This window comes from Rhipicephalus microplus, chromosome X (genome assembly GCF_043290135.1).
Source record: "Rhipicephalus microplus isolate Deutch F79 chromosome X, USDA_Rmic, whole genome shotgun sequence".
Classification (NCBI taxonomy): Eukaryota; Metazoa; Arthropoda; class Arachnida; order Ixodida; family Ixodidae; genus Rhipicephalus; species Rhipicephalus microplus.
The window spans coordinates 1,562,866-1,707,044 of record NC_134710.1 but is presented as its reverse complement, the minus strand read 5'-3'; the positions used below and the strand labels follow the sequence as shown (position 1 = coordinate 1,707,044).

General features: G+C 46.7%; 3 protein-coding genes across 3 annotated transcripts; 2 read left to right on the top strand and 1 right to left on the bottom strand.

Moving 5' to 3' along the window:
* Nucleotides 1-50,980: 50,980 nt before the first annotated feature.
* Nucleotides 50,981-109,378, bottom strand: LOC119175615 (uncharacterized). The gene is made up of 2 exons (XM_037426517.2): nt 109,123-109,378; nt 50,981-51,630 (listed from the first exon to the last, which is right to left on the bottom strand). The coding sequence occupies exons 1-2, from the start codon at nt 109,226-109,228 to the stop codon at nt 51,398-51,400; spliced, it is 339 nt and encodes a 112-aa protein (XP_037282414.2). The 5' UTR covers nt 109,229-109,378; the 3' UTR covers nt 50,981-51,397.
* Nucleotides 109,379-117,063: 7,685 nt separating this feature from the next.
* Nucleotides 117,064-118,707, top strand: LOC142777123 (uncharacterized). Its single transcript, XM_075881458.1, has 2 exons — nt 117,064-117,348; nt 117,667-118,707. The coding sequence occupies exons 1-2, from the start codon at nt 117,265-117,267 to the stop codon at nt 118,705-118,707; spliced, it is 1,125 nt and encodes a 374-aa protein (XP_075737573.1). The 5' UTR covers nt 117,064-117,264.
* A 4,505-nt stretch (nt 118,708-123,212) lies between these two features.
* Nucleotides 123,213-125,941, top strand: LOC142777122 (uncharacterized). Its single transcript, XM_075881457.1, has 2 exons — nt 123,213-124,367; nt 124,496-125,941. The coding sequence occupies exons 1-2, from the start codon at nt 123,213-123,215 to the stop codon at nt 125,939-125,941; spliced, it is 2,601 nt and encodes an 866-aa protein (XP_075737572.1).
* Nucleotides 125,942-144,179: the final 18,238 nt, after the last annotated feature.

The following is a 144,179-nucleotide window of genomic DNA, read 5'->3' as shown; positions in this document are numbered from 1 at the left end:
GGAAGAAGTTGTTGCAGCATGATCTTTGTGGAAAGCTTTCTAATACAGAGGTCTTTGAAACCATGTGCTCAGAAATTGACTTATGGGAGAAAAATAATGGACACATGATTGTTGCTTCATGCTTTTACCACAGTCTTTGTTTCTTTGTCAGCAAAGTTTCATGGGTATGGTATCGAAATGATTTTTGTTTCAATTTATGCTAATGTTGGCCGTGAGAAAACATGGCAAAATGGTACTCGCCCATGACCCGCAGGTCGCGGGATTGAGTCTCGGCTGCAGCGGCTGCATTTCCGATAAAGGCGGAAATGTTGTAGGTGGTCGAAATTTTTGGAGCCCTCCACTACGGCGTCTCTCATAGTTATATGGTGGTTTTGGGATGTTAAACCCCATATATCAATCAAATCAAACATATAAAATGCAGTGTTTTTGTATATTTTTACAATGGTTATTCTTTCTCGTAGAATAAAATTACATTGTTTGTTTTAGGGCATTTACCAAGAGTTAAAAATACTTCTGTCTCTAAAAAATTGAAGACGCCTTCACGCATTTTTACCCTGGGTTCTTTGGCTGAAAAGACAGTCATTAAAGCAAAAAAAAACGTAAAAGGTTAGCAATAAATTGAGAAGAAAGGCATACTGTCCATATCTTGAAATTCTATGAGACACATGACAGTTGTCTTATTATGGCAGAAGTTTGCCCCGCCGCGGTGGTCTAGGCTAAGGTACTCGGCTGCTGACCCGCAGGGCGCGGGTTCGAATCCCGGCTGCGGCGGCTGCATTTCCGATGGAGGCGGAAATGTTGTAGGCCCGTGTGCTCAGATTTGGGTGCACGTTAAAGAACCCCAGGTGGTCGAAATTTCCGGAGCCCTCCACTACGGCGTCTCTCATAATCATATGGTGGTTTTGGGACGTTAAACCCCACATATCAATCAATTATGGCAGAAGTTAAGATGATGATAGGGGGGGGGGGGCCTCGAATAAGGGTTAAATCATAAATAAAGTTTGTTTTTGGAGCCAATAAAGATTTTTTTTAAAATCAGGTTGTTGTGAATGTTTGAACAAAAATCGTTTGTCTAAATCATGGCAGTAACCTTGATACGGTTTGCTGCTCTGGTAAATAGATGTCCTTTTGTTGAATCGCTCATTTTTAGCATCATGTACATAGTGTTATAAAACTGTTGAGCAGCCAGACCCCTGCTAAATGCCTAGTCCTCTGCAGCTTAAGTCTTGCAGCCAGTATCATTACAATACAAGCATTTGCTAAAGTTGAGGATTTGTAATTAATGTGTTGAGATGTATACCTGATGAAAAAAATCATTGAACGAATTTTAGAGCTTGTTAATCGACAACAGAACTTTTCTTTACCGAGGCAGCAAACTGCATCAAGGTTGCTGCCACAACTAAGACAAATTGTCTTATTGAAACATTGGCTGGAACAACACATTTAATTCAGCGATGACACTCATTCAAGCCCCCATCTTCATGTTAGCTCCTGACATAATTAGATCTACAACTGTCATTTAGTGTTTATTGGAATTAAAAAAACTATGCATGCAAGCCTTGCTTCTTAATTTAATGCTTACCATTTTTGTGGATGCATTATTCATTGTCTTCAACAGGCTAATACCTCCACCATGATGTTATGAATAAGGCGACGTGTACCCATCAAGCACTCTGTCACGCGCAGTGACAGAGTGTTGGATGGGTGTAGGCTACGGAAACGACAACAAAGTCCTGGTCCTCTTATTTCTCACAGCTCCTGTTTCTCGCTCCAAAGGTGCCGTTACACTATGTTGCCTGCCGCACGTAGGCCTTTGCAGTGGTCTACAGTATGCTTTGTCTTGTGGAAAATTTCATAATAAAATGCAAAAATCTTTTGTTCACCCCACATAATTCTCCATGATGTTAGTAGTTACAGAAATTCTAACTGCCACACTATGACACTAATTAAACGGAATTTCTAATGCCAGTCTATGAATTCTTTTGCAGTTAGAATATAGTGCATTTAACGTTGAGTTCTTGTCTACTATAGCAATAGGTCTTCGTAGCATCCTGCTGCTTGTTCTGCATGTGATCTGTTCTTGACCAGAAATACCGTTTGCTTTTGTGAATCATGAAATAGTGGTGTGAACAGAGATGATGTATGTAGTAGACACCATAGTGGTTTGAACTATGAACATTGCTGCTACAATAGTTTTTTGTACTTCCAATTCAGACATACAGAAAAGAGCCAAATGGAGCTGTTCATGGGCCATGCATACAGTTTCATAAGCGGGCATTCAGCGCTTTTGACAATAATGTTTCTGAATACATCTGCCGAACTTGTGTTCGAAGAAGCGTGCAGTAGTGTATTTCATTGTTCATTTGGCATGCTGCAGCAGATATGACTCATACATCTGCAAGATAACGCAGCACAGTGCATACACACAAACTACCCCCACATACACTCTGTATTCGTGGCTTAACTGTAATTTTTTTACTCTGACCTTGCACAACAATTAATAACAAAATGACATGAAAGCTTGGCCATTTATGCAAGTAGCGTTCTCAGTGTATGCTGGCAATAAGTATGCAAAGTTCAACCAGTCCACTGGTGACATATTTTCTTGTAAACATTTATAGATAGAAGGCCGGGGTTGTTGGAAACTGATACGTGGTAACGAATGGACCGCGACTTCAGAAGTTTCTGTTTCCTTACCTTTGTACTCGAAAAGGCATAGTCGAATTGTTCACGCTGCAGCTAGAGTATGTCACTCAGCAGCGTTCAAGAATCTCTGTGTCAGAACATGTTGCATATAAAACTTAAGCAACATCCTCTTTACGGTCTTTAGGTTCGGTGACCATTTTTCATTTGTTTTGTCCATAGAATTTGCGTCGCAATTTTCACTTTATACTTTACCAATGACCTCACTCAAATCATCAGTGCTTTTTGGTGTATATTGGGATATACGTTCACGGACGGCACGCCTGCGCATAATCGGAGGAAGGTCTTCTACAAAGTACACTGGGGTATTGCAACGCCACTCCTATTGGCAAAATGGGTTTATTCGTATCAGCGTATCAACAAGCTCCTCGCCTCGGTCCACCCAGACCAGAGGGTGGCCAATGAGTGGGGACCCAGGCGTCTTTCCGAGGCAGGCCTTACCAGGAGAGAACGAGCCAACCTGCTGCGGCTGCGGACCGGATGCGTGTTGACCGCGGCCCACCGATACCTCAAAGGATACTGCGCCTCCCCAGCCTGCAGTCGCTGCGGTGACCCCGAGACCCTCGAACACCTCCTCTGTGCCTGTCCTGCCTCGGCCCAGGAATGCTCGAGGGTCACCGCAGCCTACCAGAGACATGGCCTTTCTGCCACCACCCTAGAGCACCTGCTGTTCCCGTCTTGTCCCCGTCTATCAGCGCTCAGGAGCCTGGTGGAGTTCCTGTACGAAACGGGAATCGTGGCCTACCGCTGAGGACGGGCCCCTTGCCACCCCTACCCTTGCTTCCGGACTGCTGTTCGTGCTGATGACGACCGTGCCACTGCTCACTTAATCTTTTTCTCTTCTTTTCACTTTTCTCCCTTTTCCCTTCCCCGAAGGCACTTCGCCGTGCTCCCGACCGGGTTGCAGAAATTAGGTGCCTTTTCTCATCTAACCACTACCCCCCCCCCCAGTGGGTCACAGAGCCCGCATTTTGTGGCGCGTCATTGGCCAAACTGCAAATCTTTCGAACAACCGGAAGCTTAGGTTGCATGGCGAAGGAAGAGCACATTTAGTCAAATATAATCTGCCTTCTACAGGAAAATGAGACGGTGTTTTGTGTATAATGAAGTTAGGAGGGAAAGGGGGTGTTAGACAGGACCACTTGGTGCGCTTCCTGCGTAGGGGAAGGTTAACCTATGGTTTCATTTTCATCCCGCGTTGTAAGTCAAAGGAATTACGATCAAGCCGTGTTCCCACCAAGGAAAGTAGAAATAGCGTGGTGACTCTCCACAAGATATCACAAAGGTTAAGGTTTTGACAGCAGGAGAGTCGACAACTGTGCTTGAAGCTGGCTGGTATTCATTCCTTCTTTTTTTCTATTTGTAAGGCCAGGGCCCTGTCTCCCGGATTGCTTCGCCGCAATACAAACACACACACACACACACACACACACATATATATATATATATATATATATATATATATATATATATATATATATATATATATATATATATATAGAGAGAGAGAGAGAGCGCTCGACAAATTCAATGGCATATACATATATTTGGTGATTAATTCACAAATAAATATACTAATTTATGTTCATGATATTGGTTATTTCATTCTCCATAGAAATAAATGTTCATTGGAAATATCGCTTTTGTCAGAATGTGTTAGGAGGGTGAGGGTCGTAGCAGCAACTAGCCAAACAGAGAAAAGCAGATTTTCAGTTCGATATGGTGATTGCTCCCTAGCTCAGACGATGACTGAATAGTGGTCATCAGTAAATAAGGTAAGAATAAAGGACAGTGACAGAGGGGATCATCTACACATGTTCACGTAAGGAAGTAACATCTCATGGTTCGCTTTTGATGCAACATCTGCGATAGAGCTTCTCACTGGACCTCGTATTCCCGCACTGTCATGGAGGCTAGCTGGCCAGGCAGCCTACGTGAGTGGCCTGCAGTGTGAAAAGCAGTGCAAAGCAGAGGACAGGGACAAGTGAGCGAGTATTTCTAGAGAATCAAACAGAGAGGGTTGTCGTCGAAAGGGAGAAGAAGAAAACCCCCACTCAACGCTCTGTTTGTGCGAATTGGGACACTTTTCACGCCCCTTGTCAACCTGTTTGGCGCGTCGGCACAAGTTCGGGTGGCACAACGAGGTGGGGTATCTCCCTTCCTCCTTCGGTCTTTTCTCCTCTCTGTTTATTTTTCCCTGTGTGTGTAGCGGTTGAGGTGTCTCTTCGAGCAGACAGTTATTGTTAGTGGCGTGGTAGAGAGCGGTCGGAATGAAAATGAAAACGTGATTTCTTCATGATGACCACTGTCTGGCTAATGAATATTTATTTATTTAGTCAGTACTGCCAACGGCTGTGCGAAGTCGTAGGCAGAACAATATCTCAACTGAACGGTAGCGAGTATTGAATAAAGCAGGAGTAAATGAAAGCAGAGGATTCTTTACACATGTACACCGAAGGATGTCTCATGGTTCGATTGAGACATGGCTTCCGCGGGAAAGTTGGTCAGTCAGCCATGCCTTCCGCCACTGAGTTTCATGCAGAACAGCTGGCCAGTGAGGCAGAACTGGTCGAAAGCCTGTTAACCAAAAGTAAATTTCAGCGGTTTGCAGCGCCAGTGTTCCTCGCGTGAAAAGCCTAGCGCCTCAGGGTACGGGGACAAGTGAGCATGGATTTTAGAGGGAGAGATACAGGTGTTGTTGAGGAAAAGAAAAGCCCTTGCTGAAACCGTCATTTCTCTCAACCGTGACAGCATACTGCACCATCCTAGACGCGCCAGTAAAATTTGGGGTGCTTAACCTACGAAACGTTCTCCTTCTGACGCTGACTTAATGGTGGCGCCTGGTGTCGTTTTCGGTGTCACTGGCAAGATGGCGGCAGTGGAACCGCACCTTAATTTCCCATCTTGCTTGAACCTCTGATTTCATGCACAATACTGCATTGCCGAACGTCACCCGGGGTCATGACACCTCTCCAAATCGCTCTCACAACGTCATACCTATTGTGTTTCTACAGTGCCCTATTTTTCATTATAGCTGCATTCGTCTTACCCTTAGTCATAACGTATCTTTAGTGCTCCCTTAGGTACTCAGCCCCGTTGTTTGTCTATACGCCCAAATATTTGTATTTATCCACGATTTCTAGCGTGACACCTGTATGTTATGCTCACTGCCGTTGTTAACGTTAAAAATCATGACTGCCGATTTTTAAATTACTGAACTTAAAATTTAACCTATCTCCCTCATTCCCGCAGACGTGTATAATGCCCTGCAGATATTCCTTGTTGTCGGCTATTTATACTATATCATCTGCATACATCAATGCTGGCAATGACAGCTCAGCGTTTTTTCCTTGCTTGGCAAAAGAGAGGCTGAAGCCGAGTCGACTCCCCTCTAATTTGACTTCTAGACCCTGTAGAGAAAGCATAAATAACAGCGGTGACAAGTGACATCCCTATCAAAGCCCGCGTTGTACTTTAATAGGTTCAGATGCCTGTTCTTGCCATTTCATAACTACCTTGCTACTTGTAAAGATATCCTTTAGAAGATTAGATATTCCATCTTCCACATATAGTGTGTCCAGTAATCCCCACACGTGTTCTGAAATCACAATATTGTAAGCTCCCTTGATATCTAGAAATGCCAGCCACGGGTGCCTGTGTTCTTTTTGGCCATTTCATTACACTGCATTAATGAAAACAAATTGTCCGCCAACTTCCTTCGTATACAGAACCGATTTTGTAGTTCTCCCAGCACCCCCTCATTCTCCACCCATGTCTGCAGTCTTTTCTTTACTATCTGCATCACCAGCCTGTAAACTACGGATGTCACTGGTATAGAAAGGTAGTTGCTTATGTCAGCTTTGTCCCCTTTTCCTTTATAGATCATGCTCATCCTGCAAAGTCTCCATTAATCAGGGACTTCACCATCCAATGTTTCACTCGCCGCCTCTCTCAATATTTGCTTGGAGTTTTGTCCTAGTTTCTTTATTAGCATAGTTGTAATGCCATCAGGCCCTGTTGATGTGCCATTATGAACCGTCTTTTGTACCCTTTCCCACTCTCGTTGTCCCAGTGTAGACACTGCGCTAATTCGTGCATCATCATCCGGTGTGGTGCATGCCGCACTCTCTTTGGTGTTAAAGTTTTCTCTCATCATTGTTCTGGTATATTCCATTGCCTCATCGCCTTGTAGTCTAACGCCTTGAACTGTAGTTATAAACCTCTGTTTTATGTTTCTCTTACTACTCAACGAATTGAGATGGTTCTGTAGCTTTGCAGCTGTCTTTTTATTCTTTTTGTTTACTTCCCTGCTAACCTTTTCACTCGATGCATTCGCCCCTTTGTGTGGCCCTTCTTTGAAAGGCAGCGCCACTTATTGCCCCTTAGCGGGTGTGGGGGGTGCGTAGAACAGTGAGGCGCTGGTATGACGCTGTGGGCTCAATCAAATATGGCAGCTGTGTCGTAGTATAGATGCCGTAAATGTCCTCGCCCTAAAACAAAAAAACACTGATCAAGGCACGCTAGATTCGGGTAGAGGCGGGAATCAAGGCTGGGCGGATCTTATGCGTTACAACGTCACAAGAAGCGCCTCATTACTCTTTACTAACATGTTTGTAAACAGTTCCATTGTACTTACGGTGTTGTAGAGAGTGGGAGCGATCGCGCACCTCCATGGCTGAATACGACCGGGGCTATCTAACCTCTCGCTCAAATGCTCTCAATGTGGCTATGCCAGAAATACTTCTCTTTTTGCTGAGACACTCTTAGCCAGCTTAACTCGTGCCGAAGCACCCACATATCTTTACCGCACTCAAGACCTGAGTCAGGAAACTTGAACGCACGTGGCACTACAACGCTGTGGGGCGCTGCTTTCGCACGATATTATAGGCGGGCGCATAGAAGGGACCAATAAACTGATCGCAATCAACGATGCTTGCATCAGCTTTACAATACGTATGTATGAATAAATTTCAGTGTTAGGAGACAACACGCTTCAAACTGCAGTAAGAACGCCACAAACAAGTTTTGCTGTCAAGGCTTCTTTAATGAACCGTCTCACTCTTTTTCTCGGGATGCAACGCCTGACATATGAATACAAATTTCACCATAATGCTTGCAGTAGCATCCACTTGACGTTCACCTCTTTCAGTTTTCTCCCACTTTTTCAATAACTCTTCTGTATATAGGGGAACTCCGCTGTATTTCTGATGATTTTTTTAGATAATGTCGTTTGCAACCAGTACTATACTCGAGTAACCGCTACAAGGTGGTTCATTTTGCCGAGAGACCTGTCAGAAGTAGGCGATAAACAATCGGTCAAAACAGAGAGCTGCAAGGTTCATTCGTTTCACCTGCACATCCTGAACCGGTTCATGGAGGCGCTGCACATTGGCATTCGTTTCACAAGTTCAACATGGTGGCAGCGGCACTGCAGAATTCGTTTAAAAAAAGCTCATCCGTCGTTCAAGGCTAGTTCACAAATTCCCTGCACCTTCTCGTGAGGTAGTGCCGAGTCAGTGCAGCACAAAATGACTGCAGCTGCAGCAGACAGCACAGCCGATGGCAATCGTATCCGTGTTAGCCTGTGTTTTAGCGGCGGGCAACAAGTACCACAGTGAATATTTCCAGTAGAACCGTGCCAGGCAACGGAACGGCGCCGTCTCATACTAATCAAAGCCTCCACAACCCTTGAGGCAGCCTACGAGTACTATAGCGCTTGCACGACGTCTGCACTGTCATATTCGTTTCGGCGTGTCGTCGCTGCTACACTTGCTGAAACGTCACCTGCACGAAAACAACAGGCATGCGGCACCACCGTTTACTAGTTGTGGAAGTGAAGGGTGAATCGAATGGACCTTCAGTGTATGCGATGACGTCATGAGATGCGCCTGCTGTGAACGTAGCACACGTGCTTGTCCTGTCGCGCGAAAGGCAAGATGGCGAAATCATGCGTTGCGGAATGAAGCTGCGCCACAGCACATCTCACCTTAGCCGAAACGACCAATGATTCTAGCTACTATCTAAGCGCTGAAGCAGCTGACCTGCTCCGCATTGATTGATTGATTGATTGATTGATTGATTGATTGATTGATTGATTGATATGTAGAATTTAACGTCCCAAAACCACCATATGATTATGAGAGACGTCGTAGTGGAGAGCTCCCGAAATTTAGACCACCTGGGGTTCTTTAACGTGCACTCAAATCTGAGTACACGGGCCTACAACATTTCCGCCTCCATCGAAAATGCAGCAGCCGAAGCCGGCATTTGGTCCCTCGACCTTCGGGTCAGCAGCCGAGTACCTTAGTCACAATGATTGATTGATTGATATGTGGGGTTTAACGTCCCAAAACCACTATATGATTATGAGAGACGCCGTAGTGGAGGGCTCCGGAAATTTAGACCACCTGGGGTTCTTTAACGTGCACCCAAATCTGAGCACACGGGCCTACAACATTTCCGCCTCCATCGGAAATGCAGCCGCCGCAGCCGGGATTCGAACCCGCGCCCTGCGGGTCAGCAGCCGAGTACCTTAGCCACTAGACCACCGCGGCGGAGCACCTTAGTCACAAGACCACCGTGGTGGGTTAGTGCTTCCCTCGAAGCCATTCGTCATGCTAAATGCTCATTTTTTCACTCTGACTTACCCAGCATGCTTAAGAACAACCCGAAAAAATTCTGCCAAGTTATAAACACTCATGACATGCGCTCTGTTACCTTATCAAACGAGTCAGGTGATGCCCTAGCAGACGCTGAATGCGCCCATGTCTTCAACACCGCCTTTGCATCAGTGCTTACTCATGAAACTGAAGTGTCATTCTATGTTCCCCGTGCCACTTTTGAATGTACCATGCCACCAATTACATTTTTACATCTAGTATTTTATCCTTATTAGACAATACAAAACTCTCGTCGTCGGCTGGCGTGGATGATATTACATCAAAAGTTCTCAAGAACACAAAACATATTTGTGCCGCATATATATGTATATTGTTTTCACAGTCACTTTCAACGGGCATGCTACCTCTTGACTGAAAACATGGAAAGGTCGTTCAGTTTACAAATCCGATAATAAACAGTCCCCATTATATTATCGCCCCATCTCATTAACCACTGTGTCATCTAAAATGCTTGAACATGTCATCTATGCCCCGCCGCGGTGGTCTAGTGGCTAAGGTACTCGGCTGCTGACCCGCAGGTCGCGGGATCAACTCCCGGCTGTGGCGGCTGCATTTCCGATGGAGGCGGAAACGTTGTAGGCCCATGTGCTCAGATTTGGGTGCACGTTAAAGAACCCCAGGTGTTCTAAATTTCCGAAGCCCTCCACTAAGGCGTCTCTCATAATCATATGGTGGTTTTGGGACGTTAAACCCCGCATATCAATCAATGTCTTCTATACACATATAATGGACTTTCTCGATTCTGACCACTTTTTTCATCCATCACAGCATGGCTTCAGGAAAGTATTTTCGTGCGAAGCGCAGCTATCCATGTTTGTTCACTACCTGCATGTAAATCTTGATTCTAACTTACAGACTGACGCCATCTCTTTAGATTATTCAAAATCCTTCGACAAAGTTCTTCATGATCGTCTACTACTAAAACTTGATGCGATCATCTAAATCCCAATATTTTAGCATGAATTGAAGAATTATTCTCAAGTAATCGCTCACAATTTGTCTTTGTTAATAACCATATATCTAGTGCTACCCCGCAACTTCAGGTGTTCCTCGACGGTCCGTACTTGTCCGCTGTTGTTCTTAATTTACAATACTGATCTACCATTGCATAGTAGTAGTAATAGACTTTTATTCAGCCACAAATTACAGGCCGAGCATTTCGACCGCCTGTGCGACCAGTCGACGCTGTTCTTCTTCCCCTTCGGCACTGATCCAGTTGAGCCAGGAGGTGATGGAAAGGTATGGGGGAGGGTAATAGCTGGATCACTGAACAGTTGGACAGTAAAACAGGCAGTGTGGCAGGTCGGCATATGGGGAGGGGCAATAACATGCCTCATCTAATATCCGTATGTTCGCATACGATTGTGTTATTTATCGTACCATTACTAACGTTTCCGATAACGCATCTCTTCAAACTTCCTTGCGAAGTGTGCAAGAATGGTATAACCTATGGCTAATGGAACTAAAGCCTGATAAATGCAATACTGTCTCTTTCAACCACCATAAAAACCCACTTATTTTTTCTTACCGAACTGCTTGCGCTAACCTCGAATTAGTTCCTTCCTCCAAATATCTTGGAGTAACCCTTTTCAGTGATTTAACCTGGGCGACTCACAATACAAACATCATTTCATCCGCCGATAAAACACACGTGTTTTTAATACACCATCTGCGCCATGTCCCTCAATATGTAAAGCTACTCGCCTGTCAGTCTCTCGCCAGGTCGAAATAAGAATATGCATTTTCCATTTGGAATCCTCGTCAACAATATCTCATCAATCAACTCGAGTCAATTCAAAATCGAGCTACAAGGTTTATTCACTCTAAGTACTCATATTATATCAGCATATCCGTACTGAAAACAGAACCCATTTTATCAGTACTCGCACCTCGTCGCCGCACTGCTAGCATTTTTCTTTTTCACAGGTTCTTTTACAGCTTCCTCGGTAAGCCACCGTACATTCTCCCCCATCTCCAGTCGCATCGGTCACCCGCAACAAGTTGCTCGCCCACGTGCCCGCATCGTCACTTTTTCGTCTTCATTCTTTTTCCGTGCACCAACCGACTGGAACGGCCTTTCCAATCACATCACAGCCATTACCTGTCCTTCAACCTTTTTGATCGCTTTAACAGATCACTTACAATGTATTAAAACATGGCTCGTTTTTCATGTATGTAACCGCCCCTTATGTAATACCCCTTCAATGGGGTCTTTAATGAATAAAAATGAAAAAAAAATAAGAAAATCTTATGCACAGGTTGGCCCACGCTTTTAAGCGCAATTCCAGGATAGGTCCCAAAGCTTAAAACTCCCTTTCCAAAAAAAAAAAAGACTACACGGACTCTGGTTGTGTAATTTCGCATACATGATCACGGTTCCGAGGAAAACACATATTTAAACTTTTAAATGCAAAGCATTTCTTAGTCAACTTCGGCGTAATTGGCGTATCTATCTATCTGTCTGTCTATCTATCTATCTATCTATCTATCTATCTATCTATCTATCTATCTATCTATCTATCTATCTATCTATCTATCTATCTATCGAAATGTGCGGAGCCCTCCACAACGGCCTCTCTCATAATCATATGGTAGTTTGGAGACATTAACCCCACAAATCAGTGATTATCTATCTATCTATCTATCTATCTATCTATCTATCTATTTATCTATCTATCTATCTATCTATCTATCTATCTATCTATCTATCTATTTATCTAGCCGCCAACGACCTTTAGCACTCCTGGCCGTTTCGACATTGGTATCGATACCAAAATTGGTATGGCATAACATGACTGTAGGACGAGCATCGGTGACTAGTCATAACATGAAAAGCATAACACGTTAGTAATGAATGTCATGATTTACGTTTCATGATCTTGATGCTCTTGTGGTGGTTTGGTCCACATCACACATTGCAAAACTTGTATGGTAAGGCAATATTGCATGGCTAACATACGGGTCAGACCCTGGCGTGTAAATCTTAACACGCATGTCATGTAAGTCACGACTACACGCCATGCTCATCGTGCACTCGCGGTCGTGTTTCTGGCTTCACATATGGTAAATTTGATATTGCAGGACATGAATGCATGACAGAGGTATACGACTGGTGCAAACATTGTAATCATGAGATGCTTGTCATGTAAGAGCGTAAGTACATCCCACGCTGATGATGCGCTCAAAGCCGTTTCGTTGGCTCCACATTTACCAAATGTGGTATCACGTGACGGCAATAGACGACGAAAGTAAATGACAAGAACAAACATGACAATCATGATGTGCCTGTCATGTAAAACATGACTACATGCTACGCTCATAGCGTGCTCGTGGCTGTTCCACTAGCTGCGCATATACAAAATTTGGTGTTACGAAGGCAAACGACACGTCGAGTCGACACGATAATCATCACATATGAGTCTTGCACGGCATAATTTACGTCCACCTAGTAACGTTGTGCTGATTTGATAGTGACACTTCAACCTGCCTCATTCGTGCTTCGCATATCACCGATCAACGCTGTACGTGGGATCTGCCAATTTTCCTATTGAAATCAGTTAGTATCGAAAAATTGCCGGAGTAACCTTTAAAACAAGAGTACTCGAGCAAAAGTATTTCCAGCTTTGGGGGCAGGTTATAGAACCCCAGAACCCCAGGTGGTCTAATTTCCGGACACGTCTTTCATAATAATATCGTGGTTTTGGGACGTTAAACCGCGCATATAAATCAATCGAGTACAAGTATCTATAGGACTCACAATCTATATTAGACCAAGCACATAGGAATAATATGCACTAAATAGTTCGAACACTTCCTTACCTTCAGTGCATGCTTCGAGCAGCTCTCAAGAAATGAAAGTACTCATATGCATAACATTAATCTGCTCAGAACTTGAATGTGCATCTGCAGTTTGGAGCCCATACCCCGAATTGATATTAACAGTACTAAGTACGTACAAAGGAAGGCTGTTCAGTTAGGTAGAAACGTTTCCCCCATCTTCTAATTTCTCTTATCTCAAATCGACCGCCCTATTTACAACAAAAGCTTCCCGAGTGGCTGCCCACCCTGTTCCCACTTAAATCAACAAGTTGTAAGTTTGCTCAACCTTCCTCTTCTCGTGTTTTACAAAATTCTTAAGCCTTTTGCCAGGGAAACCTTGAACTCCCTTCTGCATATATTGCTCGTTTACTTCGACTGTTACACTTGGCAATGTCTTGCCCTGATCTGTTTCAGTTGGCCAATAATCTATTTTCTGTCTGTAATTGACATGTGATGTCACCATTGCTGCCATTGCCCATAATGGGTTGCAGTATGTTGAAATAAATATTCTTCCGCTGAACTTGCGTGGAAAGCATTACCGTCGAGCAAATTTTTTTTTCGCGTCACAATAAGATGTGATAACAGCACCTTCGATGAAAACGTATAGTCAGTGAGTTTACGTTGGGAGGCTGATATGATTAGTTATCCTACATTTCGGCTTTTGCGTGACAAAACAACCAACGTTGATCATCGCACTTCATGCAAGAAGCAAACCGGCATTGTTGATACTATGCCTAAGGGCAGGCTTTCGAAAAGGCAAATGTGACCATAAAGCACGCCATACACCTTCAGAAATATAGTCTTAGACACAGGCTGACGCCTTCAGAGTTAAGCGTCTATAAAATGGGACTGGAGTGGTAGACTATTCTACAATAGGCCTTGGAAAATCACACTGCTTACGCTAAATGCTCCCAACGTCAACGATTGCAAAGGACGAAGCGGATTAGCAAGTGTGTTGCTCTGGCTTTAATTTGCCGTTGCCCAGCCACAATTACGGAAACGTCCCAATGAATAAAGTCAATCGCTCATACAACTCTTAAAAGACTGCGAAACAGACTTACCCATCGATTGTACGATGCCAAGTGGCGACTCACCCACAAGCGGTGTCAACTGCCGCGATGGGTAACGCCCGCTCCATCTCCATTGACCAATGGCGATCAGTAGCAGCTCCACGCCCTGCCCCCACATATCGATTCTTCGTTTTTCACTAGATCTGAGGTTGGCTTTGCACAAAGAGTTTTCAGAGGCCCCTCCAAATCAACCTAGAGCGGTCAATTTTTTTAAAGCATGCATAACTACTATCCGCTTCTCTGTATTTATTTATTTATTTATTTGTTTGTTTGTTTATTTATTTATTTATTTATTTATTTGTTTATTTATTTATTTGTTTATTTATTTATTTGTTTATTTATTTATTTATTTATTTATTTATTTATTTATTTATTTATTTATGATACCTTACAAGCTCAATGAGAGCATTGAGTAAGGGGGGTACAAACTTCAAAGAGTAATAGGGCGGTCATCAATAACATGTAATACACAGAAAATAACACAACATCGTGACAAAGCGTGTCTAGTCACTGACACTCAAACAAATGTAATACGCAAATGTTTACCAATATACAGAAAGCTTGAATAACAAGAAATTCAAGGTACTTGAACGAAACACAATAAAGAAATTTGGAAGGCGTAGGTATAGAATTCATGGAGGCGGAAATGTTGTAGGCCCGTGTGCTCAGATTTGGGTGCACGTTAAAGAACCCCAGGTGGTCTAAATTTCCGGAGCCCTCCACTACGGCGTCTCTCATAATCATATAGTGGTTTTGGGACGTTAAACCCCACATATCAATTAGGTATAGAATTCAAGTGAGCAGCAACGGCGGTGCAACTGAGCAACAAAAACTGGGAGAATAACAAGAACTGGGAGAACAATGGCAATAACAAATAAAATCAAAGAGAAATCGGAAGGCCGAGGTGTACAACATACACACGCATTTTCCAAACACACATACTGCTAGCCGTACGAAGGCGTTTACCAATATAAATTGCAATACAACGGTGGGTACAGCAAAAACTAAAGAGAACCAAAGAGAAGTGTGAAACTAGGTGAGTGGCACAGCTGCAGCTACAAACATCAGTGAAGTTAGAGCGATTAGTGCGATGAAAAATGATTACACACATGTTCGCGAAAAGAATCTGGATCGGTGATGGAGGCGATGCAGTCGGGAAGATCGTTCCATAATGATATGGCCTTAGGAAGCGCTGATAAGTTGAATGCCTTCGTTTTGCCGTAAACGCGAGTGAAACTAAGGTGATTGTGCAGGCGTCTGGACATGCGCAATGGTGCTGTTAGGGGTAGCGTAGAGCGTCTTGTGCTGTGAATATATTTATGCAGCAAACATAACAGTGCAACAGAGCGACGAACGTGCAATGGCAAAATAGAATGTTCTTGTTTTAATGTTACGCTGCAATGAGTGCTATAATTGCGAGATATAAACCGGGCTGCTCTGTTTTGTATGGACTCTAGCAATGTGGTTAGGTAATCTTGGAAAGGGGACCAGACTGAAGATGCAAATTCCAGCTGGGGGCGTACATAAGTGAAATAGGCCAGTTTACGGATGCTTGTTGGAGACTTTCGCAGATTACGATGGAGATAACCTAATATTTTTGAGGCTTTCGCGCAAATAACACTAATGTGTGCCGACCATGAAAGATTGGGTGTTATATTGACGCCTAAGTATTTGTAAGAAGAGCACTGCACTATTGTATCATTTTAATAGAGTAGGAATAATTGGAGTTTTTGTGTTTACGACTGAAGGTCATAGCACGGCACTTGGAAGAGTTAAGAGACATCTGCCACACGTCACACCAGTCACTAATTAGGTTAAGGTCTGTTTGAAGCGTAAGGTGGTCGCCATCATTGTTAATAGCTCGAAGATTATGCAATCGTCAGCAAATAGTCTTATATTGGAAGATATATTATTTGGCAAATCATTTATGTAGATGAGAAATAATAGAGGTCCGAGAACACTACCCTGTGGAACACCCGAGATGACATCAGAGGGAGTAGAGGCGTAGTTATTAACCGTAGTGAATTGTTTTCGAAAGGAAAGAAAATTGCGGATCCACGAAAGGGTTAAGGAATCGAGTCTAAGTGCAGATAATTTAGGTATTAGGCGGCAATGGGCAACGCGGTCAAAAGCCTTTGAAAGATCGATGAATGCGCAATCAGTTTGTTTATTTTCATTCATATTGAAATGGAGATCGGCTGTTATTCGACGCGACGTTATTCGGCCCTCGGACAGTCCATGGGCGTCTCCTGTTGTTCTTGTTGCGAAGAAAGACGGTTCTGTGCGGTTCTGTGTGGACTACAGACGGCTCAATAAGATCACTCGCAAGGATGTTTATCCACTGCCACTCATCGATGACGCGATTGACAGCCTTCATGCAGCCGATTTTTTTTCTTCTCTCGATCTGCGCTCGGGGTACTGGCAAGTACCCATGGCTGACGACGCTCGACCAAAGACCGCCTTCGTCACGCCAGACGGCTTGTACGAGTTCAACGTCATGCCGTTTGGTCTATGTAATGCACCTGCGACCTTTGAGCGCATGATGGACACCGTTCTGCGCAACTTGAAATGGTACACGTGCTTGTGTTACCTCGACGATATTATTGTCTTTGCTCCGGATTTCTCCACGCATCTCCAACGTCTGAAAGAAGTTTTCGCACGTGTGAGCAATGCCGGCTTACAACTAAATCTGAAAAAGTGCCACTTTGCAGCACGGCAACTCACCATACTGGGGTACGTCGTGTCCAAAGACGGCATTCTTCCTGATCCTGCCAAGCTTCAGGCCATGGCCGAATTCCCCAAACCTGCATCTGTCAAAGAACTGCGTAGTTTCGTGGGCCTGTGCTCATACTTCCGACGCTTCATACGAAATTTCGCCACGATCATATCACCGCTGACGAAGCTCCTTGGAAGCAACGGGCCCCTCAATTCGTGGTCATCCGAGTGCGATGACGCGTTCGCGAAGCTCCGCCATTTGTTGACGTCGCCTCCCATTCTACGCCACTACGACCCTACAGCCCCAATGGAGGTGCACACGGACGCCAGCGGAGTAGGCCTCGGCGCTGTCCTGGCGCAGCGAAAACCCGGATTCCCTGAATATGTCGTAGCATATGCAAGCCGTACGCTCACGAGAGCCGAGAAAAACTACACCGTCACGGAGAAAGAGTGCCTGGCGATCGTCTGGGCTCTTACAAAGTTTCGACCTTATTTTTATGGTCGCCCATTCGATGTCGTCACCGACCATCATGCACTATGCTGGCTTTCATCATTGAAGGATCCCTCAGGCCGTCTCGCCCGTTGGGCTCTTCGCTTACAAGACTACGATATCCGCGTGCTGTACCGCAACGGACGCCAGCATGCTGACGCCGACGCCCTCTCGCGCTCCCCTCTGCCTGAAGGTGATGTGCTCTGCTCAGTATCCTCGGCTGCTGTTTCTGCCATTGATGTTGACATCATCGCTACCGAACAGCGAAAGGATAATTGGATCGGCCCGCTCATCGACATGCTCTCTGATCCATCCGCAACGCCATCCACGCGTGCATTGCGTCGTCAAGCTCGCCATTTCGCCATTCGTGACGGCCTCCTACACCGACGCAATTACGACGCCGACGGCCGGCAGTGGTTACTCGTGATACCCCGCAGTCTGCGGTCAGAGATATGTGAATCCTTTCATTCTGATCCGCAATTCGCGCACTCTGGGGTATTCAAAACCTACCATCGCATTCAACAACGCTACTTTTGGCGCGGAATGTACCACTATGTGCAGCAGTTCGTTCGCTCTTGCCTCACTTGCCAACGCCGTAAACCGTCAGCCCACATGTCGCACGCCAGTCTACAACCGTTACCTTGCCCTGACCGTCCCTTTGGGCGCGTAGGTATCGATTTGTATGGACCACTTCCTCTGACGTCGGCTGGTAACCGCTGGGCCATCGTTGCCGTTGACCATTTAACGCGATACGCCGAAACCGCCGCTCTCCCTGCGGCTGCTGCGCGCGATGTTGCGTCCTTCCTGCTGCATCGATTTATACTGCGCCACGGACCACCCCAAGAGCTTCTCAGCGATCGAGGCCGTGTCTTCTTGTCGGAAGTCGTCGAAGCCATTTTGACGGAGTGCCATTCTGTCCACCGCAAAATTACTGCTTACCACCCACAGACGAATGGCCTCACCGAACGCTTTAACCGCACCCTCGGCGACATGCTTTCTATGTACGTCGCTGCCAACCACACTAATTGGGATAATATACTGCCCTTCGTCACCTACGCCTACAACACCGCCCCTCAGAGCACGGCTGGTTTTTCACCTTTCTACTTGCTGTACGGAAGGCATCCATCGCACACCATGGACACGATACTCCCGTACACGCCGGATCCATCTGAGTGTACACCTATTTCCGAGACAGCCAGGCTTGCTGAAGAGTGTCGCGAGCTTGCCAAGACTTTTACGACGCAAGAGCAAGAGCGGCAGAAGAGTATCCGTGATGGCTCCACCACTTCTGAGCCCACGTTCCTTCCTGGTGCGCTTGTATGGCTCTCTATCCCGACCTCTGCCGCTGGCCTCTCTTCCAAACTACGTCCCAAATACGAAGGCCCCTACCGTGTCATCGAGCGCACCTCACCTGTCAACTATCTGATCGAACCCGTTGAACAATCTTCGGACATGCGCCGCCGTGGGCGAGACATCGTCAACGTGGAGCGCCTGAAGGCTTATTATGACCCGCTCATAATAACATGCTGTTAGGTCGCCAGGCGGCTCCCTCTTCGACCCCGGGGTAATTGTAGCGAAGCCTCCGCACTATGAAATGGGTCGAACTCTTGAGTACCTTCTAGTGGGGCTACCCAACAAGGACGCCGCTCGCGCTGAGAGCCCGTGCTTGGCTGTGACTGTCGCCATTTTATATTCTCGCTCGTTGCCGGCTAATAAACGCCTTAACAATTCAAACAATTGGGTGTCACACGAGAAGCCTTTCCGAAAACCATGCTGGTGAGGAAAAAAGAAATTGTTTGATTCGAGGTGGCGGCGAACATGAGAAGCGATAATATACTCCAGCAGTTTGCAGCAGATTGACGTAAGCGAGATGGGTCTATAATTATCACGTGAGTGTTTACCTCCACTTTTATAAACGGGAACCACTTTACCCATGGGCCAATCATCTGGAAGTTGACCAGACATCAAGGACTGTTGAAAGATGAGAAGTAAGAATTTGCTCGATACGAGCTTTGTATTCTTTAGTATTTTTGTGTTAATGTTGTCGGGCCCCGATGAAGTAGATAGTTTAAGTTGGCCAATGAGGGAAGCAATACCTTCGACTGTAAGAGCTATTGGCTGCATAAACGCCCAGTCGTAATCTGCGATGAATGGTATGTTGGAAAGGTCTTCTCTTGTGTATACTGAAGAAAAGAACCTGTTAAATGCGAATGAACAGTCACTATCTGAGAGGAGTTTGTCGTCATCACCACGTAACGAGATATGCTGGCGGTCGGTTCCTGGGGTTAACGACTGCCAAAACTTCCGAGGGTTTGATTTCAAAAGAGACAGGAGATCATGGGAAAAATACTTGTCTTTCGCATTCTTAATTGCAGAGCAGTAGCTCACCGCACACTCGTCGTACTTTTTCCATGCAGCTTCAGTTTGCCCATTTTCGGCGTTTTTGTACAACCGCTTTTTTTTTGTTTCTGAGCCGACGGAGTGACTTAGTGAACCACGGGTTCAACCTGTCATTCGTTATGGTAACTATAGGAACAAACTTATCGACCAGCCCGCAAACCTTGTCCCGGAAGATACACCAGTTTTCGTTGACGGTGTGAGTATCGAACAAGGGCATCATCCCTTCAACAAGAAATACTTCAAGGTCTGAGTTAATTGCTGCGTAATCGGTCTTGTTATAATCTCGTATAATCTTTCTATCTTTACCTGTGTGGCTAAATGGCACATTTATAGGAAAATGGAGTAACTTGTGGTCACTTAGACCGTCCCGATAAGTGATTGGCCCGATAGTTTCAGGCGCATTGCTTAAAATTAGATGTAATAAATTAGATCCACGTGTAGGTGCGTCAACAGTTTGGAAGAATTTAAAATCCAGAGTTAAATTTATAAATTCTACAGAAGCGCAACTAGGTGAAGAGAGAGACGGCCAATCAACATCGAGAAAGTTAAAGTCGCCGAGGAGGTAAACGTTTTCACACTGATAGCTTTGCACAGCGGCCGCTATACTCTTTCTGAGTTCATCGCTAAAGGAAGGACCTGCGTCGGGTGGCCGGTAGCAAGCGCCTATCAGTATTTTTGATGAAGCGAAAAAGCAGGCAGCCCAAACTATTTCGAGGGGTGAGTGAGTATCATCAGAAACGACGACAGTGTATTCTTTATCGCGATCAAAACACCACCCCCCTTTCGTTCAGAACGGTCACACCGATAAATACTGAAAATATTCACGCCCGAAAAGAGTTCTGCATCGAGAATATGTGGGTGAAGCCATGTCTCAGTTAAGACAGTAATGTCCGTATTGCTATCGTCCAAGATCGAAGAGATATTTTCACGTTTCGGCTGCAGGCTACGGATGTTAGTCAACGTCACTGTTAGTGGTCGTACCAAGGTCGAGGAACGTGACCATTGTTACTTAGGAAGTTTATTTTTGCCTGCTTTCTTATTTAGCTACCTTTGAGAAAGAACAACCGATTTTGTAGAGCTGTCATAAACTTACGTCTTGACATTCATTTCTAACCTGTCTACTCGCAGTTTAAATGTCTGCTTGCTTTGTTTCGCAAACTCTATCAACTTTTTCCGCACTTCGCGGGTTGCAACAGAAAAGTCCTGACTAATAGAATAGTCTGTACCTTTACGTTTTCTTGATAATGCTTGTACGATTTGTTCGTCTTTAAACAGAACGAATTTAGCAATTATTGGTCGGCACTTATCTGGAGAAAACCGGCCAAGGCAGCGGACGTGTGTCACAGAACGGGCACTCAAAAACGGGCGCGCCGCCCAATTGTCGCTACGAAACGCTGGAGTGACGCCGCGAGGTCAAAAGAAAAAGAAAAAAGAAGAAAACAAGCTCCCCGGGCACGCTCCCTCTCCCCTCGGAAGTGTAGATTCGCCGACGAACCTCCTCACCCCACATCGGCGGCCGAGCAAGCACTCGAAATTTCTAGATGGAAAGAGGCGTGGTGTGCCGGGTTGAGTCATCCGTCGCGGACGGCCCTCGTATCGTCTCGACCTTTCCCCCACCCTTCGCTGCGCATCGCGCCGACGAAATGATGAGAACTTTCTGGAATCTCGCACGGAAGGTATTTAATCGAGCAGCCGAGACCAGAGATCAGAAGACGGAAGTTAGCGCCAGAGCGTGTAGGGTATACCGCCGTGTAGTCGGCGAAGGTTTTGTCCGTAGAGACAAAGCAGGAGAAGATGATTTCCACCTGAGGGGTGACGGCTCGAGCTACAGGCAAGAGTGTGTGTCTACCGCTATCGAGCGAAGACGCGTGGCAACAGCTGCGTGTGTGAAGCCGACTCGTTTCCGGCGAAGAAGTTTGAAGCTTGGAGAGCAGCCAAGTGAAGACGTGAGGTTTCCTGGAAGAGAAAATTCGGGGCAGCGGAACGACAGAGGTTTCCTGGAAGAGAAACTTCGGGGCAGCGGAACGACAGAGGTTTCCTGGAAGAGAAACTTCACGGCCAGCGGAATGACAACAACGCTGGACGTTCAGTGAGTGATTCTCGGAAGAGCATCATCCAGACTTTTGTTCCAAGAACTTTGGACTGAATAGGTTTTCTATCTCTTTAGTCTTTAAGTGTCTTGGTTGTTCAATGCATACGACTGCATTGTAGTGCGTATTGTTGTCTGTGTCCGTTGTTCGAGTGTGGCTGATTGTACTGTGTAGTACGTTGTTTGATTGGTGACAAATTGTACTCAACTATTGTGGAGTGTGAATACTTGTGCATTGTTTTTGATCTGCCATTATTGAGAATATAATTTTGTTTGTTTATCAACTCTCGGCTCTGACTTGTTCTTTGGGCCACAGCCGGCGTCCGCTGGCGCGCCAAAAAGGACCACTTCTAAATTGTCCACGCTTTCGTGGTGCGGTTCGGGGGGCCGGTACTTCGGCCCTTGGAATTAGCCCGGCGATCGCCTCCCTAATTAACGGGACCTGTGCGGCAACGCGTTCAAACTGCTGGCTTGTAAGGGTGATTTGAAGATTTTCTTCGCAAAACTCAATTAGTTTTTTCTCTGAAGCTTCCCAATCTTCATTAACGTCATCTTCGATACAGAAAAACAGAAGATTCGAGCAGTGCATCCTATTTTCTGCACTATCGCATCGGGATGTAATGTGCTGCAGTTGGTCATTTACACACTGTAAGCTATTCTCGGGCAGGCTGATTTCACCCGGACTGCGGGATGCAATAGACGCTTCCAAGGATGCAACTCTATCATTCAGTTGTTTAATTTGAGCGTCAGTTTCGGCCTGCTTTTCCTTAACTCCTTTGAGCTCAGTCAATATTGTCGCCTGTTCCGCTTTCAGCCCACGCACGCTTTCCAGGAATTCCGCTAGAATCTTATCATTGCGTCCCGGGTTTAGCTCAACGTCCCCCGAACAGAGTAGCAGCAGGTTAATGACACTGTCACAAATTCGCGACGGCACAGACAGGTATCGCTTCACTGTTTCACGAAAAATCAGGGGGGCACGACACCGCTAGCAGACAGTTATTGCTGGTTTTAACACCAGAGCTATTATTCAGGTAACTGACCTGTAACAAGAGCATCGGTGAACGCCCCATTCTTGATGCGATGCCGTGCCCAAGTGAAGAGCGGTCCGGTGGGCGTTTATATAGGCTCGTTGGTGCGCAGATGGCAGATGAAGACGTCGCTTGTTGCCAGATTATGTGCTCTTTTTCTTCCAAACCTGGCGGGCCGAAGAATGTCTGATGACGGCAAAGCTGGCGTTCCGTGGAAACAGCCGGCCATGATACGAAAGGACAGAAACTGAAGGCAAGATGTAGCGTCACCTGTAACAATAGCATCGGTGAACGCCCCATTCTTGATGCGATGCCGTGCCCAAGTGAAGAGCGGTCCGGTGGGCGTTTATATAGGCTCGTTGATGCGCAGATGGCAGGTGAAGACGTCGTTTGTTGCCAGATTATGTGCTCTTTTTCTTCCAAACCTGGCGGGCCGAAGCATGTCTGATGACGGCAAAGCTGGCGTTCCGTGGAAACAGCCGGCCAGGATACGAAAGGACAGAAACTGAAGGCAAGATGTAGCGTCACCTGTAACAAGAGCATCGTCACCTGTAACACGTTGTGACCTGTAAGTCACAACGTGTTGTTGGTCTCATGTGGCGTGAAATGGTGACACCATAGAAGCAGCGTGGACAACGCTCTATAAAAAAACGATGCATGTACTGACCGCCTTTGCGTGGTAACTACACATGTGATGTTCTTTACACATGTGATGGTCTTTACAAGCATACAGAGTATCTATTATTCTTAATGTAGGGGTCTGCATGATCACCACATTGTTTCCCGCTACTACCTGTTGGTAGTCAGTGAGACGCTTTTGACGGTTCCTCCACTTGGGTGTTCCTTTGACTCCGTCGTCTTTAAGGGCAGTGACGTATATATGACTCCACTGACAATTTAGTGACTACTTTGGAGTACTCAGCTCAGGAACAAAGAATGCGCTCATTTTTACAGCGGAACCTGTAAATGGCTAGGAGAGACGAAAAACTGCCCGGCAGGGGTGTCACGATTGGTGTCCATTGGCTGCCCTATCGTTTATGTCATTCTGAGCATCGTAGCTTGCACACATGCGCCATTGACTGCATTGCGAGTGGCGTCGTCCAACTCATCACAACACTCAAAGGCAAAAGGGTGTTAAAAGGGTGTGTAGTTTGTCATTTTGGGGACTAATGGGGCTACCACAACCATTAATATCTTTAAGGACTAACGGCACCGGGTCTAATAGTTAGTCCCCACAGACGAGCTCAAGGGACTAGCATTTAGTCCTCACATTTACACCTTCGTGAGTAACCGTTAGTTACCCAGTTCACCTCAAAGGACTAACATTTAGTCGTCACATTTGCACCTTATAGAGCACCTGTTAATCCCTACATGTACACGTTACCGGGCAACCGTTAGTTCTTACAGTTGCACTTTGTCGGATGAACGGTTGATCCACTCAAATACTCCAATCAGATGAACTTTTTGTCCCCAGTTCACACATCGTTTTTTGTTTATTTTCCGCCAAGCCTATTACTTTTTTCGCCTGTTTTTCTGCGCAATGAGCAACAAATCGCGCAGAAAAGAACACGCGAAAAAGTAGTTAGCCACCTATGCGTAACTGCTTTCCCAGTCACGGCAACAACGAAACACATACGTGAGACATTCAAATCTTTTATTTTTCTACAAACGCATGAAGTTTCCCCATTCTATTAAGTGAATTCATGGTGAAGTGTACAAGTCCAGTCTCGTTGTCAAATCTTGTTCACTCCTTGGGGAGCTCCTCCGATGGAAGCGATAGATGACAGGCATTGAAGACGCCAGCGCACGCAGCCTTCTGCCTGTTGCGTTCCCACGGCTGCACGCACAATAATATAGTAAAAATAGCTAGACACACGTGAAAGAAGATGAAGATGCACGAATATGACAAGTACGTGCACTTTAATATAAAAACAAGCATTCAAATATGACACACAAATAACTTTACCTTCACACCTCGCTCAGTCCTTCTGAAGCTGCTCTGACAAAAGAGATGGATGACCGGCATCGCATACGCCAGCGCACACAGTCTTCCACACGGTGTGTGCCCATGGATGCGCAATAAGTATGCAAAATAGTGAGTCACATGTGACAGAAGAGGAATAGAAATGCATATAAGAAATACGTCCAAGGTGAAATGAAAACATGCGTGAGATATGACATGCTAATACTTTCCCCGTGATGTCACACATCGTCAAAGACTCATTTCGATCCCCGTCCGATTGTTCGAAAATTGCTTTTCAATAGTGTAACTCCGATGTCATGAAAGCTGTGGTCTTTTAATGTACTGTGTTTTGAAAGTGGAAGGCCTGGCAGGGAACGTACATGTGCCCGATTGTTGTTGAATCTAATTCTAAACGGAGTGCCTGTCTGGCCAACGTACTGCGTGTTACACACCCCACATTCCAGAAGGTATATGACGTTATCTGAGTCACAGTCCAGTGCACCTCTAACCATGTGCTTGAATTCCGAGTGGGTCCTTCCGCCGCTGTCGTTGTCTGCATGTGTTTGCATACTTTGCATCTGCTTTTTCCGCAAGGGCGACACCTTGTTTGAGGTTTCACGCCTATCTTTTTACATTTATCAAATGATCCCTTATATTTTCGACCACCTGTATACCACACAACGAGGAGAAGTGAAAATTTTGGATAGTCGCACGCTCTGTTCCATTATAATAAACTGTTTTCTTGGGATCTTGTTCACGTTCGGTGGGTTGCTCGTGAAAGTTATTAGCAAATTTTGGTTACGGTGCTGGTCGGCATCTTTTTGGTTGTGTAGAGGAATCTGGCGGTCCAGATTTAGCGCTTTTTTGATGGCGTCATCAATGATAGCTGGCGTGTATTCTTGATGAAGGAGTACTTCGCTCATATGAGGGCGGTTTTTGTGGAAGTCCTCGGTGCGGGAGCAGATTCGTCGGAATCTGTCTGCTTGGGAATAGGGAAGGCTGGTCTTGCAGTGTCGCGGGTGGCAGCTTCTGAAGTGCAGGTATTGTTGCATGTTCGTAAATTTTCTGTATACGCTAGTTACCAACGCACCATCGTTCATTCGAATAAGTACATCAAGGAAACTTAATTCAGTGTTAGAGTAGGAGTGTGTAAAATAAATGCTGGGGTGCACTTGGTTGAATGCCTGTATGAATTTGAGCAGCTCGTTTTCCGAATGTGTCCAAATCATCAATATATCGTCTAGGTACCGTTTATAGATTAGTGGCTTGATATCACAAGATGAAAGAAAATTCGACTCTATATGGTGCATGAATATGTTAGCGTAGTTTGGGGCCAATCTTGTACCCATTGCCGTACCGTTGATTTGAAGGTAGTACCCATTGTTAAATTCAAAGCTGTTCAATTCGAGTACAAGTATTGTTAAAATTTCAGTTACTTTTTTGCTTGGATATGCGATAGCGTTGTAGGCGCCATACGATTCAACAAGTGCCCTTACACCATCATCATGTGGGATATTTGTGTAGAGTTAATTAACATCCAATTTTAAGAGGAATGCACTTCTGGAATTTTCACGTCCGACATTTCTAGAAGGAAATGGTTTGTGTCACACAAGAAGGACTCATGTGTGGGTGGTATGTCTTTGATTAAAGAGTCAATATAACTGGAAGTGGGTCAGGGTTTTCTCATTATGAATTTTTGGCAGCATGTAAAAACGACCAGACGCCGAATGTACCGTAGTAGGTGCATATATATATATATATATATATATATATATATATATATATATATATATATATATATATATATATATATATATATATATATATATTAGAGAAACGTCCCATATTTTTTGAGCAAATCTGTTTCTGATAAACTAGGTTGTGATAGCTATAGTGTCTACCACTATGAAGTGAAATTCTGTGCACTACTGTCATGAAATAATTATAGAAAATCTCACATGTAGTTGAAACACACATGATCTTGACTTATCCACAGCCACACTGCAAAACAGTACGTGTTTAAAGTCCACACCTCTAAAAGTAGCAGGGAAAAGATAACTTGTGCTTTCAAGCACAAGTATACTGAAAAAGTGAACACAATAACAAGTGCGTAATAAATGTGACCTTTATTCATCCGGTATTCGGACAGATTCACATCATGTTCTACCAATTGATTTCAGGAGTGCTTGCAAGCGAGTGCTCAAGTTCAATCGATATGTCTATGCAAAGAACAGATTGTGCTCAGAGCTGAGCTTTTCTTTAGTATACTCTAAAACACCAACAAATATGTACAAGAAACAAAAATGGACAATGCATGCCTAAAGATTATTTTCTTAGAATTGGGCCTTTTCGATCTGGAAGCACACATCTCATAACTATGTTCCTTTCACATATATGTTCGCTGCATACTCAGCAGACTGGACATTACTTGCGACGAGAAATTCTAGCTGTAGTAACTGTGTAACTCAACTCCAACGATAAATGTATCAAGCGTGAAATATATTTTTAGTCCGATCACCAATATACATGTTATATATCATATGGGCTCATTGTTGAGAATTAAAATTAGTGCTTACCCTGTAGGCACGACACGTCGTTGCACAATTGTGAAGTACTCAATGTAGCGCTGCAGAGTGAGAAAGATTCAGAACTGCACGCATCCGCGATTGCTTATTTAACAAATTTAGCAAAACAACATTACTCGCACTGCGCAAGCTATCGATCTCAATGTGCAAGTTTCCTTCCCGATCCCACGTCATGCATTCACTTGTCTTCAAAATCAATGCTACTTGGTAGACGCCGCATCTGACGGCAGAATCTGACCCTCGTCCTGAAGCCACGCTATTAAACTCGAACACCGCAACACAATGAGATCTCGATGTTCAGTTACATCATCGATGTTCTCGGTGTTCAATACAATCTCGATGTTCAGTTATATGCCTATGCTTGTTAGCTTTCAAGAGTCTTTACACATGGGTTGTAAGCTTTTGATATGCACGAGTGACTTGCTTTGTTCGGACCCGACCATATACATTGGTTGTAACGGCTAAGACACTCGCAATAAACGATGCAAACCTTACTTGATTGACGTTGTTTTTGCTAGTCGAGGCCAGTTAGGTCGCCTTGCGATATTTACACACGTGATCTGCGATTTAGCAACGAGAAAAAAAAACAATACCAGAAGAAGCGAGCAGCGCGCAAACCAGCAGCTAGCCCCCACCTGCAGCCCAAAAAATAAAAAATATATATGTGTCTTTTTATCGACAATGATAGTACCACCGGCGCCATTGCAGTTCGCGGTATTGTAGTTCAGTACGCCGCCGCTACCTATTTGCATGTTATTTTGATACAACAGTCCGAAAGCACATTTTCCGTTCTCTCAAGTGGTAGGTGTTCTGTGGCCTAGCTCGGCCGTCTCCGGCGTTGCAATGGTTAGCAAAGCGGATGGTTCTCGCGAATGGTGACGTCGCGCATGGAACACCGACGAGGCGCGAGCCAAGAAAGCCAAACGCTGGCGTCGGCAGTGGAAGACCAACGCCGAAGATGAGGTGCGAGTGAAGCACGCCAATCGCGTTTGAGAATGGAGACGACGTGCGGGTAACGCCGACGAGGCGCGAGCTATGAACGCCGAGTGGAAGCACCGACAGTGAAAGGCCAACGCCGGCAAATCGTCAACGTTGTCGTCGTCGGCAATGCCTCGAAAGTACTGCGCACTCTCCACCGAATCACACGCTGAATCACTGCTGCTTTGCATCCCATCAGGGTTCGCTTTCAGAAGATGTCATTGATTTTTTGCCAAGAAGCACAACGAAGAACATATAAACCCTTCAGGTATAAAACGTCTTGAAATAAATCAGAACTCAGTTTTCCTACGAGTCACAAGCTATTTCATTGTAAGAAGGAGATGGTGGCAATATGTGCACTTTTCACTAATAACTCGGAAAGGACTGTGAAAGCAATGCAGAAAGTTACCTTATTGTTTTGGGTAACTGTTGGCTAAATTGCAGTCAAGTTTCAACATTGGACAGAATGCCTGATGTCTCAGGTGCAAATGACAAGACTGACGTTGGGGCCGCAGCTTTACAACCACTGCTAAGTAGCGCCACGACGTTACTTAGCGCTCGTCATGTCCTTTCTTTCTTGCCCTTTGTTGTGTTTCCGCTGTACAGCTTGCACACCAGACCGCCGCCAGAAAAATTGACAAGCCTTTGCAGTCGACGTATACAAACACAACCCTGCTGAAGGGGCTAAGCGAAGATAAATAGATAGTTTGCTTGGCTGGTGCCCATTATGATCTTCGGAAGCGCAGAGTAGGCACGCTCCGTGGTGTGTTATCTGCGGTATGCAGGCGGGAGGATCAAGGCTCGGCCACCTAGAGTAACTGCATATGGTCCCTACGGGACCAGAGTAGCGCAACTGTTTTCCAACGCCGCCGGCGTCGCCAGCAACCATGCATTGTGGAGCAGCTGACGCTCAGGCCTATTTTGTGTTTTCCGACGCGCCGCTGCATTGGCGCGAATCATCGCCAGTAAAGTTCAAAGCGAATCTGGCTGGTCTTCACGACTTTTCTGAATGGGGTTAATGGATGCACACGGGGGATCGTAGATCAACTCTATGTGCGCACCAGGCCTGCAGTTCTACCATCACAGCCATCGGAATGTTTCAATGACTTGGTAAACTGGTAAAAGACGTTTTGCCGGCTGCTGAGTGCTCCTTCGTTTGTGGTGTACATACTAAAAGAGAAAAGCACTGATTTTTGTTGCACATTCATATCTGTTCAAAGGGAGCCGGATTACCTATCTTGATGCAAAGGAAATATATTTATTCGCCCCTGACGTAGCAAACAAGAGCGCGGTTGTTGGAGTCGCTGAATTTTACAGCGAAATCCCTTATGAGATCACAAGGATTGACTCCGGTGCCATAGATGTTCGCCACCGCCGGTATCCGTGATCACTGTTCTATGAAATTTAAAAAAATATATACAATACAAAAAACATACCTGTCTTACTTGGAAATCGCACCCGAGTCTTCTTCGCGGCAGTCCAGTACTCTACCTCAAAACTACGCCAACCGTGTGTGATGTACTCATCTACTAACTTTATGTAGGCTGCATATCGGGTAAAAATTTGTATTTACGTGTGAAATAAATTGTTTTAGAACAGTGAAGTAACAATCATCACACAACACGAATTGTCAAAGAGTGCACCATTATGCTCTTACGCACTTCAAAAACCTAAAGCATAACTCTTCATTGGGTTATATTCACTGAGACTAATCGGGCGATTTGATGTACCGTCAAGGTCAATGCATGTCGCATATTTCACCAGCGTAACGTCAATAGTGAATGGTCCTGCTCATTATCCTGTCAAAAATGCCGAAAAATTGCAAAATGTGAATGTCGCGAAACCAAATAAGTTGATAATGTTCGCTCTTCAGTTCTCGCCACACGCTGATCAAGAACGCCGCTTTCTTTTTCCTTTACCGCTCTATAGTTCGTCAGCTCTTACGTTGCGCTTTGTTGGCAATCGGGCAGAAAAGTGGCCTTCAGGAACTGCAAACAGTGCGTGAAGGACTCAAGCCAAGCAAGTATGTCAATATGCAACACGGCAAACACACACACACACACACACACACACACACGCACACACACGCCCCCCCCCCCCCCACACACACACACAAAGCAGGGGTGTCGCCTGCAAAGACAAAGGGTGACTTCGCCGCACAGCTGGTTGCTAGCCAGGCAAGATGTCGGGCATATGCGCTAATCTGTACAGTTACTCTACGACCGCCTATGAACACGCGCCACCTAGCTGCCACCTACTCAGGTTGGTGCCCGTCGCAAAATGTATTTTCATTGCAAAATTTATATATTTACAAGGTATTACAAAATTCATCTTCTTGGCCTCCACTTATTTCTTTATGAAGTTATAAGTGGAGGCCAAGAAGATGAATACTTCTTATCCTGCAGGTGTTGACAATATCAAAGCAGGGCCATTAAAAGCAATCTCACAGTATATTACCTGCCGCTCTCGCATATATGTAATGTGATTTTAAGCACCGGAATACTTTCTGACAAGCTAAAGATAGCCAGGGTCTCAGTGATTCACAAAGGCGGTAAATAAAATGACCTCAATAATTACAGTTTTACGTCTGACTTGCCCATATTTTCAAGATTTATAGAACAAGCCTTATACAACCGAATCTCAAAAATTTTTAGCCAAGAAAATATAATAACAAAACTTCATTATGCTAACAGAACAAAAAAAAAGTACAGAGCAGGCATTGCTGTCTATGAAGTACAAAATAATAGATGACTTTGAGAAGAACTCTTACTCGCTTGGAATATTCCTAGATTTCAAAAAAGCTTTCGATACGATCAGATATGAAATTCTTTTTGTAAAATGGAATCAAATCGTCATAAGAGGTATTTATATCAAATTAATCCAGGAAATCGATTTCAGTATTGTGACACGCAGCATGCAGTATAACAAATGAATAAAATTACGTACGGCGTCCTTCGGGGATATATCCACTCCACTTACGCGTATGCGATATTTTTGTTAGACCACAAACTCCTGACAAGCTTTAATACGCCGGGAACTAATACGTCTTCTTTTTCTCTGGCAAAAAAGCTTAGAAGTACTAGCAAGCAGATGGCTTAAGCAGCTATCAGTATGATTAGTAGAAAATAAGCTTCAAATAAACACAACAAAAATTAAATATGTTGTTTTATGGCCAAAAAATAAATGCATACTCGATGACATTTAAGTAAAATTTTGATAGGATTCGATTGAATTAATCACATGTCAGAAGATTCTTGGTCGTATTTTTCATCAAACACTCGAATGTACATATCGCTTGAACAAAGTTCGCACTGATTTTTTGCGCTTAGTAGGTGCAATCAGAAAAATGAGATGTTTTTCATATATTTGGGTAAAGAAGCATCTGTATTATTGCTAAGTATATTCACGTTTCCATTGCTATATATTAATATAGAGAAATACTACTAAAACAAGCAAATAATTCATTTATAAACTACAGGAAAGAACAGTACGAATCATCGAAGGCATTCACTAATAAATTAAAATCTAACACTCTCGCATATCACGATGCATATTTTCGAAGACAGCAAACATATACCTTTAGACGTATAACACACTGCAGTGAAAGAATACGAACAAATACGCTAGGGCTAAAGCATATGACACCTGAACTAATTAATGCACATCCCGCAATGACCATCACCGCGAAAACTTCAAAAATGATTTTTTTTTCGCTCCCTGTGGCATCACTCAGGTTTCCTTAAAGTTAACGTGTTTAAATATCTGTCATATTATAATATAACAAGTTGTAATAGCATGGTTTTACTCAGAAAGACAGGGTCTTTTTACCAATTACTTGCTTTTTTTTTTCAATGAAAAAAGAATATTGCGCTGCACCATTACTATGTACTGAGTCAATGAAAAAAAAAGAATATTATCCCGGGGCCTTGACGTGACGAAGGAAGCAGACTGGATCTTCAGATGAAACTGATTATTTGGCCAAACTTGTGTCTAGTGGCTAAGGTACTCGGCTGCTGACCCGCAGGTCGCGGGTTCAAATCCTGGCTGTGGCGGCTGCATTTCCGATGGAGGCGCAAATGTTGTAGGCCCGTGTGCTCAGATTTGGGTGCACGTTAAAGAACCCCAGGTGGTCGAAATTTCCGGAGCCCTTCACACGGCGTCTCTCATAATCATATGGTGGTTTTGGGACGTTAAACCCCACAAATCAATCAATCATGGCCAAACCTGTGGCCGGTAAACGAAAAGTCAGATCACAGCAATACACTGATAGCGGCGAATAGAGCGTCGGCCGTCGATCAACTGAAAACCAGCGAAGCGTGTCGTCATTTATTCATGTGCATTCGAAAATTCCCGCCTTAACACTGGTCGCCGCGAAAGCTCTAGAATCATCTCGAGTGTTGGCGTTTTGCGCACAATCTTAAAAGCACGATCTACCGTAATGGCGAACCTTCTAGAACAATGAGACGCAATTTTGCAGTTACATTGCTGACAGGTTTTGTGGGCGAAAACTGAAGAAAACAAAAGTGAAAATAAGAAACGCGCGTGGCAGTATTACACTACATCCTTACTATAAACTAAGTCTTACGGGCAGGTCTCGAAGTTCTTCTAACGATATTTATAAAGACGATATTTAGAATGTTCTTCTAACTATATTTTATAAATTGTTATGAAAATTGTATTAGTGTGACTATTTCTGTGTTTATTATTGTTTTAACATGTGTACATTACTGCTCCTTGTGGGCCTCATTGACTGAGATGGCCTTTTCAGGCATTAGTTTGCCTTTTTGTCAACTGTGCATCTTACATGTCCCAATTACACTCTGTAAGTGGTCTATGAGTGAGTTAACTTTGACTAAATCAGAGTTATCTAGGTAAAACACATGGTGACGCGCAGCCACACGAACACACATATAGAATACATCAGGATACAATATCAAGTTACAAATGTCAGTTTTTACGAGACATAATATTAATGAGATCTTATGAACAATCATGCCAAGGAAAGTATAGGGAATGTTACACGAGGTAATTATATTGTAAATGTAAAGAAAGAAAACCGGATGAAAAGGTGACTTGCCGTAGGCAGGCACCAAACCTGTGACCTTCAATTAACAAGTGCCCAATGCTGTATCAAGGGAGCTACAACGGCGGCTATCCCCCCATCCACTTTATTGGGTATATATGTGAATAAATGAAGCTTGCAAACTTGGCAAGTGGGTAGGACAAAACTCAGTGTACGAACAGCGTAACCTAGAAGTGGTTACAGCGGAACTACATAAGCAAAAAAAAAAAAAAAACAAGTGCAGAAAAGAGCGCTGTAGTCGCTTCCGTAGTTACGCTGCAGGTTGCGCTGTTTGCGTATTCAGTTATGTGAATCATACGGGGGAGTGTCAGTCAGCGCCACCTGTAACCACGAAGGTGAGCCACTCTTTTTCTGTCAGTTTTGGTGTCACAAAGCAGGTGATCTTATTACGAGCTGGCAGCTGACCAATTATCCCTCGTATACTGCCTGAATGCCTGAAGTCTGTCAGAACGAGACCCTCGTTATTGAATGAAAGAAAGACGTGTACACTTGAGGGCTCGTTTTCTTTGTACGACACAACCTTAATGAAATCTAACAGACGGTCATGCCAAGGGAAGTATAGTGCATGTTATATGAGGCATTGTCACATCGAAAGGGGGGGTTCGAGCTAAGGTTGTAGCCCCCTCCAGAGGCCGACCTACCCCCCCCCCCCCTTTATGCCCCAATATCCTTGTCGCCGAATCCTCCACCAGGACCCTGGTGGCATTGTGCTTTCAATGCAGTACGTGATTTGAAGTTGATTTTTCCTGAATGAATCTAAATGTGCTGTATTCACTCGCCTGGTTAAAATTTTATGAGTGAAACTACATGACTGGTGGCTCTGTACTCCAGTGTAGTGAAGCAGCTTTCGAAGAAAAAGATGCTTTCACATAGTTGGCTGTCACCTGTTTTCTTTTCTTGTCCCTTTTATTACTGCCACACAGCACGGAGATATCTCAGAATATTCAGAACAGGGTATTGTTGGAGTTGTCTACAATAATGATGGGTCGCCACACATATAGTCACCGACTTCGGTGCACATGGCATATGACATGAAATACATTACTTAAATTTATTGTTTAGCCGCATGAGCTATGTGCGCACTGTTAAATATGTCTAGAAGAGTTCATTGTGTTGTAACTTCCTTATCCACGTGTGAGATCTAATGCGCTTACTTGCATAAAAGCAAATAACGCCTGGTTCACTGGGACGCTTCCAACGTATATTAAGACTCATGTACCTAATAAATGCCTTCAAACTGTCGCACGACAAGATTTATCGACATAAAAGGCGCGAGAGCGATAGTTGCGCAACAAACATGTCATGTTCGTTTGCGCTACTGTTTCTCAAATACAATATCATGAAGCTCATTGCGTTGAAGTGATAAAGGCTGTGATGTGCATTCAATGAGTTTACTTGCTCTAGAAACTAAACACGCCCAATGATGCACATTTCCAGTGACTCTGCCGGTGGCATCCTCGGCGCCTCGTTTAAAACCCTTGATACTATAGTGAACGCGAATCGTGTCCGTCAAACAATATTCTTGTTTTCCTTTAAATAGTCAATAATATGCGCAACTCGCCTTGCCAACATACATTCTTTTGCGTTAAAGATGAACTCTCCTAAACACAAACTGGCATCTGGGGCGCTCACTGAACGGCCAACTGAGCTGTGAGAGCTTTTCTGGCTGCTAATGCTATTGAGTCCTCAATTTATAACCACAGGTCACAGCTTCAGATTAGAGGTTGCAGCAATGGGTGCCGCCTTTGATACGAGAACGAGGCACAGGATGCTTTAATTTGGCACCAAATCAAAGTAACTATCGATCCACGAAAAAAGATAATTTTAAGCGAACTTCAAAGTACACGTAGTTCGAACCTTCCTTTCTCTTTCTCTCTCTCTCTCTCTCTCTCTTTGTGTGCGTGTGTGCGTGCGTGCGTGCGCGCGCATTTGTGTGTGCGCGTGTGTGTGTGTGTGTGTGTGTGTGTGTGTGTGTGTGTGTGTGTGTGTGTGTGTGTGCGTGCGTGCGTGCGTGCGTGCGTGTGTGCGTGTGTGTGTGTGTGTGTGTGTGTGTGTGTGTGTGCGTGCGTGCGTGCGTGCGCTTGTGTGTGTGTGTGTGTGCGTGCGTGCGTGCGTGCGCGCGTGCGTGCGTGCGCTTGTGTGTGTGTGTGTGCGTGCGTGCGTGTGTGTGTGTGTGTGTGTGTGTGTGTGTGTGTGTGTGCGTGCGTGCGTGCGTGCGTGTGTGCGTGTGTGTGTGTGTGTGTGTGTGTGTGTGTGTGTGCGTGCGTGCGTGCGCGCGTGCGTGCGTGCGCTTGTGTGTGTGTGTGTGTGCGTGCGTGCGTGCGTGCGCGCGTGCGTGCGTGCGCTTGTGTGTGTGTGTGTGCGTGCGTGCGTGTGTGTGTGTGTGTGTGTGTGTGTGTGTGTGTGTGCGTGTGCGTGTGCGTGTGCGTGTGCGTGTGCGTGTGCGTGTGCGTGTGCGTGTGCGTGTGTGTGTGTGTGTGTGTGTGTGTGTGTGTTATCGCCACACATTAGTTTGGCTAAATGTAAAACTTGCACACAAAATTTCGACTATTTAAAATTCTGTCACCATCAATGTGGTCATGTAAATATAACTCTGGAAGACACCGAGCAACAAGCTCTCAACTTATTCTAGCCACAGCTGAAAATCATTCTCACATACTCTGAATGAGTTGTTTAATCGTTAAGAGATGCTAAGTCGTGAATTTCTGTGCTAATATAAATCCCTTCAAACTAGAATTTCATTCCCCCTTAAATAGAAGACTCTCTGTTATTTTTTTCGCATGTTCTCTTTACCTCAAAGTAAAACTATGGAAACGCAGATTCACTAGTTGGTATGTTCAGTTCACTTCTGTCCGTACCCACAATACATGACTTGTAGGGACATACATTATCGTAGAGAGCCAAAACACCTCAGCACACAAATTGAAAAAAAAAGAATAAGGCAGCATATTCAGGACTACCAAATACGGCTACCCCCAATATTTTATCCAGAAAGCAATGCACTTCAACAAACACCACCATGCTAGCTGATGAATCCAGCATCAGGCCTTCCCTATCAACGCCACCACAGAAATACGTCACTTTCCGCAATATTTGAGGCACCAGCGAAACCATCGCTCGCAGCCTCAGAAAACTGGGGATTTGATTTCCACGCAGGTTACAAAGAGAATAGCCCACTTTCTACCTACTCGCAAAGACCGGCCACCGAAAAATAAAATGTTGACTTAATTGCCTGTTCTGGCTGCAGCGACAACAAAGAAAGTCGAAAACGACATCCTGAATATCGCAGGAAATCACAACCCTTTAGCCGAGCATTCCAAAACGTGCACCGCCGAGTCAATCTTTCTGAAACTGTCATCCTGGCAATTGAAACAAATTACCGGAAATGAATCCTGGCATATCCAAAGTACGATAGTTATAGCGCGAGAACAGAACGACGACAAAGAAACAAGAAGGAGAAAGCGCCCCAAAAAACGCTAACCTCACTCAAGGCAACCTGCCTCTTGTGTACACGTTGGGCCTTCGCTCCTGTATGCGCAATGCAAAAAGAAAAACAATGGCCCCGAATCTGCATGTTACACTGCAAATGTCGAAAGTCGATAGTGTTGCGTCTGTAGAGAGTGAACAATACGTTTATTTATTGTTCTGTGTAAGAAAATTGGTGAATGGTATTCAGGCTCTGCGTTAGTGCCTTGAGTGTGTAACGGAGGCCAACGAGAACATCGAGGCACGTTGGACGCGAGCGCCATCTGGCAGTTCGAAAACAAAGGAAGGCGTGTGTGCCCACGGAGAAAGATGCGCGCTTGTTTCGGAGGTGATACGGTGTAGAACGCAAAGCGACGGGCAGGTCCCACCACCATGTCGTCTTAGCAAAGCGTTGGAAGCACTTACCTTTTTGAGCATCGCGTTGCACTGTCAGCGCAGCGTAATAAACACTACGGTCCTTAGAATTACTTGTGGTTGCCTTCTCTAGTATCAAGGCACACATACAAAACATCGACGTGTTGTTCTGGTGCCTCAGATATGCGCGATAATTGCCTTTTATTTGACAATCGCCCATGTATGAACGCTGAATCTTGAGCAATATTGGTAGGCGCTGCGGATGGGGTTGGCTGTTTGGGGCCATTTGAGGTATCGGTAAGGGTGCACAGACAGACAGACAGACAGACAGACAGACAGACAGACAGACAGACAGACAGACAGACAGACAGATTAAAATTTTTCCGTAGAAGGTCCCCAAGAAAGATTATCCTGTTTAAAACAAATGGCCCCGTATCTGCATGTAATCTGCAAATGTAGTCGAAAGACGATAGTCTTGCGTATGGAGAGAGTGAACAAAACATTTATTTCATGTTCTGCACAAGAAAATCGATGCATGGTATTTCGGAACCGCTGCGTTATGCCTAGTTCACACTGAAACATCCGCTTTCTACAGCGACCGAAATTCCCCTGCCGCCGAAACACAGCGTCGTTCGCACTGGACGCGCCCCGCGCCGCTGAATATGCCATCTACTACGGGGCGAACGCGGGATGGATGCGCTGTCACCCGGTTGTTGCCGCGGCTCGCAAACGCTACTACGCTATCCAGTGGTGCATACTTCGACGATTCTCGTACGCAAGAAGCAAGAAAAGACAGCACTGCTTACTTTGCTGGCAAGTGGCTGTCTTGAAATACACGAAGAGCACAAAAACCACCGACGCCAGCGGCGTTGGTGGGTTCGTTTTGCTTTGCAAGACCGCAACAAGCTCGGTCACGCCAACAGCAAGCTCGGTCACCTATTTCACGAAATACGGAGGCGAAGTAGGCAAAGAGTAGGTTAAACTCCCGTTGGTTACAACATTCAATTACGTGCACTGCAGAATAACAAGTGAGTAGGGCTTGGCCGCCATTTTTTCAAAATTTCTTGACTAGCGCTCCTATTGGTCCGCGGTGACCGATTCGGCAGCAGATGCCGCAAAAATTGGTCCGGGAGCGATCGGCGCGGAGAGGGCTCTTTCGGCGGATCTCGCCGCCGCCGAACCGGATTCGGAGCACTTTCGGCGGCCGAAATGCTCAGTGTGAACGCGGCCTTAGAGTGCCTCGAGCGTGCAGCGGAGGCGAACGAGTGCATCAAGTCAAACACTCGTGAGACATAAGCGCCATATGGCAGTTTTTTTTTTTTTGGAAAACAAAGCCCGTGTTTCTGAAACGGGCATGCGCGCCCGTCTCTGAGGTGATAAGGTGTAGAACTCAAGGCGATGGGTAGGGGCCACCACCGTGTCTTCTTAGCAAAGTGTTGGAAACACTCGCCTTTCCGTGCATGCGTCGTATGGTCAGCGCAGCGTGATAAGCAAAGGATGCAAAAGATGAGGAGCAAAGGATGCGCTCAAATGTGCCTTCATCGGCTCCGGAGGAGTACTCCCGTCATTGCGTATTCCTCTCAATTCTCGTAGCTTTCGCAGAACAAATCGACGAGAGATTTGTGAAGCACAAGAGCATTCCTACTAAATTTGAAATTCTGCTTCCTTCTGCATTAGGTCTGTTACCGAGCAAGAAAGATGAAAGTGCGATGCGCATTCTTTGTGAGTTCTGATGTAGGGGACTCTTTTTCGTTTGCTGTGCGAGAGCTATATTTTTGGTACATTAAGCTTCAGCAGCATTAAAAGCGCTCAATTGGTCCTCTGGAAGCACTGCAAGCCTGTCTAAGAAGTATGTTTCCTCTTATCCGAAAGCTACTTCAAATTATGGCTGCTCTTCCAGTAACTGCTTCCAAAAGTGAGAGGTCCATCTCAAATCTCAGACGCCGCAAAATCTACCTTCGCAGCACAACTGAGGCGCTAAGGGTAAATGGTCTAGCTTTGCTAAATATTCACCGAGAAGTTCCCTTATCACCTGAGGAGATTTTGGACCAATTGGCAACGAAGCCACGATGGCTGGTCTTTAAGCTGTAGAGTGTCTCATCCACAAACACGCCATTGCTACAAATACCTGTTTGAGAACACGAATTGTGGGTGTTGCCTCCTGAATTAAAGAGGCCCTGCGACACTATTTGAGCACGAACTTCTGGTGATGCGCACGAATCAGTTCAGTTATTTGAGCACGAATCAGTTATTTGAGCACGAATCAGTTCTTCTGGTGATGCGGAAAGCACCGATATTGTTGCGCACCACACAATGCCGAGATAGACGCTGTTTTAATTTTAATTCACGGGACAAACTACCTTGATTTCAGAGTACGGCGACACACATCGGCTAATTTGGTAAGAGAAGTGACATCGTGCCATGTGACGTGATGACAAACACCGTTCGATATTTATTGGCTTGACGTCAGAAATAGCGTGCGATATTAATATGGTGGTAGATAGGCCATACGAGTGAATGCCAAAAACAGCAAGAATCTTTTGAATACTGTCTCAATAGCAAATTTTTCTGTTTCGAAATGATGTACTTTCACTGAACAACGAACACAACACTTACGCTGCGAACAAGACTATGGTACGCGGGCAACTAAAAGCGGAAACGCATGCCGCGTTTTGAACGATCCAAAAATGCAACTGGCGGTTGGCGCCGGCATTGATGTAGAAAGCTTGCATGCAAGCCGAGAAGTTACCCCGCCCAAAGCACATGTGTGTATCTTACACAGTGAGACCGTGGAAGCGTCTGCTATCCGACGCACGGGGTTCGTATGCGACGCCGTCAAAAAGAGCGGTAGCGAGGTATTGCGTGAAAGCCATCATGAGGTGACGTTTCCGGAATGTCTTTGTGAAACTCGCGCTGTGGTTGGAAGTGGTCTTTGACGTCAGCAGGCGAGTGAATCTAGTAGCACATGCTCCCAGTGGAGTAAAAACATGGCCACCAGCCGTCTGAATGTGCGAGTTGTTCCACGGCGTAATTAATTTTTTTAGCGGCGAGGCCAGTTTCACATTCAAGGTAGTGTAATCGGCGCCGGTGTCCACTAACGCGTCAACCGCGTAACTATCAATCATCACTGGTATGTCAAAGTGAAAGCCGGTTGTATTGTGCAACAGTACAAGATGTCGTATTAGTATCGTTACGTCTCTGCGTTGATTGGAGGTCTTAAGCAGTTTGATGTTCAGTGACCCCATCCCGAGAGGTCGCTCTAGTTATCTTTCTCTGTGGGGACTGGGAGATTGTGCGGTAGAATACCCCTGGGTCAGCTGTCGCGGAGGCAATGTCTCGCGGAATGTTTTTTTTTTCTTTTTCAGCTACAGCTGCAGTTCATTCTTTGCCAGATTCTCTTGTTAAAGGCGCTATTCAGCGACTTGTCTCGAGGAAGGCGCCTCGAGAAAGAATGAGAGTCTGAACAGAAAAAAGCTGCATCCAGTCAGTCACTGCGCGCGCTGCGCCCCAAACCAGACACTCCACAGTCCTCCCGACCGGGCTGCAGAAATTAGGCGCCTTTCTCCTCTTCCAACCAATATCACTACCACCCCAAACAAGCGCGCCGCCGCATGCGTCCTCCGGGGCAATCGAGGGTCGACATTTGAGCACTTTTGTGCGCTTCAAGGCCGTTTTAGAGAATGAGCCCGTTCCAAAAAGCTTCTATAGTTTTTTGCGAGGCAGGTTTCAGGCGACCATGAAAACTCGTGTTGGGATTGGTTATCCTCGGCTTCGCTGATTGGTCTGCGCACCCGTGGATGCTGGAAAAGTCTATTTAAGCAGCGACTCGGGCTCTGTTTGAGGTGAGCGGACTCGGGGTCAACAGCGCATCTCACCACCGGAGACCAGTCATGCAAGCTGTGGGGTATGCAATCGTTTTCCATGTTTTGTATTTGTGACTTAGTGCATCGTGTAAATTCACGTTTTGTTAGATAAATAAACCCCCAATGAGTGCTCCCCGAAATCACCGTGTCGACTTGTCATTGCTTGCCTGTGCGGAATTGCTCCCACGTTTCTTCGCCTCGACGGTCTTCAGATGAGTCTAGCTTAAACAACCCCGAAGTTTCGTTACAAAGTGGTGGAGGTTGCTCGGTAGCGATATTACCGTTCAAGAATTATGCCCCGAGTCAATAACAAACATCAGCAAACAACCTTAGACTTCTCTACTATACCGGAACCCCCTACCTTCCTCTCCGCTATGTCTACCCCCCAAGTCAAACCTTTCGTCGGACCCCTAGTGTTCAGAGGCGCGCCGGAGGAATCTATTTCTGAGTGGCTACTTTAATACGAGCACGTAGCATCACTGAACAATTGGGACCAAACCACAAAGGTTAAATTGTTATATTTAGCATTAGAAGGAGATGCAAAAAAGCGGCACATGACACAAATTTTAACGGGTGCCCCAAGTTCATAAAAAGAGTGGGCGACGCTCTTGAAAACTTTATTGACAAGTCAGTACTCAATTGAAATCGCCCATTTGTGTCTACAAAACTGGAGCTAGCTGCCTTCCAAAACCCCAGAGCAGTATTATAAGACGCCGCACACATTTGCGCTAGGGTCAACCCGTCTATGACAGAAAACGATCGGTTGGGACACCTTTTGCGCAGTCTGCGTCCGCATATTCAAGAAAAAAAGATAATTGCCAACCCAGAAACGTGCGCTACATTCCTCCAAATTTTGCAGCGCATTAATCAGGCATCTTTAACGAGTCGTGCGTCAGGGCCCCAGCCGATTGGCACGTACTATTCTACCGAAATGCAGTCAGGGACGCAAAACATCGCGTAACCGGTTGGAATAGCACCCGCCGGAGCAACAATACAGCCCCCTCCGTGTGTCGCCACCTGGGCCGCGGCCGAGCTGCGTTGCTCGCGGGAGGCTCCCGACCACGAAAGAGACCTAAAGGCAATTGCCGACTCCATCGAGTCGCTTTTGACCGGCTCAAAAGCATCGAGGACGAGATCCGTCGCCCTCCAATGCCTTGGCCACCGCGAAATTCCAGCACCAACGACGGCCGTCCCCAATGCCAAATTTGCCGTCTGATAGGCCGCATAGCGCAACAGTGCTGGCAACGGTTTCGAGATGACAGGAACGATCAAGTGGCGCCTGTGGAGAACCAGTATGGGCAGCATAGCCCTTCGGAAAACGAGAACAGCCATTTCTAGGGGTTCAGCCTGGCCGCCCCATCGCCACAATATCTGAAAGTCAGGCGATCACAACCCAGTTATGTGACAGTTTGAGCAGGCTAACGCCGCCACGCTTTATCGCCTTCCCCATGATCCTGCGTTGGTAAGCGAACAAACCCCCTTACCATTTCTGGTTCTGGATCAGGGAAATGTTGGAAAAAAGCAGAGAGAGAACTCGTGGATGAAAAGCATCATGCAACACCTCGAACAGCCGGGCATTCCCGTTGTCAGAAAAATTTTAAGAAAAACGACACGGAGCTTTCGGCTGGTCGATGGTGTATTGCATCGAAGGGCTCAGGGGTTTCGGGATCGCATGGCCCTCGTTGTTCCTCACAGCTTGAGAATCGACGTTACAAGACATTGCCATAAAGACATAGCGGAAAGTCACCTCGGACTCCGGTGAACTTAGGAGAAAGTGACGGGGTGCTACTTTTGCCCGGATATTTTGCGCATGTACGCAATCACGTAGCGTCCTGCCCGGAGTGCCAGACGACAAAACCGGAACCCGGCGTCCCTCCGTTTGTTTGTTTGTTTGTTTTTTTTTGCATGGCAGCAAACCACTTTTGCCCATAGATGCGAGCCCCCACTCTCAATGCGGGAACGAGACAGTCCCGCACCGGCTTAACAAAGCCCCCAAAAGATAAATGCAAAAGAAAACAGCGAGCAAAAAAACAAGGTCTACGAAACCAAACGACGCCGTCACCTCTATCATGAGGGGGACTTGCTGTACGTCTCGACTCCCCTACGCGCAAGGAGAAAGATAACCAAGCTTTATGGCAGCGACAGCAGACCTTACCGTCTTCTGCACCGCGTAGGCGAAAACATCTGGGAGATGTTACCCCAAGATAAGCAAGAACGCCCCTTTGTTAGTGTTAAGCGTCCAAAGCCCTACCACGCTCGATCCTCTTCTGATGCCGCCGACGCCGACGATGAATCTGGTGATAATCAGGAGGTGCGTGATCGAAGTGGTGATGTGCGCGAGTGCAGAGCAAGGAGTAATATCCACTAACAACATCAAGGTGTTCACGTGAGCGGGTGCAGTGCGAACAGTGATGAACAGGAATTGCATCCAATTGTTGCGCGCGAGTGCGGTTCGCGAGTGGGTCAAGAACTCCGTTTGCGACATGGTGTGTGCGGGACAGAGGCCAGTGTTCCAGTACAACAGCATGAAGGCTCCCACACTGACACTGAATTTTACACCGACTGGAAGACATTTTCAAGTGGTAACAACGCACAACAGAATGTCGGCGCTTACGACACGGACACAGAGTTGTATTACAGTGTCGACGAGTGAACTGCAATGGTTTCTGTTTCGCGATGATTTTTGTTTTTCATCTGTGGTTTTAAATATGTAATTGTTTCAAGCTTTTCACCTTTCAGACACATGTATAAGCATCTTCAAATAAGCACATCACATACTTGTTGAATGCGAAAACCTTCTTGTGTTTTTAGTCTATTTGTTTTCGTGTTTGGTAGATAAAACAAGTGGGTCACTCTTTTTTGTAGGGGGGAGGTGTCGCGAAGGCAATGTCTCGCGGAAAGCCTTTTCTTTTTCAGCTACAGCTGCAGTTCATTCTTTGCCAGATTATCTTCTTAAAGGTGCTATTTAACGACTTGCCTCGAGGAGGGTGCCTCGAGAAAGCATGAGAGCCTGAACAGAAAAAGCTGCATCAGGTCGATCACTGTGCGCGCTGCGCCCCAAACCAGACAGTGCACCGTCCTCCCGACCGGGCTGCAGAAATTAGGTGCCTTCCTCCCTTTGTAAACAATACCACCACCACCCAAAACGAGCGCGCCGCCGCTTGCGTCCTCCGGGGCAATCGGGGGCCGACTTTTGAGCACTTGTGTGCGCGTCAAGGCCGTTTTAGAGAATGTGCCCGTTTCAAAAAGCTGCTACAGTTTTGTTGCGAGGCCGGCTTCACGCAACCATGAAAAAACCTCGTTGTGGTTGGTTATCCTCGGCTTGCTTGATTGGTCCGCGCACCCGTGGATGCTGGAAAGCCCTGTTTAGGCAGTGACTCGGGCCATTTTTTGGGTGAGCGGACTCGGGGTCAACAGTGCATCTCACCACCGGAGACCAGTCACGCAAGCCGAGGAGTATGCGATCATTTTTAATGTTTTGTATTTGTGACTTAGTGCAATGTGTAAATTTAAGTTGTGTTAGATAAATAAACCCCCAATGAGTGCTCCCCGAAATCATCGTGTCGACTTGTGATCGCTTACCTGTGCGGAAATGCTCCCACGCTTCTTCGCCTCGACGGTCTTCCGATGTGTCTTGCTTAAACAACCCCGAAGTTTCGCTACACAGCGATGAAAATCGCCTCGGCGACCGCGAACGCGACTGGCGGACGGCAATGCAAGATGCTGGGCGAGGTAGTTTTTGATGTAATGGGTTCGTTGGCCTTACAGGGATGGCGGTGAGTACGCAGAGAAGCCGCGAAGCCCAAGGCGGTGGTATGGGCACTGGCGGTGCAAGTGATGCGCTTCACTGTGGTGAAAGCACATAGGCCGGTGGTCGGGTGTATAGGTATATATGTGGGGTTTAAAGTCCCAAAGCCAACGCGGAGCATGCGCACTCAATCGCAAGGGCGGCTCGTGCCCTGCGTCGTCTGCTACTTCCCCGCCCAAGCGCTCGGCGCGCGCTAACGCCGTGCTATGTTTAATGATTGAAAGGAAAAGCTGGCTATGCCCGTTGATTGATTGATATGTGGGGTTTAACGTCCCAAAACCACCATATGTTTATGAGAGACGCCGTAGTGGCGGGCTCCGGATAATTCGACCACCTGGGGTTCTTTAACGTGCGCCCAAATCTGAGCACACGGGCCTACAACATTTCCGCCTCCATCGGAAATGCAGCCGCCGCAGCCGGGATTCGAACCCGCGACCTTCGGGTCCGCAGCCGACTACCTTAGCCACTAGACCACCGCGGCGGGGCGGCGGTTGCGTGTACGCCAAATATCTGACTTCCGAAGGGACGTGCACCTGTCATCGATGTAATGGACTGGATGCGTCACGGACAAAGAATGGTGGCGTATATATATCGTTGTATGGTCTCACGGCAGTATTCAGGACGGACTGGCGCAGAACTGTCAGGAGGGAAGGGGCCCCGTAGTGCTTGGTGCAGCTCCTCTCTGATAACCGCTGCAATCGAGCCAGACCTAGGATGAGGTGTCACGCCACTCTTCTGCAACTCTTCGCACACCACGAAACGAATGAGTTCTCGTATGCTGTCGTTGGTTCTAGTTTTGGTGAGAATGTCTGCAGCGCACATGCCATTAACTTGCCTTTCATACATGCTGGAAAGTTGTTGCAGCATCTTTTACATGGTCCCAGCCTCGGTAAAAAACTCTGCGATAGTCGTAGAAAAGTAACTTTAATTACTGCGCTAAGTAGCATGGCCCCTAAAAGCTCACATTTGCAGCGCTCACCAAATGAACGCATGGAATTAATACCATGGTTCCAGAGAAAATCAAATGCCAGCAATCTGCGTGGCAATCAAGTATTCTACTACACAGCCGTGCCAGGTCCCGAACTATCAAGTAGACTGTAATGTTCGTGAAACGTCAGTAGTGGTTACAGTGCTGGCTGTCCAATATTATAACAGTACGACCGTACTCTTTTCATACAGCCGTCACGTTGAGTTAACGACAATTGCAGTGAAGCGCCATCAATTGAAGGTCACTTACCTAGCAGTGTTCATGGCTGTCATCCTCACTGACAGAAGCGCTGCATATCAGCTTGCCGCTTCTGGTGTCCAATACCCTTGTTACTGTTGGCATTGTTATACAACTATAAGCATTTGGGCTGTTTAACATATGCCTGAGCGTACAGCATTTGTACATATATTTAGCGTCAATTCGTAACGTTTCGTTCAATAAAAATATTACAACAAACAACATGGTCACTTTCCTTTCACATGCTTCAAATGACATCGATTCCCAAGGTGCGTGGGATCTGCTGAAATTTTCCTTTTCTTCGCTTTTCCAGTCATTGGCTTTCCTCTATTCCCATAGCCATCTAGTCCTTCGGAGAACGAGTAAACTACTTCTCTTTGGCGCCACAGCGTCCTACGCTGGCATTCGCGAAGATAGGACAGCCCTAAACTTCTCCACGCTTAGAAATAAATAGCCGAGCTTAGAATATCCACACTTAACTTTCGTAACTAATAGCAACAACTTTTCTTTATTAGTAATGCTGTATAACGCAAGCAGGCTTAGGAGTTCTGCATTGCAGCAGTTGAATAGTATAGATATAGACTCTGCATCTACGTGCCGTACTGAACTAACGTGACTTAAGAGACTGTTGAGGCGAGCTCGTGTGTACGGATTCATTAGAAACACGGCGCTTAACGAACGCATGAGACTAGAACAACGACTTGCACCAACAGCTGGTTTATTGTGCGTCAACATATATAAAGCGGTAAAAAAAAATAAAGGAAGCAATCAGGAAAGAGAAACATGATGATGACATTGATGCTACCACTTAATGGCCGAGATACCGGAATTTCTTGTCAGTTAAGGAAAAAAGAATAAGGCTCGTATTCACAAACGCTCCTCCACTCGACCCTTCACTCGAAACGCTCCTTAAGTGGCGTTTTCCTATTCACGAACAGCCCTTCACTTGAAACGCTTCCTTCACTTGAAAAAATCTTGAGCGTTTCCTCGAGATTGTCAAGGAAGCGATCGAGCTACCTTGAATCGTCCCTCGAGTGAAATATTTGCGCCAGCATCGCGTCCATGACGGAGCCCGTCTCACTTTGACGGCGTTTCTCGATCAAGTAGGCTGCCACCGCCGCGTTCTTTCGACAATGACGGTGCGCGTTTACTACGGAGCTGTCTTCGAACGGTTCAGCAACGGCTACTGTGGCGCCGGCACAAGCGGGCGTGGTGTCAAAAGGAACACTCACCAGTGCCGTGATGTGTTGCGTTCCGCGCATGAGCCAGTGGATTACCTGCCTTCGGGTGTGCGTATACCCTTCGTGCGAGTGCTCCATGACTTACTGTGGATTCCAGTGCTTTGAAGAGTTTTGATGAAGCTCGCACACCGCATCAGTTCAAGCGTGGTGCGAAAGCTTGACAAGCAAGCAGCATAGCAAACTTTTGATGCGCTGGGTTCACCGTACTTTAAAGTGGCTTCCTCTCCAGTGAACCTTTGCTGCCCAAGCCGAAATTTACGACGAAGCACACCTTCGTTAGACGACCATCTGTACCAATGAGAAGGTAAGTTCTCCTGTGTTTTTTTTTATTTTTTTCCTGCTTCGGTCAGATTACTATTGAAGACAGTTTAAGAAAAGCACAACACAATACGTTGGACGCAATCAGTGTGCTGCTGTAGCTACTACGCGTGAAACATGGCTTCTTTATACAGTGTCTATGCAGCTCACAATACCAATGAACAACCAAGTACACATTTAGGGGATCAAGCAGATGATCATGTTCTGTGAAACCTGCATGTACGCAAAAGTGCGTCGAGTGTCGTATGAAAACGCAAACATATGAATTATAAATACTGCAGATACATAATGATTGTTTTTTTTAATTTAACCCCATTCCTACCCCCCGAAGAAGAATTTCTGGCTATGGAACTGATTCGTGCAATTAGATAATGAAATTATATACCCATATGCCTGGTCAGCTGCCCAAGTGCCTGAGCCAAACATGTGTCAAAATAGTCAAAGCTCAATACTTCAACCATGTCTGTTCTTGAACGCGAGACATACTAATGAATGTGCGCACAGCTAGAATTAAAGAAAAATGCGGCTTTTGTATCCAAGCTATTACGTTTTTCTAATATTATTTCTTGTCTCTTTTGTGCAGGGGACCAGCTGCCGACAGAAGAACACAGAGAAAAGGCCTTCTAGAATCTGCTGTATTATCAATGCATTGCAGAGTTTGTACGACTGTATACAAAAGCACAAAAAGAGCAGTGAATGCGGGCAGCTACACTGCATTAGGTGCGCTATGGTGTCTACTTCCTTAATCTTATTTATGATGTCCTCCGAGCTCGTACTTTATCTTTACAGTGTGTAGGTTGCATATGTTTGATTGATGAACACTTTTCATTTGCATTCTTATGTTTGCCACGTTGCTCCTCATCAGCCACTTGTAATAAAGATCCATTTGCCATTCACAACTTCTGTTTTGTTCATTTATCAATACATAATTATTGTGGTGTTTGTCTTTTCATGATGAGACAGGACTGCAAAAACCACTTCTCCGATTCTACAGGAAAGCAGTTCTAGGAAAATTAAACTTGTTCTATATAAAGCAGCACCACTCCTCTTCCACGGAACTGAGATGGCGTGGTTCTAACTGGTAGACTTGCTAATGATGCAGCAATAGCGGATATTTTATTTACAGGGTTCTGACCAGATGTATCCGCGATGACTGCAATACTCTTGAGCATTTTTCACCGCTTTGTTGCACTGGTCTTCAATAAATCAGCAGAATAATATACGCTACTCTTGACGACACTTTCTCGAAGGTTGAGAGAACCCACAGGATAGTTTTTAAAACAGAACAGCGCCAAAAGTCAGACGCGGCTTCAGTTTTATGATTTCCAAAAAAAATAAAACATCCCCTATAATTTATGTTGTGCCGGGGCTTTGGAATGCAGCACAGATACCACGATTCTTTTCAACAGGTATTTCTAGTAGTTATATTGCAAATAAAATCCAAAACATTAGTGCGAAGGTCATTCATGCACTAACGATTGGGCTTCTGAGCATGCTGATGAAGGAGACGGGAAAAAAATTTAAGACGTTGCCGCTGTGTGAACTTGGAGACGGAAGCTACACAAATTTAAAGGTTACTTCTATGCGAATCTGTCAAATTAGACGCATCCACAAATGCAGGGCAAATAGAAAAACAATGCAAAAAGAATAACTTATTCCTTGGAAGTTTAAAATGTTAAAGTTGACACGCACACACATTAGTCCCTGTTAACCGACTATATATGTTACGTAATGAAGAAAACAACTTTAAAATGTATTTTTCGCCAATAGTGAAAGAAAGGCACACGATCGCTTTTCTTAACTTGCGTAGCAGTCTAATTCGAACGCTCAGCCACGAGTATAACATGCCTGGTTTTTAACGCTACCCTGGTATAAGCTGGAATATCAGTTGCGAGCAATGTCTTTCAAATTTCTTATTATACGCAGAGGAACAACTACGAAAGCGCCACGGTGAAATTCGCAGTAAATGAGAAAAATAAACATTGCACAGGCCCCTGAAATTAGGAACTGTGCACGTACTCCCGTAGCGAGAACGAATTTACGTACGAGTAATCCTTATACATAATGCGGTAGTGAATGCTAAAAGCACGCCAACATACTGTGATATATAGTAAAAAATACTCATTCCACCGCGTTATACATTCGGTGGCTACATTAGTGATCAGAAGGCTCTCAGTAAAGCTAAAGTAAACAAAGCAACAAACCATCTATTGCGCTTCCTGTCATCACTCACGTAGTTCGTTAGTCACCCCGGCGAAAGTATGCTATCAAACGACACACACGCAGACACTACCATAAATATAAACTGCAAATAATAGACACATACAAGACAAAATAAACTAAGCAGGTAGACACGTTCAGCAGCAGACGAAATGCCATCAGCTGTTCGTTCAGCTGCCTGGGTTTGACTGTTGCCAGACTTGAAGGAGGGTTTCGCTAACTCTATCAGCACAAGGCTTAGGGAAACAACACTACCACTCTAAATGCACGTATTTTGCTGTAATGTCAATTTAGAAAAAAGAATAACTAGAAAAGGCATTCTCCTAATGTACATAGATAGGCAATTCTTAACCACAATTGCGAATACTCTCGTTATCAGGCGCTTTTCTCGGCGCATGCAGTTCACTCAAGTGAAGGGAGCATTTCCAAGGCCTCCCTTGGCGAAGGAAGTGTGGAGGAGCGTTCATGAAACGCAGCGGCCCCTTGAGTGGAGGAGCACGCTCCACCTTGACTTCGTCAAGTCGAGGGGAGCCCTTGAGTGAAGAGGGGAGCCCTTGAGTGAAGGAGTGTTTGTGAATACGGGCCTAAGTGTTGCACAGATATAAGGACACTCACAGTGTGGTACGTGAAATTTTTGAAATGTTCGCGATGATGTGCAAAGGCATTGAGTGCTCCTTCACTTTAAATGGCAAGGCATATCTTGGAAAATAACAGGAAGCAACTATGTATAATGCCATGTTCACTTTTTGGCAGTCCGCGCAAATGCTCGTTCTTATCTCATGCGTTCCTTCAGCGCTACGTTTCTAATGATACTGAATCGATTTGATGCCCCGGAAAAAATTTGATGTAAAGTTCGCATGCGTTACGATTCAATGGCAGCTTTTAATAACTGATCAGCACAGCGTCATGACAGTGGAGCTTTGGTGTCAGGAGTTAAAACGTGAGTGTTCAGGAAATGTTTTTGAAGGAGTTCGCACACAGTAGTTGTAGCAGCTGTACGTATGAAATGCAGCAGTGACATTGTACACTTATGTCGAGGCATGCAAATGCTCGGATAGGCGCGATGACGTATGAAGTTTCGCACATGGCAGTCACGTGAGGCCATTCCGCGCGCAAGACGCGCGCGCTGGCAAGGGGACTGGAAGTGGCGCCGCTATCACGCCACGTTCTTGACTTCGTGACTTCAAACTCTGACTATGGACTTTCGTCCGCGTCATGTAGTGGCATGCTACATGATGCCTTCGTGTGTGGCATACGAATGGTCAGGCGTTCGTAGCAATCACTCTCCTGGCAGACATTGCTCGTAAGGTGGTGGCCCCGATTCCTGCACGATGTACTCATCGTACGGAGGAGGCTTGGAGTTTCGCACGGTAAGCATGACGTTTAGGGATGCATCGTCAGTGCTTGTAAGCTGGTAGCTGCCATAGGACGGCGTCATCTCTTGGCAAGCGTCCATCGTTGTTCCGTACGACCTGTACAGCATCGATCGACGCGTATCGGAGGGTAGCGTTCCTGAAACGACGCAAGCCACGTAATAATGAGACCCAAAATGGCCCGCCAATATTTTAAGTGCGAATCATTTCTAAGCAAAATTTGGCGACTTTGAGCATATCTATCTATCTATCTATCTATCTATCTATCTATCTATCTATCTATCTATATATCTATCTATCTATCTATCCGCTTATGTTTGGGTGCTCTCGTGGCCATCCCCTTAAGATGGCATGAACCAAAGTTAGCATGGCAGGGTAAGATGATTTGACCAATATGACGCACTGGTCAAGACATGAATAATGTCACAAGGGCCTGTCGCGTACATCGTCAAACACTTCCAGCCAGACAGTGGCACATACCCTCGGGCGTGTATGTGCCGCTGGTGTGCGGGTAAGGGCCACAGGTGACTGACACTTCGTATCTGCCCAGGAGCTACGAGAACACACATGGGCAATTTGAACGCCTGAGCGTTAAGCAATACCCGACATCCTTAGCGTCGACCCAACGAAGGCATAAAATGGGTATCAGTGTTAAGAAAAACCTGACATAGGCAGCGTTGACCCCCAGACGAACGCAAATATTAAGTTTCAGGGTCCCAGCAGGAATCGAACCCAAGCATTCCGCATGGTAGTCAAGCGTTCTACCACAAAGCTTCGTCAGGTCTGGGAACTATTTTTCAAATAGACACTAATCAACAGTGGTTGTGTTGCTGCCAACCCAATTTTATAAGCATTACATATGTACTCCTTTGATACAACCGTCACGTCGGGTTAACGTCAATTGGAGTTAGGTGCCATGCGCTGAAGCTGATTTATGTAGCAGAGTCCAGGGCCAGCATCTTCGCGAGCATCAGCGCTTCATATGAGCTTCTGGTGTTGCTAATACGCATGTGCCAGTTGACATCGTTGCGCAAGTGCAAACAACTCGTTATATAAACATCTGCAACTCTTCAACATATGTATTTGCGTGCAACATTTGTACATATGTTTAGCTTCATTTCATGACGTGTCACTCCATTAAAAAAATTGCAACACAGTCACCTTCCCTTCGCATAACGTCGAACAGAATATGGCGAACGTCTAGCAGTACAAAACATTGCAATTGTGACATGCGTGTAATGAAAAACATGATTACATTCTACGCTTATAGCCCGCTGGCGGCCGTTTCGCTAACTTCACTTATATCAAAATTGGTATCACGTGACGCGAACAGACGACGAAGGTAAGTGACACGTCCAAACATAATAACCATGACATGTGTGTCGTGTAGAACATGACTACATGCTAAGCTCATAGCGCGCTCGCGGCCGTTTCGCTAGCTTCTTATATACCTAATTTGGTATTACGGGACGTTATAGGATGAAAAACAAAAATGACAGGCCCAAACATAATAATAATGACATAGAAGCCATATATGGCATAATTTACGGCCACCTCGTAACGTTGTGGTAATTTTAAAGTGACATATCAACCTTCCTAATACGTGCTTCACATATTATTGATTCCCACTGTATACGTGGAATCTGCCTTTTTTTTCCACCTCTCATTTTTCGCGGGGCCCGCTCGGATCACTATGTATACGATGTAGTAATCACTGCCTAGATTTACGTTCGTGTTGGCCCAACGGGGGTCAAGTATGTTCTTTATGAATGTCAGGTGTGGTGTAGTGTCTCTGCTGACGCTATTTCCCATCCAGGTTGAATCGTGTGGATTGGTCACCATTCAGCGTGAGCCCCTCGTGTTGCGCGTCGTTCCACAGGTTGCGGCCTTTAACGTTCCTAATGGTGTAACCACAGGCGGCGTGTGGTGCGTTAAAGTATCCCACGATGATCAGTGCCTGTCTGCCCGCGACGTTTCGCACTTTGCGTAAAAGTGAGCCAAACTTCACCTTCTGTCGTGGTGGGCTGTATACGCTCCACACAAACAAGCTTTCCTCCTTTTTTCGAGAGGGGATGATTTCTAGTAGGACGTTGTCTATGTTTTATACGCCGGTGTCGTTTTCTGCAGCCGTGATATTTTGGCCTATCAGTGTGGTCACTGCTGCTGTTTCACCTAGTAGTAGTAATAGACTTTTATTCAGCCACCTATAGTGCTGTATGATATCTACCCGGATAAACGCTCCCTCCCGTTTCCAGGAGGGCGATTACATCTGGTGCTTGCTTCGTTTTATTGTGATAGCAATTATATGGCAACTCTCAGCTGGATTTCGCCGTCAGTGTGGGTGTCGATGTCATGCCCCGTATATGTATACGTATCTATATATATGAAAACGCAATAAAGACAAAAATCCAGAAAAAAAAACTCTGGCGCGTGGAATCGAACGTGGGACCTCCACGTCGTGAAAGCGACGCGTTAACCACTGAACCACTGAGAGGTTTTTTTAGAGGTACCTTCTTCAACGTTCGAACGGCAAGCTATTTATATAATAATAATAATAATAATAATAATAATAATAATAATAATAATAATAATACGTTTACTTCATCACCATTGTGTACATGATGACAGGGGCCCGCAGTAAAAGCTGCAAAATCCGAATATCAAAAAACAGCTTGACTGAGCTGCTGACCCCTTCGGGGTCAGCAGCTCACTTCGGTCGTGGGGAAAACGCCCGAAACTATGGCGCTCCGGTTCCTCCAGTGGATCGCTTCTGCACTTGATTTCCTCGTCGCTGAACAGTCCGGCTTCAGAGCCCTTCGAGCGACAACGGACTCGATCTCGGACGTCGTGAGCCTTCTTGAGCAGGCCAAGCACCACGGGGAGGTGGGATACCTCGTTCTTTTTGACGTCAGGAGTGCTTTCGACTCGCTCCCATACAACACTATCCTCGACGCCCTTCGTGAGATACGTGTGTGCGGAAACATGCTCCGCTACGTCAAGGCTTTCCTCAGTGGCTGGGGTTTTCGTGTGCGCGTCGCTGGTGAACTCAGCGGGTGTCAGCGGGCCTCGGGCGGTGTCAGCGGCTGTGCAGCAGGGCAGCGTGTTGAGCCTTTTTCTGTTCAACGTAGCTTTCGCACGCCTCATCAACCACATCTCGTGCGGCTCTGCCTTCAAGGTGCGTGCTGTTGCTTACACCGACGACGTTGCGCTTTTCTCAAGTGAACCCACCTTTCGTGGTCGCCAAGTCCACGAGGGACTCCAGGCTGCCATCGATGAAGTAGACGGCTTCATCACGGGCATCGGGCTCCAGCTCCCTGCCGCCAAGACAGAGGCCATGCTCGTCCACCCAAAGCGCTCGGGGCGATTCACTGTCCTGAAGCTCGTCTTTCGCGGCCACCGGCTGCCGTGGAAGCGCAGAGTGCGCTATCTTGGTCTCGCCATCAACCACCGGCTCAGCTGGAGGCCCGCAATGGCGTTCATTCGCAGTGACTTACGAAGGATTGGTGGCCTGGCCTCCTGCGTCCTCGCCCGTGGCAGAGCTGCTTCCCGGACATCGCGCTCCGGTTCTTCAACGCGGTAGCCTCGGCCAGGGTCCTCTACGCGGTCCCGCTCATCGCGCTACGACCCACGCAATGGGACGCACTCGACCCCTTCACCGTGGCGTCGTTCACTACCTGTACGGCCTGCCGCGCTCATCGCCGTTCAGCCCCACACTGGCGGAGGCTGGAGAGGCTTCCTTCTGACTTCGGGCGAGAGGCAGCGAGCTACGCCACATAAATCGCATGTACCTCACGTCCGAGGGTAGACGCTTGGCTATACGACTCCTCGATCACCCGCACTCGGGCATGGAGGCACTGCGCCGTGTCGCCCAAGGGGCTGACAGAAATTAGGTGCCTTCTTCCTCTTTCTAGTGTGGCATACTTTTCTTCTTCTGGCACGACACACTTGGGACATAAGCTAGTAGTGGGTAGTCTGCTGAGGAGAAAAAAAAAGTAGTTGGAAAGAAGTAGCAAGGGTGGTAGCTAGTTGTCCGTGAACGCTCGAACCTGGTGGAGAGCCCGAGGAGCCCGAAGAGTTGAGATTTGAATTGCATTCCTTGATCGGTTGTGACTCGACGAGGAGTGCCGAAGCATGAAACCCAGCCGGGGAAGAAGGCTGATGCGAGACTTCTGCGGTGATCATTTCGAGCGGCCACACCTCGGGCCAATGAGTGTAACGATCGATGGCGGTGAGGCAATAGTGGTGTGGCATACTTTTCTTCTTCTTCTGGCACGACATACTTGGGACATAAGCTAGTAGTGGGTAGTCTGCTGAGGAAAAAAAATTGCCCGCAGCTTCCCTCGGGGGAACACTGAGGAGGATGCGGACCATATAATTGGTTAACTGGGTGTTAAAGTGCGACTTACTTGGGTCGATGGCTAAATTGGTTAACGTGGTTGTAAAATGGGGTGTTAAATTGCGACTTACTTGGGTCGATGGCTAAATTGGTTAACGTGGTTGTAGGAGGGGGTGTTAAATGAGTGAACACGTGCACACGTATGCGAAAGGGCGGCGCTGGTCGAAGGGACGTCGATCATTGTGTTTGTGGATTCGTTGGAATTTATTTCACCGCGACCTTGGACGTCGACGCGCCGTACAAACCAACCGACGAGCGGCAACTGAGCGAGCGAGCGCCGACCTTGAGTATATATACAGCACGACGGCGCATGCACTGTCAGCTGTTGAATGTTCTCGAAGCGCGACGCCACATGCGCGTCCACTGGAGAGTCAGGAGAATTGTAGATGTCGAACGCGGTGTGTAGAGGAGGAAGGGTGCACAGATGGTGGAGGAGTGAAGCGCGCGCGGTGTGTAGAGGAGGAAGGGATGCACAGATGGTGGAAGAGTGGGCGACGGCGCGACGGCGCATGCGCGCGCGTCAGCTGTCGAATGTTCGAGAAGCGGTGCGGACGGCGCGGACGGCGCACTACAAGGCGCGAGTATAAGATGCTTCCGCATCTAAAACAAGAAGCAGTTGGAACAATGGCGGAGATGCATTAATAAACCGCGCTGTGTTTTCGGAACCGCGTTTCAGAGTGCTATATTTATTGGTGACCCGGACTACGAACGCGCAACCTTCCATGGAGCAGCGTGAGCATCTCGACAGCCTGAGCCCTGGTACCGCTGCCACTGCACCCGGCCATGTACCCTCTTCGGGTGTTGTTGGAGGTACTGCTACCATGACGCTACCACAGCTGTGGCTTGCCGATCCTTCGTTATTGTTCATTCAAGTCGAGAACAAGTTCCGCATTCATTGCATCACGTCAGAAGTTCGCAAGCATGAGCTCCTCGTTGAAGCGTTGCCGCAACAGACAATGGCCGAAATACGCGACATCCTCGTGGGCCCGCCTGGTGAAACTCTATATACGACAGTCAAACAGGCTCTTCTTCACCGACCCGTCCCGCCTAAGCATTGGCGCATTCAGCAACTTCTGTGCAACGAAGAGCTCGGGGACCGCCGTCCCACACAGTTTCTACGTCACCGGCAGCACCTGCTTGGGGACCAGCCGGACGGCTTGGAAACATCCATACTACGTGAGTTGTTTCTACAGCGTCTTCCACCTACCATGCGAATGGCTCTTGTCCCAGCTCAGGATAAGCTGCTGTAGGAGCTGGCAGAAATGGCCCATGACATGATGGACGTTGCTCCGGCCGTCATAAACGCTGCCCACACCTCTCCGATTTCCGAAGCAGATTCCATTCGAAAAACGGTAATAGATCTAGCAGCTGAGGTCTCCAACTTGCGTCTGTAATCGCTGAGCATTCGCAACCTAAATGACCAGCCTCGTCCACATTGACCATCTCTCACGTCGGCTGCTCCGCCACGGCCCCTCCACCAGCCCGAGCACTGCTTTTCACCGCAGAACACACGCTATTATCACCGGCGTTTTCGTGCCACGGCTCGCAGATGTGTGCCACCTTGCTCATGGCGCATGGAAAACGCTCCGGCCGATTGTCAATAACAGCGGCGGGCGATCAAAGCCAAGCATCAAGCCGCCTCTTCCACATAACCAACAGAACCACAGGTCTGCGCTCGCTGGTGGACACTGGAGCAGAAGTCAGCATAATTCCAGCGTCCAAAACTGACCGGCGTCTTCGCGAGAAGTCAACTCCTTTACAAGCGATCAATTCTTCGGTCATCGCAACTTACGGACAGAAGTCTCTGACCCTTGATCTCGGTTTTAAGAAGTTTCAAGAACCTCTACAGTTTTTTGACCAGATGGAAGTGACCATGGAGGGAGAAAGTGCTTCGAAATACAAACTGGAGGATAATACTGGACGGCTACCAGTTGGACAGCGAGAAATTACAGAGCAAATTCGACAGGGCAGAAGGACAAGAAACAGAGAACAACGACTTCACCAAATCACCAGAGGTAGCAGAATGTCGTCACTTCCAAGGAAAGAGTACAAGATAATTGTTCAACCTCGTAGGAGACTTCGGGTCAGCGACCATGCTGCCGCCTGCATTCCAACAGCGTCTACGAAGCGGCCAATACACCAATGAAAGTCCAAGAGCAGGACACAATCTGCCTCAACTACCAACGAAAGATCGTTGCGGTCAGCACTCCTGTCGAAGAACATGCCAACATATACCAGCGAATTGCCTGTATCAAAACAGGCACGCAAGCTTTTGATGCCAGCGCTTATGATGCAGCCCCAGAAAACACCTCTAAGGGAGTGATCCGGGGAATACCGCTGGAAGACACTGTCCGATATTTAACTAAAAACGTCGTAAGCCCCAGGAATCCAACTACGCTCGTGGCCAAGCGAATGGGCAGTACTACCAATGTAATTGTACTATTCGACGGCTACCGTGCGCCAAGCTACGTGAAATACGGCGGGGTATTGCTACAATGTTCGTTGTACAGAAAATGACTGGACGTGTGCTACCACTGTGCACGCTTAGGCATAGGGCGAATGTTTGCGCCAGCCCTGACACGATCTACCGAGGCTGCAGGATGCCAAATCCTCCCGAAAGCCACGAATGCAAGGCCAGGTGCAGCTGTGCGATGAAGACCACCCCACAGCAGGCCAAACCTGCAAAGCAATATATAAGACACCATTTCTAGTGTGGAAACGCCGCTGAGAAAGAGCCAGACAAGAACAAGAGACCGCGTCCTTCGCCGCACAAGACAGGCCATCTCACGCCGACGCAGCAAGGGACAACATATCGGAGTCCTCCACCAGTTTGCTGCATGAGAGAAAAAGCCACTGAAGGTCCAGGAACCGCTCCAGGTCCAGGAACCACCCCAGGTCTAGGAACCACACCACGTCAAAGCCACGCTCCCAGCCAAGGGCCAAAGAACCCCAAAACCCCGGCGCCGATACACCAATTAAGGTGAGCAGGGCAGACAGGGTCAAGGGGACGCGCGCGGAGGTGGAGGCTGCTTCTGACCAGAAAGTCGTCAAATTCGAGGCAGAATTAGCACGACTGAAACAAACGATTATTCATAACAATCACATAATTGCAGCCATGAGGGAGGAGAATAAAAAATTAAGGCAATAAATTCATAAATACAGAACAGGAATGGTGCAGTGCAATGACGCAATGATTATAACACAGGATAGTATAACCAGTATGAAGGAGAGCACCGATTCCCCTCTCCCAAAACGTAAGGCTGTAGAGAACAACGATTATGGTACAAGCAAGCACAAGAAAACCAAGACTGCTAACATGTTCCACAAACGTCAAGAGAAATCTGAACAATGCGTAGATTTACGAATAAGCAAAGTTGAAGAAGTTGTAAAAACGCCAATTGAGGCAACAAACGACATTACGGAGCAAATCAAAGAATGGCGAACGGCTATTATGCAGCAAATTACCACAGTTATACAACAACAGCAGGTTCACCACCAGCAACTAGATAGCTTACCTACTAGGGTAACATAACTTGAAAAATGCCCCTCTGCTACAGGCCTACAAGCCAGTGGAGTAGCGACCATTAAAACAATCATCAAACATCTGCTACTAAAGCCGGCTGTTATGAGCCCGGCGCCTGCTCAGCAATAATTGCCGCTATGGACAGACGCAACGAATACGTATTATGGCGATGGAAATGTAGAAGTTACAGAAACAAGAAAGCCATCCTACACTATTGTCTTAAATATAAAGAAAAACCAGATATCATCATACTACAGGACACGCATTGCCTCGCTAAGTTGTCTGGCTACCACTCTATAGGCAGTGCCGTGGGGGAGGCTAAAGCCCTGACAACTTTAGTGCGGAAGGACCACACGACAGTGCAATACAGCACACAGATTACCGATATAGAAAACATACTAATTGAAATCATACCCACAAGAAAAACAAGAGACAGAGTATTCACCCTAAACGTGTACAGTAACCCGAAATCCACACGGTACAGATTTTTAACTGTCGTTAAGTGCACGCTTACCATAGCGGGCGACCGAGTTGTAATTATCGGAGGGAATTTTAATGCCCCCCATTGTACGTGAGGTTATAAACTCGTCCATCCCAAGGGCAAGAATCTCTGGCTCGACTCACAGCAGGAAGGCGTAACACTCATCACTGACCCCACAATGCCGCCTAGGCAAGGAAATAGTGTGTAGTGATACCACGCCCGACCTTACTTTTTAACAAAACACGCAATCTGCGCGATGCCTGAATACACAAGACTTTGGAAGCGATCATTTTATCATTGAAATCCAGCTTATTGCGGGGCCCGCGAAACACATGGACAAACAGCTTAGGCTAGTTGACTGGGTTAAATTCAGAAATATACGAGAGGGCATCACAGAAAGCCTTACAAACATTGACCAATGGACAGCTAATCTTAAGATGAATATTTCAAAGGCAACAGATATAGTCCCACCGGAAGCTAAGCTTAAAATTCTGGACAGTTGCCTAATACATATGTGGGAAGCCAAAGAAGGGCTGAAAAAACAAACGCTGAAAAACGCAGAAACATAACAGAACACTAAGAAACGAAAATATCCACACCTAACACGGAAATCGAACAATATGCACAACAGCTTTGTTTCCAACAATGGGAAGAAACTTGTACCACCATGGACAACCAACTGAGCCTAAGCAAAACGTGGAATATACTTCGACACCTCCTAAACCCAGAAGACAAAACAGTACACAAACAAAATATGAAAAAAATTCTGCATGACTAAAAGCTTTCTCAAAGAGGTCGCACCTAAATACATATCCCAGGCACCACCATGCACTCACGCCGATTACGTAGGAGTGCCGAATCCTGACCTTGATGAAGAACTCAACGAAGCCGAGATACGTGCAGTTCTACACCAACTAAATACTACGTCGGCACCTGGCCCCTACGCCGTTACGAAAAAAAAACACTAAAAAACCTAGACGATACGTCCACTGGCAAATTAACAGACTTTATTATTGAATGCTGGAGACAAGGTCAAGTACAGCAGCAATGGAAAACGGCGCACGTCATGCTTATACCTAAGCATGGCAAACGCTTACAGCTTGAAAACCTAAGACCTATTTCACTAACTTCCTGCCTGGGTAAGGTAATAGAACACGCCTTACTGACCCAATTTGTTAACTACCCATAGGACAACAACGTACTTCCATGTACAATGATAGTATTTCGGAAAAGTCTTTGTACAAAAGACGCCATGCTACAATTAAAACACCCTATCATAGATGACCCTGGTATATCAGCTCGAGCCACCCTCGGACTTGACCTAAAGAGGCATTTGATAATGTCACCCACCAAGCCCTACTGAATTACGTCAGTAACTTAGGTTTAGGGGAGTGGACGTATAATTACATCCGGAACTTCCTAATGGATAGTTAAGCCAAATAGTTGTAGGAGGCCTGACATCCGAGGAAATATCTATGGGGAGTGCAGGGACACTCCAAGGATCGGTGATATCACCTATGTTATTTAACTTAGTCCTAACTGGCCTCCCAAGTAGATTAGAAAAGATAGAAGGTTTGCACCATAAAATATATGGAGATGGTATTCCTCTGTGGGTAAGCAACGGCCGCGATGGGTCAATGGAACAACGTCTACAAGAAGCCATCGACACCGTAGAGCAATACGTAGAAGGAACTGGTCTCACGTGCTCAGCCGCAAAGTTTGAGCTGCAACTATATAGACCAAAATTGAAAGGCCGAGCTTCCAAGCACCACAACACACATACCTACACAGACATACAAATTAAAACTTGAGATGAACACACCATACCAATTGTTGACAAGATGAGGGTACTGGGGTTAATAATAGAAGCCAAAGGCACCAACGGGGAAACGGTACGCAATATCGAAGCGAAGGTTTCTGAAACGATGCGCCTAATCAAAAGATGTACGAATGAGCATAGCGGCATGAAAGAGGCCAATGTCATAAGGCTCATTCACGCGTTTGTCATCAGCCACTTAACGTATGTTTCTGCATACCATGGATGGTTCGCAGCAGAAAAAAATGAAATTAAACAGCCTTATAAGAAAAAAGTACAAACAAGCGCTGGGGCTCATGCAAAGCACAAGTACCGAGAGGCTGTTAGAGCTAAGTTTACGTAATACACTTAAGGAACTGATAGAGGCGCAACCTATTGCACCGTACGAGGGCCTCTCTAAAACCAAGGCTGGTAGATACATCCTGGAAAAATTAGGCATCACTTACCACACTCAGAATATGGTACCAAATGTGACATTCCTTGTGACGTGCATCCCGTGCACAATGCAGGTAGAAGGCTGAGCAGAGCCAAGACTTTGACGAAGAGCCACGAAACAACTAAGAAGCGGCCTTCATAGGTACCGCTCGTTACAAACACAAAAGCTGCTTCGTCGCGGCTGTAGTCAACCACAAGAAACAATGCAGCGCCAGACTGACAATACACACAAGACGCGTTGAAATGGCGGAAGAGATAGCTATATCTTTGACCATATCACAAACTGACGCGTGTTATATAATCAGCGATTCACAAGCAGCTATACGCAACTTTTCAAAAGGCAGAATCTCCCCTGAAGCACTGCGTATTCTTAGAACAGGCAAAACCAACCAAGACCACAGATGCGTTTGCATTCTCTGGTTCCCAGCTCACATAGCGCACAGCAAGGGAGATATCAACTCCAACGAGGCGGCACACAGTGTAGCTCGAGGTTTCACTTTCCGGGCTACGGCAAATGTTGATCCCTCACCAGAATTTCCAAACGTGCGGAAGTTGATTGATTATTGATTGATTTGTGGGGTTTAATGTCCCAAAACCACCATTTGATTATGAGAGACGCCGTAGTGGAGGGCTCCGGAAATTTTTACCACCTGGGGTTCTTTAACGTGCACCCAAATCAGAGTACACGGGCTACAACATTTCCGCCTCCATCGGAAATGCAGCCGACACAGCCGTGATTTTATTCTGCGACCTGTGGGTCAGCAGCCGAGTACTTTAGCCACTAGACCACCATGGTGGGGCAAATGTGTGGAAGTTGGAGGACCGAATGACAACGTTCAATGAAATTACTAAACATAAATTACAGAGGCGTATTTACCCCCTCCTCGCCATAAACTCAACAGGGCTCATTCTGCCCAATGGCGACAATAAAAAACCAGATCTAATAGGAATCCAGCGCTACAACATGCTATGCATCCAGAGACCAACGTGAACGCTCATTGCAAAGATTGTCAAGCATGAGCTTCCTTAGAACGTATACTACGGGAATGCCAGGGATTCAAACACAGTAACGAGAACGCGGCCTCCGCCGACACATTCCGCACGCGTTGGCTGGCCATGCTGCTCAGTTCAGCCCTGGACGATCAGCTAAGGGCAATCCAGCGGGCCGAGGAAGCCGCTAGAAGGCAAAACCTTCTAGCCGACTGAAATACGTGGCGCAAGGTTGCCAAAGAGAAGAACGAGAAGAGACAGAAAGCGCGCCAATTTCATCTCTTCTGTCTCTTCTCGTTCCTCTCTTTGGCAACCTTGCGCCACGTATTTCAGCCTAATATGTACCAACTAGCCCAACATAACGTACTGTTAAGCTTCTAGCCGACACTTAGGCGGGAGCCCAGCCCACTAACACGCCGGATACAAAATAAAGTTTATTCCATCCATCCATCCATCCGGCGAAACGCGACAAAATGCGCACCTGGCTAATTCCACGACAAAACCGACAGGTCTAACCTGACGGCTCCATCACAGGTACAATTGACGGCCAGGATTTGGTCTTCGAAGACAGGACTCGCAGGAGCGTGTCCCACTTTTCCTTGTTCAACGTAGGGCCCAGCGACTCGCACTCCCGGGCACGTGAGGCAAAGTATCAACCTCGCCACAACCTGCGAAAGAACTATTCGTGTAAATTTCCGGATAAATACTATTAAAGAACGCTGGATTGTAGGGCAAGAGTTGGCTTACAGGAGTCTGAGCGTGACCGCTTGCGGTCTGCTTAACTTGGAATGAGGTGGCGGGAAGCGCCTTCTCTCTAAATAAAACAATTTCGTTATCTCATTGTGCGTGCTATATAATATGTAGGGCTATATATTATGTGGGCACAAGACCACCAAATAATTATGAAAGATGCCTAATTGTGCGTTCTAGGGCATCTCTGTGTCCAGGAGGAAACTCGCCCGATACGAGGGCAGCGTGGCCGGTAAAGCCACGCGCAGCCTAGTGGGTGGTTACCCGACGTGAGGAGGGAATCAGAAGATGCTGTGTATGGCGCTGTCTCCGTTTCTGGCGCCTCTCAGAATATGAACTACCTGTCATGCTACCTAGCCTTTACGAAAGGCCATGACAGCTGCCTTGGAGTCTCTATTCGCGCTGTCTCTCCAACTGTCTTGTATGGCGAGTGCAATGGCCACTTGCTCGGCCACCTCGGGGTCCGCCGTACAAATCGAGGCACAGCTGATCTTGCCCTGCGTGTCCACGACGGAAACCGCAAAAGCCTTGCCATTTCAGTACTCGGCGGTATCTACGAAGCTTGCCTCGACCTTGTTCTTGGAAATTTGCTGAAGTATAGTCGCCGCTCTTACCTTGCGACGACCTGCAGTGTGCACTGGATGCACATTGCGGGTCAGCGGAGCAACGACGAGCTTCTCCCTTATTTCTCCGGGTAATTCTGTGTCCCTAGTCAAATTCTTGGTGGAGGCGAGTCCGAGTTCTTCTAGAATCCGTCTTCTAGCCAGTGTGGTAGACAGCCGAGCTAGCTCGGCCCGTTCCTGAGCCTCGGCTATCTCCTCCGTGGTGTTCTGCATGCCGAGCCTCTGGATGTCCTTAGTATGCGTTCTGACGGGCAGCATACTGAGGATTGTTGTAGAAGTCCTGAGAACGCACATCAGACACATCGCACGTGCTCCCTGCCATCACCTTGCACTGTTGCCTTCAGAAAGGCGCCAAGCATCGTTCGCTAAAATGACTATGAAGTACAACGAGAGTACCCTCGGGATTCACTCCTACATCTAAACAATCAATACCCCCTTGGTGTCTTATTCGACCCACAGTGCATCTTAGTGTACCAGGGATAAGGAGGAAATCTGAGCTTTCATCGCCTGTGCCGAAACAACTGTCTCTTCTTCTTTTGCACGAGAAATATTCAGACAGTGTACGTATATATGCCGATGGTTCCACAAACCACCAGTGTTCGTCAGGTGCAGTAGCTGCCCCAGCAAGAGGTGTCACACTCAGCTTTAGGACTGACCACTCCACGACATCTACAGCAGCGGAACTAGCTGATATGCGCGATGCACTTTGTGTGGTCAATCGGGAACCACCGCAACAATGGTCCATTTTCAGCAACTCAAAAGGTGCCCTACAATCAGTGCCCTCAGCAATGCGTCGCGGGCCGTACGAGCAGCTTGTTTTAAAAAAATTGATGCCTTCTCCACATTCCACACGAAAAAGGGCATTATGTGACGTTTCAGTGGCTGCCAAGTTACTGCGGCGTCATAGGGAACGAACATGCCGATACTGCCGCGCGGGCAGCTCTTCAAGGAACACGAGAAGAAGCCATACCACTTTCAAGGACCGATACAGCCAGTAATATTCGACGACTTGCGCATGAAGTCGCGTTTTCACTATGGTTCCCACCAAGCAACGAGACGAATCGTCAACAGCACCTGTCCTCTTTGATGGCTCTCCGCATGGCCACTGGGCTCGACCGAAGAGAAGCCACCCTTCTTCATCGCTTATGGCTAGGAGTGGCATTCACAAAATCTTATTCCTTTGTCATCAGAATGGCCGACAACGATCTCTGTGGTGCCTGTCATTGCGAAAAGACGCTACACCACATCCTGTGCGACTGTCCGTTGTATGACATTCAGAGACAGTCACTGGCATCCGTTCTTGCGCGCATCGACAACCGCCAAATGTCTGTGGACACTACTCTGTCAAATGCCCGAGAGAAGACATTGCAACAGAGGGCGACAAAAGCTGTTGAAATTCCTACGCGACACGGACTTGAACAAGCGGCTGTAACAGCAATGTCACACACTGCGAAAGACAAGACTGGACAATGACTGATTGTGGGCGTGTGTGCTGCCGAATGTGCTGTGTTTATCTCTCATCCCTCTTTGCTCTCTATCTTTCATCTCCCCCAACCCCCTTCCATGCGTAGGGTAGCAAACCAGCTGCCTATAAACTGGTTAACCTCCCTGCCGTTCTTTTCCACCTATTTTTCTTTCTTCAGTGAGGTAGATTTAGATGAATGAACATGAATCAGCTTCAATCGACTGTTTGCAGCGTTTGCATTGCCATGTAACTAGGCATGTTTACAATTAACTGGCTGAGCTTACTCTGATGCAGCAGCTATGCATGCATGCCGCGCTGCAGGACAAGCTTGGCGCACATCCACTAAGCACGGGTGAACTCGTCCAATTGACGCACCACTCTGTGGGCACTTACTGCTCTTTTTATTTCCTTGATATTAACGCTTGTGCGTAGTATAATATAAATGTGAACGATCGCAGACGACACTAGCGCAGTGTACTCGTACCGTAATAAAGGAGACTAGTTGACTAATTGCAGCATTGTAATTGACAGTTCTTACTATGGCGTTACAATGCACCGATAATCGCACATTCGTAAGCTCGCGCGTAATTTAAGACTTGAAATAAAAACAAGCGTCATTCATACTTTGTCGGTAAAAAGCATAGTCCTCAGGTTCTTACTGAATGACAGAGTGTCATTTAAAAGAAGCTAATAGCACAGCGGGGGTGTTGCTAGGATTTATACATGCAGGAGGATAGAAAGAGGAAAGAAGAGGGCCTGATCCATATGTATGAACATTTTTGCCTCTGGTTGCATACGTGTGGATCCAAATTGGGAGCTTTTTTTATATGGGCAAAATTCTGGCCCGAATGTAGCTCAAACGACACTCAAGTAGCTCATACATACTTTATTCTTTCCTCTAAAGCAGTAATAATAAAATATATATAATTATTACTGTTCTAGAAGAACGTTGATAGCATGTATATGCCTAGGTAGCGTTAGTTCAGCTTCTTTCGATTTTAGATTTGGCCCATTTTGAATAAAAAAGCTCCTAAAAAAGGGTGGAGATGTGCCAAATACGGAACAACCTCCCCATCCTTCCCTAACTTCCTATTTATATTGCCACGTTCCATTTCCCAAGTTTTTAGGTTGATGACAGCACCATGGAGGCATAAGAAGTCCATGCCAAGGAGGACATCTCTCGAGCAACGCTGTAGGACTACGAAGTCTGTAGGATAAATACGGCCGTTAATGCTGACTCTCGCTGTGCAGAATCCTGCATGCGTTACGAGATGACCTCCGGCTGTGCGGATTTCAGGGCCTTTCGAAGCTGTCCTAACTTTCTTTAACTTCGCGGCGAACGACCCACTCATGACAGAATAGTCGGCTAGAGTATCGACGAGAGCGGTCACACTGTGGCCATCGATAAGAACGTCGAGGTCGCTAGTTCGCCTTCTCGCATTACAGTTAGGGCGTGGCGTCGGGTCATGGCTACGTCGGCTTGTTCCGCTGCTTCCATGTTGCGTCGTCAGGCCACCTTCGGTAAGTGAGCTTTCGCCGTCAGGGCTTTGCCTGGTTGGCGTTGTGTTCGAAAAGCTCTGTCGCGGCGTCGTCGTCGTCGGAGGATCTTCGGTAGTTCGTCGCACAGCGACCACACCTCCACCGGTTGCTGCCCTTAGTTTCCCGGATACGGGCTAGGAGACCAGCCCCGCGTTGGGTTGGAGTACTGCCGGGGGTGCGGTGACATGCGGCGGCTGGGCGACGGCGAACGGGAAGGACTTCGTGCTGTCCATTGAGTTCCTGTAAGGTAGTCGGCGATGTCACGTGGCCGTTCCCCTGGCTGCGGACGTGGTACATCGACGGCGAAGCCACGCAGTCCCATCTGTCGGTACTGGCAACGACGGTATGTGTGTCCGGCCTCGCCGCAGTGGTAGCAGAGCGGGCGGTGATCAGGGGCGCGCCAGACGTCGGTCTTCCTTGGCGCACTGCGCTGGGCCGCTGGCAAACGATAGGACGTCGGTGGGGGTGGTGGTGGTGGTGGCGTCCGGCGATGGAAGTGCGATGGGGCAGCGTTTTGGCGTGCGCGTGGAGGAGGGGCGTGGCGGCGTGCTTGTGATGCGATGGTGATGCGACTGGTGCGCGTAATTGTGAATGATTGAAAAGTGCGCGAAATTAAAGGATGACCGAGTGCACGTGCTGGGTCGCCTGAACAACGACGACGCCGAGGACCGGTACACGTGAGAGCGTGGAGCGCAAGCATCCAAGACCATAAAGCAAACAAGGGCCAATGGCTGATCACCACGGAGTTTTGAAAGGCCAATCGGGACGAGACAAGTGTGCCCCAGAGGAAGCCAATCCTGAAGGGCAAAAGAGCTAGGGGTTCGAGGTGAACGAGGCAAGAGGAAGGTCACAGCTGGGAGCTGAAGACAGGCAGTCGGGTGGCAGACCTGAGCCTTCTGGACTTCACCCGGTCTGGACCTCCGGACAACGCCTTCCAAGGACGGCGAGCTGCCTCAACGGTCGAGACCAAGGCCTGCAGATTCCGGTGCGGGTGCAGCAACGGCAGTTCGGGTCACGGGCCTGAGCCTTGCAACCAGCCACCTCTTCGGGCGAATCTGGGCCGCCACAGGCATCACCGAGCGAGTCCCGTTCCATCGTCGCCGCCAGCGGGCATCGGTACACGCCGTCGCCACCATTACAGCAGCAACGTTTTGGTGAGATCGAACTTGCTCTCTTCCCTGCACCGCCGAATCACCGCGTCAGAACTGCATCATGTAGCTGTGACTTTCCGTCGGCAGTTTCGGGACTTTAGATGTTTGTTTTCCTTCTAAATCCCGCTTTTAGCCAGCTACTCATTTCTTGCAGTTTGTGTTTGAGTTTTGCTTCAGTTCTGCAGTAAATGTTTAGGTGTTGTTTGTTAAGCAAACGGCTTTGTCCTTATTAGAAAAACTCTCCGGGGCTCAACCAGGAGAAACAAATCAGCAACAAGAACCCGCATCACAAACTGGCGTCCGCAGCGACAGGACAAAGCCGTTGGTTTGACACCTTCATTTATTGACGCGGTTGACATCATGTCGAATATGCGAGAGCTAATGGCCTTGGCGGATCGCATGGGAATTGATGGGGCGGATTTTAAAGCATGGTACGAGGAGAAGGAGGCACGAGCACGAGAGGAACGGGCTGCGGAACGAGAAGCTCGAAAGGAACAGTTGGAACGGGAGACGCAGGCCAAGAAGGAGCAGCTTGAGCTCGAGACGCGCGAAAAAGAAAAACAGCTCGAACTGGAGACACGCGCAAAGAAGGAGCAGCTGGAATTAGAGAACCAAAACCTGCAACTGCGTCTTAGACTTGCCGAAGCTGAGAATAGCCGTGTAGAGACAAGAACTGTTGACTCAGCACCAGGCTCAGCACAAGAAAGGAGTGTTTCATGCAGCGTGAATCCTCATAAGTTGATACCGGGATTTAATGAAAGCCGGGACGACTTGGACGCCTATTTAAAAAGGTTCGAGAGAGTCGCCATCGGTCAAGAATGGCCTAGGGACAAATGGGCCACAGCTTTAAGTTTATGTTTGAGCGGAGAAGCCTTAAAGGTGTTTGGAAGACTTTCGCCGGAGGATTCACTCGATTATGATAAAGCCAAGTTGGCGTTGCTCCAGCGTTTCCGTTTTACGGCCGAAGGGTATCGGGAAAAGTTCCGACAAAGCAAGCCACAGGACGGCGAAACAGGCAAGCAGTACGCAACTAGGCTACTGAGTTTTTTCGATCGTTGGGTCGAAATGTCGAGGACCGGAAAAGAATATTCGGCTCTTCGTAACTTGATAGTTACAGAACAGTTCTTAAGAAACTGTCATCACCGTTTGGCACTTTTCCTGCGAGAAAAGAACTTCAACAAGCTAGAGGACATGGCCGAGGCCTCAGATAACTTTTTAGAAGCTCAGAGGCAAGTCAACCTGTTAGTTTTCCGAGAAAAAGTGGAATCTAAAAGCAATACGGAAAAAAGTGGTAGTTACTCGGAGAGAGGAGCAGTACGTTGTTTTGTATGTGGCAAAATGGGTCACAGGGCATCGGAGTGCCGATCAAGGCCAAAACAACCTTTCTGTGGATATTGTCAGAAGGCGGGGCATGATTCCAAAACTTGCTCAAAGAAGAACGGTTCAGCCAACAAGACGTCATGTCTTTTGTCGCCAGAGGAGCACTCAACGGAAGTGAAGCTTTCACCGGACAAAGAAGAGGACATGGCGGGCGCCGTGAATACTCACCCGAAGTTTGCCACACACAAAATGCCCGTGTTACAGGGCCGAATCTTTGGCCGAACCGTCTCAGTGTTGCGGGATACGGGTAGCAATACACTGGTGGTGCGTCGTTCTCTGGTACCCGATGAAGCCCTCATAGGTACTACCGCTACGCTATTCTTAGCCGATGGCAGTAGCATCATCGTTCCCGAGGCGGAGGTGGAAATTCATTCACCTTATTTTTCTGGTACATCTATTGTCAAATGCATGACAAACCCACTCTACGACCTTATCGTCGGAAATGTACCAGGTTCACGTGAAGTCCATGACCCCGATACCAAGTGGGAGGAAAGGATTCCGGTAAAAACCTACCCCAACTATATAGCGAGTGGAAAAGGAGCAGATAGAGAGGATGGTACCCTGAAGTCTTCAGTGGTTGGTATCAAAATCCGAGAGCAACGGTCAATCTCATCTGAAATCGATGTACCCACCTTGAAGACGACCCGAAAGGATCTTAGTGCCGCTCAAAAACAGGACAAGACCCTAGATTCTTGCAGGAATAAAGTAGGTCAAGGGCTACAGGGAGGATCAAAGTCCTATTCGTTCGAGATAGAAAAGGGGCTGCTATACCGCTATTATCACCTACCATCTGGTAAGGTGATTCAACAAGTAGTAGTGCCCCAAAGATTGCGCAGCCAAGTGCTTACTTTGGCGCACGAAACCCTGATGTCGGGGCATCAAGGAATAAAAAGAACGATTGATCGTGTTCTGCAATCATTTTACTGGCCAGGAGTTCAAGAGGCAGTGAGGAGATACGTGCGCTCTTGTGACGCATGCCAACGAACCTACCCCAAGAGCAGAGTTGGTAAGGCACCACTAGGTCGAATGCCTTTGATAGACACCCCATTCGAAAGAGTGGCAGTGGACATTATCGGGCCTTTAAAGCCAATATCACACATGGGTAATCGATATATACTAACACTAGTGGACTTCGCTACTAGATACCCAGATGCAATAGCCCTGCCATCCATCGATTCAGCCACAGTAGCCGAGGCACTGGTAGAGATGTTTTCTCGAATCGGGTTCCCGCGTGAGGTACTTTGTGATCAGGCATCATGCTTTACATCGGAGCTAATGAGAGAGGTCAATGACTTGTTGGCGATCAAGCATCTCAGCTCCACACCCTATCATCCCATGTGTAATGGCTTAGTGGAGAGATTTAATGGCACACTAAAGCAAATGTTGCGTAAATTGTGCCAAGAGGAGCCCAAGACATGGGACCGACTATTAGCCCCACTCCTGTTTGCGTACCGGGAAGTCCCGCAAGCCAGCTTGGGATTTTCGCCTTTTGAGCTGATCTACGGTAGAAATGTTCGAGGACCTCTCAGTCTACTTAAAGAATTATGGACCGGAGACAATCAAAGCGAGGAAGTGAAGACAACATATGGGTATGTCCTGGATCTCAGAGATCGCCTAGAAAAAACATTGCAGTTGGCACAAGAAAACCTGTCACGAGCTAAAACAACGCAGAAGAAATACTATGACCGGGGAAGTCGGATGCGTCGGCTAAAGGTTGGAGACCGCGCCCTCGTACTACTTCCCACGACGGAAAACAAGCTTATGATGCATTGGAAAGGACCTTTCAGGGTCACAGGAAAGAAGGGTGACTCTGACTACTGGCTGGATATGGGACATACTACCAAGCTGTTCCATATAAACATGTTAAAACGCTACGAAGAGCGTCCTCCAGAAATATCACCCCAGTCCGCATCTTTCATTGTAGTGGAAGAGGAAGAGACAGACACGCCAGTGCCTACCTTTAAAGCTACTGAGGGCTTTGGTACTGAAGCTATCAAGCTTGGTCCTAACCTCAGGAATAGACAAAGGGAAGAAATTGACGAGCTCCTAGCCACCCATAAAGACGTCTTTTCCGAAGTCCCCGGCAAGACAAACTTGTTAGAGTGTCGTCTTAAACTGACAACGTCCGAGCCTATCAACACTCCACAATATCCGTTACCATTCGCAATGAAAGAGGTAGTTGAGAAAGAAGTCGGAGAAATGCTGCGACTCGGAGTGATTGAAAGGTCCGACTCACCTTACAACTCACCATTGGTGCTGGTGAAGAAGCCCGATAAGAGTTACCGTACTTGCATCGACTTCCGTCGCATCAATGATGTGTTGGTCTCCGACGCAGAACCAATTCCGAGAACGGATGTATTGTTTACAGAGATTGGCACTAGAAAATTCTTCTCCAAGTTTGACCTTACGAAAGGATACTGGCAGGTGCCCTTGGACAAAGAATCCCGGCTAAAAACGGCATTCTCCACCCAATCGGGACACTACCATTTCCTCTATATGCCATTCGGTATCAAAACAGCGTCCGCAGTGTTTACCCGGCTAATGAGACGTCTCCTTCAGGGCATCCCGAACGTCGTTCATTATATCGATGATGTTCTCGTCGCTACGACAACCTGGGAGGAACACATGCAGACTCTGAGTGAACTGATGAATAGGATTCGAGAAGCAGGACTCAAAATTAAGCCCCAGAAATCGGAGATTGGAATGAAGTCGATTGTGTTCCTGGGTCATCGACTGGGAGATGGAACAATTCAGCCGGTAGAGGACACGATCATAAAAATCGCCAAAGCCCCATTACCCACTACGAAGAAACAACTACGTTCGTTTCTTGGCTTGGCAGGATATTATCGTGATCTAATCCCTCACTACGCTGAGAAGGCACGGCCTCTGACAGAGATGACAAAGAAAAGGGAGAGTAACAAGATCAATTGGAATATTGAAGGGCAGACAGCTTTCGAAACACTAAAGCAAGCTCTGGCGTCTGGACCTATTTTAAAGGCTCCGGATCTCAAACGTGGATTTGTACTCCGCAGTGACGCCTCCGATTCTTGCATCGGTGCAGTCCTTATGCAAGAGCACGACGGTGTTTTATACCCGGTAAAATACGCCAGTCGTCAGCTACTGCCTCGAGAACAGAACTACTCAACAATCGAGCGGGAGTGTCTCGCGTTGGTGTGGGCAGTGGAAAAGTTCCACATATTTTTATATGGGACATATTTCACGGTTCAAACAGATCACCAACCGTTGCAGTACTTATCTCGAGCAAAACACCTCAACAGCAGAGTTCTGCGGTGGAGTTTAGTACTGCAAGAGTACAACTTTCACGTAGAACATATAAAGGGATCCGAGAATGTTGGAGCCGACTACATGAGTAGGTTGCAGTGAATATGTTCTGTGTGTTATTATTACAAGGTTATGCTTGTGTGGTGGACTGTTACTGGAGTTAATGACTGTATTTGTACTGTTCTTAGTTGCTGCCAAAAACTTTTTTTATTGTTGTTGGTTGAATGTTACGTTCTGTGGACTCGGTGTTTCGACGTGAGACATGTCAACGAAGAAGCGGTGTGGTGCCATCGGTGTGTTGTGATAGCTTGTGTGGTGCGCATCGAACGACAGTTTTTCAACGGGAAAAACTTCTTCGAAAGGGGGCCATTGTGATGCGATGGTGATGCGACTGGTGCGCGTAATTGTGAATGATTGAAAAGTGCGCGAAATTAAAGGATGACCGAGTGCACGTGCTGGGTCGCCTGAACAACGACGACGCCGAGGACCGGTACACGTGAGAGCGTGGAGCGCAAGCATCCAAGACCATAAAGCAAACAAGGGCCAATGGCTGATCACCACGGAGTTTTGAAAGGCCAATCGGGACGAGACAAGTGTGCCCCAGAGGAAGCCAATCCTGAAGGGCAAAAGAGCTAGGGGTTCGAGGTGAACGAGGCAAGAGGAAGGTCACAGCTGGGAGCTGAAGACAGGCAGTCGGGTGGCAGACCTGAGCCTTCTGGACTTCACCCGGTCTGGACCTCCGGACAACGCCTTCCAAGGACGGCGAGCTGCCTCAACGGTCGAGACCAAGGCCTGCAGATTCCGGTGCGGGTGCAGCAACGGCAGTTCGGGTCACGGGCCTGAGCCTTGCAACCAGCCACCTCTTCGGGCGAATCTGGGCCGCCACAGGCATCACCGAGCGAGTCCCGTTCCATCGTCGCCGCCAGCGGGCATCGGTACACGCCGTCGCCACCATTACAGCAGCAACGTTTTGGTGAGATCGAACTTGCTCTCTTCCCTGCACCGCCGAATCACCGCGTCAGAACTGCATCATGTAGCTGTGACTTTCCGTCGGCAGTTTCGGGACTTTAGATGTTTGTTTTCCTTCTAAATCCCGCTTTTAGCCAGCTACTCATTTCTTGCAGTTTGTGTTTGAGTTTTGCTTCAGTTCTGCAGTAAATGTTTAGGTGTTGTTTGTTAAGCAAACGGCTTTGTCCTTATTAGAAAAACTCTCCGGGGCTCAACCAGGAGAAACAAATCAGCAACAAGAACCCGCATCACAGTGCTGCAGCAGCATAGCTTATGGCTTGCAGCTGAGGCTCTTGAGGCTGAGAAACGCCCAGCGATTGCAGGATCTTCTGGCGTACGAGGTCCACGATGGATTCCACGTGTGGCTGCGCTGAAGGAAGTAATTTTCGCAGTTCTTCTTGCACGATCGCTCGGATTGTCTCACGCAAGTCAGTGGTTCCAAGCGCTTGAATGCCGGCGTAGCTTGTAGACGAGAAGCTACGGTTATATTGCCGCGTGCGCATCTCGAGCGTCTTCTCTATCGTAGATGCTTCTGAAATGAATTCGGCGACCGTCTTAGGCGGGTTTCTGAGCAGCCCGGCGAAGAGTTCCGGCTTTACTCCTCGAATAAGTAGACGCACCTTCTCCTCGGACATGTCGGAGTCAGCGTGGCGGAAGAGTTTAATCGTATCTTCCGTGAATATCGCCCCGTTTTCATTTGGCATCTGCATGCGGGTTTCGAGGAGAGCTGCGGCCTTCTCCTTGCGCACCACACTTGCGAAAGTGGTGAGGAACCTGGCGCGAAAGACACCCCACGTTGTAAGGCTTCGCTCTTGATTCTCGAACCAGGTCCGAGCAGCATCTTCTAAGGCGAAATACACATTTCGGAGCTTGTCATCGTCTCTCCAGTCATTGAAGGCGGCGACGCGGTCGAACCTTTCGATCCAGCTTTCCGAGTCTTCCAGTGGCGAACCGCGGAAAGTTGGCGGCTCTTTGGGCTGCCGGAGCAGGAATGGTGCAGGCTGCACGGGGGCGGTCATGCTTGCAGTAGTTGATGTCGGGATCCGGGTCTGCCTGGCTGCTTCAGGGAGAGGCCCGTACTCTGGTTGTAGTCCCCTCTGCCTACGGCTTGTTCGCTGTTCAGGGTTAGCGTCCATGTCTCCTTTGCCGCTTTGGCTGGGGTCGCGGCTTGAAGGGTGCGTCTAGAACATCAAAGAAGCAGCACCTCCACCAGATGTCACGGGGTCGTGACGTGGCCGTGACGCCCCTCCTTCACGCGCACACCAAAACGCTGCCCCATCGCACTTCCGTCGCCGGACGCCACCGCTGCCACCACCCCCACCGACGTCCTACCGTTCTCCAGCGGCCCAGCGCAGTGCACCGAAGAAGACTGACGTCTGGCGCGCCCCTGTTCACCGCCCGCTCTGCTACCACTGCGGCGAGGCCGGACACACATACCGTCGTTGCCAGTACCGACAGATGGGACTGCGTGGCTTCACCGTCAATGCACCGCATCTACAGCCAGGAGAACGGCCACGTGACATTGCCGACTACCTGACAGGAACTCAATGGACACCACAAAGTCCTTTCCGTTCGTCTTCGTCCAGCCGAAGCATGTCGCCGCACCACCAGCAGTACTCTAGCCCAACGCGACGCCGGTCTCCTAGCCCATATCCGGGTAACTAAGGGCAGCAACCGATGGAGGGGCGGTTGCTGTGCGACGAACTACCGAAGATCCTCCGACGACGACGACGCCGCGATGGAGCTTTCCGAACACAACGCCAACCAGGCAAAGCCCTGATGGCGAAACCTCACTTACCGAAGGTGACCTGACGACGCAACATGGAAGCAGCGGAACAAGCCGATGCAGCCGTGACTCAACGCCACGCCCTAACTCTAATGCGAGACGGCGAACTAGCGACCTCGACGTTCTTATTGATGGCCACAGTGTGACCACTCTCGTCGATACTGAAGCCGACTACTCCGTCATCAGTGGGTCGTTCGCCGCGAAGTAAAAAAAAGTTAGGACAGCTTGGGAAGGCCCTGAAATCCGCACAGTAGAAGGTCATCTTGTAACGCCTGCAGGAATCTGCACAGCGAATAAAGGCCGTATTTATCCTACAGACTTCGTAGTTTTACAGCATTGCTCGAGAGATGTCATCCTTGGCATGGACTTCTTATGCTTTCATGGTGCTGTCATCAATCTAAAAACAAAGTCGATAACGTTATCCACAGAAGAAGCACTACCGCCACGCACGCTGTCAGGAAACCATGCCTTGAATGCGCTGCAAGAACAAGTCACCATACCGCCTCGCTCAAGCGTCATTATTTCAGTCGGCGCTCCTAAATCACCTGACTTCGAAGGCGTCGTTGAAGGCAGTCAGCATCTGCTGGTCACCCGAAATATTTGCGTCGCAAGAGGAATTGCAGAGCTGCGGGGAGGCAAAGCAACGGTTATGCTCACAAATTACAGCAATGACTACAAACATGTGAACAAAGGAAGAACGGTCGCATACATCGAAGAAATTGTCGAAGCCACCAGTGCTTTCGCCCTCGCCGATTCTGCGGAACCTGCTCAGATGAACCAAGCCCCTCCCATAGCTTTCGATGTCAATCCCAGACTTCCGAACCATAAGCAAGAACAGCTCAAGGCCCTGCTCTTGCAATACGAAGATTGCTTTTCGTTGTCGTCAAAACTTTGGCAGACCCCAATCACGAAAGATCCCATCATAACCTAAGAAAATGCCAGACCACTCCGTCAGAGTCCGTACAGGGTTTCGACGCGAGAACGTGAGGCCATGGAGAGACAATTTGATGAAATACTGCGGGATGACATTATCCAGCCGTCCAAGGGTCCATGGGCATCCCCCGTGGTGTTAGTGAAGAAAAAGGATGGGACCCTACGTTTCTACGCCGATTATCGCCGCCTGAACAAAATCACAAGAAAGGACGTGTATCCTCTCCCACGAATAGACGACGCGCTTGATCGGCTCCATAACGCCAAGTACTTTTCGTCAATGGACCTCAAGACTGGCCATTGGCAAATCGAAGTCGACGAAAGAGACCGAGAGAAGACGGCGTTCATAACACCGGACGGCCTCTTCGAATTTAAGGTGATCCCTTCGGTCTTTGCTCAGTGCCTGCAACCTTTCAGCGCGTTATGGATACAGTACTGGTAGGATTGAAGTAGCAGACTCTCCTTGTGTACTTGAACAACGTCGTGGTGTTTTCCACGAGTTTTGATGAGCATCTTCGGCGCCTTAAAGCTGTACTTCAAGCCATCAAGACGTCCGGACTCACACTGAATCCAGAAAAGTGCAGATTTGCGTACGAGGAGCTCTTGTTTCCGGGGCACGTTATTAGCAAGTCTGGAGTTCGTCCCAATCCACGGAAAACAGCCGCCATCGCTGACTTCCCGCCGCCCACAGACAAGAAGGTGGTGCGCCGATTTCTGGGCCTGTGCGCCTATTATAGGCGGTTCGTGAAAAACTTCGCCCGCATGGCCGATCCTCTCACTAACCTTACCAAGGCCGACGTGGAGTTTAAGTGGGAAACGCCGCAGGAACACGCTTTCCAGGAGCTGAAACATCGCCTCCAGACGCCTCCGTTACTTGCCCATTTGGACGAATTCGCCGAGACAGAAATACACACTGACGCAAGCAGCGTAGGTCTTGACGCCGTTCTTGTGCAGAGGACTGACGGACTTGAAAGGGTTATTAGTTACGCCAGCCGATCGCTCTCCAAAGCAGAAGCCAATTATTCCACAACAGAAAAGGAGTGCCTCGCCATCATCTGTGCCACGTCGAAATTTCGCCCCTACCCCTATGGCAGGCCCTTCAAAGTTGTGCGCGACCACCACGCCTTGTGTTGGCTAGCCACCTTGAAGGACCCTTCAGGTCGCCTCGCATGATGGAGCATGAGACTTCAAGAATATGACATTACTGTCATTTACAAGTCCGGCAAGAAACACTACGACGCCGACTGTCTCTCTCGTGCGCCTGTCGACCAACCACCACCCGACGACCCGGATGACGACTACTTCTTGGGAACGATAACTACCGACGACTTCGCTGAACGACAGCGGGCTGACCTGGAACTTAAGGCCCTAATAGAATACCTCGAAGGCAGGACCACCAAAGTCCCGAAGGTATTCAAGCGCGCACTTGCGTCGATCTTCCTGCGAAACGGTCTTCTACAAAAGAAAAACTTTTCACCGCTTCGAGCTAAGTACCTCCTTGTGGTGCGTTCACCTCTGCGACCAGAAGTCCTGCAGGCCCTTCACGATGATCCGACGGCAGGGTACCTCGGTGTTTCTCGCACGCTCACGAGGATACAAGAAACGTACTACTGGTCACGTCTTACCACTGACGTCACTTGTTATGTGAGGACATGCCGGGACTGTCAGCGACGCAAGACATCGCCGACAAGGCTAACGGGACTTCTGCAGCCAATTGAACCACCTTGCCGACCTTTCCAGCAGATTAATATGGATCTACTGGGACCGTTCCCGACGTCGGCTTTGGAAACAAGTGGATCGTGGTAGCTACCGACTACCTCACCCGCTACGCCGAGACAAAAGCCCTTCCCAAAGGCAGTGCATCCGAGGTAGCTAAGTTCTTCGTCGAAAATATCGTCCTACGTCACGGCGCCCGGAGGTCTTAACACCAACAGAGGAACGGAATTTACTGCCGACTTAACTCAAACGATCTTGGCATACAGCCAGACAAACCACCGCCGGACAACAGCGTACCACCCACAGACCAACGGCCTCACCGAGCGGCTTAACAAGACGATCGCCGACATGCTGGCAATGTCTACGGAAGGAGCCCGGCAACTACGCTCGATGCCATGTTACCCAACGTCACCGACGAAAAAAACCTCGATGTGAGTGAGTACCTTCAACGAGCCGAAGAATCCCGACAACTCGCGCGTCTCCGTATCAAGTATCAACAGACGACCGACAGCCGCCGTTACAACGTTACAATCTTCGACGACGCTTCGTGGAATACCAGCCCGGTGAACGTGTTTGGGTGTGGACGCTGACGTGGACTAAGTGAAAAGCTTCTGCGCCGGTACTTCGGACTGTACAGGGTGGTTCAACGTCTCGGCCCACTTGATTAGGAGGTTGTCCCCGACGGCATCACGAACTCTCAACGACGCCGATCGCGACCTGAAGTCGTCCATGTCGCGCGCCTCAAGCCGTTTCATGCGCGTTAACAAACTGAAACAGTGTTTTTTTGTATTATTGTTGTATCGTAATTTATTCATTGTACTTTCTTGCATTATTGTTGTACCTTCATCTTTAGTTAAAGCATCGGGATGATGCCTTTTTCAGAAGGGGGCAATGCCACGTTCCATTTACCAAGTTTTGTTATCGTCGCAAAATACTACACAATTCTCAGCGCAAACCGCGCCTGCAGTTTTCGAGAAGCTTCCGGACTGTAGTAGATCATTTTGATAAGATCACGCCTACTCTGCGAACTGTACAGATTATTCTGGAACCTACGCCACCGCCAGCGATAACGCTAGAACATTCGACGGCAAGAGTATAAATGCCGACGCGCTTCGCCGCTTGTCAGTAGTTTATCGACGGCCGACGCTCCGTTCGCCGCTATTACTGTAATCGGACTTTCCATTTACCGGACACAGGTTCGCCCAAATAAACAGTTAAATTCCAACACAAAGTGTCCTGTCTTCGGCCACGTCACGACCCCGTGGCAATAGCATGTCATGAACACAGCAGAAGGTCATGCATTTATTAAGCCCTATATTTACGAAGAAATATATTGAAAGTGCCTCCTATCAGGTACTGTATAACCCTGCTTTTTTTCACAGTTCTAAGCTTGCTGCATGTGCTATAGTTGCTTACATGTGCAGCAGCGGCATTAATATCGAGTAGAACACGTTGTTCGGATAGTTGGCACATGTTTTACTTAAACATTAGTCAATTTTGCACCAAAAAGACGACCAAACAAACGAAGAAAGCACATAAACGGCATGGACGCTCATTTGCAACTGTTTATTCCTTGAGGAAACAAGCTGATATAAACCCACTTTTCGTCATCGCATGTGCAACGTACTCGTGCCGTCGCTTTATTAGTCACGCTATAGGACAAATGATCGCTAGATACCGTGCTTCCGACTCATACAGGATTAGTGAAGTTCTGCTAACGCAATTCATACCCCGTTTCTTTTGTGAAAGGCCTCCAAAATTTCTCTTTGTATGAATCCACATGAAGTGACATGCGCGCTTAATGGGCACCGTCGTTATTCTTTACCGTAAGAGTGTGTTCCCTCGCTCGATAATTCACGCAGGGCCCCGTCGTCTGGCTAACATGTCTCTTTCTGCATGATAGGGGTATTTTGTAAACTACTTCAGTGGCACACTTCGTAAATGGCCACGTATGCTTCTTTTTACAGAATTTCAGCTGCTGAGCATGATTTCCAGTGATGCACAGGTGCAACTTTGCTAGTTTGTTAGGAGCGGCGAACTTCAGCAGTACTTTATGCCGACTCGCCACCTTTTTAAGGTTGTGTGTAACCTTATTACTATATGGTGCAAGCAGCTGCTAGTGAGCACCCGTCCTGTCCATGTATTTTCTTAGTTTTTGTGGTCGTGGTTTCGTCGCGAAATCGACTATTCAATTCAGGCATTCTTATTCAGCAGCCGACTACCTTAGCCACTAGACCACCTTGGCGGGGCTGGCTACGCCCGTTGCATTAAGCACTAAGTTTCTTGTCTGTTATCAAAAGTATCCTGCAGGTTCAAGTGCTTGCGCAACGCTTGCGACTAACATTTGGTGAGTATTGACGCTATAGGTTACGCAAGTGATGGGCTTCGTTATCGCTTTCACAGAAATGCACAGCTGGGGCGTGATTATTCACTGAACAAATTTTCGATGGCGCCAGCTCTTGGATGTGGCATGGCCAGGATTCATGAGGATGAAAGGCTTCCACAGCCGAGCTCTACACTGAAGAATGCAGTCAGTGTGCCGCCGGTGCCATGGTGAACAGGTGAGAGTCTTCTAAAGTATTGAGAGTCTTCTAAGACATTTCTTCCGCAAGTGTTTACCTGACTCGCCACGATGGTGTAAGGTGCACAAATGTTGACCTGCAGGTCACGGGATCAAATCCCGGCAGCGGCAGCCACATTATCGATGGAGGCGGGAATGCTCGAGGCGCGTGTCCTTAAATTTTGGTGCGCGTTAAGAAACCCTAGGTGGTTTATATTTCTAGAGCCTTCAACCGTGTCGTCTCTCATAATTATATCGCTGTTCTGTCATGCGAAACACTTTTATATATTATTATTAGGTGCTTAATAACGTACCTATACTTTAAACGCATGACTCTTCATTGTTTATCTCGTTTTATCAAAATAGACTATTGTGGGCGTGAATCGCATAGAAGGGGTCAGAAACCCCAGCAAGAAACAAGTTGCACCTTTTTTGTACCTGCTGATTGCCTAACAGGGCACCGGCAGAACAGCGGCGGCATGAATCGCGCCGCGGAACAACGAAAGCGCTCGGCAAGCGAAAAGGCGAAGAGTAGCAGACAAAACCTGACAAGCGCCGCCTTTGCGCTTTTATGCGCGTGCGCGACATTTACAAATCTCGCCACTAGTTCGCGCCACGCGAGCCACTGGCCAGGGAGACGTTTTTTGGCGTGCACATGAGGGCGAAGGCGCGGCTAATACGTGTGACGTCACGAACTTTTTTTTCTGCGAGTTGTATATTTTTGTTCTCTTTTTTGTTTATTTTTTATTGCTCGCGCGCGTGTGTGTGTTTGTTTGTTTTTTTGCTGCCAGTTACGTTATATTTTTGCTTCCCTTTTTGTTTTGTTTTGTGTCCTGAAGAGCAGCGCTTGCGGGCTTGTGTTCATTCGGTCGCAAGCGAGCGCTAGCTATGGCTGAGGAGCCGTTCGCGGCTTCTGCCGAACAACTTGGCGAGGAAGAACAACTTGTGCGGCGATACCTAAAAGAAGCAAGGAAAGCGGATCGGTGCTGGACTGGATACCTCGACAGCGAGGATGCGCTGAAGGAGTTTGAGCGAGACCTCGCGCGCACAAATGTATCGTTTCAGACAGAGTTGTCGACTGCCTTTGATGTTGAGAAAAGTGAGTATGTTCAGTTTCCCAATTAATTGCCATCTGATCGTTTACATGAAGCAACTATATTATATCTCAGAGCTCCGGCCCCATAGCGCTAACTCTGAACTGTTCCGTTATTTTAGCTGGACGACTTCTGTTCAGCGCCAAGCAGAAAGGCTGCATACTTCCGATCGAGCTCGAGTGCCCATTCAGGATCCTCAGCAAGAGCACCAAAGGTTGTGTGTTCGACCGAGAGCGTCAGAATGTTCACTGCGAGAAACCTGTGGTATGTGCAGCTGTGTGTGTATGTTTTTCTTGCTCCATTTGTTCCCTTCTACTTTTCCTTGTTTACACTGGAACACGAGGTTAAAACCAAGGTCAAAAGAAAAAAAGTTTTGCATCTACAATTCAGCGTGGCTATAACCTGTTCGTTTGCATCTTTTTTCAAGGCGCAGGACTGTACTGCTGGTGACTGGGACTGTAAGACCTTCGCTAAAAAAAAGAGGAAGGTCCAAGGCACAAAGAAAAAAAGATGTACTGCAAGGATGCACATCAAAACAATTGAAATGTTTCCAGACTACAAGGTAAGAGTGCTAAAAAGTAATTAAATGTGGCTTAACAGCGTCAAGTTAAATTGAAGCATCACTAGTTTGTTCGCGTTCAAAGCAACAATTGTCTACAGATTAAACAATAATTAACCAGATTGAACACAATAAAACCTTATGTTCACTTTGGTATCACGAACGAGAGCACACTTATTCAGTCATGGAATTACATAAGCAAATTGCACATAAGATGAAGTTTGGATATCAGGACTGTCGTCATTTACCTTCATGAAATGACATAATTAAACCCATAAAATGAGAAGTCAGAGCTGCTTCCAAAAATTAGATCATTTAATCAATGTGGTCACTGCTAGGTTGTATTTCTGCTGTATCTGTTGCGATAAATACCAGACATTGTAGTTCGATACAATTGTAGGATACCACATGGTCTCGTCAGGGCTATAGTTCTACGCCTTTCTTCCCTGTTCCTTGTCCATCAAATCCCATCCAGTGCCGTCTTACTCTTCTAGAAGAAATTGATGGTATCCTGGTTGTCAATTTTCAGTCATCAGTATTTTTAGGGGGTGGCAACATATGGGGACATACGTTTGAACAAATATTTGAAGCACCTGCTAGGGCTTTGTAAGACTGCAGTATTGAATGAATGAAATGAAGGGTTGGGTGATCTTTGGGGGGTGGTTGTGCCACTCTGTATATTACAGTACTTTGTAAAATCGGGTTTTACACCATCTTCTCTTACCAGGGTAGGGCTCTTAATACGCTACAATCAATGGCTTATGGTGGAAGTCTGAAATGTGCTTGTAAGTTTGCATATTCTTAAAACCTATTTTACCCACTTTTGCAAGTGCTCAGGTATATCTGTGTATATATGTCTCATCAACAACATGCCATTATGTGCGTAGATTTATAGGTTTTTTTATTTACATTGCAGACTGAGCTTCCTCCAGCGTGTTCTGCCTACAAGAGGAAAGTGGCCTCGAAAGCTACCCTGGCACGTTTGGAGAGGGCGCTAAGTTCAGGCGATGGATCAGTCACACGTCAGGTGCGGGTGTACGTGAGTTTTTCGTCTATGAATGGCCACACTGCTCACACGTTTGGAATGGCACTGGCCTACGGGCAGCCTATGAACCCCGAGGTTTCAGCGAAGATCAACATGTTTGTTCAGCATGGCACCACGTCAGTCACTCAAGTGCAGAAATGCCTGCAGTTTTACGTCGAACATGTCCTGTTTGCTGGCAAGCCTAACCCCCCACCTTCATGCAGAGCTTTTTATCCAACTAGAGAAGACATACGGTCACACATACAGTCATGTATCCGCAAGGACAGATACAGTTCTGTGGACCAGGTCAATGCAGGCAGGCTGGTTGAGGAGCTACAAGAAAAGGACCCCGCGGGAAAATACTTTTTTCAGCCCTACAAAAACCAGAGACAGGACGAAACACTTGCACCAGAGATAAATGACGAGGACAACATACTTGAGGGCATGGCAAATAAATGCGAACAAACATTGATGTTTTGTATGCAGACTGCATTCATGAAGATGGCCATGGAGAAGTACTCGGGTGATGTCGTGTGCCTGGATGCAACGAACAAAACAACTGACTATTCACTTCCCCTGTTTTTTTCTTGTGGTAAAAACACCAAGAGGCTACGTGATTGTAGGCGTTTTCATTGTTCAGTTCGAAACGTCAGAGTGCATTTAGGCAGCACTTAAGATTTTCAGATCATGGTGCCCTAGTTTCAATCCAGAATATTGGATGATCGATTATTCCAAAGCGGAAATGAATGCCATAAATTCAACTTTTCCAAGAGGCAAGATAGCACTGTGTGATTTTCACATAGAGCAAGCCTGGGACCGTTGGCTGCGGAAAAAAGAAAATGGCGGTGACTGAGATCAGGCATTGTTGTATTTGCGTCAGTTGGCCAGAGCACACACTGCCGAAGAATTCGCCGCAGTGGTCACACAAATGAAGGGCAGCGACCTGTGTGTGGGCTACCAGCCCTGCCTTTCAAAGCTACGTGGAAGGCCACTGGCTCCCTGTGAGTGCAATGTGGGCAACCTGCTTCAGGCCTGGGCTATGCCTTACAACCAACAACGGCACTGAGGCCCAAAACAAAATGCTCAAGGAGCACTATCTCAAGTCGGAAAGTGGCCGACGCAGCTTGACTGGCCTCATCCAGACCCTCAGGACATTTCTATCAGACAGGGAACAACACTTCCATAGAGAAAATTTGAAAGTTTCATCTGATTACAGGCATTATCATGATGCAGTGCCAGAGTACTTGCATAACCGACCACGTAGTGTGGTGCTTCACATCATGAGCAGGCTTGCTGCAGCTGGTGACATCGACCAGAAGTCTGTGACGCCAGGACCCTGCCAAGGCACCTTCCATGTGAAAAGTTCTAGCTCTGAGGAAGTTTCGCATTGTGTAGATTTTGCCGAACCAAGCTGCACCTGTCATGATTTTAGAAAGCACAAGCTTCCATGCAAGCATTTTTGTGCCATCTTTTTGAGTGATAAGGACTGGGGTTTCGACAAGCTTCCCGAAGGGTATCGAAATGGACCTTTAATGGCTCTCGATGATCACGTCATGGCAGAAAGCCATGGGTCCGAGGAGCATGACACTGGTGATGCTAGCAGTAATTACATAGAAACTGCAATCACCAGTGAGACTTTTGAAAGTGTGCCAGATTTGGAAAGGTCATCTTCTTCCAGTGTGGGCACAATCAAATCAAAAGTACTGAGGGAATTTGATGAAGCAAAAAATCTGGCTTACTACTGCACAGACAGCATAATTTTAGAGAATGTACTCAAAAAGATGCAAGAATGCTCTGCACAGCTGCAGTTGGGCACTCGAGCAAGTGAAGGCCTAAATTTGAGAGGCTCGCCAACAAAAGGTTGTTCAGGAACAAAGCGCAGACATAGCCACCATAAAGAACCTGATGATGTGTCAGAACTGAAAAGATCCACTCCAGCAAGCAAAGAATACTGGAGATCCAAGAGGCGCGTCGGTAGCAAAGCTGAGATGCTGCGAAAAACATACAACAAAGCTCCGTAAGGTGAAAAATAATGTCTCTATTTGTTTTAAATAATTAGCCAAGTGGAATGAGGTCACAACTGCAGTGCTATGTACATTATTGCCTTGTATAATTTTTTAATTGCCGAAGCTCATTTCCCTGAGCAGTGTTTTCATGGAACTGTTAGATATTTTTGTTTTTGTTATTGTTTCATTTTTTCTTCCGTGCTTTATTTTTAGCCACACTATTCAAGTTAGTTTTAGTCATTTCTATCTGTGTATTTTTAACTACTTGTGGTTTGTGAAACAAGTGATGTGACTGCGTGCGCCTTTGCCTATCCAACTGTTCTAATTTATCTCACTGGTACAACCTAAGTGTCTATCCTGCTTCAGAATATGATTGGCATCCATCCTTCTATAAGAAAGGAGGAGTTTTTGTTAATAATTTACTTTGGCCTATCAATCGCTGCAGCATGCATTCTTCTAACAGACATTGAAATATCCATGTAGTTATGTTGTGCTTCTGTGAAGATGTAATTCACTTCTCTCATGTGAACGTGTGATGTATTGTTATTACTAGTACTACTATTTCAGCCCAGTAAGATAGTGGTGCTCTCATGTTCAAATGCTTTGTATTTGGGATAAGCGTGACGCTCAGATGTGGTGTTGAACTGCGTAGACTGTTCACCATTGTCTAAGTCGGCTGGAATATTATACACACTTTTTGTCGGATAAAAATGAAACTATTGTAATTACCGAAGCCTTGATCAAAAAGTAGCCTCTTCTCAGCTTACACTGTTTGATCTACATTGTTGAATGTATTTAACCTCCATTGTTACCTGCTATCATTTGTACAATTTGTTTTTAAGTTATTTGTCTTGTATTTTTGTTCTAGTAATCAAAGTCTGTGTGCAAATGTACGTTGTGAATTTGTATTTGTGCCTGAATAAAATGCCATGTGTTGTGTGATTTAGTTTCTTGTTTATGAAGTCAACAATTTGCAATGGGCTGTATTATGATGACTTTTCTCCTAAGATACCTTCAAAATTTTTATTAAAAAATAGAATGAATTAAACATTAGACAGCTTCATTTTTACCAATGTTGGCGATATTATATATTACCTTAGAGTCCCTAAGTTGTAGAAACAAGAAGGTAATGGTAGATCACGTTATCATGAGTACGAAAATTCCACTCACAGTAGCAACAGCCACTCAATAAGAAATTGTCAAAGCAATGAAAACAAGTACAAGTGCCTTATCCAATTGTTCTTGGAACAGCACCAATCGTGAATGATGAACATGGTGGGGCGGAGCTTGTCTAAGCATTTTTATGAACCAAACAGAAAGGCAAGTAACTTTAAATTTAAAATAAATGTATGCCAGAACATCTGCATAGCGCTTGTTTGAAAGGGTGACAGTCGGCTCCAGCTCTTAAACAATGTTAACCAGACCAGATTCTTTCATTATAAGTAGGAACAAGATTTGATTTAGTTTTTATTATAATTATTGTCATACCAGTACTGTCGGAAGCTTCATGAGGGCACACAAAATTGTTACCATCTGCACATATTTATATGCAATAACCATGGGCAAAATTGTCTGCAGCTGCTGTTGCAATCGGCTACACGACCTGTTGGGCAGCAATCTTTTATTCATGACTGGTGGTCGCGCTGGCCCGAGTATTCCGAAGGCGCATGCAGTCATTCATGTACACCGACATTCACGGCCGTCCTCTTTAACTGCCCAGGTGCATATATGCTTTTAACAAGTATGGCTATTTATAAAAAAAAAATACGTCGTCAGAGTGTTTTCATGAAATCATTGCCCTTTTCCTACAACGAGCAATCAATAAATGCAGCAGAGGTCGCGACCTCCAAGGCACCACGAAGTCGCGCACGGCACCACGGCATACTTCGCACCTTCTGTTTCCGTTTCAGTGTAGCTACTTTACGTCATGTTAGCCAACGGAGTTGTTTTAGTTAGCATAGCCCACGGCGCATCCGCCGAACAAGCCTAGGCCCGGTGCGCACAAACGCAACGCGTGCGTGCACGAGGAAGAAACAAAAAGAAGGGAAACAAAAATATAACGCGGCTCACAGCAAAAAAAAAAAAGTTCGTGACGTCACGCACACTGGCCACGCCCTCGCCCCCATGTGCACGCCGAAAAATGTCGCCCCACTGGCCACGCGTTAGCGTGTTCCCCCTAACAGTGGACCGTACTGTACGTCTGGTCATGCTTATCTATCTACTTCTTACTTCTGGTAAGAGTTAGAAATGTTCCGAAGCTCAATTGCAGAATTTTCAGCCATACCAACTCAACGCGTCGAGAGCGGTCTTACCCAGTGCCCGGCCTAGCGAGCATGAAACCTGTAGTGCCAGCCGCGTCGGTATATAAGTTACCGGCGCTTCTTGGTTCGTGTACACACAACCTGTAAAGTATAGTTTAGACATCCAAGAACCTTAATAAACTATTTTGTCTTGCGTGGGTGTTCGCACAAGGAGCGCTGACGATCGAACGTCGCGCTTTCAGCTACGCAGGCGGTCACAGTAAGCTGCCGACCATACTTAGCCGGTACTTCTCCGACTGATATGTAACAACACGCAATTTTCAGTTGGCGATTTGGTACGCCTTCGTGAACTGACTCCATGGGATACATTTTCAGAGGATTGCATTGGTATTTCTATTGGTGTTTTTTTTTTATTGTTGGCATTGATATTACTGCATATATCTGTGCACTGGCACGTCCGCTGTATACTGCCAGCGGAGGCCAGAAAAACGACTGTCGCTCGCCATCGCCACTCCGTAAATGCATTTCTGGCATTGATTGACCTTCCACTTACTTCAGGCACAGTTTAGGTAACAGTTAGAAATATTGCGAAGCTCAAATGCAGAAACTTCAAGCATCGCAACTCAGCTGCTTCGAAAGCAGCCTTACCCAGTGCCCCGCCCCAGCGAGGCCTATCGTGCCGCCCGCGTCGGTGTACCTGCTGCCGGCGCATTTTACTTTAAGTAGGCACAATTGTAAAGTGTAAGAACGACTGTAAAGTACAGTTTAGACACCCCTGAGCCTAAATCAACCATTTATCCATGTGTGCGCTGCCCGCACAAAGAGCGGCGACGATGGATGTGCCGTGCTTTCAGTAACGTATAGGCTGTCACCGAAAGCTTCCTTCTGAGCGCAGGAGCCGGTACTTCTCTGACTCGTACGTAAAAACACGCAATTTTGAGTTGGTAATTTGGTACACCTTAGTGAACTAACATACAGGTATACTTTTTCAGCGGACTGCATTAGTCATTTCTTCGCCGGTTTCTTAGTTGCAAATATCGATATAACTGCAAATATGTAATCTGGTACGCCGGATGTGTACTGCTACATCACCGCTTGCGCAAAAAAGCACTGAATATTCACTCGTGTGCGTGGATATCTACCAAACAAGACATGTAAATCGTTTGTACTTGTTGACCAGTAGCAAGTGCTAGAACCGACTATCAAAGGGAAAAAAAAAAACCATCGGCACCAACAGCTGACAATCTGTGGCTGCTCCTCCAGTCAATTTGAAATTTTTCATAGTTCAGATGTAGATGCTTCAACAAACTTTGTGCTCTTGCTAATATCTGACCGCCCTTCGGTGCCTAGAAGCCGTTCGTCACTGTCGAATCAAGACGCAATTGTTATTTGGAAAGGAATATCGTGTCAGTCTTGACTGTGCAACTTGTAAACATGAAGTAGAACAGCGCTTTCTTTGGATAGATAGTCGTTTTACAACCACCCCCCCCCCCAAGACACGTTGTGGCGTGGCGTAGTAAACTAAAGAAAAAAAGTGGCGTGGCGTAGTGGGTAGCGTGCACGGTAAGCGATCAAGAGCTAGCGAGTTCAAATCCCGTCAGGCGAGGTTTTATTTTTTTTTCTATTTTTATTTTTAATGTAAATGCGCGCAATTTCCTTTATATATTTATTTTTTATGGCGAATGGGCATCCCCATTTTAAACCTGTGAAGCCATTGTGTGCAAAGTACTGGGACGATGCCACTCCAATGTCCCAGCACCTGCGCTGGTACCAGCGCCATACTGAGCCCATAACCAGGCATGGTGCTGGACGCTGGCAAACAGTTGCGCTGGTTTCTGCAATAGCGATACTATTTTTGTATTCATATTTGCTTGTTCAAGAGCACAACAGCTGCGCCAATCGGGTCAGTTGGATACAGTTTCTTATTTTTACATAAGATCGTTCTAAAATGCCCCACCAGCGTAGATATATTCTCAGTATTGTTAATTTTATCAAGAAATATAAAATCCAGTAATCGCCGTAGCTTTGTGCATCACCATCGAATTGATTGATGTGTGCAGTTTGCCGTCCTAAAACCACCATTTGAATGTGAGACGCCTTAGTGGAGGACTCCGGAAATTTCAAGCACCTGGAGTTCTTGTGCACCCAAATCTGAGCGAATGGGCCTACAGCATTTTCGCCTCAATCAAAAATGCAGCCGAGTACCTTAGCCGCTAGACCACCGTGGCGGGGCCATCATCATTCAATTTAACAAAGATGCGCCAACCATGATTATAACTTTTAATTGACTATACGCTAACCTCACGGCAAAAGAAAAGAAAAAAAGTTGAGTGGTTTAAAAAAAGTTTCGCACCATTTTCTCACAGGTGCATAACGCTTTTTAGGTCGCTTCTGCCACAATACATTTTTGCATACAATAACGAGTATACTAGTATGAGTGCTGGGCGTCTTTCAGGGTGATTTATGAGGTTTTTGTGGCCTTAGGAAACGATAAATAAAATCGTACGACACTCTTTTTTCTTTTCACCACCACCTTGAACTCCTTTACGAATCTCTCGAATTTCTGGGTTGCCTGTCAAGCAGTTTGACAAGCTCGGCAAATGCTAATGTGAGTTTTAGCATTGTTTGCACTGTGGGGCACTTCAAGAGACTGCCTATTGAAATAGCCTCGCTCTCGTGTAAGGCCTCTGTGATAGCTCAGTGGTTAGAGCATCGAACGCATTATTCGCTCTCGTGTATTTTGAATGAACTAGCGGATGTTAAATAATTTCTACATATATTTTTTTTTATTTTGTGTGACTCAGTCTACTTTGTTGCACTACTGTAAATTTGAAGCCCCGCCGTGGTGGTCCAGTGGGTAAGGTACTAGGCTGCTGACGCGCAGGTCGCGGGATCCAATCCCGGCTGCGGCGGCTGCATTTCCGATGGAGGCAGAAATGTGGTTGGCCCGTTTGCTCAGGTTTGGGTGCACGTTAAAGAACCCCAGGTGGTCGAAATTTCCGTAGCCCGCCACTACGGCTTTCCCACAATCATATGGTTATTTTGGGATGCTAAACCCTACATATAAATCAATACTGTAAATTTAGAATTTTAGGCTAAAAAACGCTGCATTTGTTTTTCCCTAAACCTGCTCCAAATTGAAATTTTCTTCCTAAAAAAGCAATATACGATGCTCCAAATTATTGCTCTAGATCTTATCCTGGCTGTTCCACCTCTTCTAGCTGTGAGTGATTACTCTTTCACCCATATTTGTGTGTTAATTTTATGGAATTTGATGTTGCATTGTCCCAGGGTGACAAGATATTATGCAATGCATTTAATATTTTACATCTTTAAATCAACTATTCTTCATGATTAGAATATAGTGACACTGTTAAGCCATTGTAATTTTGCCTATTGTTTTTACTCCTGTAATATTGTTTTTCTGGTATTTGAATGTCTGAAGACACAAGAGTTTTTGTGAAATGAAAATGCCATTTTAAGACTGTTTTGTCATTATATTCTTTAAATTACCACTAGCCTTGAATATTATGCATAAGGCATGCCACAACTCATGCAAACTGTGGCAACTGCTGTGTGCTTTGACATATTATTTCAGTATATTGGAGAAATAAGGCATGCTGCATTGCACTCTTCCTGCTGTTTGTATGCTTCATTGCACTATAATTTTGTGTTGCACTGAAGTATGTTAAAATTAGTTCTTCATTTTTAAGTGCAAATAAAGTCTCTTCTGCTGTACTCTGATAAGCATGCCTTGGTCGTTAGAGCTCCATGCCATACCATTGACGTCTGATTTCCGGTCTTCTTTTGTAACAAATGGCATTCTGCTCTGCACACTTGAAAAAGGTTTTTGATTAACCTACAATTTGTCTGTGAAGCCTGTGTGTGCTCTATGTCTAATAAAATAAAGCTTGATTTCATTTTGCACTATAGGATGACTTTGCGAATGTTGTGTTATGTGTGACAGCTCATCTTGAGTGATGCCTTCGTATTCAGCTAGGATTACATGTTATATGTGAGAGCCTTATATGCTGTGCTTCATATATGTACCATAAAAGCATTAATAGGGCCAGGAATTTCACACTATGGCAGGAGCTACTACAATAGGACATCTGCGCCTGAAGGACATCTGCGCCTAGCTAAAGGGTAAGGATTCTAGTGCCTTCACGGGGGCCTACTGGAAGGGGGTAACACTCGAATTATGGCATTTTTATCATGAGTTTTGAGGCGTGATTCTGCATACACATCCCCACACCCCTTCAGCTGTTTGAGTGAATTACACCCCTACACTACTTGTGTTGTTTAAGGGTGTTAGGGTGTAATAGCAAGATTACACCTTAACGCCCTTAAGATTACTTGGGTGTACATTCGCTTTTACACCCTCACTTTAGGGCCATTTGGGTGTACATTTGCTTTTACACCCCCAAAAATATTTGTACCCTAGAGTGAAAATCAAGATGTACACCCATTGTATAGGTGTAGTCCTGCTTGTTACACCAAGTTCGTAGGGTGTAGGGGTGTGAGTTATAGACGCTATGTTACACCTATAAGGGTGCAACTAGGTTTACAGTGTAGGATGTGTAGACTTGGAAATGTCTTTTTTTGGTTCACCATGTATATTGGTGGTACGAACCTTGCTCAAGGAAGAGCCTTTTTACGCCCACCCATTCTAAGCTATTCAACTGTAGCATCGCTTTTTCCTGCCTAAAAGCAACTTTAACTTGCTCTTGTCACCGCCAGATAGAGTGCAGATTCTCTCTCCAGTTTCACCGCCTTCAATAAGAAGCTTTTCTAATCCCCTACTAACTTCCATTGCCGAGACTCTCCTAACATCTCTAAGAGTGCCTGATAGGAGACAAAGCAACAGCTAACTCAACAAGCCTCATTATAGCAAGGCTGTTATTCCCTACGTACACAAAGATTTCCATAGGTTAAAGATGGTCACTGGAAAAATAGGTGTAAGAGATGTGTTCTGTACACGCGACAAGCTCGCTGGGCTATGTCGCAGGGTCAACAGCGAAGGACCTGAAAAAAAGCATGCTCTAAGAAACACGCTATGTGCCCTGTTGAATGTGTTTTAGCGATTCTCTACAAGATAATATTTACTTGTGCGCTCCGTTACATTGGCCAAACAAAGCGGTGCATGCATGATCGGTTGAGGGAGCATGCTAACTCTTTAAAAGGCTCTCTTCCCAGCCACTTGGTGGACCATAGGAATAAGTTTTGTGGTCAGCCAATTCGGGACAAGCGTTTGATCATGGGGCGCAATAAAAATCGGTGCGAGCACGAGATTAGTAAAGCCTTCCATATTCAATAACTTGGTGCTTCCTGTTTTAGCGTACCCTCAATTTTTCGTCACGGCTGTGAAGTTGGTTATCTGGGGTCCACTGATATGACCAGTTGATAAGGTACGCCATAAGGCGCATGTATGAGCAGTTCTGCTTATGTTGCATGGTTATGCGCAGATTCTGTTTCCTATATATTGCAGTTGGTTTGCAATAAACTTTGGTTGTTTGTTCAGCGCTCTGTCCTCATCTCTTCAATACCATCTTGTCGATTGCGCTGTTAAGCACTTTCTTCGTCTACCACGCCTCCATGAACTTAGCCAAAATGTGTTATATTTGCATTTTTATATTGCAATAGTGCACGTTGTAAAAGTATATGCGTAATAAATACTAGCTACACATAAGATATATTTTGAAGAAATAATATTATGATACCTCTCAAGCTGCTAAACACGACGAAAAAAAATTACAAACTTCGCGGAATTGTCGATTTTGTCTACATTGAGACGCAATTTGCACTGTCGAGTGGTTCAAATAAAAATGACTTCAAACCTAAATAGAAAAAGAAGTGATTTTCATATGCCAAATCTTATCAATACATTTTAAAGGAAAAAAACAAGTTTTGAACTTTTCCATTCATTGCAATAGGAAATTCCAAGGCGGCAGCTGTCGTATGACCACATGGGAAGGTAGGCGCCAATAGGAAAACTAAAAAAAAATATTCCTCAAAACAAAAAAATGTAATGATGATATATGAAAAGAACTGTTTATTTGCTTTCAATTTATGTGTAAGGGTAATTTTTAGTTGGACCACCACAAGGCGTAAATCATATTTCAATATGAACAAAAATTACGATTTTCTGACATTTATGATTTTTTCTCGTAAAGTTTACCAGCTTAAGAGGTCTCAAATAATTTTTCTCAAAATATACCTGCGGCGGAGTATGTATTCACTACTCAGATGTTCATACAAACTTCGGTATTGCAATGGAAAAATTGCAAACATAACACATTTTAGATGAAATCTTAGAGGCATATGTACAACTATAATTACACTAATATTACTGAGCTGCAAACATCTTACAGAAGAACCTTTACTTAACATGTAGACCAAGTTTGGTGTAGAGTGTACTTTTAAAATACATTGTTTCCACAAACAACACCCAAACGACAATCCGGGAAGTTCCGAAGGCAACCACGTGACCAAACATTTTTGTCTCTCGGAAATTTTCTACCGTTTCACTGCTTTCAATGCAGTTATTCAGCACAATAATTTTCGAATACATTTAGGATGGTCGTGAAATTGGCTGAAAATTTGGCATCAAATCACTCTAATAGCGTGTCCTGAACACAGAAGAAGGTCATCTGCTTTTTAAGCCCTTTTTTTAGCAAGAAATATATTGAAAGTGCCTCCTCTGAGGCATTGTATAACGCTGCTTTTTTCGCAGTTCTAAGGCGGCTATACGTGCTGTAGTTGCTTACATGTGCAGCAGCGGCATTCATATCGAGTAGAACTCGCTGTTCGGATAGTTGGTACATGTTTTAATTAAAGATTAGTCCATTTTGCGCCAAAATTACGACCACGCATACGAAGAACACACATAAACGGGATGGGCGCTCATTTACAATTGTTTGTTCCTTGAGGAAACAGGCTGATATAAACCCCCTTTTCGTCAACGCATGTGCAACCTACTCGGGCCGTCCCTTGCCTAATCACACTATAGGACACGTGATCGCTAGATACTGTGCTTCCGGCTCATGCAGGATGAGTGAAGTTTTGCTAACGCAACTGATACCCCGTTTCTTTTATGAAAGGTCTTCGAAATTGCTCTTGGTGTGAATCCACATGAAGTTACATACGCGATTGAATGGGCACCGTCATTATTCTTTACCATAAGGGCGTGTTCCTTCGCTCGACCATTGACGCAGCGCCCCGTCGTCTGGCTAACACGTCTCTTTCCGCCCGATAGGGGTATTTTGTAAATCACTTCAGTAGCAGACTTCGTGATTGGCCACGCATGCTTCTTTTTACAGCCTTTCAGCTGCTGAGCATGATTTCCAGCGATGCACCGGTGCAACATCTCTAGTTTGTTAAGGGCACGAACTCCATCAGTACATCATGACGACTCGCCACCTTTTAAGGTTGTGTGTAACCTTTAGAATATATGGTACAAACAGCTGCTAGTGAGCACCCGTCCTGTCTCTGTGTTTTTATTTTTGTTTGTGCGGTCGTGGTTTTGTCGTGAAATTGACTATTCAGTTCAGGCATTCATGTATATTTACAGCCCATGTATAATGTCTGTAACACAATATTGCATGCTATTTTCGTATTCATATTTGCATGTTCAAGAGAACAACAGCGGCACCAATTGTGTCAGTTGGATATAATTTCTCAATTTTGCGCAAAACCATTATAAAATGCCCAAGCAGCCTGAATTATTTCTCAGTATTGTTAATTTCATCAAAAAATATAAAATCCAATAATCACTGTAAGTTTGTGCGTCAACATCTAATTGATTGATGTGTGCAGTTTTGCGTGCTAAAACCAGCATTTGATTATGAGACGCCTTATTTGAGAGCTCCAGAAATTTCGGCCACCTGGGGTTCTTGTGCACCCAATTCTAAGCAAATTGCCCTACAGCATTTTCGCCTCCATCAAAAATGCAGCTGAGTACCTTGGCCACTACACCACCAAAGCGGAGTCATCATCATCCAATCTAATACAGATGCGCCAATCGTAATTCTAACTTTTATTTGACTATATTCTGACCTAACAGCAAAAGAAAATAAAAGAGTAGAGCGGTTTAAAAAAAGTTCCGCACCCCTTTTTATGACGGCCATAACGCATTTAAGTCGCTTTTGCCACAGTACAATTTTGCTCTATGAAAAAATGCTTTATGATTTGGAAGTGCCTAGTAATGCTCGCTGTCACAGGACACAAAATATTTTTCTCTCTATTACTCTCGCATGCAGATGCGATTCAATAACGAGTACTAGTATGAGTGCTACCTGTCTTTGACAGTGATTTATGGGGGTTTCACAGCCTTAGGCAACGATAAAGAAAATCGTATGCAACTATTTTTTTTTCCTTTTCGTCACCCCATTGAGCTCCTCTCCCTTGCGCTCTTCTTTTACGAATATCTCGAATTTCCGGGTCGCCTGACAAACGGTTTGGCAAGCTCGGCAAATGCTACTGGGATTTTTGCCCCCGTATTTTAGAACGTCCCTTCACTAAGTGCTTCACCTTGACTTCAGAAAATTGATTGCAGTGCCGTCTCTAGGCAGAGCAAGTCGCCCAATATCAGAGATAATCTGCAGCGATTCTCGAAAAACGCAGCCTCATTATTAAACAAGCGGCGGCGCTGTGCTCAGCTAGTTCAAGTGAAGGACGAGATTCGAGTCGAGGAGCGTTCGTGAATACGTGGATTAGCATTGTTTGCACTGTGGGACAGATCAATAGATTACTTTTATTGAAATAGCTGCGCTCTCGTGTATTTTGAATGAATTAGCGGATGTCAAATAACTTTTACATATATTTTTTTCTTGTGTTTGATTCAGTCCAATTTGTTGTAATACTGTAAATTTTGAGCCCCGCCGCTGTGGTCTAGTGGCTAAGGTATTCGACTGCTGACCCCCAAGTTCGCGTGATCAAATCGCGTCTGCGGCGGCTGCATTTCCGGTGGAGGCGGAAACGTTGTAGGCCCGTGTGCTCAGATTTGGGTGCACGATAAAGAATTCCAGGTGGTCGAAAATTCCGGCGCCCTCCACTACAGTGTTCCTCATAAACATATGGTAAACATAAATTGCGTTTCTCATAAACCACACATATCAATCAATGCTGTAAATTTGGAATTTCAGGCTCGAAAATGCTGCGTTTGTTTTTCCCGAATCCTGCTCGTTATTTAAATTTTCTTCCTGCAAAAGCAAGATATGATGCTCCAAAATATTGCTCCAGATCTTAGCTTGGCTGTTCTACCTCTGCTAGCTGTAAGTGGTTACTCTTTCACCCTGATTTTGTGTGTCCATTCTATGTTCTTTGCTGTAGCATTTTTTCAGGGCAACATGCTATTATGTCATGCGCTTAATATTTCTGATCTTTACATCAAGTATTCTGCATGGTTAGTATCTAGCGACACTGTTAAGCTATTGTAATTTTCCCTATTGTTTTCACTTCTCTATCATTGTTTCTCCAGTATTCTGAATGTCTGAACATGCAAGGGTTATTCTGAATTAAAATGCCATTTTAAGACTGTTTTATCATTACATACCTTGGAATACTACTAGCCTTGCATATTATGCATAAGGCATGCCACAACACATGCAAACTGTGGCGTATCAATGTGGCCATTGCAGTGTGCTTCGATATGATATTTCAGTATATTGGAGAAATAAGGCATGCTGCATTGCACTGCTCTTCCTGCTGCTTGTAATCTTCACTGCCCTGTACTTTTGTGTTGCACTGAAGCATGTTAAAACTAGTTCATGTTTAAGTGCAAATAAAGGCTCTTCTGTTGTACTTTGATATGCATGCTTTGGTCGTTAGAGCTCCATACCACACCATCGACGTCTGATTTCCGGTCTTCTTTTGTAGCAAATGGCATTCTGCTCTGCACAATTGAAAAATGTTTTTGATTAAGCTACAATTTGTCTCTGAAGCCTGTATGTGCCCTGTGTCCAATAAAATAAAGCTTGACTATATTTTGCACTGTGGGATGACTTTGCGAATGTTGTGTTATGTGTGTTGGCTCATTTTGAGTGAACCCTTCACATTCAGCTAGGATTACATGTTATATGTTAGAGCCTTATATGCCGTGCTTCATATATGCACCATAATAGCAGTGCTAGGGCCAGGATTACCACACTGTGGCAGGAGCCACTACAATGGGACATCTGCTCATGAAAGGTCTATCTAAAGGGAAAGCTTTCACGTGCTTCCACGGGGGCCTACTGGAAAGGGATAACACTCGAATTATGGTATTTTTCGCATGAGTATGGGGGCGTAATTCTGCAGGAGCACCCCCACACCCATTTTGATGTTTGGGTAAATTACACCCCTGCACTACTGTTGATTAAGGGTGTTACGGTGCCTTAGCAAGATTACACCCTTACGACCTTAAGATTGCTCGGGTGTACATTTGCTTTTCCACCCTCACTCCCTTAAGGCCGCTTGGGTGTACATTTGCTTTTACACTCCAAAAATGTTCGTAGCCTAGGGTGTAAATTAGGAAATCCGCCCGTGGTATGGGTGTAGTCGTGCTTGTTACACCCATTTTGTGGGTTGTAGAGGTGTGAGTTATAGACACTATATTACACCTATATGGGTGTAATTTGGTTTACAGTGTACGCGAGCTTGGGAGGGGGCGATGTCATTGAGGTTGGTCAGTGAGTCCAAAGTTTGACTTAAGTGTGCCGGGAACCAAGTGATCGTGTGCATAGTTATGTTCAATCGATATGTGGGGTTTAACGTACCAAAACCACCATATGATTACGAGAGACGCCGTAGTGGAGGGCTCCGGAAATTTCGACCACCTGGGGTTGTTAACGTGCGTACAAGTCTAAGCACATGGGCCTACAGCATTTTTGCCTCCATCGAAAATGGAGTCGCTACAGCCGGGATTCGATCCCGCGACCTGCGGGTCAGCAGCCGAGTACCTTAGCCACTAGACCACCGCGGCGGAGCTGCGTAGTTATGGTCTTTTTCTTAAGAATACCATGCGCCTCTTTCGCTATGGAGCCCTTGGCAACGCCCTGACTGCAGATCTATAGAATCTGAGTAGATTTGCGTCTTCCTTTCATACGAGAGTGAGAAAGTAATAGAAACTTGCTCCGCTTTAGATAAGTTAGTTCTAGACAGGGAGGCTGACGAGGTTATTTGACCTCCGATATCTATTGCGAAGACGGCATATGTGATGAACGTCCATATTCTGCCGCATAGTCTACCAAGCAGACCGCTTGCGGATCATACTTGATCTTCTTCAGGATCGCTCTCACTCTACACTTTCTCTGATTGTGCAGCAGATTCATATTTATTTATTTTATTTATTTATTTATTTAGGTACCCTAAGGGCCCAAATGGGCATTACATAGGGGGGGAATGGGTTGGAAGCCGACACAACGTACAATATTGTAAAAATAAAGAATCAACACAACAAAAGTGACATTACAATATCATAAAGGCAGCAAAAGTACACAATTGCAAAGTACAGCGTGAAACATATAAAAAAGTGTAAAAGTAACAGAAAATCTGGTATTTGGAAAGCAGGAACACAAATTTACAGCCTAGAAAAGATGAGCATGATGAAGACAAGTTACAGTGTATTTTGAATAGCTAGAAAAGCGAGGAGTGCGGTTTGAAAAGAAGAGGTGTCGGTTTGGTCCACTAGGCTACTAGGTAAAGAATTCCATTCATTGATTGCCAGAACAAGGGGTGAGTTCTGATATTTGTTTGTTCGGGCAAAAATTGGGCCAACTTTGTGAGCGTGGTCAGCGCGTGCGGACGTATAGGGTGCCGGGAGTATAAATTTGCGAGCGAATGGTGTTGGATGATGGTACAGGGTGTGAAAAAAAGTTAATCTTGACAACTGCCTGCGTTCGGTGAGAGGGGGGAGATTAAGTTCGTCCTTCAAGGCAGATACACTCTGGTATCTTGAGTACGATGACAGAATGAAGCGCGCGGCCTTGTTCTGTACGGATTCAAGCATGTTAGTCAGACACATCTGATGTGGATGCCAGATGATTTGCGCGTATTCTAGTGAAGAGCGGATAAGAGCATTATACGCGTGAAGTCGTGTCTCTGAATTAGCTAAATAAAGGTGACGCTTGAGCAGGCCGAGCTTTTTACACGCCTTCGATGTGATTTTTTCTATATGGGGGGTCCAGCTTAAATCGGAGGTGAATGTAACTCCCAGATATTTAAAAGATGAAACTGTTTCTATTTTGGCATTATCTATTAAGTAATTATAAGTTTCGGATCTTGTCGTAGAAGAAAATTGCACATGCTTAGTTTTTTCTACGTTTATTTTCATCAGCCATTTTTCGCACCATTCAGTTAGAGTAAATAAATCATGCTGGAGTGTAGAAAGATCATCGGATGTTACTATTTCTCTATATATCACACAGTTGTCGGCAAAGAGGCGAATTGACGAGGAAATGTTACATGCGAGGTCGTTTATATAAATCAGAAACAGCAAAGGGCCAAGTACTGACCCCTGGGGGACTCCTGATGAGACACCCACTGGGTTAGAAACGTGGTCATTTAATTTTACAGATTGCAAACAGTCTGTTAAAAAACTACGAATCCAGTGGGTTGTTTTGTCATCCAGATTAAGGTAACAAATTTTAGCCATTAGACGCTGATGTGGAACCCGATCGAACGCCTTCGACAAATCGACAAAAATGGCATCGGTACAAAGCAACCTGTGCTGCGAAACGTGGAGGTCAGTGACCAGCTCAAAAAGTTGTGTGACATGAGAAATGTTTCCTAAATCCGTGTTGATTGCTAATGAAGAAGTTATTCTGATTAAGGTGGGTTACAACATGCGTGAAAATAATATGTTCCAGCAACTTGCAGCTGATTGAAGTAAGTGAAATAGGCCTATAGTTAAGGGGACCAGACCGGTCGCCAGATTTAAAAAATGGTAGGGTATGGGCAAATTTCCAATCGTCCGGCAAGCAACCTGAATCTAGGGATTGCTGAAATAACAACGAAAGCAGGTAAGCTGAGTAAGGAGAAGTTATTTTCAAGAGCTTCGCTGTTATACCGTCAGGCCCGGGGCTAGTCTTGGAAGCTAGGTGGTCGATAGCGCATGCCACGCCATGGGCTGTAATTACAATGGGCGTAAAACTGGAATCTATGTTTGGTTGCGACGGATCAAAAGAGTCATTTAAAGGTAGCTCGGTAGTGAAAACTTTGGCAAAGGCTTTGTTAAAATGTTCGGCACATTCTTGCAAGGATAACTTATCCCCGGTTGCATTGGTTAGGACGGGTACCGTGTTTTTGTTCTTGGGGTTTATAATACTCCAGAATTTGCTTGGGTCGGTTTTCATAATACTTGGGAGCGTAATATTAAAATACTTATGTTTTGCCTCACGTATTGTTTGTTCAGTTAAAGTAGAAATCTGTTTGTAGTTCTGCCAGTCATCAGGATCGTTGGTTCGAGTTGACTTTCTGTAGGCCCTTTTTTTTCCTGTTTAAAAGCCGTTTGACGTCACGGGTAAACCATGGGTCGTTCGTCCTAGAGCTTATTACCGTTTTTGGAATACAAGATGCCTGAATTTCTTTGAGCTTGTCGCGAAATAGACACCAGTTTTCATTCATTGTACGATCCTGCAACCCAGTTTCAAGATTAACAGTTAAGGTTTCCAGCATATCGTTCATTTTTTGTAAGTCAGCGCGTCCGTAGTTGAAGATTTGTTTTTCTGTTTTAGTTTTGATAGCGCGGGCCACTGATAGTGTGCAGTGTATGGCCTTATGGTCACTTATTTCGTCAACGACGTGTGTTAGTAATTTCGGGTTGATTTGTGAGAATGAGGTCAAGCAAATGTGCGCTCCGCGTTGGTTCGCATACTATTTGCGTAAGTTGGTGGTAATCAATACATTGAATGAAGCTAAGGCATTTGAGGCGATTATTTTGCGCAGTGACGGAGTTTGTTGGCCAGTCGATACCCGGGTAGTTAAAATCACCGCCTATAACTAACGAGCTACTTGGAAATTCGTGCAAGATGGTGCCAATTGTATCGTTTAAACTGTCGACGAAATCTGCGGGACCATAGCGGGGACGGTAAAAAGCGCAGGCATTGGTGCAAGAAGAATGTTTTATTTTGGGACAGGTAAAGAAAAAAGTATTCATGAAACAACTTGACGATGCCTCGCATTGTATATTGACTGCGGCAACACGTCGGAAGACGCAAAGTAAATTTAAACACACTTAAATAAGCTATGCAGATGCTCAGAAAAGCTCGACAAATAGCAAATATGAGTATGTACATACTTATCAAAGCATAATCAAAAGATAGAGTACATACATTTTCACAAGTTTTAAATTATTGGCAAATAAATACATACTACAATGAACTGATAATGAAGAGGATTTTATATTCGAATCACCTTAGCAACTGCTTCAAAGAATCTAAGAAATATATTCAATAATGATTCATGCATGCAGTATTCCCTTTTCTATAAATGCCAAAACAATTCGTTCTACCACTGTTGCGGATTCCCGACTGCACCTATCACGTATTTTGATAGACAAAGCCTGACATACGAAGCCTAATTTTGAGTTGTAAATATCAATTAGCACCTGGGGTCAAGTAGAATGAGTAGCGTTAACACGCCAGATTGGTCAAGTGGTCCATGCGACGGGCACAGATAAAAAAATCTAAATGCGGACATGGCACGTAAGCATGTGACCAGCTTCTTTTTTCCTTGCAGGAGCGAACCTACACTCGCTAACATAACAACAGAGGTACAATGAATAGCTGAACAGTCCTAATTTCTGCATAGTTTCACATCATATGTTCTGCTGGTCCGAAGTTTTATAGACACGTTGGCTTATTAATGTATTCGCCCGATTCGACTTGAAGGTGAAATTCGTTTTTCAACTTTCCCTCTTTGCACTGATGACATAGTTCTTGCACTGCCTCGAGAGTCGGAGGCATTGCAAGCCTTCTACGCATCAGCCTCTTTTGAAACGCATCCGGCATCATGTGACGTCACGCTACGTGACAATACTGAAGGTGTGGTGACGCCATGATTGTGTCGCAGGTTTTCGCGATCTGTGAAAGTTTTGCGAGAGAATATGATGACGTCATCGCGCGTTGCGTCACTCATGGTGTCAATTTTTGCGTCACTCGACTTGACGGTATGGATTACCGAGTCCCACATGTGATAAGGCATCTAGGTATTTTGCCGTATGACCTTATATCTCTGCAAAACGATGCAACTGACTCCTTGTCGGCAAAAGCGGTAGTGGTGCATCGGCCGCGCACCCCTGTCACCTGAACTGACCTAAAATGCTTTGTAACTCTATAGGCAGGTATATTAGGGCTGATAAATACATCATGATTTGTAGCGATGATTGGTTTATCTGTTTGTGTTTGTGTTGACATGTCCGCCTTGCGTGTATATATTCTATTCAAGTGGTGGCTCAGACAAGCCTGATGTATCTTCTGTAATTGGTTGTGTTGAAATCAGAAGTTTTTGAAAGTCGGCGGAAAAACGTAGGGACGTTAACTCCGTTCTCGTAGGATGGCCTGAAACTTCACACGACTGTCTGATGCTAAAATAAAAGTTCGGGCGACATAGTGCTAGTACAACAGTGAAAAAAAAGTAGCGCGAGAGATCCGTTGAAGATAGACGAACCTGTAAGTCAGTACAGTTCTTTGTGTCCCCACTTTTTCTGGTGTTCTCTTTTTTAAACAGACAGACAGACAGACAGACAGACAGACAGAGACAGACAGAGACAGACAGAGACAGACAGACAGAGACAGACAGACAGACAGAGACAGACAGACAGACAGACAGAGACAGACAGACAGACAGACAGACAGAGACAGACAGACAGACAGACAGAGACAGACAGACAAACAGACAGAGACAGACAGACAAACAGACAGAGACAGACAGAGACAGACAGAGACAGACAGAGACAGACAGAGACAGACAGTTTAGCAGTACATGAGAATTCAGGAATTTTAAATAGGCCATTTTTAAATCCCACAGCGCAGCGGGGAGCACAATGGAAAAAGTTGGTACGCCGAGCAAAGCGGCGTTTCCTCCGTCCGCTGCTCGTTGGCGCCGTGTGAGCACAAAACAAAAATAACATGCCATCGCTTCATGAATAGGGTCCGAACACACCGGCACGTATAGCTACGCATGAAATGTGAAATGAATAACGCAGTCAGCGTTGTTATCACTGAGTGGGTGTACATCCAACGTAAAAGATGAGCGGCATGCGATTTGTTGCGTAGTGATCCATGTAGTCAAAACATGCTACCGTGAGGAATGTTAGCTGGAACACTGAATTCATAGTTAATGAACGATGAACTGCTCATAAAGCGCTAGGGATTTTGTAGCCAACTGAGCCGAGCTTGGTTAACCTCCCTGCCTTTCCTGTCTATTTATCTCTCTCTCTCTTGTGTCATCGCAGTTTGATTGGGCCGTTAACAAACGATGGTAGAGAAGTGTTACAGCTTAGAATTTTTTTAAACTTTTATAGAAGGTCACGTGCTGAAAATAGGAAAAGTAAACACATTCTCAACCTGTTTAAAGACGAAGGAATGGAACTAGAAATAACGTGCGAGATACCTTGCTCTGATCCTTTGCGGTGGAGAAAAGTCCGATTAGTTTGGGTGCCTGGACATAAAGGCTTATTTTTAAATAAAATGGCCGATTCCTTTGCTAAGTCGTAAATTAGCGAACGATTCTACCGTACTGTCCATCATCCGCTTATGTGACTGCTGCCCGATTCCGCAGACGTACGCATATGGAAGTCTTTAGAGGTACAGCACTAAGAAATTCTACCAAATATTGTTATTTATAATATCGCTGGTGAGGACACTTTTGCCGCACTCGTAAACAAGAAGTAGCTATCACAAGGCTGCATTGCCGGGTACCAAATCTAAATTTCTATAAACACAGGTCTGCTCAGGCATTTTCGCCATTGTGCACGTTCTGTGATGAACATGAAACAATAGGTCATTTCTTTTTGACCTGCAGGTGGTTTAACACATTACGAAAAACCCTTTTAGAAATATCTTTACGTTGTATTGGTATGGACTTATCTGTACCTGTCATTTTGTCTTTTGGAACTTCCATTTCTAGGTTCTTGAATGTGACAGTATATATATGCGCGGCCATGCGGGACTATATTGATGGAAAAATGGGTTGACTAATTAATCTGTTTCATTATCCTAACGTGTCTACAAAATTATATACATATAAAATCAGAATATTCCTCTATTCTAAGAATAAATTCGTTTTTTTATTGACATATTTTTATGCATTAGATCAAGCACTACACTTTCATAGGTTATCGGTAATCTTTCTATTATATATCCCTTATTTTAAATCTGTACAATAATTTTAAAACCACTCAATTCTTGGCCAACTCCTCATAGTGGGTATGCACCACGATCAATAGGTGAACAAAAACAAGAATTTGCGGTTTCTTACAAGATGCTTAAGCGTTTCTGCGGAGCATGTTTGCTGGCAGTATATTCCGCATTGAGACCACTGCTGAATTTCGCGCTGGCGCATTCAAATATTGCTCAATGAGGAATAATGATGTCGTACTTGCACTCGGTGAAGAAAAAAAAACTTGTGCACGTTACCTGAGAAATTGTGTCCAGCTTCAAAAAGGCGCGATATCCTGCCTATATATAATATTGCATGGGTTTGGGAACAGCTCATTCGCACTGCAAACAAATTTTTTTGGACGACCTCCACCCGCAAAAAAACTAAGAATATTGCAGTTATTTCATGCATACGTTCTTTACAGTCTGAAAGGAAATTTGGAAGCGATACAAGGTGAGGGTTGGGTTTACCGCGCCATGAACTTAGTAACATTTCTTCCGCACAGCGCAAAAGGTCACAGGGGTCTGCAGTGGGCAGAGAAAAATACTATGGAAGGCGTGTCGATTGTTCTTTGCATTGTTGCGCAAGAGTTGCCAACCGAATTACTCTTGTATTCACATATATAAATCGGTCAGACTGGATGTATCAACACGTGCCTCACAGAACACCAGAATTCGTTGAATGAAGCCATCTTACCGCACCTCAGATTTTCAGTGATGCAAATGTAATTTGATCTTTGAAGGCCCGGTAATCTTGCACAGTCACGCTAACCAGAATCTCGGATACATATCATAAAGAGCACCACACCTTGTTTAAGTCAACTAACCTTCGCTATCGTTACAACACAATAAAAGTTAACTTTACTAATCTACTGTAAACACGCGTCTTAGTTGTTTGGATATGTTTTTTCACACGTGCGATAACTTTTCAGTAGGCAGTGAGCGTTTCCGATGTGCATATTTCTTTCCTGGTAGTACTTCTTTCTTTTCACATTATAAGTTTTACACCAACCTGCAGTTACGCCAAGGACGGTTGGTACGGGCAGTCGCAGCGGCTACTGTGGCGGACCAACTTTTCCCGCTGCGCTTGCGCGCCCGTCGGCGGTGCTAGTGAGCTTGAAAAAGATCTATTGATAACTACCTTCAGTTACCTTGACAGCCTAATACTAGCCTACATCAGGAAGCAGTGGCCAATATTACGCAACATTACCCAACCTAACGCAATGGCGCAGGTGTGTGTGTAAATATAAAGTAGCGCAGCAACATTCCCCTTACGTAACTTGGTCACGTAAAACAAACATACTGCTACTTCACGCTATTTGATCTGCACCCAAAACGAAGTACGTGGTTGTTTTTGCGCACTTGACCCTAACCAATTGATTGATTTGATTGATTGATTTGTGGGGTTTAACGTCCCAAAACCACTATTTGATTATGAGAGACGCCGTAGTGAAGGGCTCCGGAAATTTCGACCACCTGGGGTTCTTTAACGTGCACACAAATCTGAGTACACGGGCCTACAACATTTCCGCCTCCATCGGAAATGCAGCCGCCACAGCCGGGATTTGATCCCGCGACCTGCGGGTCAGCAGCCGAGTACCTTAGCCACTTGACCACCGTGGCGGGGCTTGACCCTAACCAAGATGCCGCCGCCAGGGTCGAAGAATGGCATTGATTGGCGTCATCGAGCTATGCAGTGCGAAACCTTGACCGTTCATCTAAAACATTACCAACAAAAAAAAAACAGTCAGGAACCATCCGACCTGCAAAGTGATTCAATATCGCGCCAAGGCCTAATCTTATCGCAGGTAAAAAAATAAAGATTCCGTGCTTGAAACTGGGGTTTGTCAGTAGTTATTAGTTCCACTTCACTTTTTCGATATAAAAATTTCGACCTATAGCGTAGTGTCCAGTCTTTCCTGTGCTATAACTTTTCTGCCGCCTTCGTCAAATTAAAGAAAAGAAACAGGGGTCATGTAGCCATAAACCAGAGATAAATGCGTTAAGAATGAATTTAGTTACATCTAATTATCTTCTATTAGACTGATAACGGGTATTAGAGGACAGTAGTCAACGTGAGCTAACCTTAACGCAATGTTATACAACTGTTGGTTTGGTATGAAGGGTTAACGGGGTTTAACTTCCCAAAACCACCATATGATTATGAGAGCTAGACGTCGTAGTGAAGGGCTCCGAAAATTTCGACAGCCTGGGCTACTTTAACGTGCACCCAAATCTGAGCACACTGGCCTAGAGCATTTTCGCCTCCAACCAAAACACAGCTGCCGAAGCCGGAATTAGATCCCGTGACCTGCGGGTCAGCAGCCAAGTACCTTATCCATTAGACCACCATGGCTGGACAAAATATATTAGGCAACTGTGCTAGTCGACATATGACAGGTCAACGATGAGCTATATACTAGCCACTTTTAGACAAGTTCGGCTATTTATTTCCTTGTTTATTTATGTCGAGGCCCGGCATGAAATACGCAACGTGATTCGTTGCAGACTAGAGGGTGCGAGTTCGAATCCTGTCCACGGATGCAGCACTTTGATGGGTGCTAAATTCAAAAAGCACCTGTGTGCGTAAATTTACGGGCACATAACGCTTGCTAGTCTATATTAAGTCGAACATACTATAGTGTGAAGCGCTCTGATTTCACGTGCGAAAGCCTTATGATTATGACAGACGGCGTGCACGTCTCTAGTATATTGGACAATCTGAGGTTTTTCAACTAGCTCCTAAATTTAAATACACGGGACTTTAGCATATCGTCTCCACAGAAAATGCGACCGGGATTCACTCCCGCGACCTTCAGGTCAACAGTGAAAAATTATATCCACTAGAGATCGAACCAGTGTGACTGTCGCCGCTAAAAAGTAGAAATTCAGTGGTCGTGTAGAGATGTTGGAATTATTATGAATGATGTCTAATTAGTTTCGATTTTTTGTAGCCGACAATAATGAAGAATAGGTAATAGCAGCCAATATCACGAAATTGGAGACGCCGAGCAAACGTGAGACAACCTCAAGCTAGCGGCCGCATTCGAACCGAATCGTACACAGTTCCCACACCGTTTTAACCCTTCCTGAAGCTAAGAACACCCGACGTGGTGGCGCTTGGTTTCACGGTACTCGACTGCTGACCCGAAGGAGGCGAGATAGAATTTCGGCAGCATTCGGTGGAAAGTGAGAGGCCCGCGAAATGTAACGTTAAAGAACCGCGGGCGCTTTCCTCATAACCGTCACGCGGGGATTCTGAAACGTAACCTCGAAGGAATGACTTTTAATACGAGTAGCTATCTGTAAGTGCTTTTAGTTACCTTCATAACCAGCAATAGCGAAGACTTGGTAATTATAGCTATTATTACGCAATATTAATAAATGAGTAAGTACTGTAGGACGTATCTGCCACCTTCACACAAATAAATACACTTTTTTTTCCTGTTATGACCTCTCCTAAAGCTGGCATATCAGGAGAAAAGTGAAAGGCACTTACCTTCTACGATGCGCCTGGAGTAGACATACCGGAGGTACGCCTCAAACACGCACCAGACCGTCGCCAACGACGCCGTTACGCAGACGACGGCCGTAACAGCGTCCATAGCGTCAGAGAACAATAGCGACGATAGCAACAGCGTCTTGACACGTTGACAATGCGCTCTTTTTGGTAGTCTTTTTCAGTGGGACGGGAGGAGGCTTCGACTGCAGTTGTCGGGTTGAACGACAGTGTCCCGATGGTTCGATAGCAAGGTCTACGGCGCTATCAGCGCCAATGGATGGACTGTTTTATCGCCAATGCGCCATGTTTCTACAGCATGCTATCTTCATCAGCATGCATGCGCGGACACAAACACACCTTTTCTCGGTATTTCTTTCCTTTTTGTTATTTTGCCACGCGCTGATTTTTCTTTGATGGGCTTATGCATACTGATAAACAAGCCATGAATGAATCTCGATTGCATGGCTTGAAAGCAAACACGCGAATAGCTTATCAATGTCTACAAGTTTCTAGCGCACTTTCTTTTCTTGCATCGGAAACCTCCACGAGGATTCTTTTCTTTTCTATTTTTGTTGAGACAGTCTATGGAAAGTTAAGTTCCTATACTCATGACATACAGCAATAGCACAAAAAGAAAGTCAGAACATAAGTGAATCAATTACTTGTCTTTTACGTGCCAATACAGCGATACAGCGATGTAGTTTAGAAGCTTGACGTAGTGGGAAATTCTGAATTAATTTCGACCATCCGGTGTTCTTTAACGTGCACCTACAAGTTTAAACAAGTGTGTGTTTTTTTCTTTGTTTTCACTTTAGCTGAATGCGACCGCCGTGGCTCGGATTTAAACCCGCGCTCTCGAGCACGCCATCTTAAGTGCTAACTAGCTATTACAAGAGGTAAGAAAACAAAAGTAAGAAGAAAGAAAACGGGGAGCAGAGACTGAGCGAAGACTGTAGAAAACATTTGCAAGCTTTTCGCTTGTGTAAATACGAAGACAATGAAGTTACTCGTGGTGTCAGTACACGAGACAAAATAGACAAACGAGTCAGCGAAGTGTCAGTACCGCACACGCATTTGCTGAAAAAAAAGATAAGTCAGCAAACAGAAAACAATATGAGTACCAAATCCTTTCTTACAGCCTATATAATGAGAAAAATAACAACGTTCCTTTGCTTCACAAATCAGGCCGCGTGCGCATGGGCCGTATACGTGTTAAGTGCTGCAAAAAGTAGTCGTCGGAGTGCACTGTAGTCGTAGTAAACAGTCCGAAGTCCGCACTGAACTCGTACGCACGTATATATACTGTCCCACTTGTTTCGAGCAAACCCGGCAGTGGTGGCGTGATACGCGGGCGTATTGCGAGCGAGCACGCTCAGAAAGCGTGACTGGAGGGCACGTGATGTCCCTGCGCAAGAGGCAACAAATATACACATTTTGGTTTTTGTACGACGAGAGCAGTAAGACGGCACAAGAAGACCCGATTGGCACTCATTTATGACGTACTTTTTTGTCATAACTGTCGATTGATAAATAGGCTGGAATATCGTAGGAGAAACTTTATTTTGAAATAAGCGCTCATCTCGTTATTGGGTTTCTTCTTGTGCCGCTGTCTAATTGTTTTCGTCGTATTTGTAGGAATGCCTAGAAACTCACCTGAATTTAAGCTATAAAATATCATTGTGCTGAAGTTACTCAGCGTACTATAGGGAGCTTGCATGAACGGCGGCGACGCTATGCACTCTGGGTAGGCAGCCATTTTTGTGTTAGAGGTGGCGGGGCAGTGCTGAAGTGCAGTCGTGCTTGCGAGCGTGCGTAGCTTGCAGGTGTGATCGAGAGCAAGCACGACGAAAATTTAACTGCAAAGAGTGTCGTGCGCGATGTCAGCCTCACTGAAAGACTACACCGTAACGCTGTGCCAGAAAGAGCTCGAGCGGTACGGAGAAGAGGCGAGAATTTGCTGAGCGGACCCATTCACGCTTCGTGCGGGTGACTGTGCACATGTAAGTGACGTGGATTTGTGGCCGCACATCTACAGCTCCGATATTCACAAATGTCTCGTTCTGAGGACGAGTTTGATTACCCCGGAGCGCTTGAAGTCGAGAAAGGTCCCCTAGGGCCACCACTTTGTGACTAGCGGTTGGGTGTGGGAGCCGTGGTTGAAGAAAGAAAGAGGGCACAGCATGCAGGCCAGACTTGGTCTCTGTCGCGGTAGATGTTCTGTGGTTGCGTCGACTTCGTTGAGCTGTTTCGTGGGAACGTTTGCTTATATTCTTTTTACGTGCTTACCACAAGTTTAAACGTTAGCCATGGATACAGCTCACCGCTACCCCTACAATAAGAATGTTTTTTAAGCGGTAACGACAATCTCAGTGCTGTATACGTATGTTACAATGCGGGTCTTCCGAGAGAAATGAGAGATGACCTCGCACCCGACGGTGTTCTTTCGTGAGCGATGGCAGGGGCTGTTGGTGTCACGGCAGCTCGATTACTTGAGTGGAGGAACTAGCTCCACCGTGCACATATTTACTATAACATTATAGCATGCTGTGCCATACATGCTTCTCTGCTCCATATGGGTTTCGTGATTCACCTCGCATGTTAACTTGCGGTCATTGTACGTGCCACAATTTTGTTGTTAGCGCTGTGGCTGTGATCGTTACTATTACTCTGGATTTAGAATACTCTTTTCACAAAGGTGAGTGAGAGCGTTAGTACTTACCTGCTGTGCCCAGCTGTTACTAGAAGCGCATTTTGTGCTGAGTTTCTCACGAAAAAGAAGAATCATGTGAACGAGAAAGGTATACTGCACGCGTGCACAATTCCATCCAAACTCTCACTGTTCCCATGGGCAATTCAAAACGCATGTGATTGAGAATTTGGTTTAACTGACAGAAGCCATTCGTTTGCTTTTCAGAAAAGTGTAGTTATGATGACGCTTAAAATGTTTTTCAGGATTGCAACCCAGCCTGGCAAATAAACGCTCGGTGAAACTTTGCAGCCTGCTTCCCTTTGTGCTTTCACCTTCCGTGGTAGCATAGCCTCATTTGGTGTCGTGTGACTATGCTGAAGTGCGCAGGTTCACCTCCCGGCCACGGTGGTCAAACTTGGATGGGGAGAAAGTTCAAAGAAGCCCAATGTGCCCATGTTACGATTCACGGCAAAAAAACTTCAGTAAGTCCAAATTCATCCACAGACCCCCACGATGGCGTGCCTGGTATTTTATTGGCGGTAGCGGCGCGTATAACTTCAGCAATTGTATATGATCCTGCTTTCACGCATGGACTGTGCAGTGGTATAACGTTTCCTAGAATAACTAAAAATTAACTGTGATGCTTTTTTATGCGCCTCATTAAATTTATATTGGTGCCGTGCGAAACTAAAAGTGCGTATGCTTACGAAGCATGTCGACACCGAAAAAAAATATTATTTGCGTAGAGTCTAAGGTAATCAATTAAGAAAGACTGTTTAGGGATGCAGAGCTCCTTGTGTTTGTGACAAAATGGTAGTATAAAACAACACGAGACACACACGGAAGTGTGGGGAGCATCATGTGAACGCCTAGTGATAAAAAATCAAGGTTTTTACTCTACACTAATAAAACAAAAGTATAAATGTCACTCCCGTGTTGCTTGGATCAATCGTAGGTAAAAGTAATTGCACGCGACGGGCCGCGGCCGGCTACGCTCGGCGTGCGCATGCGCGCGTGCAAGACCCCGGTAGTTGAGGGGAAACTTGAACACTGAAGGAGAAACGTTGCTCCTTTGGTCCTTGCCGCGAGAGGGTGCGAGGGGTAAGGCGCCCGAAAGGGAGAAAGTCGCTGCGCCGAAGGAAAAATGGAGCCTGTTTCTTCATTCTCGCTCCCTTTTAAAGACGATAGTCTTTCTTGGAAACCTTCGACGCAAAAATTTTGGACTGTCTGTCTATAAATTTGTCTGTTTATATGCTCTTAACGGTATCCTAAATGGCTCTAAAGTGACCAAACGATACTCCAAATGGCCAACCTTATGCGCAGCGCCCACAAATGTTGCTAAGAGATTAAGCATTCTTACATGTGCGATTGTCAATTAAAAAGCAATTATTGAGCATATCTGAGGTACCATAACAACACTTCAGTATTATGTATGTGTGGCGAAACGGTTCCGTGCCGCTTCTGCGCCTACGGGTCGCGGCAATGCCTCCAAACACGGACGCCGGCGATAGGAACACTCTCACCCGAAAGAAGCAAGAAAACTGTGTGTGTGCCCCGATTGAGGGGCAGTTGTAGTAGAACCTTCAGTGCGGGAACATTAAAGTTATGTTATCCCACATCTGGTGACCCGGAAAACGAACGTACGACACCGCCATGGCCGACGAGGAAATCCTTGCTGCCCTTCAACAACAAGTACAACTGCAACAACAACTACAGGCCCAGCAGCAAGTGATCCAGAGCCAAGAGCAGCAGCTCCGGGAATAGCAGCAGCGCAATGAAAATGAAGCGCTCTCGTCCGACGAGCGTGCACCACCCCACGTGGGCCACGCCCCCTAAAACTTCGCTCAAGCGGTCCCTGCCATCTCGGGCGCCTCCATTGCTGCGGCCGCCACCGACACGGACGTCTGTCGCGTCGCCATCAAACTTCCACCGTTTTGGGCAGAGGCGCCTGATGTGTGGTTCGCTCAAGTCGAGGCACAGTTTTTCACGGCACGCATCACCCAGGACCGGACGCGCTATGACTACGTCGTCGCCCATCTAGACTCTCGCTATGCGGATGAGGTTCGCAATATACTTGCAAATCCCCCGGCTGATGACCGTTACCTACACCTGAAGAGGCAACTGACCCACCGGCTTTCACCTTCACAAGACGAGAAGGTGCGTCACCTAAAGAAATCGGTGACCGCAAGCCATCGCAGCTCCTGCGTTACATGCGTGACCTCTTGGGCAGCACCCCGGTCGAGGACTCCCTCCTCCGTATCATCTGGCTTCAGCGTCTACCCTCACATGCATTGGCCATCCTCCAGGTGCAGCCGAATCTGCCACTGAACCAGCTCTCTCACATCGCCGATCAAGTCGTCGACATTCCGTTGCCAGCATCGTCTCTCACCGTCAACACCGTTGACACCCGACCGTCCAGCAGCGAGCTCGCGCGCCGTGTCGACGAAACCACCCGTCAGCTGGACTCGATTCAAAGGCGCCTGGATGAAATCCCGAAGCTGGGTCCACAAAAACGCTCCCAAAGCCAAGACAACAACGCCGTTTCATCGCACGGAAATGATAACGGCCCCTGCTATACCATCGCCGCTTCGGGGACAAAGCCGGAAATATCAACCACCTTGCTCAGCTGGACGTCAGGGAAACTTCAACGGACGCCCGTAGAGACGGCCGTGAGCTGCCAACTTAGAGGTCGTCGCATATTTGTCACCGACCAAGTCACAAAGCGGCGGTTCCTCGTCGACTGTGTCTCCGACATCTGTTGCTTTCCCCGAACCTTCGTGCGTGACAAGCGTCCTTGCACGTCCTTTGAGCTCAGCACGGTGAAGCATTTGACCATCAAGACCTACGGCTCGCTCCGCCTTAACATCAAGTTCAAAAACCTTTGTCGAGATTTTTCATGGAAATTCGTCATCGCCGACGTCGCAGAGCCGATCATCGTGTCCGACTCCTTGGCGCACTACAATCTTCTACCTGACTGCCAATATGACCAACTTATCGACGCTACAACAGGCCTCTCCACACCGGGCCAACGTGCGACCACCCAACAGCGTAACGTCAAGGCACTCACCATTGGGAACCAGTCGCCATAACATGACATCCTCGCAAAATTTCCTGACCTGACTCGACCTAGCGGGCGTCCGCGAGAGGTGCGCCACTCAACCGTGCACTACATTCGTACTACTCCGGCCCCCTGGTCTCATGCCGCGCCCGTCGGCTAGCCCCAGACCACCTACGAATCGCACAGGCCGAATTCGAAGCCATGCTCCGTGAAGGTACTGCCCGCCGCTCGGGGGGACCTTATGCCTCACCGCTTCATCTGGTACCAAAGAAGACCAATGGCTGGCGCACCTGCGGAGATTATCGCGCCCTCAACACCCGCATCGCCCCCGACAGGTACCCCATCCGTCATATACAGGACTTTGCTCACCGCTTAGACGGCAGCAGTATCTTCTCAGTGGTGGACCTCGTAAAGGCCTACACACAAATTCCTGTATAGACGGATGACGTCCCAAAGACCGCAATTATCACGCCTTTCGGCCTATTCGAATTCTCTTTCATGAGTTTTAGTCTCCGCAATGCGGGGCAAACCTTTCAACGTTTCAACGACGACGACGTCCGCGGCCTGGACTTCTGTTTCGTCTACCTATAAAGCATCTTGATCTTCTCCCGCAACGAAACTGAACATCGCCAACACCTTCGTCAACTGTTCCAGCGTCTCGACGAACACGGCTTACTCATAAACGTTCAGAAGAGCACGCTCGGCGCCCCCGTCGTCACGTTTCTTGACCATGAAATCTCTTCAGAAGGAACTAGACCCTTGCCTGACCGCATCCTGGCCCTTCAAAATTGCGCGCTGCCTGCCACAGCGAAAGACCTCCGCCATTTCCTGGGCATATGTTCAACTTTTACAGGCGCTTTGTGCCTAAAGCGGCCATATATCAGGCCCCTCTCCATGATGCGTTGGCCGGCCAACGCGGCAACCATCCTGTCACTTGGACCCCAGCCTTAACGCAAGCGTTCGAAGACTGCAAAACTGTCCTCTGCAACGCTACGCTGCTTTCCCATCCCAAGGCCAGAGGCACCCCTGGGTATTTTCACTGATGTCTCTAGCACCGCCGTCGGACCCTCTCTCATGCAGCGTGTGTGCAACAACTGGCAGCCCTCGGCGTTCTTCTCGAAGAAACTCTCTTCGCATTGACGATGCAACCTCGCCCCCTGCGGAGACGCCCTGTCCAGCCTACTACAGAGAGCTCCTTGCCATCTACAAAGCAGTCCAACACTTTCACCACATCCTCGAGGCACAGCACTGCACCATATACACCGACCATAAACATATCACTTACGTCTTCTCCCAACGCCACGAAAAATTTTCCACCGGTCCAGCAGAACCAGCTGTACTTCATCGCTCAATTCACTACAGATATCCACCACATCAGCGAAAAGGAAAACGTGGTCGCCGACGCACTCTCTCGCGTCTCGGCTATATCGAGCTACCAACCGTTACAACCGACGCCCTCGCCGAAGCTCAGAAAATGGACACCAAACTCCAGCAGCTCCTCGAGAAGGGCTCTTCCCTACAACTGCGAAAAGTTACCATTCCTGGGTCAGCGGACGCTCTCTACTGTGACATATCAACAGGACGAGTGAAATCATACGTCCCTTCTTTGCATCGCCAAAGCCTCTTCAACCAGTTACACAACCTCAGTCATCCCGGCATCCTAGCTTTTACACGCCTCGTGACTAACCGGTACGCGTAACCCTCAATGCAACAGGACTGCGGTACCTGGGCACGCACATGCATTCAATGCCAGCACGCCAAAATTACCCGGCACGTCACATCGCCACTCGGAGAATTCCCCCTCCCGACGGAACGGTTCCAGCACGTCCACATCGACATAATTGGCCCCCTCCCACCAGTCGGCCCTTACCGCTATACAACTCTGAAACGCGGTTCCGAAAACACAGCGCGGTTTATTAATGCATCTCCGCCATTGTTCCAACTCCTTCTTGTTTTTTTTAGGGGCGAAGCTCCTTTGGGCGTGGGCTGTGCGTCCCCTGTAGCCTGTATGTAGCCACCTCTAGTTTAGTTCTTGCAGTGTTCACTAGATGGCGGTACCGTCCCCTGTATGTAGCCGCCTCTAGTTTAGTTCTTGCAGTGTTCACTAGATGGCGGTACCGTCTCCTGTATGTAGCCACCTCTCGTTTAGTTCTTGTAGTGTTTACTAGATGGTGGTACTTGTACCTGATGATGAAAAGATGCAAGATGTTATAAACTAAAAAGCGGTACTTGTAGTTGATGAAAGACGCGAGATCTTATAAAATAGGAATGATGTCACATATGGCGCGTGTCATTGGTTGAAGGCAATCGTTCGATTTAGTGCGGCGACGTGCGCTAGGGGGAGCGTTGTAATAAAATCCGTTCGCTGTTGGCGCGCGCTCGGAGTCGCCGGATGGATAAGGCTGCACAGCGGAGAGAGCGCAAGGCGGCAGCAGCGCGCGCTCGCAGACAGAATCCCGATGTGCGAGCGCGCGAGGCAGAAGCGCTCCGTGAAGCTGCGCGACGCCGCCGCCAAGATCCTGCCGTACGTGAAAGAGAGGCTGCAGCGGCGCGACGCCGCCACCAAGATCCTGCCGTACGTGAAAGAGAGGCTGCAGCGGCGCGACGCCGCCACCAAGATCCTGCCGTACGTGAAAGAGAGGCTGCAGCGGCGTGACGCCGCCGCCAAGATCCTGCCGTACGTGAAAAAGAGGCCGCAGCGGCGTGACGCCGCCACCAATATCCTGCCGTACGTGAAAAAGAGGCTGCAGCGGCGCGACGCCGCCACCAAGATCCTGCCGTACGTGAAAGAGAGGCTGCAGCGGCGCGACGCCGCCGCCAAGATCCTGCCGTACGTGAAAAAGAGGCCGCAGCGGCACGGCTGCGGCGTGAACAGGACCTGCCGAACACCACACAACGGGAAGCGGCGAGAAAGCGTGCGTATCGACAGGCGAACCCTGAAGCGAGAGTTCGAGAGGCTTCTGCAAAACGCGCCAAGAAAGAACACGAAGGTGCCGACGCGCGTTTCACGCGCGACTTCCTGGACGTTTTGTTTGGCCATAGCTGTGGTGTGTGTGACGGACTGTGGTTCTCGAACAGTCTAGTCCCGATATCTTCCATCAAGAACGACCAGGCTCGGGGTAATGCCATTGCCGTGCTTCGGCGCGAGTTCCCCGCCGACGACGGCGGCAGCAGCAGGGGCGGTGACTACAATGTTTGCTCGAGCTGCAAGAATTCGCTAGTGGCGGGAAAGGTGCCTCCAATGAGCGTATCTTATGGCTACACGTACCCACCCAAACCGGATCACTTGCCGCCTCTGAACCCCGTTGAGGAACGACTGATCGCTCCTCGTCTACCGTTCATGAGCATAAGGCGGTTGACGCACGGAAGCGGACAGTACGGCATCAAGGGGCAAGTGGTTAACGTTCCGATAAACGTCCCCAACACGGTTCAATGCCTACCTCGGAACGTTCCGGACGACGTGGCCATCGACGTTCATCTCAAGCGCCGGCTCGTGTGCAAACCGTCGTATAAGAAAGGTCTCGTTAAGAAACGTAACATCCACGAGTGGCTCAAACACCTCGAGCATTCTCCGTTATACAAGTACCTCAAAATCAAAATTGATTGGAGCCGCCTCGCGAACGTGCAAGACGACGGTGACGTGGACGACGACGAGACCGAGCTGGCGCCGGAGGTTACCGACCTGGAAGAACCTATGCAGGCGGCGATTGCACTCAACGCAATGGCGCATACCATGATCTTCCACGACGGAGCCTGCGTCATCAAACTGCGTCAACAGCGGCGGCGACGTTGCGGCGGAATCTGTGGCGGGAAAGGCGGCGCATTCTGCAGCTGATGAAATAGGTCTAATCGAAGGTACGCACAGTCTCCACGTGGCACCCGGTGAAGGGCAGACTCCCATCTCTCTGCTCTTTGACGAGTATGCCGAAGAGTTGTCGTTTCCTCAAATATACCTCGGTATACCTCGTAGAATCACCGGACCCAGACCGACCCTGTCACACACTTCGGGTGAGGCCCCGCCGATCCAACATCGACGTGCGGCAGACTCGCAGGCTTCCACTTTACGCTTCGGCCTGCGACGCCTGAAAGGCCTCGAAGTGGCACATTTCAAATTTATTTGCGGGTTGGTCGACCCGTGCGGGGTTGCACGTGTGGTGATGTGTGAGCCTGACCAACGCACTCATAGAGCAGACACGGAGTTTGATTACACATAAACAAGCATTTAATTAAAACAGGGGCAAAGGCAGGAGATTACAAAAATAACAAATGAGGAAAACTGATACGCGCGATGGAAAGAACAGCTATGTAACAAACTATGCTCTGAAAAAACACTGCAAGAGGTACAACCAAAAGACAAACACGTGGAACATTAATAAAATAACAAGATGGAAATCATAAAAGAGGGTTACAAGGAAATAATTACGGAATGCTCATGGTGGCGCTTTTGAATTTCAACGTGCGACGCAGCGCACCCTACAAATATTTAAAAAAAGGCTGGTTAAAATATTTTAAGTTTAAAAAAAAGTCACAATAAAAAGTTCCATACGGACCAGGCAAGCTCTTGGTGCACGTAGGGGAGTTGACGGGTGCCGCTGAAGGTCTCGCCGGCTTGGTAGACGACGAGGGTGCCCGGAATTGCAGCCGTCTCAATACGTTGCGCGGGTCACTCCATGCTCGCCGCCTACGCGAGACTCGCGACACCGACGACCGCACTTGTTGCTGGCTGTACGTCAACTCCCTATTCCGATGAAGTCCAAACCTCTTCAGGGGCGTACACGTGACCCCCTCTCATCTGGGGGTAATTTTCCTTTTTTAGACCGCCGGTGCCCCTTTCGGTACAGGTGCAGGGAAGACAAGCCGGCGCCACGCTGGTTCGTTAGTCGCCGGATGTCGTCCCCCGAACACAAAAGCGCCCCTCTTTGGAAGATGGGGCCCGCGGATAATCCGAAAATTGGAGTCGTTTGTGACATAGCCCCCTTCTTAAGAATATTACTGCGTAATATTCAAGAAAATTCCAAACGCACAATGTTCGCGAGTTTTCAGTGTTCGGGTCGTCCACCAACGCGTTTCTTTTTTTTTTCGCGCACCATTTCGCTGATGTGGACGACACCGCAGAGAACACCTGACACACCACACTTTCACGGTCACTATACGATGAAAGTCAGAACTCGCGCACAACGTGATGGCCACACACATGAAAAGACAATGACAAAAATACTGCACACTTCAGGAGTAAGACAGGTAAGCATTGCTTGAGGCCACATATACAAAAAATGCACACTTAAGCGGTATTGAAATCACTTACTTACACGCAGCTTCCGACAAGGATGAATGAAAAATTATTCGGCATGATCATTTGTGCACAGTTCTTGAACATGCTCCACACTAAAGCGCTTCCTTTCAAAATAATAATAGAAAGAAACGTCTTGAATAACATAGCACCATGTTTATCACACATGCGTACCGTGATACACTTCGATTGTATGACCAACCGGTCTCTTAAAATGAAAAGCCCAACTAATGAAATAACAATATCCCTAAATTAAGGCTTCCCTAACTGAACGGGTAATAGGTTGAAACAACAGAGCATCGTCTACAAACACCCAGACGACAAAAGCAAACCAAAAGATTAACTAAGCTATTAGTCCCCCCATTCATGGAATGCTCCTAAATCGAAAAACATAAATGAACATTGTTTCAACCAACAAGTTATTTGCCTTTAAGGTTACCTTTGAGTTCCTATGTACGTAACCTTTATCCGCGCTCGAGGTGGTCGCGCTCTTGGGGGAGCCGTTCGAAGCAACCGGGGCAGACAAAAGTGTGTACGGCCGCTACACGGACGCCTGTTTCCCGTTAGTTTGCACCTCGGAGGCATGCCTTCATTGACACCGCGTTCTACAGAAACGGGTCTCCGAACCATGTCGTGTCGCTCGGCCGAAAGGCGCTGCCTCGCTAGGCGCCCCGCGTTTCGAGCAGGACAATGGGGCTAAGGGGGTTGGCTCTTCCGAGCTCCACGAACAAATGCTTGCCTCACCCCTCTACCGGTCGGGCGGTTTGAAGCATGGGGACGCGCTCGCCTCGCGATTGTCACAGCGCGCAAAAGAATCTTTTGTTGCGTTGTGTCACGTTTGGGGCCTCTCATTTGCATGGATTTTCTTACAGCCTTGGCTGCTTTCTGTAATTTTCGGCGTCTTTTCCGTTTGGCACATTTCCTTGTGCACTTTTTTGGAGCATCTGCTTCAATCAAATCTTGAGCATAACTACTCTGGTTGGTCTGAATTGATACACTGTGAACACAGCCGGGATAATTTCTTCTTGAATCAATGCTATCCTCACTTGAGGACAGCTTAACCGGCTCCTGAACAAGGCAAATAGATTCCTCAGGGCTGCGCCGCTCGCACCTGAAAGAACTATCTACAATTGTACTGTCCAGTCCACAATGCACTTCAGCCCATGGCTCTGACCCACTGTATTTACAGGGGTTCTCGCCTGCCGATCTGGTAGTACTGCGGACTTCAGTGTCAGCCGCCATAGAGAAGAACATACATGGTGGCTGTGGGGAGTCACCAGCAGAGGGTTTTTCTGTACCATTCGAACCCTGCCGGCACAGCTCCTCGTCACCATTCCTCCAGCTTTCATTGGCCTCTTTTGCCACAAAAGCGCTTTCTACAGCTAACACATTAGGTTCAGGAATGAACCTACTGTCCGCCTCCCAAGTACTATCGACCTGCCCGGCCTTCGGCGGCTCTACACATTCGGGCTCTTTGCATCTTTTATGCATTACATCAAAAGCCTCAAACTCGCGCCGCCTGCTTTGAATCTTCAGGCGCAGTTTCTCAACGTACTCATGGTATGACTGTGCCAACTTGTTCGGGGCCCGGACGGTCGCACTATCAAAAATTCCAGAGCCTGAGCAGGGGTCCGACTGCGTAGTGAGCGGTCCTAATTTCAAGCGCTCTTTCGCTTCTTCTATTCTGAGTCTGGACCACTCTTTTTCACGTTCCATCTCGAGTTGCATATTTTGCATGTACCTAGTGCGTTCTGCATCGCGCTCCTCTTTAAGTCTATTTCGTTCTTTTTCGACGAAGTTGTATAACTGCTTGCCTACAAAGCCAAAGGCTTTGCCATGTTCAATTAGCTTCTCAAACTCCGTGTCGTCCATTGCTATAAACGGTTGTCAACCAACAAAGCAATAAAAGGACGTCTACATACTGCACGCTAAGAGTTACGTCTGTCTCCCAGACATCACCACGTGGTCGGCCCGTCCTATCGCGCGGACGCCAGATAATGTCACACACTTCGGGTGAGGCCCCGCCGATCCAACATCGACGTGCGGCAGACTCACAGGCTTCCACTTTACGCTTCGGCCTGCGACGCCTGAAAGGCCTCGAAGTGGCACATTTCAAATTTATTTGCGGGTTGGTCGACCCGTGCGGGGTTGCACGTGTGGTGATGTGTGAGCCTGACCAACGCACTCATAGAGCAGACACGGAGTTTGATTACACATAAACAAGCATTTAATTAAAACAGGGGCAAAGGCAGGAGATTACAAAAATAACAAATGAGGAAAACTGATACGCGCGATGGAAAGAACAGCTATGTAACAAACTATGCTCTGAAAAAACACTGCAAGAGGTACAACCAAAAGACAAACACGTGGAACATTAATAAAATAACAAGATGGAAATCATAAAAGAGGGTTACAAGGAAATAATTACGGAATGCTCATGGTGGCGCTTTTGAATTTCAACGTGCGACGCAGCGCACCCTACAAATATTTAAAAAAAGGCTGGTTAAAATATTTTAAGTTTAAAAAAAAGTCACAATAAAAAGTTCCATACGGACCAGGCAAGCTCTTGGTGCACGTAGGGGAGTTGACGGGTGCCGCTGAAGGTCTCGCCGGCTTGGTAGACGACGAGGGTGCCCGGAATTGCAGCCGTCTCAATACGTTGCGCGGGTCACTCCATGCTCGCCGCCTACGCGAGACTCGCGACACCGACGACCGCACTTGTTGCTGGCTGTACGTCAACTCCCTATTCCGATGAAGTCCAAACCTCTTCAGGGGCGTACACGTGACCCCCTCTCATCTGGGGGTAATTTTCCTTTTTTAGACCGCCGGTGCCCCTTTCGGTACAGGTGCAGGGAAGACAAGCCGGCGCCACGCTGGTTCGTTAGTCGCCGGATGTCGTCCCCCGAACACAAAAGCGCCCCTCTTTGGAAGATGGGGCCCGCGAATAATCCGAAAATTGGAGTCGTTTGTGACAGACCCCCTTCACAAAGGCGAGTAGCGAGATTCGTCGTACCGATCGTCGCGGAGTGTGCCCCGATCACGTCTTCTACATGGCCATGAAGGTCATGCGTCACAACGTTGCCAGCAAGACCATGACGTTCAGGACCAACGCAATCACCAATGCGATTACGCGGCAGCAACTTGAGAATGCACATTTCATGGATAAAGTCCTCAACCGAGATCTCGGCTTCATGAGAGGCATACCAAACACCGTACAATACTGGCAAGATCGAAGAAAGGAACTCTTCGCCATGATTCGCCAGTTGGGTAAGCCTCACGCATTTCTCACGCTCTCTGCCGCGGAACTGCACTGGGACAGACTCATCGAAACGTTGGAGCGCTTGCGAGTGGGTCCCGAAGGGGTGGCACGAGCCTTGGAAGAATTGAATTCCATGCAACGCGTCGAACTGGTCAATAACGACCCAATTGCGTGTGCAATTTACACCCATCGAATCTTCAATGTGATTCTCAACATACTCAAAGATAAGAGATGCTCCCCGTTCAAGCCCTATGTTGTGGTAGACTTCTTCAAGCGGGTCGAATTCCAACAGCGTGGTAGCGCACACATTCACACCATTCTGTGGCTCGATAACGCCCCGCAAGAGGAAGTGTCTGGCAACATGCCGCGCACGCTGGAAATGGTCGAATCGTTGCTCACGCTCGACACAGACCTTCTAAAGAGACCCAGGACCCAGCTGCACGCTCATACCCACACTTGCTATAAGCGGGGACGCACCAAGTGCCGTTTCGGAGCACCGTTCATGCCCAGTAATGACACTAGGATTGTAGTCCCCTTTCCTCCGACCGAGGACGAGGCCGAGAAGGCACATCGTCAGAAACTCAAGCAACGGTACGAAAAGATGCACGACGCTTTGGAGAGGGGATCGTTCGTCTCGTTGGAAGACTTTCTCGCCACCTTCGACGTTCGGTCCGACGCAGAATACATGGACATTTTGAGAGCCGGATTTACGCGTCCCTGCCTTCTACATCGTCGCACCCCGGCGCAAAAAATGGTCAATCCCTTCAACCCCTGGATCGCCAAGGTCCTAGATTCCAACATGGACCTTCAGGTGATCCTAGACCACTACGCCTGTGCAACGTATGTCGTCGATTACGTCAACAAGGCGGATCGCGGCATGTCCAACCTACACAAGGCCGCAATGCAAATTCTAGAAGAAAAGCCAGAAATGGAATACTCTGCCATCGTACGCTCTCTGGGAGTGACCATGCTCAAAGGGGTCGAAATGTCGGCGCAAGAGGCGGCCTGGTTCCTCTTGGGTCAGGAAATGTCGGAAAAGAGCCGTGAGGTCGTCTACCCACGTGCTACCCCGAGGAACGAGTGCGCGTACGCAAGACCAACGAGGAATTGGCAAACGTTGGCGCCTCGTCCACCGACGTCTGGAAGCTCAACATCGTCCAGAGGTACGAGGGCAGGCCGCCCGAAATGGAAGACGTTTGCCTTGCCGACTTTTCAAGCAAGTGCAAACGCGGATACGGTCTTCGCGAGCACCCCATCATCATCCGCTACCGCCATTACAGTGCCGCAGATCAACCGGAGGATTACATAAGAGAGCAGGTCCTCCTTTACGTACCGTTCAGGAACGAGGCTGTCGACGTTCTCGATCATAACAAATACCTCGAGACGTTCGAGGCCAACAAGGACCTGATTGCTACCAAACATCGCCAATACAACATCGGCAACGACGACGACATCGTGGCTCAGTTGATTGAAGAGCACAGGATACAGCAGCAACGAGAAGAAGATGCGGCCGCCGTTGACGCCGCGGTCGTTGCCGCCGTTCCCGCCGACGAAGACGCCAACCTCTTGCCCAACGAAGACCTGATGCGTGCCGTCAAAGACACCAGTCCCTGTGCTGCCGCGCGCAAAAGGCAAGACGTCATGGATAGAGAGGAATATACCAGACTCATGCGCATGACGAATGCGGAGCAGTACGAGTTGCTCCGAGAAATCATCCACAGGCAAACGACACTCGGAGCACTTCCGTTGCGCGTCTTCTTGACAGGACCTGCGGGATGCGGTAAAACGTTTGTCCTAAAGCTCGTCATGGACGTTTACAACCGCTATAACGATAATGCAGGTCCATACAATGCATTCGTCATTTGCGCGAGCACGGGAAAGGCGGCCGTGGCTGTAGGCGGAACCACCGTGCACTCTGCCTTCAAGCTCACTCGCAACAAGAAGGACCTCGGATTGGGCGACAGCGAACTCAATACCTTTCGAGTTGCTTTCCGTTACGTCAAGTGCATCATCGTTGACGAGGTTAGCATGCTGTCGTCTGATAACCTCAATGCCATCGATTGTCGCCTCAAGCAAATCACCCAAAAGCTAGACGAACCCTTCGGAGGCCTCGACGTCATCATGTGCGGTGATTTGCGCCATTTACCCCCCGTCCGCGCAAACGAGGTGTACAAGAGGTGCAGAGAAGCGGGTGGGCTCTTCGGGCCACAATCAAATGGCACTACCTCGATTACTTTCCGCTCGTCCAAGTCGTCAGACAATCCGATGCCTCCTTCTCGGTTCTGCTCACAAAGATCGGAGACGGAAGAGCACTTCAGGACGATGAGGTCTGACTACTCGAGAGCTGCTTCGTCACCACAGAAGAAGTCTTGGTTCGTGCGTCCTCGGCGATACGACTCTTCTACTCCAACGAAGAGGTCAACAAATTCAATACTTTCATTGCACAGCGAGGAGGAGGAGAAGTCGTTTCACTGCAAGCCGAAGATACCTACCTGGGGTGCGCCAACCAAGACGCTCTAAACAAGGCAATCGCAAAAGTTGAGAAAATGTCACACACCGAGTTTGCAAACCTCCCTCGCGAAATTCTCATCGTCCTCGGCAAACCGTACATGATTACCACCAACATTGACGTCATAGACGGTCTCGTCAATGGGGCCGTTGGCATTCTCAAGGTGTGCGAGAGAGCGGTAAACGACGGCGACTTGCCGAAACGCCTCTGGTTACACTTTGACGACGCCACAACCACGGGTAAGCTTACTCGTCTTCGGTCCAAGCGAATGGTGAACGAGGCCAAGCGGAGTGGTCACGTCATCGACGCCTTCTGGGTCCCCATCGAACCTCGTGTTACCACCCTAACCTTGGATCGCAAGACTGGCGTTGCCTGCAAGAGAAGGCAGTTCCCCCTCGTTCAGGCCAGTGCCATTACGGTCCACAAGTCCCAAGGGGGAACGTACTCGTCAATTCTCTATGAATATAATAAAACGCACCCCCAGAAGTTGGTGTACGTCGCGCTCAGCCGCTGCACCAACGTAAATAACCTCTACCTCACCAATGCAAAAGGAGACCAGCGGTTCTACCATAAAGACAAGAACGAGGACACGGCGATGCTGAACGAGTTTCAACGTCTAGGCCGACATCGATTACCGACCGTGACGCAGCAGCATCAACGATCTCTGCGAGAAGACGTTGACTCTTCCAACGAGTTTACCATTGCCCACCTCAACGTTCGCTCTCTCAATGCCCTCGCACTTGACATAGAAAGGGACCCCATACTGACCGCAGTCGACGTGCTGTGCTTTACCGAGACGTGGAACGTGACGAGATTGTTCATCAAAGGATACGTTCCCGTCGTGTGTACCGATGAATCAGAACGTCCTGCAGGTGGTGTCGCCATCTACGTGAGGCAAACGGAAACGGCTGAAGATCTCAGACTACCACTCACGAGTCAAAGCCAAAACGGAGAATATGCAGCCATCAAACTCTTTGACTCTGGAATCGTCCTCATGACCATGTACCTCGCACCCAACCTGTCGACCGGGAACATCAAGACATTCATAGACACTTCGTTACGAAATTAAGAGAACAAATACAAGAATGGACCATTTGTACTACTTGGAGACTTTAACGTGGCTATCATAGACAATAATTGGCTTATCCAACATATGGCTTCTAGATATGCACTCAGACGTATATCGTTTGACCATATGAAACCTACCACGATCCGAGGAACATGCATAGACCTAGTATTTGCAAATTGCCCACTGCAACCCATACAGGAACCGCTCTCCCTTCATTTCACAGACCATAAAGCCGTCATAATGAAGGGACATCGCAAGCCATCCATCGTCTAAGAACAAATAAAAGTTGATTTGTGTATATACACACACAGCGTTTCTCACGTCTTTACATGATGATCGACTGGGCGAATTACACGGAAGATTCACAGTTTACCGATGAATCCCTCCGGAGCTTCGCCCATTCATCATCATTCACCCCGTGAATATGCCGTAATTTTTCCTCAGCAGACTACCCCCTACTAGCTTATGTCCCAAGTGTGTCGTGCCAGAAGAAGAAGAAAAGTATGCCACATAAAGGCCCCCCTGCAGACAAGTGGCCGTGGGAACTTAAAGAAAAAAAATGATCACACAGAGCTTGTCAGAATCGGCGCCCACTTCATCCTTTCAATGCTGACTGTGTCTTCATACCCATTACGCAGGATTGTAAAATGATGTTCAGAACGCTTGATGACTGGGAAAGGTCCGTCATAGCGAGGCTGAAAAGCACGGCGAGACGCATCGACACGAACAAAAACGTGTGAAGATGTCTGTAGGTTTGCCGGCCGAAAAACGTCGTTCTTAGTGTGAGCTGAAGTTGGTGATGAGCGCAAGTTTTGCATAAAGATCCGCAGACGCTGGACGAAAGAAGATGAATCCGAAACACTCTGCGTAATAACGGGGCTGACGAGGTCACCAGGCAAACGGAGTGTGCAGCCATAAACCACCTCGGCTACAGAGCAGGCAAGTTCTGGTCGAAGTGTTGAACGCAGGCCGAAAATCACGATGGGGAGGTGTGATACCCAATCTTCGGCGTGAGGCTGCGAGGCGAGTGCTGTTTTTAGATGACGCTGGAGTCTCTCCACTAAGCCATTTGATGCTGGATGATACGCAGTTGTGCGAATACGTGCACAACCCCGTAGAGATGTGACAAAGGTGAAAAGCTCTGACTCAAACTGTCTGCCTCGATCAGTAGCCACTGTTGATGATACACCGAAACAGCTAATCCTAGTAGCAAGAAAGGTACGAGCAACTGTTTCTGCCATGATGTCAGTCATTGGACTGCTTCAAGCCACCTAGTGTACCTGTCAATACACGTAAGCAAATACGTATTTCCCCGACATGGAGGTAATGGCCCGACAATGTCCAAATGAATGGTGTCGAAACGTGCATCAGGGGGAGAAAATTTTCCCCATGGAGGCTTGGTGTGCTGTTGCACCTTTGATACGCTGACATGCTCTGCAAGTGCGAACCCAGTCACGAATGTTAGCGCGTATGCGCGGCCAGACATAGCGTTCAGTGACCAGATGTTGCGTAGCTCTTACGTCTGGATAGCAGATGGAGTGGAGGGTGTCAAAAACAGCATGACGAAGTTGTGAAGGAACATAGATACGAGTGCAGTTGTGTGAAATATCGCACCAGAGCGTAACGTCGTCGTCGGGAAAGTTGACTTGTTCCAGTCGGAGGGAAGTAGAGGATCAAAGTCGTGGAATCTCATCGTCTAATGCCTGTGCCTCCGCGAGCGAGGACAATGAAATGTCGGTGGTGCCTGTCGTGGCATTGATGGTAATACAACTGAGAGCGTCCGCTGCACTGTTAAAGCTGCATTTTACATAACGTATGTCTGTGTTGAATTCGGCAATGAAAGCAAGGTGTCGAAGTTCTCTAGGAGTGTGCGTGGCACTGCAGGAATGTAAAGTCGAAACAAGGGGCTTGTGGTCGGTAAGAATGGCAAATTGTCGCCCTTCAAGAAAGTACCTGAAATGTTTCACCGCAAGGTAGGCCGCGAGGAGCTCCCGTCCGAAAGTACTATATCGGCACTCAATGTCGCGTAACTTGCGGGAAGAGAAGGAAATTGGAGCCCATGCACCATTGATCCATTGATGAAGAGCGGCCCCAACTGCTTCTGAGAAAGCGTCCACCATGAGGCTAGTGGGAGAAGTTGGTGAAGGGTGGTGCAGGAGGGTGGCCTGGGCGAGCTTGGTCTTAACGGCGGCAAAAGCTTGATCCGCGACCGTGTTCCAGGGAAGTGCGGCTGACTCGGCTTGCGAAGTCTAGAGTAGTGCTTCCAAAGGCTGCAGCAGTGTAGAGCATGTAGGGATGAATCGACGATCAAAATTGATGAGTCCGAGAAAACGTCGTAGACTGCGTATGGACGTGGGAGGTGGGTTCTCGAGGATAGCTTGAACCTTGTCAGGTAGAGGAGTGATGCCATCTTTAGTGATCTGATGTCCGAGGAATGCTATCTCCGAGACTCCAAACTGACACTTTTCTACATTGATGACAAAGTCGCAATCACGCGGTCGAGTGAAAAAGCTGACGTAGATGTGCCTTGTGCGTTTCAGCGTCCTTGCTGGCAACGAGAAGATCATTGATATAGGCGAAACAAAACGGCAAGCCTCTTGTGACTTCGTCTATAAAACGCTGAAATGTCTGAGCTCCGTTTCTCAAACTGAAAGGCATTCGTAAACACTCATAAAGCCGAAATGCGGTAATTATTGCAGTTTTGGGAATGTCAGAAGGCTCAGCGGGGATCTGGTGATAAGCTTTCACAAGATCAATCTTCGAGCATACAGTTGTGCCGGTTAAAAAGGCAGTACAATCCTGAATATTGGGTAACGGGTATCCATCTGGAACGGTGACTGCATTGAGAGCTCGATAATCACAACAGGGCCGCCAGTCATTGTTCTTCTAGGGAACTATGTGTAGCTTCGACGACCACGAGCTTGATGACGGACGAATGATTTGCAACTGTAACATATGCTCAAACTCGTTGCGAGCAATTCGAAGTTTATCAGGGCCGAGTCGGCAAGGGGGGCAGTGAACCAGTGGGCCTGTGGTAACGATGCAGTAGGTCACAGTGTGCATGGGGGTCTTATTCATGGTAGACTGCGTTGTAATCTCCGGAAACTCATTGAGCAGAGCGGTATATGGTGACGTGGGCGGTTTCATGAAAGTGGGGTTTAGGGCCGTAGCGCGCGACAGAAAACCATTGACTGATAAGCCGGTATAGCTATCCACCAAGTCACAGCGGTTCATATCCACGAGCAGATGAAAATGCTTTAAGAAATTGGCGCCTAAGATTGCGTAGCGTACGTCTGCTATCCAAAATAACCACTGCAGTTTCCTCTTGAGACCGAGATCAAGGGTCAGAGACTTCTGTCCGTAAGTTGCGATGACTGAAGAATTGATCGCTTGTAAAGGAGTTGACTTCTCGTGAAGACGCCGGTCAGTTTTGGACGCTGGAATTATGCTGACTTCTGCTCCAGGTCCACCAGCAAGCGCAGACCTGTGGTTCTGTCGGTGATGTGGAAGGTGGGGCTTGATGCTTGGCCTTGATCACCCGCCGCTGTTATTGACGATCGGCCGGAGCGTTTCCCATGCGTCATGAGCAAGGTGGTACACATCTGCGGGCCATGGCACGAAAACGCCGGTGATAATAGCATGTGTTCTGCGGTGATAAGCAGTGCTCGGGCTGGCGGAGGGGCCGTTGCGGAGTCGCCGACGTGAGAGATTGTAGATGTGCACGAAGCTGGTCATTTAAGTTGCGAATGCTCAAATATTGCAGACGCAAGTTGGCGGCTTCTGCTGCAAGATCTTTTACCGTTTCTCGAAGGGAATCTGCTTCGGGAATCGGAGAGGTGTGGGCAGTGTTTATGACTGCCAGAGCAATGTCCATCATGTCATCGGCCATTTCTGCCAGCTCCTACAGCAGCTTATCCTGAGCTGGGACAAGAGCCATTCGCATGGTAGGTGGAAGACGCTGTAGAAACAACTCACGTAGTATGGATGTTTCCAAGCCGTCCGGCTGGTCCCCAAGCAGGTGCTGCCGGTGACGTGGAAACTATGTGGGACGGCGGTCCCCGAGCTCTTCGTTGCACAGAAGTTGCTGAATGCGCCAATGCTTAGGCGGGACGGGTCGGTGAAGAAGAGCCTGTTTGACTGTCGTATATAGAGTTTCACCAGGCGGGCCCACGAGGATGTCGCGTATTTCGGCCATTGTCTGTTGCGGCAACGCTTCAACGAGGAGCTCATGCTTGCGAACTTCTGACGTGATGCAATGAATGCGGAACTTGTTCTCGACTTGAATGAACAATAACGAAGGATCAGCAAGCCACAGCTGTGGTAGCGTCATGGTAGCAGTACCTCCAACAACACCCGAAGAGGGTACATGGCCGGGTGCAGTGGCAGCGGTACCAGGGCTCAGGCTGTCGAGATGCTCACGCTGCTCCATGGAAGGTTGCGCGTTCGTAGTCCGGGTCACCAATAAATATAGCACTCTGAAACACGGTTCTGAAAACACAGCGCGGTTTATTAATGCATCTCCGCCATTGTTCCAACTGCTTCTTGTTTTTTCCTCAGCAGACTACCCACTACTAGCTTATGTCCCAAGTATGTCGTGCCAGAAGAAGAAGAAAAGTATGCCACAGCGCTATTGCCTCACCGCCATCGATCGTTACACTCATTGGCCCGAGGTGTGGCCGCTCGAAATGATCACCGCAGAAGTCTCGCATCAGCCTTCTTCCCCGGCTGGGTTTCATGCTTCGGCACTCCTCGTCGAGTCACAACCGATCAAGGAATGCGATTCAAATCTCAACTCTTCAGGCTCCTCGGGCTCTCTACCGAGTTCGAGCGTTCACGGAGAACTAGCTACCACCCTTGCGCCAACGGGATGATTGAACAGTTTCACCGGCAGTTCAAGGCAGCCATCATGTGCCACCCTCACTCAACCTGGCTCGAAGCCCTCTCCGCCGTCACTCTTGGTCTGCGCGCAACTTTCAAGCCAGACATTCAAGCCACGCCCGCGGAATTCGTCTAAGGGGAGCCGCTTCGCCTACCTGGAGACCTCCTCTCCACTCCTACCTTTGATGTAACCAGCTCGGACCCTGCGGACTTCGTCGCTCGACTCCGTCGCACAATGGCCGCACTGCGCCCCTCACCAGCGGCTTGCCACACCAAGCCGACCCCGTTCCTGTTTAAGGACCTGGCAACATGCTCGCATGCCTTCTTCTGCGACGACACCGAACGCGCACCTGTCCAGCCGCCTTACTCCGGACCTTACAAAGTCATCTGTCGCGACGACAAAACATTTACACTGCAAATCAGTGGAAAGGATGTACGCGTTTCCATCGATCGCCTAACGCCATCATACATCCTTTCCCACGAGCCTACCAACACCCGCACGCCTCCCGTAATTCACCGACAAAAGCCCGCAACGCCTAGGCTCGCACCCTACACCACCCGCCTTGGACGCCAGGTGCGGGTTCCTAAACCTCTTCAACCCTGACGGCTCCTATCTGCGTGGGCGGGGGGGGGGGGGGGGGGGCGGCGAAACGGTTCGGCGTCGCTTCTGCGCCGCTTCTACACCTGCGCGTCGCAGCAATGCCTCCAAACACGGGAGCCGGCGATAACACTCGCCCGAAAGAAGCAAGAAAACTGATTGATTGATATGTGGGGTTTAACGTCCCAAAACCACTATATGATTATGAGAGACGCCGTAGTGGAGGGCTCCGGAAATTTAGACCACCTGGCGTTCTTTAACGTGCACCCAAATCTGAGCACACGGGCCTACAACATTTCCGCCTCCATCGGAAATGCAGCCGCCGCAGCCGGGATTTGAACCCGCGCCCTGTGGGTCAGCAGCCGAGTACCTTAGCCACTAGACCACCACGGCGGGGCAAGAAGCAAGAAAACTGTGCGTGTGCCCCGATTGAGGGGCAGTTATTCGTCCGTCCATTCGTTCTTGCTTCCGTCCGTCCATGCGTCCGTCTGTGTGACCGTCCATGCGTCCATCCGCCCGTCCGTGCCTGCGTCTGTTCGTGCGTCCGTCCCTGCGTTCATCCATGCATCCGCCCCTGCGTCCGTTCATGCGTCCATTCATGCATCTGTCTGTGTGTCCGTTCGTCCATCTATTCAGCACTCCAAGTACCACCATCTCGCATCTTTTCATCATATATTCCCCATATGGAAGCACCGCCACCCAGCGGATACTTCAAGGACTAAACGAGAGGTGGCACACGCACACTTTCTTACGGCTTGCGCTTCGGGTCTACTTCCCACCCTTAACCACCTCAAGTTCATGGTATATACTAGTTCACTGTAATCATGGCTCTGTGGCCCAACGTTCACTAAACCTTTCTAAAATCAAGAAGGTTACGCCCAGCGAATATAACGTAGCAACATTTTCCTGTCAGATAGTGCTCAATGTACATGCCAATGGCTGCTAATGGGAAATGAGAGACAGGAGAATTCGGCTTTTACTTTCTCACGGCTTGCGCATCATATCTACTTCCCACCTTTAACCACCTCGAGTTCATGGTATATACTAGTTCATTGTATTCAAGACACTGCGGCTCAACGCTCGCTGAACCTTTCTAAAACTAAGGAGGTTACATTCAGCGAGTATAACGTAGCAACCCTTTCTTGTCAGATAGTGCTCAATGTACATGTCAATGGCTGCTAATGGGGATTGCAGTGTGCGCGTTAACGAAAAGCCGAATGCTCCTGTCCCTCATTCCCCCTTAGCAGTCATTGGCATGTACATTGAGCACTATCTTTTATTGTGCAACAACGCACAGAAGAAATCTCTCACCGGCTCCACCTTGGAGGTCAAAATGTTATACTCGTTACCCACTACAACGGCTATGATGGACGAATTGGTGCCGCGATAAGGAGCTTCACCCCTAAAAAGCGCCACGGCTTGGAGTTCTCCGCCCACAGGAAGCCAAGACACACCAGCCGTTAGCTTCAATATGATTCGTCCCATTCCACCTTCCACAAGGCCTCGGTTGTGACCACGTTACTTCAGAGAGCTAAAAACATATTCTCTAATAGCACGGAGTGCAAGTAAGAAGAGGCCCGCATAATTGCGGACCTCAGAAAAAACGGATACTTAAAGAAACATCATTCGAGCTGTCACCCGCCACGCAGAGCAAGAGTATACGGAAACTCCTATCAGCATCAATTGGCCGCCCTCCGATATGCATACCGGAGCAATAAATCCAAGGAAGCAGCGAGATGTTGGCCCAGGTCTTCAGGAAAGAAGGGGTCGGGTGCGCATCACCCACCTGCCTTCATCTACACTGGGCCTCCTCATCCCCCGCCTGAAAGACCAGCCCACAATGGACAGGATCCCCGGTGCTGTTTAGAAAATCTCGTGCGCCGAGTGCTTTTCTTCGTATATTGACGAGACGAAAAAGCTGCTGAAATGACTAGCAACAGGCCAACGACGTCCATCAGCTCAAAAAAAAAGTGCAGCGCCATCACCGAACATTCTGAGACGTTTAACCACCAGATAGACTTCGACGGAACGACCATCCTTGAAAGTGACATTAACTGGAGTAGAAGGCTACTACTCATGTCATGGCATATACAGCGAACGGCCCCAAAACGTCAACCATTAGGGAGTTTTAGCTTGTACGTATACTTCTTTACGTTACCGTGTTACCAGTTTACGCTTACCGTGTTACCGGCGCCCGAGTTTTAGCAGCGTTTTGCTACACATACGGGAACCTTTACGTTCGTACGTAAAAGTTTACGTTCGCCGATGATGATGATCATGGATGCACACATATACGTTTTCTTTTAAATAAAGCTGAACCAGTGCTGCGGCGCACATATAATACCTTTTACGATGTAAAACTATCAAGTGTTTTGGTGCTATAGAATCACCTAACCCATTAAAGTTGGCTGCGTGCAGAAGGCTATAAGGAGCCACCGCATAATTCTTTAAGCCTCTCTGGTTAAGCCTCTCTGGTTCAACGGTCAGCGGCTAGCCGCATTCGTAAAGAAGTGGTCGTCGATATGGCAAAGAGTGTGCTCCAAGATCCATTCCTGGCTCAAAATCTTCCGTGGAAGTAGATCGACGATCTACTGATTATGGATCTGCTACAGCCGCAGCCGCGAAGGAACCTTCACGAGAACGGCGTGTTGCATATCGACGCCATCGATAGAACCACCTTCTATCGTGACTTCAGGTTCCACAAAGGCGATTTGGACGACTTTATCGTTGGCCTGCTCATTCCCGGCGAAGTGATGAGTGCGCAGCGCGTCCGAGTGTCAGATCGCGAAGCTTTGTGTATGACACTGCGGCGCCTCGCTTATCCAAATCGACTTTGGGACCTGGAGACGATATTCAACCGCCACAGCTACGTGATCTCAAGTGTGGTGTCCAAAGTAATGTCTCACATCGAATATTACTTTGGACACCTGCTTGCAGATCTCACGGTTCATGGCTAGATGAACCTCCAGAAGCTGCAACTGTTTTCACAGGTAAGCATGAAAGTCGATCGATTTTGTGCGAATATCACTTTTTTTGTACAAAGCAGTCGAAACATGTCCAAAAACTGGCAGAATATCCATAGTACCTGGCGTGAAAGTTGAAACGACAAAATACGCAACGTTTAATTCAATTACTGATCTCGATTTCGTTGTATTGCGAGTCTACTAAATTGGCAATTTTACGGCATACCAGCAGGACGCTGTAGTAAAAACCTTGGTTCAGGCTGGTTAAACGCATTGAAATGCGTCTGTTCGTTCCTCGAAGTTTAAAATGTTCAGTTCGCGTCGAAGCGAGTTCAAAGGCATATTCGCACACGCTGAGAGAATACATCTGTACTACAATTTTGAGCTCAGACAAACATCGGCACACTCCAGCGATCGCATTACATGTAAATGTGGCAGCTTGTGTTGTTTTTGCAGCCTGTTTATTCTTTTTCAACCCTGTTTCTACTGTGAAAGAAGGCAATTACACATGAAAAAACAACGAAATAACAGGTCAATGAGACCACAAGAATGCGGTGCAGTGACCTCTTGTGCGAATTGTTTCACCGTAAGTCCTTGATAAAGTTGTTCGGATCCATCCATAATGGTACTTCGTGTGAGCCATGTATGTAATAGAAATATTACCGGACTGGTAACACGTGTTTCAAGAACAAGATTGAAAGTAGAGCACCCATTATGTGAGATATTGGCATCAAACGGCTGTGACACCAAGACTGAGAAAGGAAATATTATGCTAGCAGACTGATGTGGCAACACGCTGAGGCTCATCGAGGCTTTGGTCAAGCTGTGCATCTGTGTTGGTTGGTCTCAGCAATAAGTTGGCGAGTTTGATTTCAAGTGAATGCAGTGGAGAAAAAAGTTACTCACTTTGAGTCCGAGGGGGAAATTTTTGGCGAGTCTGAATCGGAGCAAGTGCCCAGAGCAAAATATATCTTTCGAGTGAGTCTAAGCGAGCTCCAATACTCTTGGTGGCTTCTCATTCTACGTTTACCTTTATATTTGTTACTGAATTGTGGCTGTGCATAATGTTTATGCTTTAAGTACTCCTGATCGTTGACCTTCTATTGTGACATGAAACATCATTTGCATTTAGTGTCCTTTTAATTTAAGGAGCACAAGTCTAACTGTAGGTTAGGAGAGGCACGCATAATTTATCCTTCAATTATATTGCATATTGCAGTGCGTCTTTGTGAAATGTTCAGCAAAAATATTTGTCAGTAATGGATTCAACACTGACGCACTGGGCACAGCATGTTCTTGAGCACCAAGCTCATGCTGTGTCTGCTTTTATCATTGAGTAAGCTATGAATATGAATGCTTCTAGTAAACTCATAAGTGTGCTTCACAAAAGCAGCAAGCATCATAAACAATAATTGCTACTGCTTTCTCACGTATGGTTACTGCTAAAATAAAAAGACATCATTGATATATTTGGCACTGTTTACCTTTTTGGAATATAACCTGGTCCAAAAAGGGAAATTTCCATGTTTATGTATCAACCACCCGTTACTGTAACAGCCACTGTGACGTGCACTCCTAGACTGCTAAGAACGTCATTTGTTATTTTGAGTTAGCTTATTCACTGCCTGGCATGAAATGATTAAACTTTTTATGCCCCTTAGAGTTTTGGAAGACACAGTGAGTAACTCTGCTTTCTATTATGGTACGAGTAAAAAGCAAAGTGCCCTCCACTGCGGGTGGCGGAGACAGTAGCGTAAAACCAGTGGAAGAACAGCTACAAGGCAAGTGAGAATATTTCGTTTGGTCAGGCTCGTTGTTTGTTCGTGTGTGTCGGCTGTCCATGTCAAATAAAAGAGCAAGGACAATGTCTTTTACTAAAATTATATCTGAAAACTGTACTTGTGCATAAATGCTATTGGCAGCTGCTTCATCTGTTCTTTTGTTATTCCTTTTAGGCCATGCACCAGAAAGGTGCTCCACTGAAGAACTGCTGGGGCTTCACAGATGGCACGGCACGACGAATTTGTCGGCCGTCTAAGCTCCAGCAGGAGCACTACTCTGGGCACAAGCGCTTCCATTGCCAGAAATATTGGGCTGTTATGTGCGCCAATGGAATTATTTGCCAGCTAGATGACCCATTCAGGGGACGGCGTCATGATGCTGGTAAGTGCTGCAAGTAAGATTTTGCCTTTGCAGAAACTCTGCTTGTAGCTGTCAAATGGGAAATTGTCATATCACAAACATACCTAGGTCATAACTCATGTGCTAAGATCCTAGCTGAACAGTGGGCTTTTGGTGTAGTTTTATTGTTATTTGTCCAGGGCAGTATAATGTCAGCATACTGAGATCATACTATTGATTTTCAGATGGCAGGCAGCTATTCTGTGAATAGATATGGCTAAGATCACTGTTAGTGCATGAGGAAGCCTCTGTGGCACAAGCACATAGAACATTCAGTTTTAGGACAGTCGCTGAAGAAAGCACCGCAGTAGGTAGGTAGCTGCGATTGCCACCACTCCCCATGCATTGAGAATAAATTACTAATAATATAACACTCACTTGAGTTAGTTCTGAAAAATTTTTTTCAACAATATCGATGAATAAGTTTTCTCATCTAAAAGCCATCTTAATGTTTGACCGTGTGGTTGAGTACAACTCCTGGATTTTTTTTGTGTGTGTGTGTGTGTGCAAACACTGCTTCACAGTCAGCTTAAAATAATTGCATTCATGCAATTAAATGTGATGCCACATGGTCAGTGACATTCCAAAGAGTGTTCATGCACACAGTTGGATGAAGTACAGATTGCTGAGAAAGAAAGCTACTTGATCTTGCATAATCTTTTTCAACCAATTCATCTGTATATATAGTGACTACCAAGATCTTTTTCAACCAATTCATCTGTAAATATAGTGACTACCAACAATGTAAGCCAAGATGCCATTCCAGCTACCAAAGTTTTCGTTTCACAGTACACCAAATTTTGCAATAGCGTGAAACCAGACTTCTCCACTGTGGAATACAGTCGGGAGGTGAATGTTTTGATTTCAACATTAACTCAACATTACAGGCCACATACAGGTACTATGTTTGCATCAGCATTGTTCACTCCACTTGCGCTCATTACTGGGAAACCATTGTTTGGCATTCAAAAAGTTCTTTATTATATTTCCTTATAGGGTTTATGGTAGTGCAGTTAAATATTCTGATGATTACAGTGCAAGCTAAACATTTCTTTGTTACATGCCATGCAAAAAAATCACACGTAGTATTTTCACATCTGTCACACAATAATCTGATCAATTGCACTGTACACTGTTCCTTAAATGCAAGTTAAACACAATAATTTTGATCTGGTAAATTCAACTTGCCCAAATTGCTTCAAGATCCTACAATGTGAAAAATTACCTCCTTTCTTGGAGCTGGCTTCAAGGAAACTTTGTCACTTGCAGCCATGTGTAATGAATTCCCCAACTTTTCACGTTTTAGCTGAAATATTAGTTATTTTGGTAGAAAGTTGTTAGATTAGCTTAAATGGCATATAGTGTCAAATGCAGGTATGCAGCATGTCTGGGGAGAAGACACGGTGTAGAGCCAGCATGGCATTCTCTGCCATTCTTTACAACCATGTTGCAACAAATGGACACAAAAAATACTGTCGACACTGAACATTGTGTCAATGCTGTGCACTGACACTCATGCATCAGCCAAGTTCTGGCATAAGAAAACCTGTGACACATTTTGTTTTGTTGCAGGCATCCTGAAAGACAGCAGGCTCTACGAAAATATTGTCAAGGTAGCCAGGGGTAACAAATATGTGATTTTTGGAGACCCGGCCTACCCATTAAAGCCTCTGCTCCTGAAGCCTTATGGAGGCGGCCACTTGCAGCCCTACCAGGCGCACTTCAACAAGTGCATGAGCACTGTACGGCAGGCTGTTGAGTGGGGCTTTGGTAAAGTGGCTGCAGACTTCGCATTTGTGGACTTTCACAGGAACTTGAAAGTGACGCGTCAGAGAGTGGAAAGGATGTATAAGGTCGCTACACTTCTCACCAACTGCCGCACCTGCCTGTACGACAGCCAGGTGTCTATGTACTTCGGCCTTGAGCCACCCTCACTCAGTGACTATTTCCATTTAACTGATGCAATCTTATGTTTTCATTTTATTTCTTTTCAATTTACTGTATTAATGTTTTTTTGTTTATACACAAGAATATTTGATTTGTGCAGAACGTCTAGTGTCGAATGATGTTATGGTATTGTATTGAAGTGTATGCCGTGATATGACACTGATATATTGATATGTGGGGTTTCACGTCCCAAAACCACCATATGATTACGAGAGACGCCGTAGTGGAGGGCTCCAGAAATGTCGACCACCTGGGGTTCTTTAACGTGCAACCAAATCTGAGCACATAGGCCTACAACATTTCCGCCTCCATCGGGAATGCAGCCGCCATAGCCGGGTTTCAATCCACGATTTGCGGCTCAGCAGCCGAGTACCTTAGCCTTTAGACCACCACGGCGGGGCGTGATATGACAGTGGGGGACAGTGAAGAAAAAACTGGCACTGGCGTGTAGAAGCGAAAAGAATTAATAAATGAAATCCCACTTGGAGAAAACCATGGCTATAGTTCTGAAGCATGAGAAGAGAGGGAAGCAAATTAAACTGAAAAAAAGAAGAACTTGAGGAAGGGAAGCAGCAAGATGACAGGCCATGCATCTCAGTCGTTGGGTTTCCTGATATGAGCCAAGGCATCTATTGTAGTCTACCAGAGACCTGAGCACCTGTTGTTCTTGGCTGTGGGTTGCTGGTGTGCTGCCGCTGCTGTGAAAACGTTCATGTGCCCTTGGACAACTGTAAGCAGTCGGGCTCTGTGCCAGAGCTCAGATTCTGCTGGAGTCCAACAGAAACCTATTGGCCGCGAGATCGAGCAGTCGCCTGGTGGATTGCTCCGTGCGTCGTCTGCTAGCCACGCCATGCTTCTATGTGCGCGTACGTCTTGCACATTTTCAAAGTGTGGTTTGTCCAGTCATGTCAGTGCGGGTGTAACTGTTTTATCTATGCCTATAACGACGTACGAGAGCATTTTGTCTTTCGGGTGCTTATGCGTTGTAATAAGATCAGCGAGTGCAAGGGCCGTTTATTTTCGTTGTACCCTCCATTCACCAGAATAATTTCAGAGTGGGTGCCGCTTTCTGTTTCAAGCATATCACAAAATGCTCTGGGCATCCTCCCAAACATGAGCACTATTAAATAGTGTATAAATGCAGCGTTTTATTATAGAGACTCGGTAGCAAAAAAAAACAGGCTCTAGGCCATACATTTGGGTGCTGTTGGTAGGTGTACAACTACTGCACTGTAGTTTATTGATCGTGCTAGGAGCCTTAGCTGTGTTTATCTGGCCGTGGTATCGCTACATAGGAATATTACTACCACATAAACAGTGACACATCGGTACTTAAACTGTACTGAAAACAGAGTTACCGCGTGCAACCGTGTGCTTAGATTTAGGAACGCTTTAAAGAAGCCAGACATTGGAAATAATTCAGACGGCATGCCTTATATGTAATGTCATGTAACTTAACTGAAAATTTCATCTTTGTTACATTGTCTTCAGCGTTTATGTGGCATTGTTAGTGACTGAGTGAAGGCAGTGGTGATTTTTGTCTGAAAAAAAAACATGCTTGTCTCATTAATCAGGCTTTTGTTGTAGCACTGTCATGCACGTAATCAATCGATGGAAGCTTTCTGCTGAACTCTTATATAAGGTTTTTATGTATTTACTGGTGCGAGAACATGTGCGTACATGTGGTAAATGCAGTATAGTGTCAGCCCCTGAGCCACTGAACGAAGCGCGGCTGCGAGTATTTGTATATGCGCCGTCGACCGCCTATTCACACTTGCGCGGGTGCGGTGCTGGCACCTATAGCCCGATCTTTGGGAGGTTGCCCGATATGACAAATTCTTGAGCCGCTAGACACGAATGGCTAAGGTACCCTTTAGTGGCTGCTGTGCTTCGCTTTAAGGCATCTTCTTTATAATTTACCTTGATGAAATCAGCTCCTGTGTCATCCTTTCTCTCTGCACATAACAGTATGTTAAAAACAAAGTAGTGCACAACTGTCTGACACTAGGCATGTAGCTTGTGCCTTTCTACATGACTTATCTTCAGATGAAGGGGTGATTATTTCTACACTGTTATCTTCTGCCTTTTTAGGTGTTATGTGTTCTGGTTTAAGTGCAGTTGTTCTCTAGTGGTGTCAGTTCTTCAAGGAGTGTTTAGTAGACGCCTCTGACATTCCAAAAAATAAGAAAACTTGCTCGTTGTGCCAACAGAACCTAACAGCTACGCATGTCTACATTTTCCCATTAGTCTATTGTAAGATGGTCTGTTGAAGGCCGCGATTAAGTTTGGTGAGCTACATGTGTGTGTGTGTGTGCGTGTGTGTGTGTGTGTGTGTGTGTGTGTGTGTGTGTGTGTGTGTGTGTGTGTATGTGTGTGTGTGTATGTGTGTGTGTGTGTGTGTGTGTGTGTGTGTGTGTGTGTGTGTGTGTGTGTGTGTGTGTGTGTGTGTGTGTGTGTGTGTGTGTGTGTGTGTGTGTGTGTGTGTGTGTGTGTGTGTGTGTGTGTGTGTGTGTGTGTGTGTGTGTGTGTGTGTGTGTGTGTGTGTGTGTGTGTGTGTGTGTGTGTGTGTGTGTGTGTGTGTGTGTGTGTGTGTGCATGACAAGGTAATCATGGTGGTGTTATCGGGTCGCTCCACACCTAAAAATCTCCAACTTTTTTTATGAATCACGATGTAATGAAAATACGGGGATGAGAGCCAGACAACTTGCTATGTGGAAGGAATGAAACCAACTACCTGTAGCAGCACACTCTGCCGATGCTCGTGCTCTAAACCCATTTTTATTTTATTTGCGACACACCTTAAATGTATTTAGAGCAAACTTTTATGCCCATTTTGCAAAATATGTTGATATATATATCCATTTTGATGCACATGGCTGGGCAATAATGGTCAAATATTTTGCAAAGGTTGCTTGTGCTAAGTCTGCGAAATAGCGAGTGCCAAAAATGAGACACCCAATCAAAATTACGCACCACGCAGAGTTTCACATCGATGGCACGCTTAATTATGCTTGTTGAGTGCTTCTGATGGGACTTCGTACACGACTTTGAAGACTTCTGTTGTATCTGTTTCAGCATATCTTTCTTGTTCACGCATACCCAACATACATAAAAAGGCCCTTAAAATACTTTGTGCCTTTTATGTTATGCACTTTTAGGATTTGTGGTTGCTTTGATGTATAATTTGATGGGATGTTTGCAGTTGTATAGATGTATATCTGTTTGGTGCTGAAAGATGTGTAGGCTTTATGCAGGTTTCTGCTGCTTTGTGAAAATAAAGGATTGTTCAGTATCTCACCCAGTGTCGATGTTTTGAAATAGCATACAGTAGTCTGGAGTAGAAAAATCACGGCCTAGGGTAGAGATTCATTGCTCACTCAAAGTCGCAAACTGTGCATGAAATTGTGACATAAACCTGGTGAAAAAATATTTGGTTTTATTTTGTTTGACATAATTCATTACTAATGTCACTACTCCGCTGGGGAACTCAAGGTTTCCAAAGCATTTTTGTAAAATTTCAGGTACAAAAAGCATCACAGAATGTATCACATGAGACCACAAAATGAAAACTATTTTAGCCCAGCCAGAAACTTTGATCTACGAAGTGAAAGCAAGAGGCAACATCTGAACAAGAGCCGGCTAAGCAATGTAAATATACTTAAGTTTATTGTCTATCACATATAAAACTGACTAGATCACTGTATAGCTGACTAGATTTATTGTGAAATAGCTCGGGGACCTTCAAGATCTTAAGATCTTATACAAACTTAATTAATGACGCAAATGAGGTACTGGCGAAGTTGGCCACGTGGACATGCGTTAACTGTTTAAAACTTAACACATCAAAAACAAAAGCTGTATATTTCAGGCCGAAAAATAAACAAACCCCTTGTCATGTCCCATTAAAACTTGGCAGTTCAGAACTTGAGATAGTACAGCGTATTAAGTGTCTGGGAATAATTTTCGATCAACACATGTCTTGGAACGCACACACTGAAAAACTATGTGGCACTATATCAAGGATTTCGGGGATATTATCCCGGGTGCGTTTCTCGCTACCTAAGGCAGTTAAACTTCTCATCTATAAATCTCTGATTTTATCTCACGTCAACTACTGTCATCTGGTTTGGGGTACGACGACTCTAACAAATATCCGCAAACTGCACGTCATACAGAAAAGGGCTGTTCGTGCCGTTGCAAATGCTCCATATCGCAGTCACACCACTCCCATATTTCACGACATGAAGCTGCTACCTCTACCTGAATACTACCGCGCAATGCTTGTGAAACGCTACCAGGCAGGTTTAAAAGGCGACAACCTTTTAGGAACCATTGCCAACCCAAACCACCGCAAAGTTCTTTATAACACGCGTTTCAATCACACATGGCTTATCCCGCGCACGCGCACTAACTACGGCAAAGAAATGCTGCGCTTCCTCCTGCCGTTTCACTTGAATGCCATATCGTCTTCCATTTGAGTGACTGTTCTGATTGTAAGTGTAGTAAGCGTATGGGCATATGCCCCATATTTTTTTTTACTTTGGTGCTAATTTTGCGATCTTCTTTTCTTGCATCGTTACACTCTCTTATTGATATCGTATGTGTAAGGAAAT

What these genes read in the sequence shown, in the direction of transcription:
- LOC142777122 (XM_075881457.1), top strand. Translation starts at nt 123,213, where the DNA reads ATGGCCATGAAGGTCATGCGTCACAACGTTGCCAGCAAGACCATGACG. An exon ending in AAATGGAATACTCTGCCATC is followed by an intron (nt 124,368 to 124,495) that starts GTACGCTCTCTG and finishes TGCTACCCCGAG; the next exon opens with GAACGAGTGCGCGTACGCAA.
- LOC119175615 (XM_037426517.2), bottom strand. Translation starts at nt 109,228, where the DNA reads ATGGACGCTGTTACGGCCGTCGTCTGCGTAACGGCGTCGTTGGCGACG. An exon ending in CTCCAGGCGCATCGTAGAAG is followed by an intron (nt 51,631 to 109,122) that starts GTAAGTGCCTTT and finishes GCGTCGTTTCAG; the next exon opens with GAACGCTACCCTCCGATACG.
- LOC142777123 (XM_075881458.1), top strand. Translation starts at nt 117,265, where the DNA reads ATGGATAAGGCTGCACAGCGGAGAGAGCGCAAGGCGGCAGCAGCGCGC. An exon ending in CCGATGTGCGAGCGCGCGAG is followed by an intron (nt 117,349 to 117,666) that starts GCAGAAGCGCTC and finishes CGTGAAAGAGAG; the next exon opens with GCTGCAGCGGCGCGACGCCG.